Source organism: Xyrauchen texanus, chromosome 38 (genome assembly GCF_025860055.1).
Source record: "Xyrauchen texanus isolate HMW12.3.18 chromosome 38, RBS_HiC_50CHRs, whole genome shotgun sequence".
In the NCBI taxonomy this organism is placed as follows: Eukaryota; Metazoa; Chordata; class Actinopteri; order Cypriniformes; family Catostomidae; genus Xyrauchen; species Xyrauchen texanus.
The window spans coordinates 14,980,775-15,124,156 of NC_068313.1; the positions used below are offsets into that span (position 1 = coordinate 14,980,775).

A 143,382-nucleotide genomic window follows, 5' to 3' on the forward strand; every position below is an offset into this window, starting at 1 on the left:
GCCATTACAGTGTTTTATGGACAAAAACGTTAACATAATTCACCTTACAATTTTTAGGAAGGGTAATGATGCAGCCATGCAGCGGTTTGACAAGAGTTTGGAGGAGTTTTATGCCCTTTGTGATCAGCTGGAGCTCTGTCTGGTAAGAAATATTTTCAGCTATGCTGTAGGATATATAGTGTTTTCATTGGAAACATTAAAAAAACACCATTCATGGTATTGTGTCACCATGCAATTTCAAAGCTACATAAAGGCAGCTTTAAATGAATCAATATGACTCCAGTGGTTTAATCCATGTCTTTAGAAGCTATCCAAAACCATTTTGTGTGAGAACAGACCAAAACGTAACTCCTATTTTACTACAATTCTTGACATCAGCACTCTCTTTGGCGATCATGATTTAAAGCTTGATTACTTTTCATATAGTGCTCTGCACATGCGTCAAGCACTAGGAAGTGTAATTGAGCTTGAAATCATGATCATACATAGAGACTGCAATGGCGAGATGTACAGTGAAACATTAGTTATATTTTGCTCTGTTCTTACCTAAAACAGCTTAGCTTGCTTTAGAAGACATGGAGTAAACTACTGGTGTCGTTTGGATTACTTTTATGCTCATTTATATGAATTAAAGATTTGGTTGCTATTCACTAGCATTGTATGGACCTACAAATCATTGAAAGACATACACATCTGGGATGGCATGGGTGTGAGTAAATGATGCAAGTATTTAAATGTTTGGGTGAACTGTTACTTTAACAGATTCTTGTTCTCTTTTTTGCTTTAGCGGCTGGCCCACGAGTGCCTCTCACAGAGCATCGACAGCACAAAGCATTCTCCCAATCTTGTACCTACAGCCACCAAGCCAGACACAGTGCAAACAGAGTCTCTGTCTTACTCACAGTATCTAAGTATGATAAAATCACAGATTTCATGTGCTAAAGACATCCATAATGCTCTTTTGGAGTGTTCAAAAAAGATTGCTGGAAAAGGCCAGGGAGCTTCTAATTAGTAATTGACAAATGTATTTATTTTCCATAAATATGTCTTTGTGTTTTTCATAACCTTTTGATGCTGTTTGATAAATATATTTTTTAACTTTTCAATTGGATTTGTCTGTTTACTTTAGCTATTGTGACCCAAATATTCTTGAATGGCATATATGTTTTGTAGTGCATTACAATTATTTTGCAGTCAATCAAATTAGCTAGATAACTGGCAGATGTATGTGCTTTTCTCTATGGAATTAGTTGTTACAAAAATAACAAGAGTAACCTCTTAACTGTACTTCCTACATTGCAATTTGGTACCTTTACTGTACCAGAGTAATTTTTCTCTTTAAAAAGCTGTACAATCAGTCAATAAATTAAATTAAATAATTAATAGCCTACTTCCAGTTGGGTTGTGGGGCACCAAATTTAAATATTTTAACTTAACACAAAAATATCACTTTGTAGTTATTGGAGGCTAATTGTATCACTGCATTACATTTTCCAAACACTAACATATAATACAGAATTGCTGGTAAGCCAGTATTCACTAGGGTTAATTGACTAGGTCAAGTGATATTGTTAGTTTATTTTCTGAAGTTTAAATATATATGTGTGTGTGTGTGTGTATGTGTGTATGTGTGTGTGTGTGTCTATATATATATATATATATATATATATATATATTCTGAATCCTCTTGCTCCAGCACAAGAGTGAATGAGTGTATTAAGCAGTCCAACAGAGTACTTATCATCAAGCAGCTTCTTATTAATGACTTGCAGTAACGGGTCTCACTTAAAATAGAAATAAACTCTTGTTTATCTGACTCACATACTTAAGCCAATAATTTAGTAGGACACAAGAGTTTGGTAATGGAAAACCTGGAAATATCAGGGATTTTTAAAATGGTGTTTTCCAAGCCTGGAAAAGTCATATAAATTAATGACATCTCAAAAGTCATGGAAGTTTCTATAGAGATTTTTTTCAATCTAATTTTTCACTCAAAAGTATTTATGAGCTCGATTTTTTTTTTTATTGCTTTTGTGTATATAACATGCTTGTAATAAAGCATGCTCCAAAGCCATTGTTCGGTTTGTCAATGAATCATTCAGAGTCGTTTCTATTCACAGAATTAGTTAAACTGTCCATAAATAGGTCAAAATTATTCATTAACATATTGCTTTGAATCAAAATTATTCTTAAAAATGTAATGGAGAAGTCATGGAAATTCAGTGGTATGGGGGGACACAGCTTGGTGCCCAAAATGAATAATGGATTAACCACTCAGGGTCAGGATTTCAATCAATTAGAGAGAATTTACTGAAGTTGTTGTCTGCAGTTACAACATGCATGAACAGAGTGAAAGTCAGAAATGAAAACTACTTAACATATGAGACATCAGTAATTATATTAATATGCAAAAATTTAATTGTTACAGGTTTTTTAAGATTCTGATAGGTTACAATATGAAAACATATCCTAGATCTGCCTTCAAACAAGCAATAATTAGTCGTACAATTAATCAAGTTCTTTCATAGGTCTAGTAGACTTGTATGCAGGTGTCAGAGGTTAGGTATTAGTTCCAAATATTTTGCTTTGCTAGAGTCACATGTTAAAATGTACTATGACACATCTACAACTATATCATTTATACAGGGTAGCTTGTGTATTATCTTCGCCACTGCCTTTCCATAGCCTAGGTTGGAATGCAGGTCTCCCCATCAGCAAAAAAAATAAGGGGAAAAAAGCAGAGAAAGAACAGAAGGCTAGTGTGACTGAATACAGAATTACTTTGAGGAATATTTAATTTGGCCTACTACTACTCAAAAGTTGTAAAATGTACTCAAAAATAATTAATAATTAAAATGAAAAATATATCAATGGTTGCTTTTACAAACCATGAATAGAAACAATAATATTAGAGACAAAATTATATTAATGCCATGAACTATGTTTGTACATTTATATATGAAATGAAGAGTGAATCAAGTGGTTTGTTAATGGTTGATTAAATACATGATCATTGAATATATATATATATATATATATATATATATATATATATATATATATATATATATATATATATATATATATATACACCCCAAACAAATATTGTGTAGGTCCCCCTTGTGCTGCCAAAACAGCACCACCCAGCATCTCAGAATAGCATTCAGAGATTATATCCTTCTCAACACAATTGTACAGAGCAGTTATCAGAGTTACTGTAGACGTGTCAGTTCAAACCAGTCTGGCCATTCTCTGTTGACCTCACATCAACAAGGCGTTTCCATCCACAGAACTGCTGCTCACTGGATGTTTTTTGTTTTTTGGCACCATTCTGAGTAAATTCTAGAGACTGTTGTGTGTGAAAATCTCAGGAGATCAGCAGTTACAGAAATACTCAAACCAGCTCGTCTGGCACCAACAATCATCCATGTGATTATCTAATCACACAATCATGTGGCAGCAGTGCAGTGATTTTGACCGTGGCATGATTGTTGATGCCAGATGGGCAGGTTTTTACACAATATTAGGCAGGTGGTTTTAATGTTGTGGCTGATCGGTGTATACAATATGTATATGTGTCTATTTATGAATAAATGTAGTAAAATTTAAATGCATATTTTTTTGGGAGCTGGGCTAATGAAAAATCACTGTTACTTCATTCCTGGCACAGGCCCTCAATCACACCTCAGATAACATCAATATTACGTGTACATGTAAGTAAAAAGTTAATTGATTAGAATAAAATACATAATCATAAAATATGTTGTTGATTATGAATGTGGAAGATAATAGAAAGTAGGTGAAACAAAAGCAGATAAACAAAAAACAAACCAAAATGCACACCCACAGTGATCAAAACAGGTGGGAATCCTGATGATAGGTACACACAAAAAAAAAAAAAAATGTATAACAAATTACTTCTACTCAGAAACGTATCCTTCATACTAGCATTTAGCATTTTAGCTGTACTTGATTTGCATTACAACACAAAATTAAAAATTTAAGGTGAACTTGATACATAAAGTAAATTAATAATTGTGAGTTCCTTGAACTTCTTTGTCTTAAGACAAAGCATTACATCATAATCTCTCTTGAATGTTGTCCAGTGAACTATTTTTTTGCTTGGAGGTAAAATAGATTCAAGAAGCATGAATTTAAACTTCTTGGGATTATGATTACTACATTTTTTAGGATGTTTAGTGTCAATTTTGTAAGTTATCGGAGCAAAAATATGTAAAATTACAGTATTAAATGCGAAGTTTTTCCCCATGTAGTTCCACTTTCGTCCATTAGCGGCGATAGAAAACCCTGTGCCTGATTGTCAAAACAAAGAAGAAGTCGTGCCTTTTATTTGATTGGTCGTGCCGTTGCTCAGCGGTATTCTGTTTATGAATGCAACTGTCATCGAAGTATGAAAGCTTTGATACATTTATCGTATTTATTCAGAACACTCTCGATGTGAGGAATGAAGAATAAAAGGGTGAAACCCTTAAAGGGCGTATGCAACAGAAAAAGTGGTAACTAACTTTTGTTTGGAGGTTATTTGTTGTTAAACGCTATTACAATAGAGTTTTTTTTAACCACAAACTTTAGAGAGGATAAAGACTGTCTCAAAACCTAGTGTGTACTCTCAGTTAGGCAGCTCATTTTGGTTTTGAGACATAAAGTCAAGTCTTATGCTTATATTTGTTGCTGGTTAAGTGTAATACTTTGCTTGTTAGAAAATATATTCTAAGAAACCCTTTCTAATCAAAGGTTTAGAAGTTTGGAAAAGTCTGCTTTAAATGTCTGTTTTCTACATAAATATCTTCATAATCTTGCTCGCTTTGTTATTTTGAATCTTCCCAGTGCTCAGTGATGTGTCTCCATCCACCAGTATTCCTCCTTTAGTGGAGGGGCAGCTGAGATGTTTTCTCAGGTTTACAGTAAGTAAAGTGCTGTGGACCACCATCAAACCTCCTCCTGTGACTCTGATCCGACTGCGATGGTGGGGAGAGTCTTCCAATGGCACCTTCTTTAGGCCCAGAGATGGACATGTTGAACAAAAAGGGGTTAAATCCACTGCCCGCTTTCCTATAAGATGTGGACCAAAACAGCTTACATCTTATCTGACAGGTGACGGATGAGAAAGTTGACTCAAATTCACATGAGCCATTATCATGACAGCATATGTTCATTGGCTGATTTTCCTTTGAGTATGTGCAGGTTTATTCATGTGAAGCAAACAGAACTGTTACTTATGTTTGGTGATTAATATAACAGGATTGTTTTGTTCACAGATATGGGCTCATTGGTGCTTGATGTGCTTACAAAGGTTGATCATTTGCCTATCGCTCGAGTTCAAGTCCCTGGGATTGCCCGACTCTCTTTGTCTCACTCCATACATGGATATTTCACTCTTATTTCCCCGACATCTGAAAAACTTGGGGAACTCCAGGTTGGCAAGATGCTAAGCTGAAATACCAGATATAACTCCTAGATCTATTTGCTTTTGCTTTGCAGTTTATCAGCTGATTATTTTGTGTTATTTCTGTGTTTTCTTAGATTTTGTTTTATATATATATATTGTTGGTTAGCATTTTAGTTTTGCATTATTGTTTCATGTGTACCATAGATCACACTTGCTCTGGAACCATTAACGGAAGGATATGACAGCAGTTGCTCAGTACCTACAACAGATATGAGCCTTGATGCCCAGGCTCCTGCACTAATATCTGACCAGAACATGCCTGTGTTGACATCACTAGATCAACCTCTCCTGAGTAACACTGAGAAGGAGACTGTTGGTGGCAGTTCTAACCATATGCCCCGGTTTGTTTGTTTAAACCTTTTGCTTGTTGAAAGACCATTGTGGAATACAATCTGTTTCAAAGGATTTCTTTAATCCTAATACATTTTTGTTTTAGGGGGAAAGATTACCTCTATTTTCAAGAAAGCAGTAACGTCATGCCATCTTTCTCTACTGGAAAACCTAAAGTTGTTCCAGATCAAACTCTCCCAGCAAACGGCCAATCATCTGTCAACCTTTTGTCAGGTATTTTTGTCACATCACTGTGAAGGCACACAGCAAAATTTTGACTTAAAACTTGGATCACATATTTACACTATTTAGATTCATCCTTAGATTATATATGTAGCTTGTAAGAGTGCTCTGTTTCAAATGTTGCAGCACTCTACCAAAATATTTTTTCCCTTTAGGGACATTTATGGTCATTTTGGCAGCTCTGAAGACAAATATACTAAAATACATGAATAAATATGCAAGTTACAGTATTTAATAGGGCTGGTATTGAAACATATTTCCCCATTTCGAATAGATTCTGATTAACGCTTTCGATTCGAATTCAATTCCTTATCAATTAAAATGGGTATATTTCAGTAATGTGTCCATTTTGATTACATATTAAATAAATTCTATCCCACCTAATGCTGTTAATTATACTGGGGACCTTCTAATAAGGTATATTATAAAAATATACATTTTACTAATTATTTAGTTTTTTGTTCAGATTTTAGCTTTTTAAAAATGAACAGATCTGTGTATTTCATCAATAAATATGATGTTATATTGCATATATTATATTTTGTCACTATACTATTATATGTTTATTGTTTAATTTATACTATTTTTAAGGATAGACCTGATTCACACTAGCACCATCTTTGTTTTCATGAACATACAGTCTCTTCAATGGCACGAAGAGTATAAAACTTTATGAAGCTCTTAGGTCACACCTGATTTTACACAACTCATGTTGTCTGGAGTTCTATGTATACTGAATGTTCTTGGACAGATATTTTATCAATGTTTTGTCTGTGGAATTATCCAAAAGCACTTTAAACTGCAGTACAGCCCATTGAAGAGATTGTACGTCTATCCCACACAGCTCCATTGTCATTGATGTCAAAGATGGCACTATGTGAATAAGGTCTTTGATTTGTTGAACAACTGCTAAAAACTGGTACGGTCTCTTGCAGTTCTGTAAAGAGCATCTTTAATAGGCCAATTTCACAAAAATTGGAAACTACGCCACCGCAGGGTAAAGCTTCTTCCGCTACAGGTTTAAGGCTATTGGCTGTAGCTAATATTTGCCTCTTCTGCATGGACCGTTTTACACATAATATACACAGAAATTATTTATCATCTTTTCCCAACTGATTCAGCTGTTCAGGCTGCAGTATCTTTTGAGTTTATGTGCTCAAATCCAGCGCTGTGGTGGCTTCTTCACCAGCTCCCGTTTCAGCAGGAATATTCTTTCAACAATTTCCCTCCTTCACCATATCATGGGAAATAAATGTTAAAAAGCTCAAAATACTCACAGTACAGATATGTTTAACTGAACCTCGTATGAAACTAAATGTTGTTTTTTAAAAGTATAAATAATCAAATTTTGTTAGTCATCTTGTCCCGTTTAAAACATATTTACTTATTTTCATAAATGATATACAGTGTACATGAACCCCGCCATAACAGTAAAAGATCAACAGACACCAATAAGGAACTGTGCAATAATGTATTTAATAATAATAATTATAGTAATATCTTGTACATAAAGTGGCATAAGCACTACATTGATTATTACAGTGCAGGTTTACAGACTTTAAGATAATGACATGCAGCCATAAGAGCCATTGCTGTATAGTTTAAGAGAGTAATAATATTAGCTACATAATAAAAATAAAAAAAATAAAAAATAAAAAAGAGTCGGCAACAAAGCAAAAAGTCAGATCAAATATTTAAACACTATTTAATTTGTATGAAGAATTTGATTTCAGCAGATCTTGCTCACATTTCAATGGCCGTTGTTAATACCGGAAGTAAGTTTACCCTGCGAAGGGCACACCCGGAAGCAACGACCCCAGAAGTGTGAAACTGGCCTGTTGAGCGCATATTAACAAGAGAGATCTCTCTTCTTTACCTCATCCGAGCTTTGTGTGATATGAATTTAATGTTGTTTTGTTTTTTGTATTTGATCAACAACTGACTGTAAAGAACAGAAAGAGTATTAAAAGAGACAATATTCAATGACAAATGGATTGCATGGAAATTTGATTATAATTGAAACTGATTTTGTTCTCATTGTAGTAGAGGGCTGCACATAATGTAAAACAAAAATCAGTCTAGGGATTTAAGAATCAATGTCAGGGCCTGGGTAGCTTGCAAGTATTGACACTAACAACCACCCCTGGAGTCACGAGTTTGAATCCAGGGTGTGTTGAGTGACTCCATCCAGGTCTCCTAAGCAACCAAATTGGCCCGGTTGCTAGGGTGGGTAGAGTCACATGGGGTAACCTCCTCGTGGTCACGATTAGGGGTTCTAGCTCTCAGTGGGGTGCGTGGAAAGTTGTGCGTGGATCGTGGAGAGTAGCATGAGCCTCCCGTGCTGTGAGTCTCCGGGGTGTCATGCACAACAAGCCACGTGATATGATGCTACGTGATTGGATTGACTGTCTCAGAAGCGGAGGCAACTGAGACTTGTCTTCCGCCACCCGGATTGATGTGCGTAACCGCACCACCACGAGGACCTACTAAGTAGTGGGAATTGGGCATGAGAAAAGGGGGTAAAAAAAAAAAAAGATTGTACAAATGAAGATTGCGATGCTTCGAAAAAAATCTATATTTCTACCCAGTCCTAGTATTTATTCAATTACAGAGTAAATAATGAATCAAGTATTTATTCGTTTGTATATTTATATCCATTTTAATTTTCTAGTTCTTCTGGAGCGTGGTAGCAAGCTCAGAAATGCCATGGTGGTTTCAGCCTTAAAGACAGATGAAGAGTCAGATGTTCCTCTGAAGGACATTATCCAGCCCATTTCCAGACACAACACTGAAGCTTTGTATGGACTTCATTCACATATCACAATATTTCCTTCAAATACCAATGAAAGGTCCAAATAGACACCAGAATAGCAGAATGTAGATGACAAATTGTATTAAACACCTGGTTCCTCCTAAAGGCCACCCAGACCTTCGTCAGGACAGTTTCTGGAGAGCATCCTTCAGTCCGAACTCCAGCATCCTTCTCACGACCTTGGTGAAGCAAGTCAACATAAAGTCAACACAGAGGACATGGCTGTGGATCTCCTTCTGGGAAGGTTGCCTAGTTTACGATTATTTTAGTGAACAACATTATTTACTTTGGTTAAAAATGCTTGATGGATATTTTCCCCCTTTAATAATTGTTTTCACAGGACTAGCAGAGTTGAATTTTTATTTCCTTGCCATTGTTTGCAAAATATGTCTATTAAAAACATGTAACTTTAATTCTCCTCAGTGTTAATGGATCAGCACTGCGGTTTTGGGATGGCGAGGGTTCACCTCCAGAGTCTCTGTCTGATAGCAGTAGTGTGCTTATGGACAGTGAGCTCCATGACCCTCAATATGATCAAAGTCTTCTAGAGAACCTCTTCTACAAAGCTCCTGTAAGACATCTGATCAACAACATACCTAAAATATGTGCTGTCATGCAATTCCCATCATATGTATTTTCCACAAAAATATCCATGTGTTTTTCCTTTTTCAGGTATCGGATGAATATTTGGAAGAGGACCATCAGAGGAAAGACACTGCAGGGAAGAAATTGCACACAAGCCCAGATAAAAATGCCTGGTTAGTTACACGTTTGCAGGAAGGAATGCTGATTACTTTGAGAAAATAGAATATGTATTATATGTATTATAAAAGGTCAGAAATATAACTTTCTACAGTTATTGTTAATGTGTGCTTTTGTGTAACTTGTCTATATGTTTTTGAAGGCTGGATTCTGATGATGTTCATTCAGAAACAGAAGATGGTTTCTCTGGCCTGAGTGCGGAGAAGATAGCTTTGCTTGGTGATGTTCGTTTTGCCAGAGTTATCATCAGTGAATTAAAAGTTCCCAAAGACACGCCAAGAAATATTTCTAAAAAAGGAAGACCACCCCGGCCCCTCACTACAAAGAAATGGTACATCCTTTAAGAAATGTTATATTTTCAGACAAAGTTCAGAAATTAAACATTGCAAAGCTAAGTTTACATGTATTTGTCATATCTCTGTAGCTCTTATATTGTAGAGTACCTCTTCCCACTGGTCTCTACCAAATATGATGACATCAGTCTGGTGCCTTTAGAGTTCACAAAAGTTATCTCTAGTAAAATGTTAGAGGGGGGTAAGTATTTGTAATTTAGAGAACTTCCACAAAAAAATTTTTTTTAACTAAGAAGTAGTGAAACAAACTGGCCATTCATTTTTGTTTTTTCAGTGGTAACGTTTGAGCACCAAAGTTTGTTTCCTGTGAGATTCAGTAGGTCATCTATTAAACAATGGTGGGAGATGAACATCTCATTAACGATCTACTGCAGAAATAGCTTTCAAAAGACAGTAAGTGCAAAATAAAATGCAAACACTGTCAAAACTCCAAAGATTTTATGTACATTTTGGAAGTTAAACACCTAATCTTGTACTTGTTTGACACTTCAGCCTGATCTCATTGGAACAGCAACGTTTTCTATGAGCACTCTTTTGCAAAGTGAATCACTGAACATTTCTGCTGCCCTGCCTGTTCAAAGACCTGATGGAAACACTGATAAACAGGCAGTTGGTCCTCTGAAGGTAATGTACAGAACAAAAATATTTTATTTTTACTTTTATTTATTACTTACGTTGATAAATGTGTAGTATATCCTTGAACTTTCTTTTACAATTTTGATATGTATGTGAAAGGGAAATTGTTTATCTTAGGTCAAGTATCTGATCACCATTTGTTTTTAGTTTGTAATCAACCTTTTGCCTTCAAGGGATGGGTCACTCAAAAATGAAAATTCTCTCATAATTTTCTCACACTTTTTAATAAAATTATAAAAATATCTCAGCTCAGTAGGTCTTTAAAATACAAGTGAATGGTGATTTTCTTTTTTGAAGCTCTAAAAATCACAGATAGTCAGCTTAAATATCATCAGTATGACTCCAGCGGTTAATGTCTTCTAAAGTGAGACAATAAGTTTTGGTGCAAAAACAATATTAGTACTTCTGCCCAATTCCAAATGCACTCTAAGTCCTCGTGGTGGCGTAGTGACTTGCCTTAATCTAGGTGGCGGATTGCCTCCACTTCTGAGACCATCAATCCGCACATTTTATCACAAAGCTTGTCACTGTGTTACCACAGAGATGTAGCACGTGTGGAGGCTTCACGCTATTCTCCGCAGCATCCATGCACGCCTAGAGCGAGAACCACGTTACAGCGACCACGAGGAGGTTACCCCATATGAATTTACCTTCCCTAGCAACCGGGCCAGTATGGTTGCTTAGGAGACCTGGCTGGAGTCACTCAGCACACCCTGGATTCGAACTTGTGACTTCAGGGGTGGTAGTCAGTGTCTTTACATGCTGAGCTACCCAGGCCCCCAATATTTAATAATTTTTTTTATTATTATTCCAATGTAAGGGTACATTTCCAAGCAGTCTCTCATGCCATGCATTTGTGTTGCCATGATACCGACATAATCTCACATTCTCTAATCGGCTGAGACATCCAGGATGAGCACACAAACGCACCATTGTGAGTAAAGAAACAGATAAATACAAATTAAAACCAAAACCAACCAAGCTACTGTACAGTGGTCCTCCTCCTCACTTGTAAACAGCGCTGCTCTTCTGGCTGTGTCGCACGTGTCAGTTCTTGCGTGTTTCAAATGCCAATGCGTGAATACCTCTCCTTACCGGAAGCATGATTTAGAGTTAAAACAATTACTTATATATTTATCTTTTTCATACCAAAAGCAATCGTGTCACTTTAGAAGACATACATTTAACAGCTGATGTCATATTGATGATGTTTATGCTGACTGTCTGTGATTTTTGGAGCTTCAAAAGAGAAATCTTCATTCACTTGCAATTTAAGGATCTACTGAGCTGAGATATTTTTCCATTTTTCTTCAAATGTGTTCTGGTGAAGAAAAAAAAGTCATACACTACTGGGAAATCATGAGGGTGAGTAAATAATGAGAGAAGTTTCAATTTAGGGTGAACTGTCCCTTTCACAAGTTAATTTTATATGGTGCTGTGGTGGAACAAATGTGTACAAATATTTTAAAATGCCTCTCATTTGATACTAGTTCATAATAACTGCATGCATAATAATTATAAAAGAATAAGCAAAGTGCTGTTTAAAAATAGTTATAGTTGAATTTTTTTTTTTTTTTAAAGGTGTCATTTGAACTAGCGTTAGACAAGAATGACTTCACCACCAAAAAAAGGCCTGGAAGGAAAGGGCTGACTCTGCAAAAAGCCCCCATGTCCCGCTTGATTGAAGAGGATGATGGGCGGAAGAGTGACCCATCTCCTAGTGCTGGACTTCATCCAGTCCAGAGTATCCTGATGCCTCAAACCAGATCTCAATCCACTTCGCCATATGCCAGACACCAGACCTCTCCACAAAAGCCTTTGCAACAAGAAGTGGAGGAGACTGAGATTTTGCTTCATACATTGCTCATGGTCCCTGATGGGAAAGATTTTAATTGTGCACCCATGCAGCCCAATGTCTACTTGAATTGTAAACTGCTTGGATCTGATGAGACTGCTCGATCGATGATCAGCTGGGGACAAAAACAACCGATATTTAACTTTGTCCAGGTTAGTGCATTTGCACTGATGCAGAACTATGGAGAAATATCTGAAGATGCTTGAGATATTATCTCATGTTACAACATTGCATGGCCTTGGTATTGCAATACATAATGAATAATGTACAGTCATCTGTCATTTTCACAAAATAAACCCTTTCAGGGTAATACAGTGTGATAACCTTGTGGTGGTTTATTTTGCGATAATGACCAGGTCACTGTACATCATCTCACCTATTACATGAATTCTTGCCAAATAAATAATTAAATGGACATCAATTATTGATTTGAGTTTAAAATATTTTATTAGATTTGGCCAGTTCCTTTTTAGACAGATTTAAGACCAATCAGAATTGATTTTGTATTCAAGAAAGCAGTGTAATCAAATGCTTTATTGGTTTTATAGTGGTGTTTGCTGCAGAAAGCATCGCTATTATTTACACTTACAAGAACAGTTCACCTAAAAATATAATTCCCTCATCATTTACTCACCCTCATTCCATCTCAGATGTGTATGACTTTCTTTCTCCAGCTGAACACAAACAAAGGTTTTTAGAAGAATATCTTAGTTCTGTTGGTCCATACAATGCAAATGAATGGTGATCAAAACTTTGGAGAACCTAAAAGCACATAAAGGCAGCATACAAGTAATCATACGACTCCAGAGGTTTAATCCATGTCTTCTGAAGTGATTCAATCAGTTTTGGATGAGAACAGAACAAAATATAACCTCCTTTTTCACTATACATCTTGACACAAGCAGTCTCCTTGGCATCATGATTTCAAGTTCAATCACACTTCCTAGAGCTCTGCGCGTGTGTCAAGCACAAGGAAGCGTAATCGAGCTTGAAATCATGATCATGCCTAGGGACTACAATGACAGGATGTACTGTGAAAAAGAAGTTATATTTTGGACTGGTCTCACCAAAAAACGAATGGATTACTTCAGATGACATGGAATAAACTGTATAAAATAGAGTGATATGAATTTCTTTTATGCTGCTTTTATGTGATTTTTGTAGCTTCAAAGTTTTGCTGAGATTTCTTGAAAACATCTTTGTGTTCTGCAGAAGAAAGAAAGTCATACTCATCTGAGATGGCATGAGGGTGAGTAAATCATGAGAGAATTTTCATTTCTGGCCAAACTATTTTTTTTTTTAATAAACTAAACAAAAAAAAAAACTGTTTAGTTTACTTTTCTAATTGATCAGGCAGTTTTAGCCTGGTGGACAATAAAACAGGTGAAAATAACCCATAGACTTCTTGAGTGTGGGCTTTTTTTAACTAGTAAATAAATAACCACCTATATCACCCAGCCAGAATACCCTACAAATCACATAGCAGCGCACTTAAAACAACTCGGAACAAAAAGAATTCCAAACTGGTGAAGCACCACTCTTATTTTCTTCACAATCTAGTTATTATTTTCTCTTATGTCATGTAGGTGGCTCCAATCGCACTGACTTCCAGACTGTTGGAGAGAATGAAGAACAACGTGATGGTCCTTGAGGTTTGGTTGAGAGCCAGCAGCTCAGATCATGATAAACTTCTAGGCTTGGTGAAACTACCTCTCCACCAGTTCTACATGTCCTTCAGGTAAATCTTAGAAATTAAATCTTTACGCGTGTTATAACTCATGCCCGATAAAAAAAAAAGTATTCTGGTAATACCTTATATATATATCATGTTTTGATATAATTTCTTAAGTGTAATTTGTTTTCCTTTGGATTTTCTCTTCAGAGACCCCAAGATCTCTGAGCTGCTCTTTCAGTCTCAGTATCCAGTGGTTGGGGTGGACAGTTATATGCCTGTCATTAACGTGTTCACTGGAAGCACTCGTGGGAACCTCAGGGTGTGTTTAGCAATGGGTGTAGCTCAACAGATCACAGCACTACAGCGAATGAGAGATGATGATCTGACCCACGTATCACTGCTGCCTCGACCCGCTCACATGTTAGACCACCAGACACACACAGAAACAAAGGCTAGTTCACTTTACTTAAAAACAACTCAAAGCATGTGTTGAAGAATGCAGTAATTTATAGAAATTGGTTAATCTTTCCACCATCATGTTGTTCCAAACCCATATGACTTTATTCCTTCTGTGAAACCCAAAATGAGGAGTTTTTAAGAATGTTTACTCCACTTTTTCCCTTAGAGAGAAAGAATATAGTGACCCAGAGCTGTCAATCTCCAAACTCTCTCTCAAAAAATAAAATAAAATAGTCTATACGACTTGTGAGCTATATTTCTATTTTTATATTTTTGCTCCCCTTTTCTCCGCAATTTGGAATGACTAATTTCCAATGCGCTCTTAAGTCGTCGTTGTGGCGTACATTGTGACACGCCTTGATCCAGGTGGCGGAGGATGAATCTCAGCTGCCTGCACGTCTGAGACGGCAATCTGCGCATCTTATCATGTGGCTTGTTGAGCGCTGTACCGCGGAAACATAGCGCGTGTGTAGGCTTCATGCTATTCTCCGCGGCATCCAAGTACAACTCACCATGCATCCCACCGTGAGCGAGAACCACATTATAGCTACCACGAGGAGGTTACCCCATGTGGTACCCCCAGGTTACCTCCCTAGCAACTGGGCCAATTTAGCAGCTTAGGAGACCTGGCTGGATTCAAACTCGTGACTCCAGGGGTGGTAGTCAGTGTCAATACTCGCAATTTCCTCTGAAGTCATACAAGAGCTTTATGTGAGGAACGGACTGAAATTGAAGTTGTTATTCACTGAAATCTTGCTCTTCATTGTAGCTCTCAAATTTTATTCACTCCATTCAAATTTGTCATGTCATAGTCAGTTTGAGGCTCACGAGAACCAATGTATTTTTTTTACTATCTTCTCATGACCATATTTGTATACAGTATATGCATACACAGATGAAATTTGAATGAAATGAGAGTAAATTATGACAGAATATTTTTTTTTCCAACTATTCCTTTAAATGAATGTCTCTCAACACAGACTTATACTGTCTGTGTATGTGTGTGTCCGATTGTTCTTGTAGGCGAGTGGCAGTGCTTCAGCAGATGTTCTACGTGAGCATGTCTTCATGGTCCGAGTAGAGCGAGTCAAGGGTCTGATGCCTCTACAATCCACAGTGTGGGGAGAAGCTGACTGCTACATCCAGTACTCCTTCCCTGCACAAACTGAAGAGTCAACAGAGGAGATGGATCCTAATATTGTTGAAAGCAGTAAGCTGATTTTCTCTCATCATTTACTCACCCTCATGCCATCCCAGATGTGGATGACTTTCTTTTTTCTGCAGAACACTAACGTAGATTTTTAGAAGAATATCTCAGCTCTGTTGTCCATATGATGCAAGTAAATAGTGACCAAAACTTTGAAGCACCAAAAAGCACATAAAGGCAGATTAAAAGTAATCCATATAACTCCAGTGGGTAAATCCGTGTTTTCAGGACTGATCCTGTCAGTTTCAAAATACAACTCGTTTTGCTCTTGCAGTCTCTAGGCACGATCACAATTTCAAGCTCAATTACACTTCCGAGTGCTTGATGCATGTGCAGAGTGCTAGATGGCGCTAGGAAGTGTAAACAAACTAATGATTGCCAAGGAGACAGCTGGTGTCAAGATTTGTAGTGAAAAAAAGTTCTCCCCAAAAACCGATCACTTCAAAAGACATGGATTAAATCACTAGAGTCATATGAATTACTTTTATGCTGCCTTTATTTGCTTTTTGGAGATTTACAATTTTGGTAACCATTCACATTCATTGTATAGACCAACAGATTCTTCAGAAGAAAGAAAGTCATAGATATCTGGAAGGCATGAGGGTAAGTAAATGAGAGCATTTTTCTTTTTGGGCGAACTGTTCCTTTAATATAATGTCTTTTTTGAATTAGTGATGTTTTGATCGTGAATGAATCAGTCTTTTTGTACAAATCTTTTAAGGGTAGGAATCGTACACTGACTCATATTTCTCGTTCATTGACATCTTTAACTTTTGAAGCCAATGAGCTCTAGTTTGAAGCACACGACTGCTTTGGTGGCTTTTCATGCCTGTAAAGATTGACTATAGCGTGAGCCAATAGCATTCGAGTGCGGGCTGTGAATTGGTTCGACCCCCTGAACGATTATGCCCCTTCACTGAACAAGTAGACTAGTCATTTATTTGAGTCTGGTCTCATTCATGAACGAACTGAATGTACTGGTAAACTCGTTCGTGAACTAAATGAACTTGTTTGTGAATGAATATCTGCTGAATGACTGAACGAGAGGAGGCATGTCGTTCATTCATTTGTGAGTTCAGCAACGAGAGAAAGGTGTGAAATGCACTGGAGACAAGTTTATGGGTGTGTACAAAACAGAATACCCAATTTATGAATGTGTTAAAATGACTGGAGACAGTTAAATTGACAAATTATGAATGAAGATGTTGTGCATTGGTGCGCAATATAAAATATTATTCATCTTTTCTTGGACTTTTTCTGTCTATTTGACAAAATATAGGGAGAATAAGACCTGCCATTTGTGGTAAAAATAGTTATGCTGTTTAAACTCTTATTTTTAAGTGTCTCCGTACATTTGTAGTCATGCAAATTCCATTTATGTTGCTTTGTCCTGCTTTTAAAGACTTACGTTAGTGCGAGCCAGTAGCATTTAGTGTGGGATGTAATGGAGCAAATCATTAGTTTGACCCTCTGAATCTACACTGAACAAGCGGTCATGTCGCTTGTTAAAGAACTTAATGTACCGGTAAACTCTTTCGCAAATAAATTAAATGAATCAGTCATCTTGTTCGTGAATGATGGTCTTCTGAACGAGAGGAGGAGCTGGATGTCATTCGTTCAGTTCGGCAATCTCGTTCAACAAGAAAAGAGGCCGGATCAATTATGAATAAAAGTGAGTGATGACCAGATATTAAAATGACATAATGACGTTATTGAAACTCATAGTTTTTTATTTTTACTATTCTTTTTTTGTGTTTAGCTTGATCAAAAATCAACTTCACAATATAATAGACATGTTTTGTTGTCATTTGTGGGGAAGTGTTTATGATGCTTAAACGCTGCAGTGCTGAAATCTCTGCAAATTTTAATAAAGGATATATAGATTTGTTCTGCTCATGAATGACTGCTTTTGGTTCAGTGTGGTTACTTAAAAGATGGCCATTTGGTGCCATCTACAGGTCTTCAAGTAATGGTCAGTGTACGAATCTGAACAAATCTTTTTGGTGAACAGAATCAAAAGAATCGAGTCACTGAAATGAATCAAAATCACCACCACTATTTGAAATCTGTTTAACCAAATGTGCTTTTTCATAGACGTGGATCTCAAGGCATACCGCACTGAGACAACCCTCTGTGTGCCTGACCCAGTGTTTGGACATAGTGAAACGCACATCCTGCTCACTCCTCCAGATGTCCCAGTGCAGAGAGTGCTGCTTAGTTCACTGGCCAATCAGGGGCTGAGGAATGCAGGAGGAGTGCAGTTTGAGGTTTGGTGCAGGTAAACCAACACAAACCTTTGTTTGTCTTGTATTTTACAAGATATCGGTTGAAACAATATAATGCTAGTCAAGCATAGTTTTTTAATTATTAAACTGTATATGTATAATTTGTAATTTATAAGGTCACAAGGACCTTTTGGTTACTTTTTAAAGTAGTTTTCCATCACTCTTTCATAAACAATATGTGTATATTGTGATTTACAAATGTTGTGGTATATAGTTTGCACAAACCACAAGGACTATTAAAAGTTATCATTAAAAATAAATATAAAAATATGAGTTAATTGTTGAAATATATTTTTAGGTATTATTACCCAAATGTCAGAGACCAGATGGTAGCGCAGGGGCTGCTGCCCATGTCCAAACTGTGTGCCATGGTCACTATGCAGAAACAGGGTCAAACCGATACACAGTTGTTCACCCTCCCGTTGGTACCAAGAAATGATAGACTAACTGACGTACAGCATCAGCCATCAGGTAAATTATTTTTAAACTGTGTACATGTAAAATAACAAATACATCATTAAATAGGAAAACAGTTGCATATCTGTGCTTGCATTTAGGACTGCTTGAAGTGAGTCTTCAGTACAAGTCTCGACCATTAAGGAGTGTTGGAGTGAAGAGTGGGGTCGTGCCCTCTCGCAGAGTAACTCTGGTTGTGCAGCTGAATAGAGCAGCAGGGCTGCAAGCTGCAGCAAAGTGAGTGATTATCTCTCTTTACCCTTATTTTAACCTGGGTTTGGGGAAACTACTTTGAAAAATATTGTCAAGCTACTTTAATTTAAAATTAATTAAAATTGTCATAATAAAATTTTGAAAAATGTGGCTACAATACAGCCTACCAATAAAAAGCAGCTAGCAATGTAGTTGAAAATATAGTGAGAAAAAGCAACATTTAACCCTAATCTTCTATTGGGTTTTTTTTTTTTTTTTACCCCCTTTAAATTTTACTTCTTTAAAAACATGGTTCCCTTCATCCAAGTGGGATGAGGTTTGGTGACTTTTCCTACATTTACTATCTACACACACACACACACACACACACACACACACACACAATTGACCCCTATTGGAAATGAATGGGTGAGACATGCATTATATTTTTTTATAAATCAAAATAAATCAGCCACAATGCAGAACACACACTCACAGAAATGAAGGGGTGATACTTTAACACATCCACAATGTGGAACTCACTTGCTCACACACAAACACAGGAATGAAAAGGTGAGACAGATAGCATTTTTTATTAGAATTTGTCAAATAAAATCAGCCTTGAATTCAAAACACACACATAAATGAAGGGTTTGGACTATAACACATCCACAATGCGAAACTCTCTCTCACACACACACACGCACACAGTAATGAAAGCATGAAACCAATACTCATCCACAATGAAGAACACACATGCATATACGCATGTGTGCACGCACACACAAACACACACACATTGCTGTTGGTTTTATTGAAATTTTTTATTAATTTCTTCTGTTGAGTTATTGAATTGGGATGTTTGAAATTAATAATAGGTAACTAAAATCAAGTGTGGCGTCATTTCAAAAACTGACACTTCAAAACACCTCAAACAATATCAAAATGCTAAACTTTGACAAAAATAATGATTTTTTTTTTATGTCTATAATAATGTCTAAACATAGATCTGAATGCATAACTAATCATAAGATCTGAAAACAAAAATTATTTTGCTACAATTTGCTACAGGCAGTTGAGTTGACCTCTGAAGTCATCTGCTGGTAATATGTTGTAATTTCATGTCTAAATGTTCTTATTTTCTATAAACATGAATTTATGAAAAACTTTTAAAAGTTTTTAAATCATTGAAGTTAGTGATATAACATTTGCCATACAGGGATTGGTGAAGCTTGGTCCAGTTCATGTAAATGATCGAATAAACCAATTCACTGAAAGGAATCAGAATTCCCATTATGTTATGCTGGTCTACTTTTCTGTATTTAGACAAGCGTAGCAATCTGTCATGTGGTTTAAAACTATTTTTTCACTTTGAATGGAGTATAATTTTGTTCTTGTATTGTATATTCACCATATTTTTATTGTTTCTCAGATTTCTTGCAGATACAGACAATGCTCTTCAGTATTACTCTGAAGTAGGAGTCAACTCCTTTGTAACCATGCAATTGTCCTTCCTACCGGACAGTGAGGTGCGAAGCACTCGCATGGTAGCCAGAAACTTCTGTCCAGAGTTTGAGCATCACGCAGAGTTTAGCTGTAATCTGCTGGTGCAAAGAGACAGTGGGGAGACCGTCAGTCTGGCAGAGCTATTGCAGGATGCAGTTGCTATCTTCACCATTTACAACAGAGACACACGCAAAGGTTAGTGTTAACAGACTGGAAAATAAATGGTATTAGATACAGTTAGTCACAAAACAGTTTTTTTGTTTGTTTGTTTTGATTTCTTTTTTTGTTTTGGTTTGATTTGTTTGGTTTTATGTTTGATTTGTTTTTTGTTTTGGTTTGTTTTTTGTTTAGTTATGTTCAATTGTTTTTTATTATTATTAGTTTTTGTTTGGATAGTTTTTTTTTGTTGTTGTTTCTTTGTTTTTATTTGTTTTGTGTGTTGTTTTGTCCATTATCTTGTGGGAACATTAAATGGCAAAAATTGCAGAGCAGTCAGTCTTTTTCCATTGCTGTGCACTTTAACATAAGCAGTTTGCAACCGTGTCTTAAACATTTTGGTAATGCTTGAGTTTACAAGAGGGGCTGTTACAACATTAGTCTGTTGTATTTCAAGTGTACTAATATGATCACACTAATCCTCATTGTTATTAGAATAAAGTAAATGTCTCTTTCCTCCCCCATTGTAGTGGTCGATACAAGATCCAAGGACACTGTCTTGGGCACTGTGAAAATTAAGCTTGAAGATTTAATTCATAAAAGAATTGGTATGGAATTTATGAAAATGTCCATGATTTCGATGTTTTTGTTTGACTGTGTTGTTATTGTTAATTGCCAACTTATGCTTTTTTATTATTTACTTTACAGGAATATGTGGCTGGTACAGTATTTCTCTACCTCAGAACAGAACATCATCTCACAAGCTGACTTCAGCAGGAGGACTTGAAATCTCCATTAACTTTTCTCATCATGCAGATAGAGAGCGTATAATCAGTTCAGCCCGTGGATTGGGCTGGGATGTGGGGAAGGACAGTGAAGATGAGGCAGATATAGACAATGAAGATGCTCTAGAAGCAAGCACAAAGACTCTGGCATGGTCTGTTTCCATGCCTAGAGCATGGCTGCCCATCCATTGCCTGCTGCTACCAGGACATGAAGACGTTCAGCGTTCCACGTACTGCTACTACAGATACAAACTGTACGACCAGCAAACCTTCTGTTCAGAACTTAGACACCCTGTTCTAGAGGAGAACGAGGGAGAAGGTCTAGCCACAGTTGCATTTCAGGGAAGCAGAAATGTGGTTCTGAGGAGGACTCAGCCCCTGCGCTGGTACCTAAGGGAGGAAAGGCTGGAGGTGCAGTTGTGGGTGACCTTTGGGAAGGAAAAGAGAGTCCGACCTCATAACGCAGACCGTCTGGTGGGCTGTGCCTTCGTTGACCTCTCTGTTCTTGCTACTACTCTGAATCACCAACAAACAATCAGCGGTAGAGAAATCTGTCGTTTTGTTATTTACATTTAAAGGGGACACATTCTGCTTTTAAAATTTTTCCCCTTAAGTCCACTTACAATGTTAGTCAGAGTTGTTTTACGTGAACATTTTCCACCCTCTCTCTGGCAACATGTAGTGCCAAACTAGCAATTACTACCCGACTTAGTGATAAGAAGTTATGCATTCCATCTCAGGACTGATTATTTTCTGTTTGTCTTAACGGACATATCTCTCTCATGGTAGGTGTGTATCCTTTGTTTAAACGCTCCGCTGTGAATCTGAGTGGAGCTGCTCTCAGAGTCCATATCGCTGTGACTACAGACTCCATACCACATGAGTCTCCAACTGTTTCACACATTGAAGATCTTCACAGCTCAGGAGAAGATGAAGGGGATGAAGGCCTCCCCACCACAGTGCTGTCTAGACCGTCTCAATCCCCCAGCAGACAGCCAATCAAATCAGTCATAAGCACTGAGCCGACACAATCCACCACAACAGAAGTCAGCACTGAGGACACCTTCATAGCTAACATTACTGTGGACAGAGCAATGCATCTGAGTCTAAAGGGTAAAAATAACCACAACATTTTTATATATTTTTTTAAAGTCTAGTTAGTCTAGTCTAGTTTAGTTCTATAGTTAATGCACATTATTCTAGTTATGATCTTTTCAATGAATGGGTCGAACCTCTTGCAATCTGTCTGAATGATTCATTAGCGAATCAGTCTGAATCTTACTTGATTTCTTAAAACCCAGTTAGTAACAAATGACTGGAAAGGTCATGGAAATTCATTGGATCAAAAAGTGTGAGAATCATGTAAAGCGTATTCTATGAATCTTTGATTCTGCTTTATCAAATATGGTACTCAAGATGAAGTTACACAAACAAGTGGGAATAATTGTAATGTTTTAGCACTGTTTTCATCCTCAGGTTGTCCTCTTGCTGAGCGGGGTGGAAGTTTACCCAGTTGCTGTGTCTCTTATGCTACTGCTGATGCTTCTGGCACAGTGACCACTGCACTGATCAAAGACAGTGACTGCCCTGAATGGTGCCATCAACAAGAATGCAGGTAAATCCATTAATCTTTATGACATTCATCATCTGACACCTAGTAATAGACAGAATGGTAAGCACAAATTCAATTTGGCTGCGTTTCCTGTTTTAAGGCTTTCAAAGGAGCTACTTTTGGATCCCCAGCAATCCCTGGTTTTCAAAGTTTGGCATAAAGGAGGTACCGCCACATTATTATAATTATTACTCATTATTCCATTTTCTGGTGTAGTTTATTAGTGGCGTTTGCTAAGGAAATCACTATTACTATTGCTCAAAGTTAGGTACTTAGTTTATGCTATGGACCGAGGGCCCTGCTTTAAGCGTACTAGTGCTATTTTCAGTGCTATGCTTTAACTTATGAGTGCAAAGTCAATGGGAATGGCTATGAAGTCTGGGTGTTTTCGTGCAAGCATGCGCTAAGTCTAGGCGCAAGCGGGTTTATCGAAATTCCGTGTTTAAAGCGGTAATAGGCTGAGTCAAGTGCAATTTAATTCTGAGGTTCTTCTCCGGTTATTGCACCATCTGCATCCTATTATATATATATATATATATGCACATTCATAAGAAGTTGGTAGTATTAATGGGCTGTATGCAATGAATTAGAAGAATATAAATATGTACTTGTGTTAGTTTGTGTTTTAATTGCATCCTTGTTGAATGTCAGTCATAATTCTGACCGTGACACGCTCCTTTTATATGCATGGAAAATGTGTTTCTCGTCAGGATTTGGATTTACGCTCCCTTAAATTTAAGAGAATGTAAGTATTATTTTTATCTACAGACACACAAATCATGGATAGTATTAACAGTGATTGTATCAGATATATCAGAACACACAATCAACATAAACTTTTAATTCATAAATGAACTTAAACAAACATAAACATAAATCGTCACACTCCACCCCAGCCTGATTCAGGTCGGGGTGCATTCGGGACTGAGCCACTGCCACAATCGACAAAAATGTTAAATGCATAAATTAACTTGTGTTAAATCATGTGTGTCTCTCTCTCTCTCGAACTGGCGTCTCTGGCTCCCATTTATCCCCCTCTCCCACTGATCAGCTGACTCAGTGCTGGCCGTGCACCCTCACGGCCCTGCCACACCCTCCTCTGGCTCACATATACCAATAAAAATTACATCATAAATACAATTGTAAATACCTAAGCCTACTTGCGCTTTGTGTTGGCACAAAAGATGCGCTCAGAATTAGCACAAAAATTTAATACATTTGCGCTGCTCTTTGTGCATTTACGAGAATAGTGCAATTTTCAAATATGAAAGATACCTCAAATCATGCAGATATCTGAGGTTATATGTGTTTTTACTTTTCTAAGCATTCACATCACACTTAAGATTTTCACAAAAATAATCCAATAGACTTACATTGATGGAGGGACCTGCACCATATCTAGGGACCAGAATAACAAAGACTCATAATACAAAATGGCAAAATTAAAAAAACTTAGCAACTGCATTTGCAACACCCTAGCAGCCAACCACCCACAAAAACCTAGCATGTTGATGTTGAGTTTTGCATGGACAAGCACCACTTACATTTTCTTGTAAAAACTAAAATGTGTTTTTTAAACTGATATTTTCCTGTGCAGAGGTGGAGCGGGTGATTGGATTTGCGTCTGTAGACCTGTCACCACTTCTGTCGGGTTTTCAGTCAGTGTGTGGCTGGTACAACATCACAGATTTCAGTGGGCAGTGTCAGGGACAGCTAAAGGTGTCCGTGTCTCCTCTGAGGGCAGTGCAGGAGTTACGAGCCCAGAGACAGCTAGTACCTGAGACCAATGCCCCGGATTCTAGTGTAAGTGTAGATTTTGTTTCATATTTATCTTGAGTTCTCACCATGACCTATAAGAATAAATAACAGCTTTCAATCAGAATTCCTGTTGCTCAACTTGTAGAGTGTGGTGTCATGGGTTCATTTCCCAAGAGAGCACAAACGCTAATAAAATGTATCAATTTGATCAGTTCTGTAATTTTCGTTTTATAAAAGCCTCTTCTTCATTAATAAATGTAAACATATTTCCACCTGAAAATTCAATATAGTTGTCTCACGTGGTGATGTGTATGTGTCTATTGCAGGCTCTGTTTGGGACTCTACCACTCTGCTATCAAACCACAGCTACCTATAGCAGCTTCCCCAGCCACATCATTCGATTCTCAGAGCAGAGAATCAGCACACCTCCTGAACAACTTGAAAGACTGCTCTCTGACAGGTATATATAACAAAAACAATTACAGAAATCCTGCCTTATAAGATTTACTACAGTAATGCCTATGTGGATCTGTTGTTAGGTCCAGTGTGATGGATCGTCATGAAGAGCACATGGACAACGTAAGATTATTCCATCAGAATTTGCACGAAGTCGAGAGAGCTTCTCACTCCTCATTGGCTGGAGACTCTCACCCTTCTAGTTCAACACTCTTCTCTGCCCTAAGGTACCCACCCCTGCTGCCAATTACTTAAAGAAAACTTCCAAACAGTGTATTCCACCGTATATAGCTAGAAATGCACTAAAATATCACCAAATAAGGTAAATGCACTAAAATATCACCAATTCTAGTAACATTTAACATATCCCAATGTCTAAATGGGAGGTTGACTTCTTTAAATATCTAGTCCTAGTAGTTTGGCATTAAATCTCTTAAATGCTCATCCTCCACAATATTACTACACACTTTGCTACAGCAATTGTGAAGCCGCACTCACATGATTTGTGCCATTTTGAAGTCCATATGAAAAGCCCTGCAGAAAACGTCTTGTTTTGCACTGTGAGCTGGAACTATGCACGTAAATGTTACTTCATCCGACTTGTCCGGTAAGACGGAAGCCAGGGAAGCTAAGAGGTCCTTTCTCCATCACTTGATCAATGACACAGAATAACTTTGTTGTAATAACAAAATTTCTGCACATGCAAAGAGTGGCATCAGGGAAAACAACCATATCAGCTGACTAAGAATTTAGGAAACTCACCATAGCACTTTAGTGTGTAATTGGTATGTTTGCCTTTATAACATTTCTAAATTATTAGAAGCAGCATCCTAAAAGATTGTAAACATACAAGTGTCATGCCCATTCCTCTTCCAGTTACTAGACATCTCTGGATTTGGAAGCAGGCACTATGTATTACTCTATGCATGTGGGAAAGTATTTTTAATCTAATTGTGATAGATTCAAAGATTTATATGGTAAGTATTGTCTGTTTAACATATAATTTACTCACCATCCTAGATGTGTATGACTTTCTTCTGTTGCAGAACACAAATGAAGATTTTAAGAAGAATATTTTTGCTCTGTGGGTCCACACAATGCAAGTGAATTGTGACCAGAAGTCAGAAGGTCCAAAAAGTACATAAAGGGAGCTCCAGTTGTTAAACCCATGTCTTCTAAAGCTATTTGATAGGTGTGGGTGAGAAACAGATCAATATTTACTTTATTATTGTAAATGTCTACTTTCATTTTCACATTCAGCCACCTACTGGTTGAGGCTGGCCAAAAGCTGAGATTTATACTTTAAAATTAACTACTTAATGAAATAACTACTGGAGTATTATGGTTTACTTTTATTCTGCCTTTATGTGCTTTTTTGAACTTCTGAGTTCTGGCAAACATTCACTTGCATTGTATGGATCTACAGAAAAATCTTCATTTGCGTTCAGCAGAAGAAAAAAGTCATACACGAGGGCTCAACAATAAGGATTTTTCCTACTGGCCAGTGGTTCAGATTTTTACTTGCCCTGCCGAAATGTTTTAATGAAAATTTTTATTTTTACCATCATGGCTTTAAAAATGTGTCAGAAGCTAAATATTATATCTGTGTATATAATACACACACACACACACACACACACACACACACACACACACACACACACACACACACACACACACACACACTGGCGGCCAAAAGTTTGAAATAATTCCAGATTTTGCTGTTTCGTAATGAAATCGGGACTTTAATTCACCAAAGTGGCATTCAACTGATCACAAAGTGTAGTCAGGACATTACTGATGTAAAAACAGCACCATCACTATTTGAAAAAAGTCATTTTTTATCAAATCTAGACAGACCCCATTTCCAGCAGCCATCACTCCAACACCTTATCCTTGAGTAATTATGCTAAATTGCTAATTGTGTTCTAGAAAATCACTTGCCATTATATCAAACACAGTTGAAAGCTATTTGGTTCATTAAATGAAGCTTAACATTGTCTTTGTGTTTGTTTTTGAGTTGCCACAGTATGCAATAGACTGGCATGTTTTAAGTTCAAAAATGGCAAAAAATAAACAGCTTTCTTCAGAAACTCATCAGTCAATCATTGTTTTGAGGAATGAAGGGTATATAATGCTTGAAATTTCATACAAAGGTGTACACTACAGTCTTCAAAGAAAAGGACAACTGGCTCTAACAAGGACAGAAAGAGATGTGAAAGACCAGATGTGCAACTAAACAAGAGGATAAGCACATCAGGGTCTCTAGTTTGAGAAATAGACACCTCACATGTCCTCAGCTGACAGCTTCATTGAATTCTACCTGCTCTACAACAGTTTCATGTTATTAATGTCCTGATATACATTGTGATTAGTTGAATGCCACTTTTGTGAATAAAAGTACCAATCTCTTTCCATAAGAGCAAAATCTGTACATTATTCCAGACGTGTGTGTGTGTGTGTGTGTGTGTGTGTGTGTGTGTGTGTGTGTGTGTGAGCATGTATTTATCACTTTGTGGGGACCAAATGTCCCCATAAGGATAGTAAAACCCGAATTTTTTGACCTTGTGGGGACATTTTGTCGGTCCCCATGAGGGAAAACAGCTTATAAATCATACTAAATTATGTTTTTTGAAAATGTAAAAATGCAGAAAGTTTTCTGTGAAGGTTAGGTTTAGGGGTAGGGTTAGGTTTAGGGGATAGAATGTAAAGTTTGTACAGTATAAAAACCATTATGTCTATGGAAAGTCCCCATAAAACATGGAAACACTACTGTGTGTGTGTGTGTGTGTGTATATATATATATATATATATATATATATATATATATATATATATATATATATATATATATATATATATATATATATATATATATATATAAGCAATATCACACAAGCAAGAGTGCAATTTGGCACTACATCAGCACTGCTGTGATTCGGCCGTAGGTAATAGATATTAAGTAAATTGTAGCATTTGGTTGCATTATGTTTTGTAATTTCTAATACAGCACAGTGAGCAAGAGTGTTACCCGCTAGCATGTTTATTTTTAACGAGGGGCAAACAGAATTTAACGCGGGAGTACAATACCGAACTAATGCAGATTGATAGAGGGAGAGAGCTCGTCTATGTGCATGATGGTGTGGGAAAAAAATATTTTCAGTGAAAAGACAAAAGAAGAATGTATGTAATTTAACTATATCAGATATTATTAAGAAAACATGGGAACTCGTGTGGGCATTTTTTCCCCCCATATTTTGTATTTCTAGGATATTTTTGTCAATTTTGGTGGCATTTTTGCCCCGAGTCCTTGTTAAATTCCTGCACTTCCTTGTATCGTGTTCGTTGAGAGGGAGGAGGGGCTGTGATAGGTCCATGTGGCGATTTGTGGGAGGGCGAATTACTCTACAGCACTGATATTATTGTGAGGCTGTGAGCAGACAGTGTCAATCAATGCATTGAAGAAAACAGCGACCATAAATGTAAAAAAAGATGTCGCTTGTCAGATTTTCCTAACAAGAAACCATATTTTTTAACAGTGACTATTCTTTTAACTATCTGGATCTCTCTAGTCCTTATCTCTCTGGGCAGTCCTTATTGTCGAGCCCTTTACATATTTGGTATGCCATTGTGAGAAAATGATGAGAATTTTTTTGTGAACTATCCATTTAAGATCTGCACAACACCTTTAAATCAGATATTTCATTTTATGCAAACTCAATTGGATATTTTTTCTCAAATTGAGGTTTATGAAAGCTTTTCGTTCCATTTGGAATATCAGTCAGATTATTAATGGTTTACTAGGCTGCATGTAAACATAGCTTTTCTTGCTATGTTCAAAGGAAAAATTTAAGTGAGCTGGATGACATCCAAAGATATTTCAGCTGTAAGTTGTCCACTCCAACATTCCCAAAGCTGAGCGAGCCGAGAGGAACATCCAGGCAGGAGCACCACAGGGACTCAGAGACAGACACCACACAACTGCTGCTGAAGTCCAGTCAGCTGGTTGGAGAGGTCAATAACATCATAAATGGTGAGCTGTTACCTGTTTGCTGGATCATTTGTGTTACTGTTTATTTTAGGGATGTTGATTTTTATGGCTTTCTTTTCAAATCAGGCTTAAGTGAACACCAGACGGAAGAAACACCAACTGTCCATAAAACCTCAGATACACTTACTGCGATTGAAGAACATTTAACCTCTGGGGTTAATCGTTTGATATTATCAGAATCTGAGAGCTCTGAGACAGAAACTCACTCTCATAAATATTCAGAAATGGTATCAGAGGATGAAGATGTTACTCCTAGAGAGACCAGACTGTCACCAGCTTCTCCAGAAGACAAAAAGCTTCATCACAGCCCATCTGATGAAGATGTAGATGAAGATAAGTGTGTGGAAGGAGATAAAGAGGAGGAAGATGACCATGAGGACTTTGAGGAAACTTTGATACAGCCTCGCACACTCAATGAGGTCACCTCAGTTACAGACAGAACCAGCCCCTGGACCAGTCTACTGTCTGACCCAGATATGGGATCTCTGGAGAGTCTAGAGTTAGTGGAGCATCACGTTCAAGGAGAGGAGAGGCACACCAGAGAACTCTTACCAGAAACTAACCCGCAGTCATTGACTGAGGAATCGCATGGCAATGATTCTAATTCAGACCTCTGTGAAAGATCTGATACTGAGCTTGATACATTTAGGAGTGAAGCAGATATTGTCACAGATGACAGGGAGAAGCAGCAATCTCCAGATGGTCTTGATAGAGACTTTGCTCTCTCTAGTATAAGTGTGGTGGAAGATTGTAACTTAAGTAATAGTTTGGCTGAAGAAAGAGATGAAAGTCCAAACGGATCTCCTATCACAGATTCTGACTCAGAAACAGATGATAAAACTGATGAGAGGAGAACAAAACCGTATCCTTACAAGCTTTGACACAAAACAATTGATTTTTAGTCTAAAGAAACATTTCTGTGTTTATTACAAGTTCTTTTGACAGCAACTGTGGTATGCTGTTGATTACCACAGAAAATTATTTTAACTCATGCCTCGGTTTGTTAAAGCTAAAAAAAGGCATTAACAGTTATGCATTTAGGATTGAATGCCATTTATTGTGTGTGTGAAGAATAGTTTGTGTGTGTTTGTGTGTGTGTGTGAAGAATAGCATCTATTATGTTACAGTGTGTGTGTCTCACTACAATTGTACAGAGTGGTTATCTGAGTTACCGTAGACTTTGTTTGAACCTGTCTGGCAATTCTCTGTTGACCTCTCAAATCAACTAGACATTTATATTTGCAGAACTGCCACTCACTCAACAGCTACAGAAATACTCAAACCAGCCTGTCTGGCACCAACAAACATCCATGTGATTATCTAGTTTGTTCCGCCTGAGTTAGGGGGCGCGACCAAGTTGCATAGGTTCGGATTTGGAAGAGCACTCGGGAGAAACGAGTTTAGGCGAGTGGAGACCCATAGCAGGCTCTTGGACGACAGAGGGGCTCCGACAAGCACGGTCGCGAAGCAGGTTATCCACTGTGATGGAGAGCTGAATATAGTTCTCCAGCGACAGCGATTCTCTTCGACATGCCAGTTCCATTTGGAGCTGGTCATTCAAACCCAGGCGGTATACAGTTAACAAAGCGGGGTCGCTCCACCCGCTACCCGCGGCAAGGGTGCGGAAATCAAGTGCGTAGGCAGTGGCTGTGCGTGACGTCTGTTTCAAAAACACGAGGCGGCTGCCTACATCCCTACCAGCTGCCGGGTGATTAAAAACCACGGCCATCTGGTGACAAAACTGATCATATGACGTCAAAAGGGGGCTCTCGGCAGTCCACAATGCAGTGGCCCATTGCCGTGCCTTCCCCGAGAGCAGTGAGATTAAAAAATGTACTCTCTCACTGTCAGTGCTTAAAAGGGGGTGATACGTCATATAAACAGTACATTGCATTAAAAAACCCTGACAAGCTCCCGACGAACCGTCAAACCGCTCGGGGGGGTTGAAAGCTCGCGGCGCTGGGAAATGCGGTGGGAACATCAACGGGTACAGGGACAGACACAGGTGGAACAGGTTGAAACTGATCGGAAATGGTACGTACCGTATGCAGTATTTCCTGTATTTGCTGTCCCTGGGCCGTGAGCGCTTGGACGTGTTTCCCAACCGTAGATCCTTGGGCAGAAAGCGCCGTGCAAATCCGCTCTAGCGAGCTGCGGAGCTCCTCAATGGATTCCATTGTGACTGTCTTCTGTAAGGTTGGTTATTCTGTAACCCGCACAAGAAGAGACAGTCACAATGTATAGTCAAACTGCGTCTATTGCAGGCAAAGCAAAAGTACAAATAGGGCAAATCCAGAAGAGAGTGGTCGAGGGGAGCGTAAGGTCGAAGCCGGGGAATCAGGATATGGCAACGGGGCAAATCTACAAAAGAGTGGTCGAGGAAAGCGTAAGGTCGAAGCCGGGGAAATCAGAATCAGTATAACAAGTAAGACAATTGAGTTGAATAGACAGGGGAGCTAGGGGATCACTAGAGCTGGCAAAGCGAAGGGGTAAACTAAACAATAACCAACACGAGTGAGACGAAAGGGCAGCGTATAAATAGGGGAAAACGAACAGTGCAGGTGAAACTAATAATCGAGTGATTGGGACGAGTGCGGGTGAAACTAATACTCTGGTGATTGGGAGCGAGCGTGAGAGCCAGAGGGGGGTGATTGGGAGCGAGCGTGTGTGCTCGAGGAAGCGGAGCGAACTAGAGGAGCGGGGTTCGTTACAATATATATATATACAGTGAGGAAAATAAGTATTTGAACACCCTGCTATTTTGCAAGTTCTCCCACTTGGAAATCATGAAGGGGTCTGAAATTGTCATCGTAGGTGCATGTCCACTGTGAGAGACATAATCTAAAAAAAAAAATCCAGAAATCACAATGTATGATTTTTTAACTATTTATTTCCACTAACCTCACTGTATATATATATATATTAGTATACTGAATGTGCTGATGGGGCATGTTTTCATATGTACCAAGATATGCATTGAAAGGATAAAAATATAATATTGTCAAAGATGAAAGATTTAGATACAACAAATCCCCACAGGGTGTTTAGAGGCTGTTGTTATACTGTATAACTAAGCCGTTCCAACTGTTGAAAAAAACTATCAGCTTTTTGCAGATAACCGATAGTTCCATAGCTGCTATTGTCACTGAGTGATAGGTAAAATCGATATATTTGTCTACCTCTAATCTGGGATATTTTTACCTAAACTAAATTTTTGGCAGTTCAGAGCCTGCAGAGATTCCAAATTTCTTTCTGTCGGCTCACCATCTGGAAGCGTCCATGAGAGTTTTGAGGATGGCACCTGTGTTTCCTTCATCCATAGAATCTGTGAGTATTGTCTCCCTTGAGTTCCTTTTTACAGAACATTTTCCAACTCTTCCTAGGCTATTGGTATGATTTATATGTGGTTTCCTTTTTGTTTCTGGGAATACATTTCCAACATTTAGAATTAGAAGGTACTTTTTCGAACTCTCCTTACAAAGCTATGAAAAATGTTTTACTCCTAAAATCATTTTCCAGATATGAGTTAACACATTTTTCGGCTGTAGCCCATAATGACTAAGTTACCTTTTTCTTATGCCCGCAATATCTGTCCTTTTTCTTTCACAAATGTCTTCCCTCAAAGTTCCTTCTTGTGCTAGGGGGTGCCATAAGCCCTCAGAACTACAACTGTGTGATCAAAGATGGTAATGATTGCCATTTCGGGCCTGGGTAGCTCGGCAAGTAAAGACGCTGACTACCACACCTGGAGTCGCAAGTTCGAATCCAGGGCATGCTGAGTGACTCCAGTCAGGCTTCTTAAGCAACCAACTGGCCCAGATGCTAGGGAAGATAGAGTCACGTTGGGTTCACCTCCTTGTGGTTGCTATAATGTGGTTCTTGCTCCCAGTGGGGTGCGTGGGGAGTTGTGCATTGATGCTGTGGAGAATAGCATGAAGCCTACACAAGCGCTAGGTCTCCGCGGTAACACGCTCAACAAGCCACTTGATAAAATGTGTGGATCAACCGTTTCAGACGCAGAGGCAACTGAGATTCATCCTCCGCCACCCAGATTGAGTCACAATGCCACCACGAGGATTTAGAGTGCATTGGGAATTGGACATGCCAAATTGGGGAGAAAAAAAAAGAAATATATATAAAATAATTGCCATTTCATTCATAGGAGACTTTAAATCCTGGTAATCCATATCGAAGAGGGACTCAACACAGACCCATCGTCCTTCCATCACAGAGGAGTGAAGAGACCAAAAGAATTGCAAAAATATTTGCTTCAAAGTTTACAGGAGGGAGTTAGTGCACTCTTCAAAACTGTGTGTGTGCTGCCTGTTTTAAATGTTAATCTATGAAATTTGTTCATTTAGTTTGACATCTTTGATGGTTATTTATTTGATAAATGACACTTTGAACAGGAGTTTTGAATTATGTAAGCATTAAAAAAAGTGTATTTACAGTAATCATCTATTTTTGTAATAAATAATTTTGTATTTCATCTTCTAATCTGCTCCCACTGTTTAGTTATTCTGTTTATGAACCAATATTATTGGTTGTCTGGGTAAGTTAATGTCTGTCAGACCGTGCTGCCCAAAGGCTTTAAGCATTTGGCTGACAGATGAGAAAATTGCCCAATTTGAGCTGCTGCAGACAATGGCACATATTGACAATGATGTAACCAAAGTATTATCCAGAGACAAAAGAAGCCAACAGGTTAACAAAAGCTCTCCTTTACCCTCTCTCAGCCTGTTTAATGAACTAATTAGAGGGATGAATCTGATCAGGGTACTGGACTTTTCATGACCCTCTTCTAAGTTAGATGAATCGATTGACAAACTCGGAGAGCAATACAGGAATACCAGCTTATTAGGCTTTGAATATGATCAATGAAAGCTGTTAAACATTACCAGCTATTAAAGAAATGGTATAACCAAAAATGAAAATTCTCTTATTATTAACTCACACTGATGTCATCCCAGATGTGTATGACTTTCTTCTGCAGAATACACATTTAGATTTTTAGAAGAATATATCATCTCTTTAGGTCCACGCAATGCAAGGAAATGGTAACCAAAACTTTGACACTCCAAAATGCAATTAAAGCTAGCATAACAATAATCCGTAGGACTCCAGTTGTTTAATCAATATCTTCTAAAGCGATCCGATCAGTTTTGGGGAAAACAGGTCAAAATTTAACACGTTTTTCAACATAATTCTTGACAGTAGTCTCCTTGGAGATCATGATTTCAAACTCGATTACACTTCCTAGCACCATCTAGCACTCTGTGCATGTGTCATGCACTAGGAAGTGTAATTGAGCTTGAATTCATGATCATGCCTAGAGAATGAAATGACAAGATGCACTGAAAAGAAGTTACATTTTGGTCTGTTCTCCCAAAATCAATAACTGGTAACTTATAATAATAATAACTTCAGAAGATATGTATGGAGTTATATGGATTAATTTATGCTGCTTTTTGTGTGCTTTTTGGAGCTTCAATGTTCGGTTAACCATTCACTTGCATTGTATAGACCTACAGAATGGAGTGCTGTGTTTGAGGAAGAAAGAAAGTCATACTTATCTTGGATGGCATGATCCTTTAAGCAGCTTGGAATATTCCAGAAAATGATGTCAAGCCTATAGGCAATTAGCTTCTGATAGGCTAATTGGAGTCAATTGGATGTGCACCTGTGGATTTATTTTAAGGCCAACCTTCAAACTCATTGCCTCTTTGCTTGACATCATGGGGAAAAAAATAAAAAATCAGCCAAGACCTCAGAAAAAAAATGGTGGACCTAAACAAGACTGGTTCATCCTTGGGAGCAATTTGCAAATGCCTGAAGGTACCACATTTATCTGTATAAACATCATGGGACCATGCAGCCATCATACCGCCCAGGAAGGAGATGCATTCGGTCTCCTAGAGATGAACGTAGTTTGGTGGAAAAGTGTAAATCAATCCCAGAACAACAGCAAAGGACCTTGTGAAGATGCTGAAGGACACAGGTAGACAAGTATCTATATCCACAGTAAAACGAGTCCTATATTGACATAACCTGAAAGGCTGCTAAACAAGGAAGAAGCCACTGCTCCAAAACTGCTATAAAAAAGCCAGTCTGCAGTTTGCAAGTGCACATGGGGACAAATATCTTACTCTCTGGAGAAATGTCCTCTGGTCTGATTAAACAACAATGTTACTGTTTGGCCATAATGACCATCATTATGTTTGGAGGAAAAAGGTTGAGCCTTGCAAACTGAAGTACACCATCCCAACTGTGAAGCAAGGGGGTGGCAGCATCATGTTGTGGGGGTGCTTTGCTGCAGGAGGGACTGGTGCACTTCACAAAATAGATGGCATCATGAGGAAGGAAAATTATGTGATTATATTGAAGCAACATCTCATGACATTAGCCAGGAATTTAAAGCTTGGTCACAAATGGGTCTTCCAAATGAACAATGACCCCAAGCAAACCTCCAAAGTTGTGCCAAAGTGGCTTAAGGACAACAAAGTCAAGGTATTTGAGTGGCCATCACAAAGTTCTGTCCTCAATCCGATAGAAACTTTGTGGGCAGAACTGATAAAGACTGTGTGATCAAGGAGGCCTTACAAACCTGACTCCGTTACACCAGTTCTGTCTGTTTAAAGGCAATGCTACCAAATACTAACAGAGTGTATGTAAACTTCTGACCCACTGGGAATGTGATGAAAGAAATAAAAGCTGAAATAAATAATTCTCTCTGCTATTATCCTGACATTTCATATTCTTAAAATAAAGTAGTGATCCTAACTGACCTAAGACAGCTTCTGACTTCAACTATGCATAAGTGATCCAAGAAAACACATCCACAGCCATGAACAAAGATTCAGATTACACTTACACCATACTTCAGAAACAGAACCATTTATTGATAATTTCATGTATTTTTGTAGATCTTTACTATCACCATAACAACTCTACTTTGGATTCTTAGCCTGGTAAATGTTGTGTCGAGTCTTCTCGAGTGGCTGTAAAGGAGAATGCCTTTGTGGCCATCTATGACTTCCTGTGCACTTACAAAGACATTGTTTATGGCTAGATTCATAGTTGGATATCAAAGGTGAACTTGAATCAACACAGCCATGATGCTTCAGAGGAGGAAGAAATGATGTTGGAAGTAAATGAGGATTTTGGAAACCATGTAGCAAGATAACAGGAGAGATGCTGCTCAAAACATTGATTGTGGTGGTTGGTGAGTGCAAAACGTTTAGAAGGTGCCCAACACGAGGAAAAGCAACTTCTCTCTCATAATGTTGTGCCTGTATGATGAGATCCTGGATCTTCTCAGCCTGAATCAGACGTCTATGGTATAATTTCTGTGAGTTTTGAAGAGATTCCACAAAATCTGTCAGCAGTGATTTTCCCTCTGTAAATGTGTGCCAAAGATTCTGTAAAATGAAAGACAAAATCTCAGTCAGTACTTGGAAAATATGTTGAACACCATTTAGTCTGCATGTCATGAATCATATCTCTAATGCACCTCAGATTCATTGATGGAATGATTGATCTTCTCCTTAAAAAGTCTTTGAATCACTGTAAGGTTGAGCCTCTGCTGTAACATTTCTAGCAGAAGAAGCATCAAGTTATTAATATAGCATACAATTGAGAGAAGAATAAAAAAACATACTTAATCTGATCTAAATTTACCCATCTCTCTCTGTTTGGATTGGATTGAGGAGACCACTTGATCTAGAATCTGGTACTTTTCAGCCAAAAGCAGTTTAGTTTTGTTCAAATATGGCTGATATGCTAAATTCTGCTTTGCAAGCCAACAGCTGGATGCCATCAAGACACTTTTTCTCCTCTGAAGACCCCGTAACTGCAGCAAATCCATCAGCGTAAGCATTATTCACAATTACAAATACATATAATTAAATCATCAACACTAAACTATTCTTCTTTGTGTATTTTAAACAATCTTTGCAACATCTTTTCAAACACTTTTATTATAAATGTAAGCATTACATAAGGCTAAAAAAATATATATATAATAATTTAGCTTGTCATGTAGACTACACTGATTAACATGAATATAGGTCTATTTAAGAAAAAAAAAAAAAAACAGGAATCAAAGTTTTACCATATTTCTTACTATTTGAATGTCCATTTATTATATGATGTTTACTAATATTATTAACATATTAGTGTCATAATCATTATGTCATAATACTCTCTGTACTTTTTAACTTTAACTTAATAACTTAAATGAATGTTCCATGTTCAGTACAAGTTAAGATCATTTGACAGCATTTTTGGCATAATGTTGATTACGACAAAAATTATTTTCGACTTGTTCCTCCTTTTCTTAAAAAAAAAAAGAAAAGAAAAAGAAAAATACGGGGTTCCAGTTAGCACTTATAATGAAAGTGAATGGGGCAATTTGTTATGGTTCAAATACTCAGTTTTTAGCCACAAGACATAAAGGATATACCTGTAAAAATATATATATATATATTTTAGAGTGATTCAATCACTTACTAGCCTTTCCTGTTTAAAGTTATAGCCAATTTTACAACTTCGTTACCATGACGATGAAATGTCAACAAACCCTACAATGACTGTAAAAATGGCAATTTAAACAACTTTACAGCTCAAATAATACACAAGTTTTAACTGAAGAATTTAAGCAAGTGTTTTTATAAAATTAGAAGCTTCACATTTCTTTCGCTTCCACTTTAAGTGCCTCACTGTAACCTTGATTTTTGCTTTTTTTTTAAAGAAGCGGAACGAGTCGAAATGGATTTGTGTGGTAATCAACATTGTGCTACACACGCTGTCGATTGAGATTAACTTGTACTGAACCCGGAACATACCTTTAACAAAATCATTGAGCTCTTATTATAATAAAATGGTATTACAACTTTATTATAATAACATTAATATAATAAAATCACCTTAAAATGTAAACCAAATCTTTATAATCAGTATATTTTAATTCCTGACCAAGTGTACTTGCAGTTTATGATCAGCCTACCTTTGAATCGCCTTTCATAGTGTCCTGTATCGTGTCGTCGTCTTCCAAGAGATCCAGAAGTTGAGCGGAATTTAAACACTTTAGATAGTCCAAATAAGGCATTGCATCCCGTTTATAAAGATATCGCATTTAGATACTGCATCGGACCCAGGACATTATCTATTGAGGGCGTGAGATGATGGTGCATTTTACTCTTGACACATGAGCATGAGCTCCAGAGAGGTTGACTATTGAATTTACAGACGAACTCTGAGGTGAAATTGGGACGAAGTCATGCAGAAAACGATGAGTCACGATGCTTCAGCACCATGGACAGCTCTAAAATAATTTGAACAACCTCAGAAATACTTCCAGCATTATTATTAGTCGTATTATCTGGCTGTATATTTAATTAGCATTGTGTTTATTTTGGGTCTAGATATTAATCACCCTAAATGGGAGCCACAACATTAAAACCACCTGCCTCATATCATTTAGGTGAAAGTGTTCTGTGGAATCTGGCACCAAGATGTTAGCAGCAGATCCTTTAAATCCTGTAAGTTGCGAGGTGGGGACTTAATGGATCGGGCTTGTTGGTCAAGCGCATCCCATAGATGCTCAATCGTATTGAGATCTGGGGAATTTTGAAGCCATGTCAACAACTTGAACCCTTTGTCATGTTCCTCAAACCATTTCTGAACAATTTTTGCAGGGTGGCAGGGCACATTATCCTGCTGAATGAGGCCACTGCCATCAGGGAATACCGTTGTGGTCTGCAACAATCATTAGGAAGGTGGTAAGTGTCAAAGTAACATCCACATGAATGCCAGGACCCAAGGTTTCCCAGCAGAACATTGCCCAGAGTGCATCCTGCTGCCATCTTTTCCCCAGGTAAATGACGCACCCGACCGTTCACATGACCTAAAGGAAAACATGGTTCATCAGACCAGGCCACTTTCTTCCATTTCCCCATGGTCCAGATCTGACGCTCACGTGCCCATTGTGGGCTCGTCGGTGGACATGGGTTAGTATGGGCACTCTGGCCTGTCTGCGGCTACGCAGCCCCATACGCAGCAAGCTGCAATGCACTGTGTATTCTGACACATTTCTAGCATTGCCAGCATTACGTTTTTCAACAATTTGTGCTACAGTAGCTTTTCTGTGGGATCGGACCAGACGGGCTAGCCTTCGCACCCACACGCATCAATTAGCCTTGGGCACCCATGACCCTGACGCTGGTTCACTGGTTGTCCATCCTTGGACCACTTTTGGTAGGTAATAACCACTGCATATCAGGAACACCCCACAAGACCTGGCATTTTGTCGTCTAACCATTTTTCCTGCTCCAACAAATGACATTCAAGAACTAACTGTTCACTTGCTGCCTAATATATCCCACCCCTTGACAGGTGTCATTGTAATGGTATAATAAATGTTATTCACTTCACTTATCAGTGGTTTTAATGTTGTGGCTGATCATTGTATGATAAAGACAATGATGTAGACTAGATACCAACTTTTACTGTGTTATAATATCTGCTTGTCAGCCTGGGGATGGTGGGGTGACCCTTCCCTCTCCCCATGCCTCCCTTGACTCTCCCCCAGGTTTCCAGGAGGCGAGGTGGATCACCGGCTGACAGAACGGCCGGAAGGGCAGCTTCTCCCATCCAGAGATGGGGGGGGGGGGGAGTCAGTCCGGTGGCGCCCCAGCCTGAATTGGGCGGGGGAGGAGTGTGATGAAGAGGAGGGCATGGCCAGGCCATCAGGGTACATGGCCAGCGCTGAATCAGATGATCAGTTGGAGAGCGAGATAAAGGGGGGCAGAAGACGCCAGTTTGGGAGAGAGAGATGCACGCAGCCGTGCTGCATGTGTGTGTTTGTTTTATGTTGAGTTTCTCATTAAAATTTATGCTGAACTTTCAGCTGGTTCCAGCCTCTTCCTTGCCCGCCATTAAACGTTATACTTTGTAAATGGATTAAAAAATGAAAAAAAAAAAAATATATCACATTGGCATAAGTATTTAGACCCTTAACTCAGTGCTTAGTTAAAGCACGTTTGTTAGCGATTACAGCCTCAAATCTTTTTGGGTAAGATGCAACAAGCTTTGCACAACTGGATTTGGGGACTTTCTGCCATTCTTCTCTGTAGATCCTCTCAAGCTCTGTCAGGTTGATGGGGACCATCGGTGGACATCCATTATCAGGTCTCACCAGAGATGTTCGACTTCTCAAATTTCAAGGGTTCAAGTTTGGGCTCTCGCTGGGCCACTCAAGGACAATCACAGAGTTCTGATTAAGCCACTCTTGTGTTGTCTTGGCTGTGTGCTTATGGTCATTGTCCTGCTGGAAGGTGAACGTTTGGCCAAGTCTGAGGTGCTGAGCACTCTGGACCAGGTTTTCATTAAGGATATCTCTGTATTTTTCTGCATTCAGCTTTCCTTCAACCCTGACCAGTCCCCCAGTCCCTGCCACTGAAAACACCCCCACAGCATCATGCTACCACCACCATGCTTTACTGTTTTGATGGTATTGCGGAGGTGATGAGCGGTGCCTGGTTTCCTCCTGACATGATGCTTGGAAATGGCCAAGAACCATCGGGTTCTTGGTCACCTCTCTTAACAAGGCCCTTCTCCCCGATTGTTTAAGTTGGCTGGGCAGCCAGCTCTAGGAAGAGTGATGGCTTTTCCAAACTTCTTCCATTTAAGAATTATGGAGGCCACTGTGCTCTTGGGAACCTTCAATGCAGCCAAAAAATTTTTGCAGCCTTTCCCAGATCTGTGCCTTGACACAATCCTGTTTCTGAGATCTGCTGCCAGTTCCTTTGACCCCATGGCTTAGATTTTGGTCTGATATTCATTTTCAGCTGTGAGACTTTATATAGACAGGTGTGTGCCTTTCCAAATCATGTCCAATTAAATGCATTTTCCATAGGTGGACTCCAATCAAATTGTAGAATCATCTCAATGATGGTCCAGAGAAATGGGATACACCTGAGCTAAATTTCAAGTGTCATAGCAAAGGGTCTGAATACTTATTTCAATGTGATATTTAAGTTTTTTCTTTTTTATAAATTTGCAAAGTTATCAAAATCTGGTTGCTTTTTAATTATGGGGTATAGAGTGTAAAATTATGTAAAAAAAAAAAAAAAATACATTTAAGAATTTAAGCATAAGGCTGCAACATAACCAAATGTGGGGAAAAAATGAAGGGGTCTGAATACTTTCTGAATACTTCTGAATAAATTGTAGAAAATATTTGGAGATAAACAGTTACAGAAATACTTAAACCAGCCCATCTGGGACCAAAAATCATGCCAAGGTCCAAATCACTGAGATCAAATTTTTTCCCAATTCTGATGGTTGATGTGAACATTAATTGAAGCTCCTGACCCGTATATGCATGATTAATTGCACTGCACTGTTGCCACACGATTGGCTGATTAGTTTGAGTATTTCTGTAACTGTTGATATCCTGGGATTTTCACACACAACAGTCTCTAGAATTTACTCAGAATGGTGCCAAAAACAAAAAAACATCCAGTGAGCGGCAGTTCCGAGGATGGAAACGCCTTGTTGATGTGAGGTCAACAGAGAATGGCCAGACTGGTTTGAACTGACACGTCTACAGTAACTCAGATAACTGCTCTGTAATGTGATCTCAGTGATTTGGACTGTGACATGATTGTTGGTGCCAGAGAGGCTGGTTTGAGTATTTCTGTAACTGCTGATCCTGGGAGTTTACTCAAAAAACATCCAGTGAGTGGCAGTTTTGCGGAAGGAAAGACCTTGTTGAAGAGAGTTCAGTGGAGAATGGCTAGAATATTTTGAGCTGACAAAAAGGCTACGGTAACTGTCTGTACAATTGTAGTGAGCAGAATAGCCTCTCGAAATGCACAACACGTCAAACTTTGAGTTTTTTTATTAATATGTAAAGACATCCTTTGACTGTTAGAATGTTTAAAATGTACATTTTAGACATTTTTTTTAAAGTATAATTCTTCAAAATGGAAAAGGCACATGATCCATGGGACACATGAGATTATCTTCTAAATAGATAAAAAACTCTAAAACTAAAATCAAACCTATGAGCCAAAACATCTAACTAATGAGCAAAACAGACAATGTTCTTCACAAAGAGCTGTATGTTCTCTTTAAAAGTCATTTGTTTTTAGGATAGAATCCTATCTTGTTGTCTAGAAGCACGTCCCTTTGGAAGTTATGTAACACTTGATCTTCTTTCCCACCTCATGATCTGCCTCAAGCATTTTTTACTTTAATTCTATAATGGGAATTCTGTTGACTTGAAGAGATCCAGAAACTTATCCAATATAATTAATTCATCATTCTTCAGATGTTCACACCATAAGAATTTAACCAGATATTAAAGCACACAGGTTCCCCGCTCTGACGTAGTCTTGCTAATTAAGTACTGTTTGTGTCCTTTCACTGAGTGCAGCCAGTTAAAATAAACAGACTTTTGTTACTGATATAGCCACAGTAGACTAAATGTGGCCGTGCTAGCTAATCCTCTTTGCTTTTGTGATCCTGAAGAGTCTGGAGTCCTCAGGGCTGCTTGATAAGCAGAAGAAAAGATAATGCAACACAATGACTGGCAAAACAAACTCATGCTGCTCTATGTAAGTAATTGCAACCCTTACTTACACTTATACTAGGAAAACCTAAACTCTTTGACAAAAACAATTTCTTGATTGAGGTCACCCTTTTATGCAAGATTGTTTTACTCTCTGTTTTGAATGCTTTGTGCTCACTGCAATTTGTGTTGTATATGTCTATACGAAACCAAACAGAGGGTGAATATAGGTAAAGTGGGAACTCAGTGTCATCCGAGACTAATTTAGGATGAACTTAATGCAGATTTGTAGTAATGGTAAAATATATGCAGCGATTATTCCAATTAATTGTCCCAGTTTACCAGATGTCCCACTTTATCTATATTCACCCTTAAGTGTTTTTGATTGCTACTGTACCAACATAAAGTTTGTTTGAATGCTATTGCACTGGATTTTATTATAGTCTGTGACACAGACATGAGCATAAATTCAATAATTAATTTAAACCTTTCAACTTCATTTCATTCAGAATGGTCTATTTTACAAAATATGTTTTGTACATTCATTAAAGAGATTAAATGCACATAGTGCAGATTTATGGGTTATGGTTTAAGCAGTAGTCCATTCTTTAAGCTTCCATAAAAGTAGCACTGAGCAGGAGTTTAAGAGAGTATTTAAAGGTGAAGTGTGAATTATTTTAAATTTGTTATGTTAAAATACTTTTATTTGGAGGCTGAAAATGTGTAAACACTATGACTCTGTGGCAATTTTTGTGTGCTTGAGTATCCCAACCAGCTGGACAGAGCAACATTGGCTCAACCAATGGTGTGAGTCTGGGGCGGGACTCTCTTTTTTCCAATGGCAGATAGGGCAGTGTTCGTGGACGCTGTTTGAACACGGCCATTATTTTTACAGCTTTATTTAGTGATTCTAGTGGTGCAGAAATTGCACTTTTAACTCTAAGATGGGACACAAAATGCTATTAAACTCCATTTTTTTTAATACATTTTCTGTTGTCAAAAGAGAGAAATGTCCTCAGTTTGATCATATTTAATGCAGAAATAAAAACTTCAACAATCCTCTTTTGCTATTACAGCTCGGTGTTACCATGGACTTTATTAAGAACACTTGACTCTGTGATGTCCACTAAGAACAATGTGATGCCCATTGAGATGTTTACTTTGTTATAAGAAGCTCTAACCGACGCTATGAGTGCTGACACCGCCAACAGAGTGGATCTGGACTCAGATTACCATGCTGAACTGGCTGACATGGTCGCAGCCATGAATGTGGCTGCCAACAGACAGACTCCACCACATGGCTGTAGGACCACACCGCATCGCCTCAATCACTCTGATCGCAAGATGTCATTGCAGGAGCGATCAAGTTACCAGAATTGCTCCAACCCAAGGATAGCCAGGAGACCCACTATTGAATCCAAGCAAGTGTCTATCTCTGAAGGTGGTGTAAGTTGAACATGAGATTTTGTACATTAAATCATTTTATTGACTCACAACAAGCAGAAAGCAACAGAACTGATTGATTTGTAAATCTCAATTATAATGAGATAGTAATGGGGTTTTTTTCTGTAATTTAACTTTTGCAGCATCATATTGGTTCAGATTGTTGAACATGTTAATTGATACATTCTTACTGCATTCATAATTCTGTATTAACGTTCCCTTCTACCACAGGACTGTGTCCAGCTCAACCAATATAAATTAAAGAATGAGATAGGGAAGGTGGGTGGGTCTTTTTAATAATATTGTTGTGGAATAAATATTATTTGGTTGGTTGGATTAATCATGCAAATATCAAAACAATATTATTTGATGGTGACCATCCATTTCTAGGGTTCATATGGGGTGGTCAAATTAGCATATAATGAAGATGATGACCAGTATTATGTAAGTATATTGTAGAAAAGAATATTAATGCCATCTATTTTAGTGGTGTTTGCACGTATTGTTCATTGTTAGATCTTTTAAACTAATTTTGTTAAATAATGTTCCCAAATACAACCTTATTCTAAAGTGTTACCATAATATAATATAATATCTCAAGATATACTTTTATTGCAGGCTATGAAGTTGGTATCCAAAAAGAAGTTAATGAAGCAGTTTGGATTTGCAAGTAAGCCATAAATACTTGCATTTCAAGCTTGTAACTTGTAATTGTTTCTTGCGACTGCAGAAAGTTAATGTTGTGTGATGGTTCTGTAGGACGACCCCCTCCCAACGTATCCAGTGGATCACAAGGAAATCTATCAAAGCCTTTTGTCCTGTTGAACCGAATATATCAAGAAATTGCTATCTTGAAGAAACTTGACCATCTTAATGTTGTTAAATTAGTTGAGGTGAGTCAAATAGTTGTGCTGTTCACCAAACGTATCTACTTAGTTTAAAATATTACCTAAAAGCATTTGTTCTTCACCAAAGGTTCTTGATGACCCAGCTGAGGATAACTTGCATATGGGTGAGTAATTCCTTTATTTAGCAAAATGTGATATAAAAAAGGGTTATATAAAAATTATATTATATTTATTTGTGTTTTACCTTTTATAATTCATTTTGTGTGTCCATTTCATAGTCTTTGAGTTGGTACCCAAAGGGTGAGTATTTACCTCTAGATACTTACCACACATTAACAGAATCAGCTATTCTTTAGTCTGTTCTTCTCTCCTAACTCTCACCTGGCCCTATAGTCCCGTGATGGAGGTCCCAACAAACAATCCCTTAACCGAGGAGATGGCCCGTTTTTACTTCAGAGATATACTCTTAGGAATTGAATACTGTGAGTTTCCCAATGCAGTTGTATTTTACTTGGATTTTGTTTGCCAATATAATTTCTAGGCTTGAAAAGGGGTTCAAAGTATGGTGCTTTTTCTTTTTTTCCCCCCCTTTTTTTTAAATGTATTTTCTTAGTACACTATCAGAAAATCATACATAGAGACATCAAACCCTCAAATCTGTTGCTGGGGGATGATGGGCACATCAAGATAGCGGATTTTGGTGTCAGTAATGAGTTCGAAGGGAATGACGCTCTCCTGTCTAACAGCGCAGGAACACCGGCCTTCACGGCACCTGAAACTCTCTCTGACCAAGAGCAGGGATTCAGTGGAAAGGTGAGAGGCCACTGAAACAACAAGAATATTCTGGTTTACATATATTAAAGACTCATTCCCATTACAATTTCTGAACTCTCGTTGGTTTCAGGCTCTAGACGTATGGGCAATGGGAGTGACGTTGTTCTGTTTCGTCTTTGGAAAGGTAAGATCTTTTAAAACATGAATGCAGTTCATACCAAATACTTTATTTACTTTAGAAATCTATTAATATTCCTTTGTGCAGTGTCCGTTTCATGATGAATACATCTTAGGATTGCATGATAAAATCAGGACTATGCTGGTGGAGTTCCCGAACAAGTGAGTCACAGACACTGAAATAGAAATATATAAATAAACACAAATAGTATCTGGAAAAAGCGTTCTATAAACTGATTAACTGAAACTATATGCTTTCTACTAACCAAATAAATAATAATAATAATAATAAAACAGATATAGTAAAACAGAATCCTAAAAATGTGTTTTGTCTGGTGACATCTTAATTAAAAAGTCAAAAATATTGTTTGATCTCACTGAAAGAACCTGAATAAATAAGGCTACGCTAACAAAACATATTTTAAGTGTTTAATCAGGTAATAATAAAGAGTAATAGCTCTTTAAGGCAACAACTGCAGGTTACTTCACAGTGCTTGTTATCACTGCACATGACCAAATAGAAGCTAACTATTATCTTTAGTTTACATGTATCAGGTTCTATATCTTTTGGAAAGATGTTACTTGATGAATCTGCTTCATAAAATAATATTTGATTGAACATTTTCACCCTTAATATTTTTTATCATTTAGTAATCATTTTATTAAATCAATAAATGGCAGCGCTATATTGTAAATATATTGTGAGCACTCTTAGCTGTGATTATATCCACAATATAGCATGGCCTTTTATACCTTATCGCCATTACATCTCAAAAAGACAAATAGTGGACCCCCATATTGTTTGGCAATTGGCTTTTAATAGTTTTAGTGCCCCTTTGCACATTTTAGACATACATTATTGGGAGGTTGTTTGTAACTTTTAAAAGAGTTCTCCCATACTTGCTTACATCATTTGAAACGGCATACATCATTATTTTTTTAATGTTTCCACAGGCCAGGGATCAGTGAGGGGCTGAAGCAACTCATCACCAGAATGCTGGATAAACTCCCTGAAACTAGAATCACCATTCCAGAAATAAAGGTGAAATAACGATGACAGGTTGCTGGAAAAGATTAAAGGATTTGGTGTTAAAGTGTTACTTGAACCCAGTGCAATCCTTACAGTTGCACCCATGGGTAACGCTTGATGGCACTGATCCATTGCCCCTGGAAGAGGAGCACTGTACAGTGGTGGAGGTCACAGAAGAGGAGGTGCAGAACTCTGTGAAACTAGTTCCCAGCCTGTCTGCTGTGGTGAGTAGCTCTCAAAAACCAATTACACACTTTTATTGTTTGTAGTTTTGTTCGATGTTTAACTTCATTGAACTTTTATGTTTGCACTGTATTTCCATACGTGTTAAGATCCTGGTGAAATCCATGTTGCGGAAGCGTTCCTTCAGTAACCCGTTTGAGTGCCCAAGTCGCAGGAAGGGCAGGTCTATGTCTGCTCCTGGAGGTCTGATATTGTAAGTCCACAATTCAAGCACTCAATCACTTCATGTCACTTTTCCCTACTTATGATGTCTATAATTTATTTGACACCATTTTCTCTCTCTCTCTCTCTCTCTCTCTCTCAATAATTTATGCAGGGATATGTCAATGTTTCGCCCTCTAAGGTATCTGTCAACTGTGATGTGACAAAGCCCAATTGATCCCGCATCAATGATTGGTCATTAACAGGGCTGGACTGGTAATCAGGCATACCGGCATTTTTCCGGTGGGCCAACGAACTTTGGGGCCAATCAGGGGCTATCACTGGCTATTGGGAGAACCGCGTGGGCAGGTGGATCGGCCACGAAACAGGCCGAATGGGCCGGGATAAGCTAAAATGTGCCGCCGCGTTATGCAGAACGGACCACAAAACAGCGCCAAAATATGTAGAAAAGGACCGCGAACTCTTTTGAGCCAGTTGCTATGTAAAATCCGGGGTCAATTTCTCTTCCCAGTCCAGCCCTGGTCATTAACTATCAAAATGTTTCAAACTTATTAGATACTGTATGTTCTTCACATTCATTTGTTGACATTTCTTTCTCTTTCAAACAGCAGAGGGAGTAATAATAACGGGAGCAGAGAGGGAGAACTGGAGAACCTTATTGAGGATGAAAGTTTCACCTGAGTTTGCAAATGCTTGAGAAAAAAGGGCCCGATTTGAATGTCCCATCTGCAGTGGATTATTTTGGAAATTGTCATATTGTTTTACCTTTTAAATGCTATGACATAATGTAAGGAAATCCTTTAAGGAACCTTTGAATTATCATGCACTCAAAGAAAATAACTCAGTAGCTGAACTTGATTTAATCATGTTTAACGTGTTTGAAATGCGTTTTCTTGAATTGAAACAACCGTGTAATCTGAATTTAAATACTTCAAGTAGGAAAGGAAGTGGGAAACGTAATTGAATTGAGTAAAATCTACTAAATTAGACAATGTTAAATTAACTCAAATTAATTTCTTATTCTAGATAGTACAGTAATTGCTAGCATGCTAAATGGGAAACACTATGCTATGGTTAGCATAGCAATTGCTACTTGAGTAAAGCAATAAAGCACTCAACACATCCAGGGGTGCATGAAGGTGCCTCCTGTCCCAAGGGCTCAAGCCAGTTGCCCTATGTGGGGTGAGAGGGGTGGGAAACTGTTATATATGATCACGCGCATAACAGACAGCTTTCACTGTTGCACATGTCTCATTGTTTTTATTAGCATCTCCAGTATAAGGCGTTTAGATGCACTCCTCCCATAAATGTTGATGGGGGAGAATAGGGTAGCAGATTCCACGATTAGGACCCACCTAATGCAAATGGATTGAGTAAAGCTAGAAAGCTTTAAAACAACTTTCCTTCTTCAGCAGAACCAAAGTGAAGTCAAGTGTTATTTGTATAGTGCTTTTCACAACAGGTGTTGTTTCAAAGCAGCTGTACATGAAATTATGCTATAACAGAAAATGTATGAATATAAGGCCAATATTAGTTTTTCATGTTTAAAAGTATTAGTGGTTAAAACTAAGTAAGTGTTGTGGGGCGATGGTTAAACAAAATGATTTTGTATGTACTATACGTTTTGGTGTTAAAGTCCTTGAAGTCATCCCAAATTAACTGAGGAAATACACATGGATGCATTGTCATTTGATTTTGGCTGATGAAGGCTTTTGTTGGAGGTTCATACATTTTTTTGTGTAGTTAATTTTTTAAAGGTGCAATATGTAAAGATTTTCATGTAATATTCTTCCTTTTTTTGCCAATATGTGAACGGCTTGTAACACAACTTAAAACATTAGCCCTTCCCGGAATTCCTAGGTTGCCTATTAAAGCCTGTTGACTGATTTTCATGCGAAAAGAGAGCCTTGCCTCAGTGCTTCCTCTATTCAACAGCGTCAACAAACTGCCAAACTAGGTAACGTTATCTTAGAGATGGAATCCAGCAAACGTCCGGCTCCCAGCACAACACCAACTCCTACACAAACTCAGAGTAAGCCAAAAAAAAAATACAAAATAAATGTATCTGAATCTCATCTGGCTAAGCAGGAACGTGATCGTGATCGAGCAAAAAATAAAGTGAACATCGGCAGGGCATTTGATTCCTGGAGTGTCCTTCATTCGGTTTTGGGGATCAAAACTGACCCTGAATTGCCGTTCTTCTTATTGGACAGGTAAACTTACATAACTGCGAAGCATGTGAAATATATATATATATATATATAAAGCATTTAAGTGCCAAATGTAAAGTGTCACGGTAAAAGCATGAATTTAAGATGAGTATTCAACAACTTTAAGAGACTTTGAATTTAAATGCATAAAACCAAGTTTGTTTTAGATATGACAAACAGCATGAATTTGTATGAGATGTATAAAAGTAGGGACCCACTGTATATTAGGTGGCCTTAACTACAATGTACTTAAACATTTGATAAAATGTAGTTATTATGCATGTATATGTTGTTGCATTGAAATTGAATTTAATGTACTTGCATTTAATTATATTTGTAGTTACACTATTAACTACACCCCTAACACAACCCTAACCCCAAAACCTAACTCTAACCCCTAATCCTAACCCTAACATTACCCTTACTCCTAAACCTACCAATACGTAAACCTCAGTAGAAGAAAATGTGGGCATTTTGCAGAACATGAAGTTACAGAGTAAATACATAGTTTTGTATGTTTAATGTTAGTACACGGTAGTTAAGGCCACCTAATACAAAGTGTGAACAAAAGTAAATTTGTTGTATAAAAAAATCTAATTGGGATTTTGCTGTTGTACATCTTACTTGGTCCTCTGGATCACAGAATGGTCTGTATTTTGTGTAGCTGGAGCCTCTGAATACTTTGTTGTTTTGAACCAATCTGTAACTTTGTCAGTCTTTCCTTAACCAAACAACACCAGTAGGAAAGGACTATACATTTTTTGGTGAAAGTGTTTCTTAGAGAAAAATGAAATCTTTAAATTAAAGGAAAAGTTTAGGCATAATTATTTCTGAGAGAAGCATCCTCAAGGCCTTGGTTTGAACCAGCACTTCAGTATATGCATCCCACCCATGTATTATGCATAGCTCAATATGTTTGTATGTTTGTGTTTGACAGCCAGAAGTGTCTCAAGAAATTTCAGTGTGAAAGTGAATCCTATTCTAGATTTGTCCTGATTCTCGTTGCATTAGCTTTTTAAAATATGGCAAATAAAATATGATATAAATACTTGAATATGTTGTATTCATTCTTTTCAAATTGTCTTGAAATTTTTTTTTAAATCTTACATTATCTGGGCATTTTGCAGATCCATTTGTGAGAGATATGTGCCTGGTCTCTAAAGATCAGAATATGTAAGAGTGTTGGGTGAAATTCCCAAGCATTTAAGGATTAAATGACTTGATAGCTGAGAGACAATACACTTCTAGTGATAATATACAAACTCACCAGAGACCCTTTTTGTGACGGGCAACCTGTTCATGGAAACCAAGGGTGGGGTGATCAATTAGTAAGTGCTCTTTGCAAACAAGCAGTATTTACACATTTTAGCCACACTTAAAGGGACAGTTCACCCAAAAATGAAAATGATCTAATCATTTACTCACCCTCATGGCAACCCAGATGACTTTCTTTCTTCTGCAAAACACAAAACAAAGATTTTTAGACTCTTTTGGTCCATACAATGCAAGTGAGTGGTTGCCAAAGATTTGAAGCACAAAACAAAACACATAAATCAGCATAAAATAATCCATATGACTTTAATCCATGTCCACAGAAGCGATATGATAGGTGTGGATGAGAAACAGATCAATATTTAAGTCCTTTTGTCATGTAAATTCTCCTCCCTGCTCAGTCCTATCTCCACTTTAACATTCACTTTCACATTCTTCTTCTTTTGTGTTTTTGGTGATTCACATTCTTCTTGCACATCGCCCCCACTAGGCAGGGAGAAGAATTTCTAGAAAAAAAAGTACTTAAATATTGATGTTTCTCACCCACCACTATTAGATAACTTCTGAGGATATGGGTTTAACCACTGGATTCATATGGATAACTTTTATGCTGCCTTCATGTGCTTTTAGGAGCGTCAAATTTTGGCACCCATTCACTCGCATTTTATGGACCTACGGCTCTAAAATATTCTTCTAAAAATAATTATTTTTGTTCTGTAGAAGAAATAAAGTCATACACATCTGGGATGGCATGAGGGTGAGTAAATGATGAAAGCATTTTCATTATTGAGTGAACTGTCCCTTTAACAATGCAAGAATGTCTTTGCATTATGTAACCACATATCAAAATGTTATTTGATTTTAATACAGATCGCACAAGCACACTTTTCAAGTAAAACATTTGAAAGAACAACTATAGATATATATATAAATATTGTTTACAATACTGTATATATTTTCAATAAGTAATAATAAGTGCCTACTAAATGCCTAATAATAAGTAATAATGCCTATTGGGGACAAACCAATTCACCAGCATTCAACAAATACTGTTCCATAAAGATGCACTGAGATAGTTGTTAAAGCTTGTTAAAATGTATTAATGCTCACAAGTTTTTATCTTTATATGATTTTTGGAAACAAGTCAGATGTTTAAGTTCTTGATATGCATGTTGTGCCTGTTTGTTCTGTTCACAGATTTATAAAAAATAACTAACACTAGATGGCAGAATACTGACAGATTTTGGTATGAAACAGAAGTTTCCTTTAAAATACATAAAGAGCTTGAAATACAATATAAGAAGAGCTACAGTACTAAAATATAATTTGAGTAAAATGACAAGAAATATTCAGCCATTCTTAAATTCTTACATGATTTGTATCTATTGTTCTTATCATTAACGATATAAAAATCAAAAACTAATTCAAAGAAAAATTATGATGATTCAACTGAGTGCATTTTTGAAACATTTTACTGCATTTCTCACTGCAAATCTGTGATTCACATATAAACTTTTGTTCCCAGGGACATTCTGCAGCTGGTTCAGATCATATGTAGAAATGAGGGGTTACTCTGTGAACATAGGTAATGATTCAGTCTGAGTGGACATCCATGATGTGTGGAAACCCACATGGTTCGAATCTGGCACCTCTGCTGTTTAACCTGTATATGCGCCCACTGGGGGAAATTATGAAAAAGAACCAAATTGCGTATATGCAGACAACACCCAGATCTACCTAGTTTTATCGCCATATGACCAGCCCCATAGACTCTCTGTGCCTGTGCATTGACTAAATGAATAGTTGGATGTGCCAAAACTTCCTTCAGTTACACAAAGACAAGACAGATTTCATTGTACATGGCAACAAAGTTGAAATTCCCAAGGTGAACACATACCTTGATTCCAGGGGTCTAAAGACAAAAACAAATTAGTTTTGTATCCACACAAGACTGCTCAACAGCTTTCCAAAAATGACCATTAGAGTAGCATGTCATTCAGAATGATGCTGCCAGGATTGTGACTCGAACTTAAAATTCTGAGCATATTAGTCCAGTCCTCGGGTCTTTGCACTGGCTTCCAGTTACATTTGGAATTGAGTTTAAAGTACTATTACTAGGTTATAAATCACTCAATGACCTAGTACCTAAATACATTGCAGATATGCTTGTTGTATGAAATGTGCTATATAAATAAACTTGCCAATATCACACAAGCCTGGACAATTTCTGCTTCTAAGATTTTGTAGAAAATATCCAGTCAATATGATGAACTGCATCTACTCTGTAATCCAGTAGGACGCCTGTGTAAACTTGTGAGGAGTCGTATCTGACTTCATACAACTGTTAAAAAAATTACTTTGGGTCCAGTTAGTTAACCCTCCTATGTTATTGTAAAAATGGCACCTACCCTTCTATAAGTTTCTATAAGAAAATTTGAGAATGTGACAAATTGGAGGCAAATTGTTGCCATCTGGTGAACAAAATATAAATAATATGACTTGAAAACCATGTCATACCAGTAACAGCTGTAACCACCTACTGAAGGCTTTTTGTAACCTAATTTTATATTTTATCAAAAGATATGCATTTGTATATATATTTAGACATTATCAAGCTATCATTTAAAAATGTATTTGAAGTGTCAGTTTTTGCAGTTAATGTCATTATGCTTGCAATCAAACCTGACCATGGTGTTACAAAGAGAAAATGTAACAACTCAAAGTAAATGCATGACAATGTCAAGACAATTAACTGCAAAATTCAGAAAATTAAATTAGAGTATAAATCAGAGGAGGCAGAGTTACATTTACATTTATGTATTTGGCAGACACTTTTATCCAAAGCGACTTACAGAGCCCTTATTACAGGGACAATCCCCCTGAAGCAACCTGGAGTTAAGTGCCTTGCTCAAGGACACAATGGTGGTGGCTGTGTGGATCAAACCAGCATCCTTCTGATTAACAGGTATGTGCTTTAGCCCACTACGCCACCACCACTCCACACAGAGTTAAAATTTCAATTTCAAACTTTCTGTAGTAAAATAATATTATGTCTGTGTGGTTGTGTCAGATTGCTGACATCAGATGGAAAACAACAGATGACGTCTAATGCCAATCTGACAGATTAAAAAAATTGCTCTGTTTTTGGTCTTTCCCATTGATTTTCAATGTTCGGCCAATTTTGACTATTAATGCCAAAGGTGTCGCTTTATTTTTTATTTTTTTATAGCTACTTAGACTTATTGAATCAAGCCAAATATTTTTTGTATGTTCAGATGGCAAATGGAGGAAAAGTCACCAAGTTTTGTACTGCTCAGATTAAGGAAATGTTTATTAAACAAGGAAAATATATTTCATTAAAAATGACAGAATACCATAGGAGGGTTAAAAGTAATTGCAAAACAATTGCTCAGGGGCAGATAATGATGATAAATTCACCAAGTAAAAACTAAAGTTTCATAATAATAATAATGTTAATAGAAATTACAATTAATAATAGTAATAGGTAAATATTTTTCAGCTTAAACTGTAGCTCTGCCTTCTAATAATTTATAAACCTACCTCTGTGGACATGGTGTAGCGAGCTATACTCCATTTGGTTTGTATCTTTATTAGGATCTGCAGAATAATACATGTTTCAATTAGCATTGTAATGATAAGCTGATGCTCGCTGATGTAAGAGAGCTAATTGAATCGCATACAAACAGTCTACTAAAGAAAACATCTGTTTGAGACTCACATCTTCATACGTCTTTCCCCCCATCCTCAATGGACAATATACCTTCAGATACATTTGAAAATCCAAAAATATATGTCACATCTATGAAAAATATATGAGGGGTGAATTCACATACATTTTATCTAGACTGATGTTACAAAAAATCGGTGACATTAGTGTATGCTTTACAAATGTCAGAACTTTCCTTTCCAGTGGTTGAAGCTGGAACTATAGTTGTAAGAACTTACTTCTTTGAATAGATGTGACATCAATGGCACAGCATGGGAAATTTTCAAGACATGAACATTTGCCGCATGGTGACGCTTGTCCAGAATCGGTACATTCCCAGATAGCACATACACCAGACATCTGTTCAAAACAAAACATTCAGAACTAACACAATGTGACAGGGCGGAGGGTAGGGCCACACTCGCGGCCGCTAATCAGGCTAATCAAGCCTCAGAGAGGGAAAAAGGTCAACTGGAAGCTGCATTGAGAGACAGAGAGAGAGAGATTTACGGACAGCTGTCTGACACCTTTGTGTGCTTGTCTTTTTATTTAAGTTTCTTTTTGTAATATTATTTATATTGTCAAGCTGGTTCTCGCCTCCTCTTTTCCATTAATCCCTTTACATTGATGCCAAAATCCGGGAAGGAGGAGGGATGCGCCGTAGTAGAGTCCTTGCCACTACCGTCCACCCCAACGGAGCAGCCGGAGGATGGAGCAGCCCTGCCACCTGAGTGTGGACGAACGGCCGCCGGCCACGAAGGAAGAAGGGGCTCCTAACCGACCGCCTGGAGCAGTCAGGGCCGCTGTCAGGGGTGGAGGAGACCCCTACCAGCCGCTGAAATGAGGTGGGGTATGAGACCGCCAACCACGAGCAGGGAGGGTCTCCTGGCCAACCGCCTAGAGTGGGAGAACTGCTGCCAGGGGCGGGGGAGACCCCTTCTGTTTCCCGAGAATGCAGCGAGGAGTTCTGTCCACCAGGAGCCAGAATACTGCCTCCGATCCATCCGGGGAGGCGCGGCTGTCGTCCGTTGGAGGAGTGGCCTAGGACCAAGCTATGGCGTATCGGCGAACCGGTGAGCAAGTGTTTTTTTTTCTCTCTCTCTCTCTCCTCTCTCTCTTCCACTGCCGCTCTGTGTTGGCCTTTCCCTCTCTTTTTAAAATGTTTTGTTAATTTGGCCTGATCCCCTTTACGCCGTGTAGGTGCCACACTTTTGTTTTGTTTCCCTCCCCTTGTCCCCTCCCTAATCCAGGTAGACGGGGATGACCTGCCGGCAGACGGTGCGGAAGGCACGCCTCTCCCAAGGGAAAGGGGGGGTTCATGCCGGGGGCTCCCTGGCCTGAGAGAACGAGGGAGGAATGTGACTGGGCGGAGGGCGGGGCCGGGTCGTGATTATACACACCCGGCCCCTAATCAGGCAAGCTGTCCGACACCTGTGTGTGTGTTAGTCTTTTCGGTTAAGTTCTTCATTAAAATATTATTTATATTGTCAAGCCGGTTCTCGCCTCCTCCTTTCCATTAATCTCTTTACACACACCAATTTTAAAACCCCAATCTAATGCAATGAAAACTGTACATACAAAAGTGTCTGAATATTATCTGGGGCCATTGTAACAATAATGAAGGAAGCCAATTGATGCGTTACTTTTTCAATGCTCTTTTTCTTTCTTTTTTTTTTTTTTTTTTGTGCTTCATTATTGCATTTCTATTTAAATTTAGCTTAAAAGGCCTATAATAATGTGTTCAAAAGCAGGATCCATTGTGACATCTTACATTAAAAAATTGTCACCTTAGGGATCTATTTCTACTCGATCTAACCCATAAAACTCGCTGTCATTTGTGTAACCTAATTTTCAGGTATAAATTTAGTTAGATTAATGGTAATTTTTTTACTTGAATCAAACCAGTTTATTAAGAAGTTACCACATTAAGTATTTTTTTTTTTCTTCAGTGAGACAACATGCCCCACTATATGCCAGTATGCATTTAACGAACTGTATCTTTTACCCTGGGCATTAATTGTGGAAATGTCAAATGGTGTTTTTGTAGCCAAGAATTCTGTCTATGCAGAAACTGATTTTCAAAAATAAATCAACCCTGGGAAATATCCAATGGAATATGAAAGCTGTGACGTCTAGCCCCGGCGTCCTCTATCTGTTATAGGTGTGTGAGCATATAATGAATTCACACAAATTAAGTTAACTTAGGTTTCATCTGTAGCTAGTGCCACAATTCATTCACCAACACCTTATCCCAAAAACGTGCAGATGGTTGTGTATCAATGCAAAAATGAATGCATCTTAATTATCTGTTATTAATTTGGGATGTTGTTTCTAGACAGATGGGATATTAGATAGCACATCACAAATCCTTGGCAATCAGCTTATACTGATGCACTGTCTATGTGCTAATGAATGTTCCTCCCTACTCTTTCTCCTGATTAAACTTTAATTATGAACACCCTTGAGGGGCAGAGATGTATTGCACCCTGTCCCATTCGAAAGAGAATGTCCTTGTTTATCACTTAAAATCATCAAGTATGAATTCAATGAAACGTCAAATACATGTTACATCAATTATAACACCAGAACAGAAATAGTAAATATATTTTGAGATAATTAATTAGGCAGCCTTATCTGAACAATTAAACCTGGGCAAAAGCATTAAAATATTCCAAGCCTCATATCTTGTATCCGATCATAATGCTGCAGAAACTGGTGGTTTGCTCCTTGCGTCTACATGACAGAGCCTCAATGTGAATTCAGGAAGACAGGTTTCCCTTGAATTTTTATGGTGTCTCTGATGTTCTGATGTTTATCTCTTTGCAGGTTGTTCTAGATGTCTGAACAGTGCCAATGGGAAATGGGATGTTTTGCTCCAGCCATAGCAACATGCACTGGATAGGTGGATATGACAGCTAACAGTGCCTGCTATTGGCTGTTATTGTGGACCATTTTGTGCAGAGAAATTCATCTCTTGCTCTACTGGGTGTGGGTTTATGTAGGATGCTGCAGCTGAATGCTGAGGGATCTAGCATTTTAGGAGCTACAATTGTCATTATTTGTATAATGCAAAGTAAAAAATAAATAGCTCATCAATATACTGTATGTACAATCTTAGATTCAGTGCAATCCAACTGTAGCTTCAGATGTTCTACAAATACACACAATGTTTCTGGGAACAACACATCACATTTATTTTAGAAAGCACTGATTTGAGTTGAGCATTGGTAAGAAATGATCATTAGAATATTCAAATATTAGTCATGCTGATATTGAATTTGAATGGAAATGTCTACAGGCAAACATATGTGTCATGTGACCTTCAAATGATGAAAGTCAGCCATTTCTTTGTGCAGTTGCCATTGCTTTCCTAAATATGAAATAATTTTGTATTTATTAATGCATGCAATTCTGAGCCAATAATACTGTCCTCATGAGGCACATTCATCTGTCAAGCACTTTATTATGCTTTATACATGCTCTGCAATGCAGTGGTGAACACTAATCATGGACAGTAGGTGCGCTGCAGAGAAAGATAATTTAGTCTTCTTAAATTCAGTTGTGTTTGAACCTGTTGACATTTTGGCTGCAGCACTGTGCTTTTAAAGATATTTTGGTATGTAACTGTACAATTGCACTGGGATTTGAAACTAGATGACAAGTTGAAATGAATACAGCAAATGGTAACACTTTACAATGAAGTTCTATGCATTTACATGAAAATGTAATTTACAGCATTTATTAATCTTGGTTATTAATCTTGGTCCATTGTGTCATACAGTTCTTTGTTGTTATAGTTCATATTGCATTAACTAATGTGGCAACATTTCTATTTAAAAACATTAGTATATCATGAACAAACAAAAACAATATTTTTAACCATATTTATGAATCTAGACCAAAGTTAATTTATCAAAATACAATTGTTCAAAGTTGGTTTATAGTAGTTCATATTGCATTAACTAATCTCACTCTCTTAATGTAAAGGATGTATTAGTAATGTTTATGTTGAAATTAACATTAACCAAGATTAATAAATGTTGTTTAAATATTGTTCATTGTTAGTTCATGTTAACTATTGTGTTAAGAAATGTTAACTAATACAACCTTCTTGTAAAATGTTGACTAAGGTCAACGTATTTAACCTTTATTGTTACGTATATATAGAAATTAACATAAACTAAGAAGAAAGTATTGTTTATTGCTAGTTCATCTCACTATTTTTGCATATTAAATCTTATTTTATATTGTAAGCAATGCAATGCAAAAAGAAATATAATATATTACAGGACTTGGATTTGATTACACATTGCAAATATTGAGATTACTTTAGTTTAGTTCAGTATTATCTTTGAGTAATTACGTGCTTTCTTGAAGAAGCATTCATTTAGAACACTACAAATGATCAACACTGACATGATGCATCTACATTATGACTACTCAAGGCCTTTTTTTTTTTTTTGTCTTTTTATTGTTATAATTATTTTGGCTCTTGTGCAACTGCTACATAATTATTCACATTCAAGATATTTGTCACCCAGGAGACAGCTTAAAATAAAGAAAAGAAAAAAAAAGAAAGAAAATGCAAATAAATAAACTAAAAAATACTGCCAAATACAAATAATGGTCCAAGTTCTGAATCGGTCACAGAAACACTGATTCTGTAACTTCAAAGTTGTTTAAACCACACATGTTCAATGTGCATAATATGACAAGAAGAGCACTCATATACTGTTCAGAGAGCAAAACAATGCATAATGTCATGGTTACAGTTTACCAAGAAAAACACTTGTACAATTAGGTGATCAATCGTGTTTTCCGAAAGTCAGCCTATAGCTAAAGAAATAAACATTCCATGTCACCACAGCAACGCCCATAACAGATCAATTTATTGTTAACAATCACGATACTGGAATAGCAAATCAAAACAAAAACTGATAAATTATAAATTATAAATAAACAATATGAAGCTAGTTTACTTTTCAATTATAGGAATACATAACATCCAAGATATAAGTTAATAAAGTCAAGCTATTGTATAAATACATCACCAGCATGCACAATATTGAATCATTGATCGTATCATTGTAATTGTCTTACACTGACAAAACAGTATAGTTGGCAAGTGCAAAAATAAGTTAAACACAGATGTAAACCACAAACTTTGAAGCTGCAATATTATCCTACTTTTCTTTTCTTCATCTTTCTTTTTTAAATCAGACCAGTCTCTGTCTTCTCCCCAACCTGTCCTTAAAAAGAAAGTGAATGATTCCAGTAGTATTAGACTGCAATGATTATATGACAATGCTTTTCATTTAAGCAACTGAATTTTATCTTTTTTTTAGGCATTCAAAGAAGATTACATTTCATTTACCACACTTCCATTTAACAGTTAACTGACCATGGGTGATAAGCCTTAGTATATAATTTCCAGTTTGTTTAATTACTGCATAAAGGACAATTCTTAACAATCAACTCATAACCGGAACCCCTATTTCACTTTCAAATGCCGTTGCACCTAACCCTCTTTTTAAAATGCTTTACTACTACCCAAAACATAATTAAGCAGCATCCCTTTGAAATGCATCAGTCCATTTGCCAGTGTGAGGCTGCCATTCCAAACCAACAACGACCACTGCCGGCTGATTAACTGACATTTCAGTGGTTTTGGCAAATGTCAAAGAGAACCAAGAAAAGGGAGGCCCATTCAACTATATATATATATATATTTCTGTATATATTCAAACTAGGACTTCAGCCCCCCTCCCCCTTACCACACTTGTTATTTTTTCTTTTAACTTGTGGAAAAATAAAGAACTGCTGCTGCAGAGGAAACCATGGCAAAAGCTGCTGCCAAAGTCCACCAGCCATTTTTATGTTTCTAGATAGAGAGGTCTACTTTTAATTGTTGCCCTCCCCACCCTCATCGTCTTGCTGGTCACTCGTCCACAGTGTTAAGTTGTCTCGGAGGAGCTGCATAATGAGGGTTGAGTCTTTGTAGGAGTCCTCATTAAGCGTGTCGAGCTCGGCGATGGCGTCATCAAAGGCGGTTTTGGCCAGATGACAGGCTTGTTCTGGAGCGTTCTGGATCTCATAGTAGAACACAGAGTAGTTGAGAGCCAATCCCAGTCGGATGGGATGGGTGGGCTGCATGTGCTCTTTGCTGATCTCATGAGCCTCGTTGTAGGACTTTTCTGAGGATTCCACCACAGTGGACTTTTTCTCACCGGTGGCCACCTCAGCCAAGTAGCGGTAGTAATCTCCTTTCATCTTCAGGTAGAAGACCTTGCTCTCATGCTGGGTGTCATTGCAATTCTTGATGAGGAAGTTATCCAACAAGTTGAGAACATCCTGGCACACCGCCTCAAGCTCTTTCTCAATCTTCTCACGATAGGCCCTCACCATCTCAATCTTCTTCTCATTGCCATCTGCGGAGGTCTTCTGCTCAATGCTGGAAATGACTCTCCAAGATGAACGGCGTGCGCCTACGACATTCTTATAGGCAACGGACAAGAGATTCCTCTCTTCATTCGACAAGGCCTCATTCAGCTCAGTTACCTATAAAGGAGACAAGGCAAGAAGAATGCAAGTTGAGGAAAAGGAAGCCCAACATTGAGCAAGAAATGTACAAATATGATTTCCGTTTTAAGACTAATATATCCTTACTGGTCGACAGGCTTCTATAGTTCGCCTAAAAATTATGACGGAATACACTGATGTTTTTGTTCTGCTAAGGTGTTCCTTGCTTTGCGTACATCCCAGAAATTCTTGACCAAGAGAACTTGGCTAGTCAAAGGGCAATGATGATTGGCTAAACTAATTGTTGTTGTACTTTGAACGTTACATTTATTCATTTTCCTCATTGAGCTTATTTTAAAAAGACGCAGGATTCAGTATAAACGCAGGATTAGGACATTCACACAGACATTGGTGGAAACTGTAAATTGAATATGTGTAACATTAAAACAAATGGAAAATGTAAAAAATATATACAAAATATGGCAAAAGGCCCCCTATAAAATGTGCAAATAATTACATAGAATTCAGATGACTTGCTTTCTGAGTCTTACTATTTCAGTTGCATAATGCTAATATCCACACAGAGCTTCATCAGCTTGCTGAATGCATTGTGCAAGCATTGAGATGAGCAAGAGCTATATGCCAAGTGCAGTTTCCATGGCAATCGTCTTTAGTACAGTAGTCCAACTCTATCTACCAATTTGACTGCTACTGTGCGGCAGACCAACAGAGCACCACTACACAAAACACAAGAGCAGAAATCACCTCAGCGATAGTGGGGGAAGGTTAATGGGGGCAAAAGGCAAAATGTTCCCACATAACCCAGCTCCCCAACCCCCAGGGCAGCTGCAGTGTAAGTTAAGACGATCTCTGTGTGGCAGTTCATGTGTTACAGTGGTCTTTTCCCTGACCTTTCTCTCTTGCCAAGCTGGAAGACCATACTACACATTTGCTTATGTTGGGAGAAATAACATATTGATTCCCTATTTTACATATAAGACATACAAATTGAACAGAAATCGCTCATTTCCACTACAAAACCCTTTTTGGTCTTCACTTTGGTTATTAAGGCCACAATGTCAGCCAATACATTTTTATCCAATAGGTCATGATTTAAAAGAAACTATATACACCCATGTGCAAATACAATCCTATCAATAACATTTTACAGACCACAAATGCTACATGCCTCAGATAAAAATTCTGGTTTTAGATTTTGGCCACAAAAGCTAGATGTATTGCATCAGTAAAGCCCCCTCCTCCTGAGAATACAAAAGACAAGCTGATTCGAAGACAGCTTAGACAGATCAATGAAGATCAGAGTGGAAAACAGGAACACTGTTAGAAATTCAAGGACAGAAAAGGGAAATTTAATTGGAAAGAAAGAAAGAAAGAAAGAAAGAAAGAAAGAAAGAAAGAAAGAAAGAAAGAAAGAAAGAAAGAAAGAAAATAATAAAATCATAGATCTTTATGTGCGGGTGCACAGGACTTAGTTCTGTTTAACACTGATTTGGCACTCCACTCGAAGACAGAAAGGGACAGTGGTTGTGGGTGACGTAACCTTGTTACTTGGGTAGCACCATTGCAATCAGATGCTAATATTTAGAGATTGTTTAAGGCTTACATGTTAGGACCTATACAGCCCTTCACATATAATGACACACATTGTAATCTGGCTATCTAGCTTGATGATGTCACTCCATCTGAAGTTTTCAGCTATGGCTGCTTATCTCTTTGGCTGAACACATCAATAATGGAGGGGCCCGTGGGCACTTTCCCATCAGGTCTGTGGCTAAATGGGCTTTTATCTATGGGATTGAAGCAACTTTAGAGTCAACCTGCTTTTAAATCTCCCCTACTGATCCATGAAGCTAAAAGGGCCTGTCTAGCATTTAGATATAAAACAATCCAAGCAATGACGTGAACTTTCCCTTTTAACAGTCAGTTGGGAATTAGGCCAAGGTAATATGGATGTAAGATAATACATCCATTTCAGCTAAATTGATCTCGTGGATCATGGCTCTTGCTACCCTTATTCATTTATATATGATTTCTCCAATCAATACACCCAAACAAGCTTGTGTCAAAATGTATTGTAATTTATGGGCCTCCATTAAGACATTAAGATCTTGTCAGGAAATAAAAGTTTAATGCCTTCTAACACATTGGCTCCACGTTATAAATTACCAATGCATATATGCCATATACACCAATGTACACCATTGGTATCCATCAATATACCAATATATGTCATAAACAGTCTAGATGGCTGAAAATAACTGTAGATCATCTGAATATATTTCCAGTTGCTTAATTGCTGTTTCTATACATAAATAATTTGTTTCAGGTTTAAAAGTATTTCTTTAAGGGCATCTACATAAAGTCAATGTATAGCAATGGGTAAAAAACATTCAATGACACAAGACATAAGAAAAGAGCAAGATGACACCACTTCAGAGTTATAAAGCATGATGTCAACACTTGACAAAGCAAAAATGAGGGGCCTCTTTAATCTCCCTAAGCATGTGCAAGGCTGGAGCCACCTTAATGCCCTCACTTGGGTGGGGAAATATTCTTGATGCTGACAGTGCAGGTGCATTGGCCCTTTAGATTAAGATGTTTCCCTTTTCCCCCCACACGAATCCCTACAGGCCTTCATGACTTCATAATGTTTTCCTGAGTGTCCAATCCTTGAATACTGTTAAAATATTCACAGTTATATACAACATACATAAACCCAACAGTATATTGAAGAGGGTTTAAAACCAGAGAGTTTTTAAAGCCAGAGAGCAATATCTAATCTGAATCCTGGACCTTACTGCAATATGACAAGGATGGATGATTCTGGAAGAAATTCTGCTGCGTCTAATGTTGGTTTAGAAGAAATATCTTAATAACTCCCATAATATGGCTAAAACATAAGTATATTATGAGGATGCATGAGGAAAAGAGAGGCAGTTGAATTTAAATATAGCTAATGACTATAAAAATGTAATCTATTGCATCCGCAATACACATTGAATGGATAATGAACAGTGCAAATAATTATTATTTTTTTTTTAGTATTAAATCAAATAATAGGCTATACATGGAGTTTGTGTGAAATATTATGCAGTATGTTAAGCAAAGCACTCATTGTGCAATCTATTCATTTAATGGAAATAAATGGTGATTGCCATGCTGAAACAGATTTTAAAACAGTTTGTAATGCATGTCTCATTCATTTCAGTGCTGGTTCGGGAAAGACAGGAGGCACCGCCCAAGACAGTCTGCACTCTCATATAAAGCACTGATTTCTCATAGATCAACGCCAAAGATCAAAATATATTATAGTACGGCATTTCAAAATATTCGACATGTATAATACTATAAATCAACCAATGATCAGTCACCATTTCACTGTCAAGAGGCATCAATAATCTAGTATGCATAACAAATTATATATATATATACATATACATATATACATATATATATATATATATATATATATATATATATATATATATATATATATATATACATATATATATAAATATATATGTATATATATATATAATTATTATATTATTATTTTTTATTATTTTTATTAATATTATTATTATTTTTTTAGCGATCGTTGGTCAAACTAAAATATCACAGCAATAAAACCCTAAGGGTAAATTGAAATGATGACTTACCGATTTCATGGATGCTGCCATATCGTCATACCTCTCTGCCTGCTCAGCCAGCCTGGCTTTTTGAACCAGCTGCTCGCGGTCAACCATGTTGGATGGTTATGTTTTGTACGATATAATTTGCTTTTTCGGGGGAAATAGTAATATTGGATGAGCTATGCGGTGTAATTCAATGATGGAGAGCTTCTCTGCAGCTGTTCCTCGCTGTCTGCACTCGTGCCGACGGGCCACCCTTGCCCCTCCTCACGCGCTGGTGGGCGACGTCACTTTTCTATAAACGTGGGTGTCTTACTCATGATGTAACAATCCTTATATGGTAGTCCAGAGGCCCACATATCAGGGAAGATTATGCCACATATCAGGTCGTTAAAGAACAAGTACAATATGGGAAAATGAGTAACCCTATATACTGCCTCTCTCACTAATGTATGAAGGAGAGACTTTTGGATGGCTTTTTGGTTATGTTAACGTTTTAGGATTCTGTGTTGTCTACTATGTTTTTCTACATGCCCAGAGTAGACGACAGAGTTGTGCATGCTCATGATGGGTCATAACCATGCTTATAAAGGTTAAAACTTGGATTTTGATATGGGGGCCATTCTAAAAAATGGGAAACCATTTCAAATAGCACATGTGGGTCCTTCATGAACATACAACGGCTCCTAAAAGAATCTGGACACTTAATAGAATAGTTCACCCAAAAATGAAAATCTGCCATCCTATACTCACTCTCATGTTGATCCGAAATGTAATTACTTTCTTTCCTCAGTGGAACACCAAGGATTCAGAGGAGCATCAAATCATTTTATTTGTATTGCACTTTTCACTACACACATCATTTCAAAGCAGCTTTACAGAAAATCATGCTGTAACACAAAACGAAGATGTGATGTCTGTATTGTCTCAAAGTCATCATCGTGCGATTTAAATAAATAATGTGATTGTAGATTATGCCTTAAAAATGGTTTGTCTTTGGGAATGTATGGGAAAAAGCGGCAATTAATGGTTATTGGTTAATTTTTGGGTTAACCATCCCTGTCCTCAGTAATTTTTGTGTTTATGTTATCTTGGACTTACATTGATGGTGCATTCAAGTCTTCCTGGGAAGCTCGTACTTACAAGATCGGAGATCATAAATATGATGTGTGTTCAGCTGATTTTAGTTGGATTTTGTATTTTAGTTCATTAAAAAAAGGAAGCTTTTTTCCATCCGTGATGGAGCAACACCTGCGCAGGATCAGCTGATCAGCGGGAGTGTGAGAAAAAGGAGATGCGTGTTTATTTATGTTGGTTTCATGCTTACCATTAAAGTTTATGTTTACTGTTCAGCCAGTTCCTGCCTCCTTCTTGCCAATCCTGTACCGGTTACAGTGGTGCCGAAACCCAGGAGGGTGGAGTCCTCGCCACTGCCATCTGCCAGGGGAGTAGCCGCGGCCGTCTGCTTGGGGATGGAGGGGTCACTGCTACCCGCCGAGGAACCATGGCCATCTGCCGAGAAGGGCGTCCCCCAGGGGCCAGAGGACTTTCCACCATCTACCGGGGTAGGAGCGAGCTGGCATCCGCCAAAGGGCGGAGGAGTGGTTGAGGGCCGTGCGAAAGCATATCTGGGAGCCTGCGAGCAAGTTCTTTTCTCTCATTCCTCTCTCTCTCTCTCTCTCTCTCTCTCTCTCTCTCTCTCTCTCTGTGTGTCTCTGCTCACCTGTTCCCTCACCCTACACCTCCCCTTGTCTCTCCCTCCAGGTTCACAGAAGGCAGGGTTGACCATCGGCTGACAAATTGGCCATAAGGGCAGCGTCCCCAGAGATGGGATGGGTGGGGGAGGAGTATGATGAGGAGGAGGGCACAGCCTGTGATGGAGCACGGCTGGTGCTGAATCAGCTGATCAGCAGGAGAGCGAGATTAGGGGCGGCCGGAGACGCCGGTTGGGGAGAGAGAGACGAATGTGGCCACGTCGTGTGTGTCTGTTTGTGTTATGGTTCAGTTTTGAATTAAAACTTTATGCCGACTGTTCAGCCGGTTCCACCACCTCTAGGCCCATCCTTATACTGTTACAGTAATTAATGCTTTATCTATCTCATTTATCATTATCGTATGGCTACATAATGATGGGAAATGTCGTTTTTATTGTACATGCCTGTTGCTTGATAAACCAGCTAAAATGAGTCTTATTTTAAGTTTTACTGTTATTCTTCATTAACGGTACAAAAATGCAAACAATCTAAACAGCATAGTCAAACTCCCCAAGCAAAATGGAATTATTACCAATAACAATTTGCTTCTGCCATGGATCTTAAATCAACACGCCCCCAACTCGGTAAGTCAGGTCTAAAAGAAAATCCAGTTTCCCACTCATAATTACGACATTGTGGTGGCATTCAAGTGCGTTCACCTTGCAAAAACGATTATTCCAACATGATTGAACACACTGCGACTTAGTGGATTGTACGCAGCATCATTCAAACACAATGGGTTTCAGTTACTGATGCCACTGAAGAAATTCACTATTCACAGTCAGCCATGATTAGTTTGATTCATGAGTGAAAGGGGTGGATACTAAGATTAATGTTGCGTTCCATTTAAAGTAAAATGTGGAATATTCCTACTTGATATTTCCAATCTCGACCATGAATGCATTCCATTTCCTGATGCTCGGAGGATGACGTGTAAGGAAACAAAACTGCAACACTCCCGTTACCTTAGCAGGTATTAGATTGCCAAAAGAGATGTCCCATAGCAACCAAATTGATAAATAATGCTACAATGCTAGTGTTTGTTCTGTATGTGTACAATTATCAAAAGAGAGTTTAATTTAAATCATAAAACAATTTATTGTTCAAAATTGAGACAAAGTATTTTTGACTCTTTCTGGTTGTCAAAGGTTTATGTAATAAAGTACCAAAAGCAACAGGTATGGCCGGAAAACTGATCTGACTTTATTGTAAAACATTAGATTACAGAATTAATGTGCACATAGTTGCTGTTCTTTCCTTACCAGTCAATAGCAGAGCAGTCAGTTATGTTCTCTCCCATGACATCTTGGTTATACATTACATCCACAAACTAGGCTCTTAGTTGCACTGAAAAATGTTGCTGTCCACTATTTACTGTCCCGAAAAGGACATACAAGGTTACTTCGTTGATGGTAATGCGGTTAACAGCTACCTCTACTTGGCACAGTTCAGAACGGATAGCTGAGCTAATCGGCAGGACTGGGCCAAATCCAACATCATAGTATTATATCTGCTCCACATGTTTATTTTAAGCCCCTCCTGTATCACCACCACATCTTGTTCATAATGTGGATTATGTCCAATCATTAAAGTTGTTTGTGGACCTTTCCTTAAAAAAGTGACTGTTTGACATGTCAAGTTTCTAGATGGGGACACGTCTCTTGTTATTCATTTCTTTAAGAGGATTAGTCCAAGACAGATTAGCCTGGTTACCTCTCTTTATGCAAAAGCTTTTCAAGGTGCATACAGTGTTTGATAACCATCTGTCTGCTTGAAGAGATATCAGTTGGAACTCTGACAGTTTTGGACATAAAAGAAGAGGACTGGAATGATTGGGCTCGATGTGTATCTATATCCTGATGGTCTTAGGCTTGCTACACCGGAAGATATAGAGAGATGGAAATCCGAGAGGGAAATGTATGACCCAAATGTGCACCTCTTTGTGGCTCTTTTCTCCTACAATCCAGCTGTGATGTCACCAAACACTGAAACAATGGAGGAGGAACTGTCTTTTGAACAAGGACAGATCATTAAAGTAAAGAAGATTTTGAGAAGATTTGTTTTCCTCATTTTCACTTCATTCTAAGTTATTTTGAAATGTACCATAAGTGAATGTAGGAAATGGAACTTTTAGATTGTATTCATAAATCGTTAAAACTTCAGCTTCTGATCATTGTTGCCCTATGCTTACTGTGATAGGAATCCGTGAAGACTGTGAGATATGTTGTCTTATAGGTGTATGGAGATAAAGATGCTGATGGCTTCTATAGTGGAGAGTTGGGTGGTCACTTTGGTTTCGTGCCAAGTAACATGGTATCTGAGATACCTGTTGAAGATGGAGAGCTTAAACTTTATTTGTTGCAGCAGGGGTTTTTGCCAGAGGAGACGCCCTCTATTGGCAAGTATTTACTTTTTTTCTCTCTTGATGATTCAAGTGAAAAGTAAAAGTGTGCCTTTAAAAATGAATAAATACATAAATTAATATGTAAAAGTCACATGTATGGATTTGTTTTCCTGATGCACGCCACTATTGATTTGTAGAACCTAGCGAGTCTTCTAGTGTGCCAGATAGTGCGAAGGTCCACAGGATGGTGGCCATCTTTGATTATGACCCTTGGGACAGTTCTCCAAACATGGATATTGAGGTGATTACCTTTAGAAGATATAATACACACTGTAGATGATGATATGTAAGATATAGATTATATAGATTGCAGAACAACTAGAATGTTGTTTGCTATGTCAAGCATCAGTATTACTTTTGCTAATTCTTATAGTTTGTGCTACGGGCATTAATGATATCTCAAATCATGCAGATTGTTACTTTTCTAAGCAATGGAACTTAAAAATCCCAAACTCCCAATCTAGCAACACACTAGCATCCATATACTAATACTATGGCAAGTCATTCCACTCTGCAGCCATCTTGAGAATGCTCCCTGGCAGCTATTTTCTATGTATACAAGGGGCATAGAAGTACAGCTCCTATCTACTTGATGGGGGAAACTGAAATCTCTAAATGGTTGTCCAAAATTAAGATCAAATAACATATTTCAACTGAGCAGTAAAATCCATGATAAATGGTAAAGCAACTTGTTCTTCTTTAGCTCATGTCACTAAAAAAAAGAAAAAGAAAAAAAGGCTGGTCCAGCTAATGCACATTAGACATCAGTTGTCAGTTAACATTGTTGAGTTAACTGACAGCTGATGTCTCTATTAAAAAGTTGATTGGCTATTTTACCTGTAAGGCAGGACTTCCTTTTCTATACTCGCCATATTGGGCGTTCCAGTTTCTCCCATTCATTTTATATAAGTGGTCTGTCTTAGCTAAACATATTCTGGCAACCCAAATCACCCTAGCAAACACATTCCACTTTCTTAAAAAAAATTAAAATAAAATAAAATAAATCTTGATTATATTGTCCTGATTACTTTATAAAATTAATAACTGGTAAATTTCAAAACCTGTATTACATACATAACCATTTGCACTATATATACATATCTTAAAATATCAAACTGTGAATTGTTTTCATTGAATTTCTGCTGTTATCTCCTGCAGAATGAGCTTTCCTTCCATGCAGAAGACATTATATATGTTTTTGGGGATATGGACAGTGACGGATTTTATTATGTAAGGATTATGCCAAATACTTCCATGCATGAACTGTATATTGTGAATTGTGTGTTAAAGGAATAACTTTTTTGGGTTTCACCCAAAAATTTAAATTCTCTCTTCATTTATTCACCCTCATGCCATCCCAGATGCGTATGACTTTCTTTCTTCTGCTGAACACAAACAAAATATAGTGAAAATGACTTAAATACTACTCTGTTTCTCACCCAAATTGATCATATCACTTTAGAAGACATTAATTTAACAACTAGTGTCATATGGATTATTTTACAATGAATTTCTGTGCTTTTTGGAGCTTTAAAGTTCTGGTCACCATTCACTTGAATTGTATGGATATACAGAGCTGATGTATTCTTCTAAAGAATACATGCTCTGTGAGTAAATGATGAGAGAATTTTTAGTTTTGGGTGAACTAATCCTTTAAGCCCATGAATGAAAGAATGTATCTCTTGTATTGATCCCAGGGAGATCTACATGGTTATCGAGGACTTGTGCCATCAAATTTTTTGCAACCACTGCCTTGGAATTATGGGAAATGAGTGATCAGGTCCTGGGATCTCACTGAATCCAGTTCTCGCTTGTCCTTTTCTTTTTTTATCAAGTGAAGTGTCTTGTTGCCTGTAATATGGCATGACAGCTGTGTGGCCCTCCCTTAATGCTCTACGTTTAGCTTCATTTAATTACATTAATAACAAGGGAATTACATTTTGATTAACACGGGAGCTTTTGGAAGCAGCTAGTATTTTATTGCCTTGAATGATTGTAAATGATATTTTAATTATGATCAGTTTTTAATTGTACATGTCTTTTTACTACAGACTGTATGGCTTTTAATGATTTCAAGCTATTTTTGTAGCGTCTTCTGCATTTGCATAATTTATGTGTCACTTGTGTTGATGTAACTTTTACAAGTATACAAGCATTCCACTCTGTGAACTTTTCACCTTAGTCTTATTTCCTTTCATTTAAACATCAATATATTACACATATGATTTAAAAGTTGTTCAATGTACATTAAAGTTTCCATGTAGATAATGTACTGATTGATTGTAAAATAAAATACATTACAATCATTAGTTTTATTACAATCAGTCATTCAGCAGAGCACAGTCACAACAGCATAATCACAATCTTTATTACATTTTCATACAGTAAATGGATTTCATTTCAGTACATTTCAAGAATATTCAGCATCAGTCGAGGTCCACAAGATTATGATTGTCCATCGCAGCCAACAGTACACTCATCCATAAAGTAGGAAACACTACACTGTGTAAAAACCTTTAGTAGTGCTGTCTACTTTATGAGTGACTGCACTGTACCTCTGAAGTTCCCGCCTCTTCTCTTTGTGCTCCAGTCGTACTTCCTCTCTCTCTCCATGTGGTCTAAATGTTCATTATACAGCAATTTGTTCAACCAGTTTTTTTTTTAATTTCTTTTTATTATTATTATTAAAGAAAAACAATTAAACAGTTAATTTAATGGTCAAGTCATGTTTAAATATCAGATGACTAGAATTTCAACTGCTTGAACTTTAAAAAAAAAAAAAGTTTTGCACTTGCTCAAAGTGTCACAGTTAACCTCGAGAGAGTTTAGAATCTCCCATTTTTATTGTCTATGTTTTAGATAAAAGTTATACATTACATCTGTAATGTCCTATTCTGATGTAATTTACCTCCAATTTGCTGTTTCCTCTAAAACATTATGCATTTAAAATGGAAAAGATGAAGACAAGATAAGATGTATGGTAAACTTGGCATTCGATTATGCCATATTTGTATGATTTTGGATATTTACAACTACAAGATGGTAAAAGGTTTGATTAAAAAAATATATAATTGCTTTTTATAATGTTTTAGCCAATTCAACCAAGGCATTCTTGTATTTAAATATTTTTCAGGAGGTTATCTCATATAAAAACAAGTATATAGTCATATGTGCAAAATGTTTGATTAAAATGAAGAGCAGGGACTTACCGGTTCTCTGCTTACTTGATCCCGGAAACAACAGAGAAATGACAAAGAAGTTGTTGCCTTTTAACACTTTTTAAGCCACATGGTGTAAACCACAGGAAGAGGCCCTGCAGTCTGTCTTAAAGCAGCAAAAATGCACGCCTATTGGACTGCAGCAAGTTTCGTTCTAAGATAGACAGAAAGCAATTCCTTTTAAGGGCATTCTAACTGATAAAAGGTACATCAGAAATGGCAAAATAACCCCTTGGTCTTTAGTATTCATAAAAATCAGTCAGACATAAAGAGGAAGTCTAGTAAACATGTGATCAGGTTGCATCAGGCGTCCACATACAGCAGGCTAAAATTGAGTCTGAGTCAAGTTAACATTTCATTTGCTTAAATAAGAGCTAAACAGTGCTCAATTATAGATGTTAAAATAAACATATTTATGCATTATTAGCATCACAATGGCTTCAATCTATGTAACGCATTCGTGTTGGCGCCACTTGTCGAGCTCTTTAGTTCCTGGGGGGAGGGAAGCTTGTTGTGCAAAACCACAGTTTCATCAGAGCATTAGATGTACTTTGTGGCAAATATGAGCATGCAGTGTTACTAATATGTGCATATGATTGTTATATAGCTTTATGTTAATGCTGTGCCATTTAAATAAGTGCCTTGCTAATTTCTCATTGCTTCGGTTAAAGGAATATTCCAGGTTCAATACAAATTTAGTTCAGTTAACAGTATTTGAGGCATAATGTTGATTTCCCAAAAAAATTTAAAAATTTGACTCGTACCTCTTTTACTAAAAAAAAAAAAAAAAAAATGTGCAGTTACAGTGTGGCACTTACAATGGAAGTGAATGGAGCCAGTGCATGAACTTTAAAATACACATTATTTTAAAAGTATGGGCACAAGATGTAAATATTATACATGTTGACATGATTTTATTGCAATACAATCACTTACTATCTTTATGTTTGTAAAGTTATATCCAATAAAACTTCATTATCTTGACAACAAAAAGTTTGTAATCCCATATAACTTTACACAAATAATGTTAGTAAGTGATTGTATTGATGTTAAATCATGTTAACATTTATAATGTTGCATCTTGTGACTATACTTTTGAAACTGTGTATTTTAGCGTTTATGGACTTTATTTTTCAAGATACAGATTATTCCACAAATGCTGTTTGAGTTTTACTTGTATTGAACCCGGAACAATCCTTAAAGAATTGCTGTAAAAATGCATTGTTCATTGTCAATTCTTAATACATAATGCACTAAGAAATATTAATGTTAAAGGAATATTCCGGGTTCAATATAAATTAAGATCAATCAACAGCACTTGTTGAAAAAAGAAATTTCACTCGTTCCTCCTTTTTCTAAAAAAAAGAAGAAGCAAAAACCGAGTTTACAGTGAGGCACTTACAATGGAAGTGAATGGTGGCCAATTTTAGGAAGGTTTAAAAGCAGAAATGTGAAGTTTATAATTTTATAAAAGCACTTGTATTAATTCTTCTGTTAAAACTCATGTGTTATTTGAGCAGTAAAGTTGATTAATTGGTCATTTTTACAATCATTTTAGGGTTTGTTGACATTACTGTACATCGTCATGGCATTGAAGTTGAAAAATTGGCTATAACTTTGCACAGAAAAGGTTAGTAAGTGATTTTATTACAGTAAAATCATGTTAACACATATATTGTTTATGTCTTGTAACTATACTTCTAAAAAAGTGAGTATTTTAACGTAACAAAAATTGACCCCCATTCACTTCCATTGTAAGTGTCTCACTGTAACCTCGATTTTTCCTTTTTTAAAGTAAAGGAGGGGCAAGACAAAATACATTTTGTGGTAATCAACATTATGCCACAAATGCTGTCGATTGAGCATAGCTTGTACTGAACCCGGAATATTGCTTTACTGTTATTGGAAAGTGTTACCGCTTTATTGTAAACAGTATAAAATGACATACTATTTAAATTACAGACCTTTTAAAGCATTAATATATCCCTGAATCTATCAACTGTGAGACTCTGAAATCAATTGTAAATCAAAATGCAATTGAAGACAAGCTTAGAGAAGCCTCTCTTCTTTGCTCCCACTTTTTTTTACAAGATACTTGTCAGACACCCCTTAGTTTACGGGACTTTGATAAACAGGAGGCAACTCTCTCATCTCTGCAGAATTTCCCAGAACACGATGTACACAAGACGGACTTGGTTGTCAAGACAACCCAAACCTCAAACTCTTGTTTGACAAACAGAGAAGGAAGTGAGGGCTGTGCAGAGACTTCTCTGTGATGTGCAAAAGATAATTTGCACAAAAATATATAAAAACTACTAGTGCAACATGATATACAGATATCCTATCGAGAGACATCCCATGCAGAAAAATGCAAACGGTTAAATGCATAACTTTGTTTCAAAATGTCAGCAATGTATTGAAATGCAAAGGTTTGCATATCCAGCAAATGAATCTGATGCACTGGCATCAGAGCTTATGAAACGTCAAATCTAAAGGACATAGTTTGCTTCCTTTTAATCAGAGACACAAAACTCTCATTAAGTAATCCACTGGTATGAATGGATTTGTTATCAAGTCTGCCATGAACTTTATTGTCCTTCACAATGCCTGTCCTGTACAACATTTTCTCACAGTTGAACAATGAAGCACGAGGGAGGGGTTGAGTCTGGGCCTGAAATATAGGCCTTCACATATTTTTGCACAACATTGGATTAACTCCTGAAATAAACACCACAGTATACATAGAGTCTTCAGCAACTAACTGCGTGAAAACATGGGTATTATCCAGACAAGTTTGGATTAGGGTTAATTTCATTATCTTCTTTTCCTTAAGATGCAAGAGAAACTGATTAAATACTTATTGTTCCTAAATAACCTACTAAAAGCAAAACTTATTGTGCCTGTTACAAAGAACACATTTTATAACCTTTCTTGTTTTCAATAATAGTCAAGACATTTCAAAGACAAACATACCAATCTTAAGAAATAGCCTACCCTTAATGACATAAGTATATTTGAACAAAATACTTTAAATCTATATTATTTTTCTTTGCATTTTATTATATTTTTTTCAGTAGCAGCATGTTGATAAAAAAATTTGAAGTTTCATGAACCCAGATTTTTAACCAAGAATTGAGGTTAGAACTATTGTAACTAACAACTATGGTACTTACTGTTACTAACTGTAAATTGGACAGATCAGAGACTGTAAAGGCCAAAGTATACTTCGGGTGTGCGTGGTGCAGAATGCTCCGGGCACTGTATGTGTGATGCATCTTGACTCGCACATGCGGTCCTCTGCTGTGGGTGTCATCTGTGTATGCGCTGGCCATTGACTGTATTTCAAAAGTGTCACAAGCAGTTGTAGTGCACATACATTGAATGCGTTCCTATTCGTTCGCGGTCAGAAAAGTATACTCACAAAGACAACGTGGTTGACCAGGCGTGAGGCGATCCAGGACACAAAAAACAAAGTATTCCTGGGCCTTTACGTCCCATCTGTGTCCACATATGGAAAGATAACCTACAAGTGTATGTCTGCAACATTATGCTGCATAATGTATCAAAACACTGAAGACAATAGACCTTATTCACGCTAGCGCCATCTTTGATTTTTTAATGGGAATGAAAACAAGGTTGTGAGGGATAGACGTACACTCTTCAATGGCGGTATAAATCTGCATAAAGCTCCTAGCTCACATCTGATTTTACACAACTCATGTTGTCTGGAGTTCTTTGTGAACTGAATGTTCTTGGTTAGATATTGTATCAATGTTTTGTCCACAGAACGATCCAAAAAAAACTTTAAGCTGCAGTACAGCCCATTGTGAGACTGTGAGACTATCCCTCACAGCCTTGTCATTCCTATTCAGATTTTTTATATAGTGTTTTTCTGACACTACACTCAAAGCACTTTACACAGTGAACAGGGAACTCTCTTCAAGCACCAGCAGTGTGTAGCATCCACTTGAATGTTGCAACAGCAGCCATAGGGTACCAGTACACTCACCACCTATTGGTGGAGAGAAGAGGACAGCGTTATAGAGCCAATTAATGGATGGGGATTTTTAGGAGGCCATGATTGAAAAGGGCCAATGGGGAGAATTTAGCCAGGACACCAGGGGTTACACCCCTATTCTTTACAAGAAGTACCCAGGGAAAGAGATTCGGGAAATTAATTTAACATTTCATCCAAAAGACGGTGCCTTTTTACAGAATAGTGTTCCAATCACTATATTGGGGCATTGGGAACCGTACAACCCTGCTAGCCTACCTAATACCTCTTCCAGCAGCAACCTTATTTTTCCCCAAATGTACTGTTTTTAATGTTTATTTCTACAATGTTGGCTATAGTATTAAACATTAATGTAAGACTAATAGTTATTTGGAAGATTGTAGCTGATGGTAGCTAAAGTTTGCTGTGGGTTAAGATATTTTCAAATATCGATACAAGATTATTCTAACTTTTATAACATAGATAAGAAAATACAGATTCAATTGGCAAAATAAACATATTCACACTCCTCACATGGCATTTGAACATGGTATTTTGAGCTTTGCATTTGAATAATACCAGCTCAGTGATATGGTTACCATGACCAGTAGATTTATGGTGCTCATAAAAGGTTACAGGTTTGATCCCAGATATCATAACATAAGTAGAGGCATATCTACCTTTTTTTTTTGTATATTTAATGAATATATAATCAGTACTTATGCCTTAATGTACCTCCACTAATTCTTGAATCATTCCTACACCCTGAAACAAGTATGGCCTTAAATGGCTTGTGTAAAGCTCAGGCTAGGAGAAGTACAACGGAAGTAAGACAACTGGTAATTTTTTGTATTTCATTTTTTTTTTAATAGCATCCTCTGAACAGTGGATAAAATATATATATATATATTGTGTGAGGGGTTAAGCCATTTGGCATCATATTGTAAAATAATGCCAATGAGAAATGTTCAGGACATGCACACCTGTATTCAATGTGTAGGTTCTACATATCCTGTTTTGTGATTTGTAACCTGACTTATACTATGTATTTCAAAGAATATTTTGAAATACTCTTAATTAACCAATATCTGTATGCAATCACAAGTTTAATGATCACCAGTTTTTGGGCACCATTGTATTCGTCTATAAAACGTGAAAGGAGGGGTCATTGGGAAAGCACTGTTATAAAACGTGCAACCAAATTATACAAACGTAAAATACATTCCCCTGTCCTTCAGCTGAAGTAGTGATCATTCAAGTGGAATTTTCACTTAAAATAAACCATTAAGAATGAATGTGTTATATCTAGACATACTGCAACAAGCGCAGGTAGGTGGACAAAATGTTTTGCATAAAATTATGCATTATTTCAATTTGAGAAAAAACAATATTTACTGTTATTAAGCCTGTTATTGTTGATGAATGTCAAATCCCTCCATCCTCAAATCTTGATGACAAAGTCCATCAGTATTGTTTTAGCAGTTTTAGCTATTAGTCTTACAAATTATTTGTGCTTCATTAAAAATACGATCTATATCTGTATGTATCTATATCATAAGTTTAAAAAAGCCCAGCTAACAAAACAACAAAAAAGTAACAATTCAAAAGATAAAAATGGATAATGTCAATTTAAGAGATAAACAGCTGTTTATTTGTTTTAATGAATACTTTAATTAATAATTTTTTTCAAGCATAAGTTTGAGGTCTCTTCCTTATTGAACATGTGAATTATTCACCAATCCAAATGTTTTTGAGGCACATAAAGCTGAATAGAACTCAAAACCATTGCAGAGGACCCTTAAATTCATTTTCAGGAAGATTAAACAAAAATGTTGGAGTACTATACCTTTGATCAAGTTCAAATCTTTCCAAGCAACAATTATAACATTCAGGTATACCTTTCAAATCAAGTCAAAAAGATAAAAAAATCTCAGACCATGCTCTTTTAAATCTACAAATGTGCTTTTTGTGTATAATGTATGCTATTCACATTTGGTCATAGACCTTTATTAACAAAACATTATGAATATAAATTGGAGTTTCCAATTAGTAATCTGAACAATGGACATATTTACACAAGCATATATTTTTATACTGTTTTGTTCTTAAACTATGCCTGGTACATAATCAGCTGGATATTCATTAAATTTGATAGAATTGACAATATTTGTTAAGCTCTTTTTAGAACACTTTTAACTGATCAAGTTTAAGCATGATTTACCATCTTTACTGGGGCCAGCTTAGGAACTGCTTATAAAGCACAGCAATTTCACCTGCATTGGGGAAAGAATGTTGGAACTGGATCAGAACATACTATAGATGGAGAGTGGTATCCTATGGAGGTATTAGACCACTATACTGAATATATTGAGAGGTTATATCCATACAGTTGTGATTAAGGAGCTAAGCACCTCAACCAGGCATTGGCCAGAGCACTTAAGGACAAATAAGTATTCTATTCATTGTGTTGCATCTTATTCATTTTATAGACTAATTTTGATGTACTGTGGCTTATTTCTGTTGTGTTTGCAGCTTTTATTTGCTTTGCTAAATTGGTTCTGTTGTGCTCACCTGGGCCAGCGTACACATCCCTTTTGACTAAAATAATGCAGTTTTAGTCTCAAAAGACTGTTAGAGTCAGGGTAAGATTTAGGTGTTGGGTTTGGGTTTGGGTTAGGGTTAGGGTTAGGAGTACAGAATATAATGTAATTACTACTAAATGTTGGAGAAAATGTCAGATGCAATGTGCCTTTCAAGTCACATAAGAAGTAAAGGAAAGAACACATTTTGGGTCCCAGTACTGTCGTGCATGACTGTAGTTTCAGTTTTGGACTCTGGTGGCACTTTGAACATTCCAGAAGCATAGTATGGCATTAGTAGACAAAACAATTGACCTCTTGTTGCAGATTTCCTGTGAGATCATATAAATGTATGTTTATGTTGTTTTTACGCTCAACAAATTCAAATGTATATATTTTTTCCTTGTTCATTGTCGTACACAAGTCATACACTCTGCACCACACATTTTAACCTTATAATTACTTTTTAGTGACTCTTTGATGTAGTGACACTAGGGGCCCAGAGCTTGGATGCATGGCTAGTGCTTTCCAACCTATAGTGTTGGTTGTCCAGGACCATCCACCTCGGTTCCGTGGCATCCAATTCACAGCAGAGAAGGTCAAGAACACCGCCGTCCTGCATGCAGAAATCATGGTCCTTCTGCAGAAGAGCATGATAGAGCCTGTCCCTCCAACCAAGATGAAGAAAGGGTTCTACAGCCCATACTTCATCGTGCCAAAGAAAGGCAGTGGGTTGCGGACAACCTGGGAGTTCTGAACCGGGCCTTGCACAGACTCCCGTTCAAGATGCTGATGCAAAAGTGCATTTTGCTGTCTAGGAATTCAGGTCAACTGGAAAAAGAGCAAGCTCTCCCCGGTTCAGAGCATCTCTTTTCTCGGCTTGGAGTTAGACTCTGTCTCAATGATAACGTGCCTCACAAGTGAATACAGTTGGTGCTGAGCGGCCTGAAGTCATTCAGGTGCAGGACAGCGGTTCCAATGAAATACTTTCAGAGGCTCCTGGGGCATCCTCATCGGTGGTCATGCCACTTGGGTTGATGCATATGAGACTGCTTCAGCACTGACTGCAGACTCGAGTCCCAAAGTGGGCATGGCACAAATTGCATGGCCATCACACCGGTCTGCAGCCATTTATTCAGCTCTTGGACAGACCTTGTTTTCTGCGGAAAGGAGTCCCCCTACAGCAAATGTCCAGGTGCATTGTGGTTACGACAGACGCCTCCAAGTTAGGCTGGGGCACTGCGTGCAATGGGCACGCAGCAGCTGGCTCCTGGACAGGACCGCGGCTGTGTTGGCACATCAACTGCCTCGAGTTGCTGGCAGTACTGCTCGCACTGCGGAGGCTATTGCTGTGGATCCAGGGCAAGCACATGTTGGTCCGGATGGACAACATGGTGACAGTAGCATATATAAATCGCCAAGGAGTCTTACATTCTCCTTGCATGTCGTAACTCGCCTCCTCCTCTTGGGTCATCTCCTCCTCTTGGGTTAGTAGCAGCTAAGGTCACTGCGAGCTACTCACATCCCATGCAGCCTCAACGCCACAGCGGACACGATGTCACAGCAGGTGATGCTCAGGGGAGAGTGGAGACTCCACCCCCAGGTGGTCCAGCTAATTTGGAGTCAATTCAGCAAAGCACAGGTAGAACTGTTTGCTACCAGGGAATCCTCCCACTGCCTGCTCTAGTACTCCCTGAAGGGATCTCCCCTAAGGACAGATGCGCTGGCACACAGCTGGCCCCTGGGGCTGCGCAAATACACGTCCCCCCCCGTAAGCCTACTTGCACAGACTCCGTTTAAGGTCAGGGAGGACGAGGAACAAGTCACCATTGTGGCTCCATACTGGCCCACCCAGACTTGGTTCTCGGACCTCAAGCTCCTCACGACAGAACCTCCCTGGCAAATTCCCCTGAGACCTCCTCTCTCAGTGATGTGGCATCATTTGGCACCTGCACCCAGAACTCTGGAATCTCCATGTCTGGTTCCTGGACAGGATGCGGAAGACCTAAGTGGTCACCCACGGTGGTTAACACGATCACTCAGGTTAGGGCGCACTACATGAGGCAGCTCTATGCCCTGAAGTGGCGTGTGTTCACGAGTTGGTGTTCTCGAGGCGAAGACCCCCATAGATGTGCAATCGGGGACCTGCAGAAGACTCTCACATAATCCTGAGACCCAGACCGGGCTATGTGCCCAAGGTTCCCACAACCCCCTTCTGGGATCAGGTGGTGAGCCTGCAAGTGCTGCCCCGGGAGGAGGCAAACCCAGCCTTGTCATTGCTCTGTCCGGTGCATGCTTTGTGCATCTACTTGGATCACATGCAGAGCTGTAGGCGCTCTGAGTTGCTTTTTTGGGGCCGGTGAGGGAGGCTACGTGCAGTCCGAGTGCATCTGCTATTACGCATGCAGTAGCCTGCTTGCACCTGCAGTCCATGTAAAACAGTTCAGCTGTTGTGGCATTTTGTATAGGGACCCCTAGTGTCACTACATCGACACAACATTGAGTGAGTGACAGATAGAGAACGTCTCTGTTACTGTCATAACCTCCATTCCCTGTTGGAGGGAATGAGACTTTGTGTCCCCCTTGCCACAATGCTGTACTACCCACTGAAATGTCCAGTACCCTGTCTCGGCTCCTCAGTACAAAACCTGAATGAGTGGTTGTGAGCCAGCTCCTTTTATTCCCATATGTCTGGAGGAGTGGCATGCAAATTCCACTCGCCAATTCTCATGGGCCTTTTCTCAAAGATCTGAGGTGTTTAGGGCTCCCAATAGTGACCCCTAGTGTCAATACATTGACACAACATCTTGTTTCCTCCATCAGGGAATGGAGGTTATAACAGTAACAAAGACATTTATTGTGTTCATTTAGAGTCCCACAGACACACTTCATTAACCCTACCCCTAAACCTACCTTAACCTTACCTTAGAAAATATAACCTTGGCTTGATGCAATCTACACACAAGCGATGCTGAGCCACGGTTACGACCCTTCTCTGCTCTCCTCGACGTTTCGACGCAAATCACTGCAACGAAATCAACATTTATATATATTTTTATCTATTATTTTAACATTTAGAGTGGAAACAGGAAATCGGATGGGAAAAAGAGTGGGACAAAACAAGGATTTGAACTGCAGCCGCTATGACAGCAGTACACATTCACACACCTTCTACACACCCCATACCACTGCAGTGACACTTATTGTTTGGTTTGTCATATATTTCTCTGGTTCCACCAGACTATTGGTGTGCAAATAGCTGCCATGTGTAGCAGATGCTATTTACACATGGGTGCAAACAGACACTCTGTAAAATGAATTACCTTAATTAAAAGTCAGTTACTGTAATCTGACTACACAGATTTTAAATGTGATGCATATTGTTTGCCTGTTATAATTATTAGAATAACTAGTTGATTTGCAATTTGATTACACAAAACACTGATAAACGTGCACAGACACAATATTATTTAGTTGCTGAATGGCGTGTTCAGTTTGTTAGAGCTACAATAGCTTATCATTGTTTGGTCATATTTTACAGGAATCAAAGAGTGCCAATAAGAAATATGAGTCCATCATAAATTCCCTGATCAAAATGAAACTCCCAGGTAATATTTTTATTTACTAATCTTCAAAGGTTAATAAATCTTTTTTTTTTTTTTTTTTTCTGATTAAAGGTCTTTTATGATACAAAGCAGTGAAGGTCATACATTGTCTAATATATTGAGAGACCAATTATATAATGTATTATTATTCTGATAGGCTATTGCTATATTTAGACAAGGTGTGTTAAAGAACAGAAACTTTATAACAACCTATGAAACATCTATTTTTAGGCACCAACGCAACGCTTGAAGCTATTTCGTTAGACATGCTGATTCCCTCTGATGAGACCCTGTGGTGATACTTTCGCTACCAGGTGTCTCTCACACACCAGGCTGTTCTGAAGCTGTTGTCTGGACTGCATTTGAAAAACCCATAACACTCAGCAAGAAACAGGTAGTTTATGAAGGACTGAAACTTTTCTTGAGCATGCAGGAAAATCACACCGTTGGCCAAATCTGTTGTTTGATCTTTGTCTTACAGCTCTTTGCAAGTCTGTGGTTTGGAAACGAAACTGCCATGGTAGACACATACCGACCCATTCAGCCCCAGAATGGATGTGAGGTGTCTTACTCCATGAGTATTGTTGTATGTGTTAGCACTACCTTATTGGTCAGCTCTGTTTTCACAACCCTCTCTGTTCTCACAGGGTTAGGGTTAGGGTCTGATTAATAGATAGTGCATCTGTTATCTATTGGGGAATTTGCTTAAAAACATGTGTTATTTATAATTCAATAATAAATCAAGTCAAGTCCAATCAAATTTTATTGCTGTCCAATTATGGGTAAAAAATGGTATTACTCCAACCATTGGGGGTTCTAGCTTGTATGCCGCCCTGAGCGGCTGCCCATGTTGCCCATGCCTAAATCCGCCTCTGCCTCCAACAGGCCCTGTTGCTATTCTAACATAAGAATGATATTGTACACTGCATGTCATTTTTAAATCCTTTTATGGAGAATGCATGGGAGGATTTCAACTTATATGTCAGATGCTAATTATTATTTAATTAATGTTTTGTATAATTAAATCAGTGTAGATTTAAAATCACACAAGAGCAAAAATTCTCAATTACAAATGCTAATGAAGAAATGTGTTATTCACAGCAGCAGTATAAAAGTCACTGTAATAGAAGAAAAAAATTAAATGAATAATAATTGTGCTATAAATAAGTAAATGATGTTGTTTTATATTTAGCCTTTAATTTAAGATACTTCAATTTTTATCAAATTTTATTTTATTTTATTTTGTAGCAAAGTAGAAAGGTATACATTGTTTATTTTGAATGTTTGGTATAGATTTAGGATTTTTAGGATTTTGCATGTCTAAAAAAAAAGAAGCTAGTTGTGAATTGCCCGGCCCATCAGTCGGCACGGCAACAATAGTCTTTTTGCAGCATTGCGTTTATTTGGGTATAGTGAAAAATGTGTGAACCCTCAGAAATTCCATTTGCAGTCAGTCACAATTACTTTATTCCATGAGTGAAGCATCTAATTGCATGGAATTATTGAGATAAAGTCAGTTATATTAGGATGTACTTAAGATTTAATTCTATTCTAGAGTTTATTCATTAGTGCCATGGAAGAACAAAACCGCTTTTCTCCCATTAATAGAGTCTTCATCTGATGTGAGTGTAGAAATTTCTGTCCAGAAATATTAATTTCTTTCGGTTTAAAAGTTTGACAATAAGCTCAAAAAATGTATTTGTTTAAATGTCTACAAAAAGACCCAAAAGAGTTTAGAATGTTGCTCAATGGAGGATTTGTCATTTTGAGTCTTAATGCAGAGCATAACCAGATAATTTTGCATACTTATAAGGTATCATAAAATCTCCACAACTTTTCCAGGTGTGATAATAAAAAAATTAAGGGTTATATTTCCAGGTTTTGAATGACCATCCATGGACAAAGTTGAATAGACTGCAGATGATATGAGACAATACAGAATAATTGGTCTTGTTTTTGTTTTTCTTGATTGTAATTTCTGTAGAAAATTATTGTAATCTTAGGTTATTCTTTTCTTTTTTATATATTGTCTATTGTAGAATCCAGTTTACAGTACATAAATAAATAGATAAATAAATAAACACTAAATGGATAATCACTCAATGGTAATTATGCAGTTCAACGTAACATGATTTAAAAAAAAACCTGTGCATTGCCTAGTTTCTCATTGGTGTTCGAGGCTCATTGGCTAGATTCATTATTGATAGAGGAGGGCTTGCAGTAAATAATTATCTTTAATTAATTTTGTTAATTAATATTAACTGTCACAAGCAGTGTTGGCAATTTGGGGAAGTCACCAAATTTAGTTACTTTCTCTTAGTTTTGAGACAAGAAGATATTTGAATATATTTAGTGTTTTCTGGTGATTTTGGGCATTTAATAATTAAACACATATGCAAAGTCATACTATGCAATAACAAGTCAGATGTAACAAAACATGCATTGAATGCTAAGCACATTGTGAGAGCAGAACCGTTTTATGATCATAAGCAGGTGCGTATGGACTGTATTACCTAGGAATTTGTCTGTTGCTAAAACTGAATGTAACTACACCTGTAACATTGCTGACCATGGATCATTCAATTTACCACTTGGATTTATGTAAAGATATTGATACTGCTGCCATCAAATTACACGGGACCAAATACACTGCCTTAATTAAAAAAATATCAAATAAATTGGTCCACACTTTTCCTCTGTGAAATTGTTTTATGCCCCTTTTAATATGTTTCTAAATATATATATATATATACACACACACACCTCTGCGGGTCTATATATAGAGTGTTTTCTTATTTGCCGAATTATGTGACTTTTGAGGGTGTTTTTGGAGATTTTAAGAGGAAGGGGTTTGGCAACACTGGTCACAAGATCATTAGCTGTCCAACATACAATATGGATCACTGGAAAGGCAGAGCTGCTCTTGTCACTGGTGCTTCAGTGGGAATCAAAGCTGCAATTGAAAAGTCTCTTTCCAGCGTGGCATGAAAGTGCTTGGCTGTGCCAGAAACATTGAACAAATAACTGACAAAAAGTTTAGCTTTGCAACGGAAGGTAAATTAACGTTGGTGTATGATGCTGCATACAACCAACTAGCAAGAAATCTATTGAAAATCTTTATCCATATTAAAGTTGATGAAGCTTGAAATTCACATTCACATTTACATAGTCACTTAGCAGACGCTTTTATCCAAAGTGACTTACAAATGAGACACATAGCAAGCAATTTGTCATACAAAGTTAAACAACATCTGCAGTATAGGACTGCCAATTTCTCACAGTGGCTGGAGTAGTAAAGATTCTAGCACAGAAGAAAGAGACAAACAATGATTTAGTTATTTGTTTATTTTTGTACATTAAGTACATTAAGTGCAGGTTTAGTGCAGTAATACGTGCAATTAGTGTGGGTTGATTAATTGCTTGTGGAACAAATGTGTTTTCAGCTGGTCCTTGAATGTTGAGAAGGTAATAATGAAGTATTATTTTATTTATTCTATGTTGCATTGGTGCTATGTGAGCATGACTGACATCCCCCCCACCCCCCATCTTTGCTCCTTATCGAAAACGCTTCTTGTTTGCCTTGTCTGCCCTTCTTTGTCTCCCAATTACACTCTCTGTAGAGAAATATTCACATAATGTCTTAGTGACCTCAGGATTGCGCTCAGTTCTTGCACCACTTTGGACTCCAGACTGTCCCCTTGTCATCTCCCATATACTCCAATCTTTTATTCTGTACCTCCATCTTGGAAGGTGTGTTTGCTTCTTGTTTGAATTGTGGTCATATTTCAATTTCCGACCTGTATATTGGTGGCACTTTTTACTCTATTCATTTAACATTCCCAAAAAACACTTTTTTAGATATAAACAGTTACAAGACTAAGTGTGAAAACACTTTTTTAAGTTCCATGACAAGCTTTCTCTCTCTTCAGCAGGCACTGTCTTAGATGTCAACCCTTGTTCCTGAGATTTCAAAATACGTCTTTTCATTCTACGTGCTCAGTCCAATGACTCTCTCCATACCATTTGGACCCTAAACTCAGTATATCAAGCACTTCAAGTACAGTGTGGTCCGCTGCCCACCGTTTGTTTTAGCACCAGAAACCATCGGCTGTAGAGGCCTTTCTGTGTGTTGCACAGCAGTACATGCTCTATCGCATCTTTGGAGAGGGACATCTTTGATGTAAAAACCAATGCGCCCTACACCGTATGGAGGAGGACAGAAAGCAGTTGAAGCAAGAAGGCCGCCTTGTGAACAGAAGCACAATGAGCTTTGTCATTTGCACTGGGGCTTGGCAGGCTTCTGGCATGCTTTCAATGGCAATTCAACAGTTGCTAGACTAAGATTGCATTCAAATTCCTTGGCTGCAATGCCAGGGAAAGCAAAAGTGCTGTCCTGAAAACATGGAAGAACCCACTCTGCAGGGCAAGCAACTAGCATGCATGCCTCATGCATATTCAATAAGGTATTTTGTTAATGTTGTGAAAAAACAGGCATTGAAGTGACCTGCAATAACAACTGCCACAACTTGTTTCTGGCTTGTCAATGGTGGGGAAGCGAGAGGGCCTCCCATGGAATCACAGTTTTAGGCATTTACCATACCTACTTGATGCCAGAAGAAAGCCCTTCATATGACTCAAATCCCCAGGTTGTGACAGCAGCATTCTGACACGATGCCAACAATAGTAAAACTTGCACTGAATGTAACCTGTGTCATGTTGCCAATTCGTTCCCATCTTGCAATGGCAAGGAGAGTGAGAGGACTGAGGGGACTACATTGAGGATATAGAGGGTCAGGAAAAAAACACTGCATATGTCTTAAGTTGTTGTGTTGTAACATGCCAGTATTGTGGTACCTCGCTGACAACAGCAAGAAAGGCAATGAAGTGACCAGCTTCATTCTGAAAATTCATTCTGCCAATAGATTGTCATGATTCTAAAGGGCTTCGAGATTGTCAGTCCTGGCCAGGGGTGAAAATGTCATCAAAATGTAATAAACATAACAATTTTCAAGAGCAATTTTTGAAGGGGACACCAAGGGTTTTTTGTTGTTGCCCCGTTTGCATTTGTATTATTTTATTTCTTAATTAACAATACACATATTTTAATGATATTTTAGGGGGGGGACAACCCTCAGATGGGGGGGTCCTGACCCCCCCGCGATTTCCACCTATGGTCCTGGCAGGAGTTTCCCATAGCATCAGCTACTAACACAGTGTCGTTATGACTTGCGAATGACTTGAACTCAACTGTACTTACTCCCATTGACAATGGCGCAGCTGCACATTTCATTTAAATTTTTTCTCAACTTTGTATTGCCAATGGTTGCTTTCATCTTGATGCCGAAAATCGCCATCTTGATTTCAAAATGTATGACTCCTGTGACTTTGTTGCTGCAGAACTTTGTTGGTGTGAACTAGGACTGGGTGATTTATAAAAGGGAAAAGAAATTAAACATAGGGTGCGTATCAGTCAGCTCTATAGTTCTGAAATCAGGGCACTGACCAGGAAATCTGCAATTTCTAGGGCTGCCCCAATCACAATATCATTTCAGCTCCATAAAAGTTCCCATAATGCACTTTAAGAACCAGGGGGCATCGTTATCATGTTCCCTTACCGGAAACGTTGTCAGGTCTTCTGAAATCACTCAATTTGTAAGAGGATGAGGACAAGCACAAGTATAAAGCCTTATTTTCTCTTTAAAAGACAATTACAGTATCTTTCATCCATTATGTTCTGAAAGGGAAATACATCTTTTAAATATTAGATTTGTTAGTAAAACATTAAAATTAAAATTTTTCTTAATTTATTTCATTTATCTTTCAAAATAACACTATATGTTTTAAAATCTGCATCGAATTTTTTTTGCTGATTAATACCAGCTGTATTTAAACAAGTGACCTTGTAATCATGTCTCAGGTAATTGAGTCATGAGTGTCCCAATGTTCACTGGATCAACACCCTTGCCAGTGCCCAATTTAGTGATCACGATATAGTCTGGATCAAAAAACATAGGTAGCTGACTTGCTGCCTAATCAGTTATTGGCTTAACTGACAGCGTTTTTTGAATGAATTTGACTCTTAAGATAGCTGGTCTTAGAAAAAGTTTAAAAAGCACCATCCTGCCTCCATATACAAACTCCGAAAGCAGCATCTTCCAGTGTTTGGACGCAGCAATACAGAGTCATCACAACAGAGGGAGCTAGGGAACTCATTGAGACACAGCACAGAAACATATAACAGATACTACAAGGAAAACATTTAAGCATATATTAACAGTTGAAACAATAAATACAACAACAGGGAATGGTAATTTACATAACAGATGAATCCAAGATATTTTCAAAAAAATAACATTTTGTAAGTGAATGCAATTGGACAGTCAGTTTGCACCCTTGAGGCTTTCCTGTCCATGAAAGAATGTTGATGATGGCCATTTCATTGATATTAAAAAGTACAGAAATGTTTTATTGGGCATTTTATCTGCATTCGTATTCCTGCAGGCACCAATGTATTCAATATCTTAAAATAAGTTTCAGCATGTGTGGACACAGTGTCATGCACAACACTCCTACAATGTCATTAAATACAGTATGCTGTGACTGATCTCAAAGAGGGCTTACAGGAGGCCAAGACTCACATATGTGCCCCAGTAAGACCAAATCAACAACTCTTTTGGAGGAAGAATTTCAAGTAATATGATTATTCATAGTAAAACATGTCCAAAAGGGTATAGTGTCACTAAGAATGTTCTCTTTGTTCTCAAGGATTTGTGGAGACACAGCTTGCCTACTGATTCCTTAGTCACAACTCAGAAAGGGCTGCTGCTGCTGCATATAAAAGTATAAAGGTATTAACAAATCCTGATTCTTGTCTTGGAGCATTCTGTAGTTCTTTATTAAAATGTTTAAAATATTGAAATGTCCTATTTACAGTGTCTTCAAGCAGATGACATTACCAATGCAGTGTTATTTGTCCTTAGGTAATTTTATTTAAGCACTTTATTGTTCTTCTATGGATTATTATTATTATTCATTTTCAAGGTTTTCGGTACATTTGGGGTACTTCACATGCGTGTAAACTCTTGAAATTTTGCACACACATAGCACACCCTTGAAAATGGGCATGTAAGGGAAGCTCTAAAGCATACCCATTTTCAACTAGTCACCAAAATTTGTACATATATAGTTCTCATAAAATCCAAACAAGTTTCATAATTATAGTCATTAGCCATTTTGTATTTTTTGAAAATCGCAAGCTCTGAACTTTTAAATACTCCTCCTAGGGGATTCATGTGACTGGCACCAAATTTGTGCAATATCATGCAAAGACATTGTAAATGCTAAATTGCAAACCGATTTTTTTATATTTTGAATGTTGTCGCCATGGCGAAGCAATACATTTATGGCTAAAAATGTGAAACAGGAAGTTCCTTCTATCTTCTATGTGCATTGTATGATTTTGATGAAAATTTAGCTGTATGTTTGGTAATGGGGGCTGATCACATGGATATGGCTATTATGTTTACATGAATTGCTTCAAAATTCTTTAGAATAATGTCAAGACACTGCTGATGTAAATTTGTAAAGGAATATTTGAAATCTTAAATACTGTTGTCATGGCAACACATTAATTGTTATTATTCTTTTCTTCCTATATTTGGGTGTTTTTGAGGCATTGGCATGCTTAACATTTCATGAACTTTTGCACTCATCAGAGTCGTTGGCCATTAGGTCTGGGCAAGAGTTCACGCATGGGTGTGTGGGGTGGCTCTGTAGCATTCTGAAATGTGCGAGAAACATGCTCTATGCAGGTATACAAATCCCATTTCAAGTATGTGGTCCATATATAGCCGTAATTTACAGGTGGGACATGTCCCTACCACTTTTTGTATTTGCCAGTTTTAACCACCACTTTTTGAAATAGCTTAGGTCTTGAGGAGTAGTTTCCATTTAGTTTCTGTGTGTTATATGTTGTGTCCCAGTGCTTGAATTTGTTATTTTTTATGTTATAATGAGTGTTCATTGCAGCTTTTATCAGTGGCATTGAGTATGTTGTATTTAGTTGTAAATGATGTACAACAGTGAAGAGTAATCATATTTTATTATCTCTACCCCCAAACCCCAAGCCCAACCCTAACCTTCAGTGTAGTTAAATTGTAATCTAAATAATAAAGCAAAAAGGGAAAATGTGATTTCTAAATTGCGTTCGTCATTAATTTTGTGAACGCAGTTACTTCCTGGTTTTGTCGAGAACAAAGAAAAAACTGAGATTGCCACTGAGATCAGGAAAAGGTTAATGCCTCTGAGTTGAATGCCTCTTGCCAGTAACTCATGGGGGCAAAATGGGATCGATGTCAGGGTACTGAATCATTTGGTAGCAAAATGGCGACCTCCCATGTGTACGAGCGAACTGCGGAGATCTGGGGCTGGCCGCGTGACCAGGGGGCAAAAAGGTTCCTCCCATGTTGTCCGGGCAAGCCCAGATTGCTGCTCAACAACTGCCGGCGGCTAACCTCCTGGCTTATAAGGACCTGAAGAAGTCCATCCTGCAGCGGGTTGGCCGCGAGTCCAGAGCATTATCGCCAGCTGTTTCGTTTGCCTTCACACAACGGCTCAGTGACGCATGCCAGAAATGGCTGCTGGCGGGGGCTCTTGACATCGTGTTAGTGATTGACCAGATTATGCTGGAGCAGCTAATCCATTGTTCCTGCCCCACGGGGGGCAGTGGGGGTTTGCACTGCCCCCAGCATCTACGGTGCCCCGCCACCCTCCCCCTCAGGTGGAAGTATCCGCTGATGCAGGTGCGGGTGTGGTGCCTGGGCCAGCCTGCTGGAGTTGCGGGGATCCGGGACACCTTCAGGATCAATGCCCTGGGGTGGAGCTGGGGATGGTGGTCAGGTCCCCGTCACTCTGCAGGCTGCCCCCGATCGGGCATGAGTGGTAAGTGTCAAGGGGGGTACTCACCAAGCATTGGTGGACAGGGGTTGAAATCAAAACACAATTCACCAACGCTTGGTTCAGCATGAGGCTTTTGGCACAGCTAAAACGTTGAGGGTGCAGTGTGTACATGGGGATATTCACAACTACCCTGTGGTGATCCTTGTGATTAAATTTCGGGGAACAAAACAGTTAGCCACGGTTAGTTCCCTCCTCACACATCTGCTAATTTTGGGGACTAATTGGCCTGAATTTAGAAATGTATTAAAGGGAATATGCACAGATGGGTCCTACACAAATGTGACAAGATGTGAAGTGTGTGATGCTCTGGCAGGGGAGGAGCAGCCGGGACCGTCTTCGTCAGCTCCACGTCAGGATGAGCCTGTTGCCATTTTTTTAAGAAATTCCCCTTATTACCATAAACCTTGTGTATCTTTAACTGCACATTGTCAAATAAATAACCAGTCAGTAACTGCACTGCTTAATTTAAGTTTCACAGGTCTAAAGTACAACATTAAATAAACACAGGAACAGTCCAAGAGACAGTTTAGACTACAGGAATGTAGTCTAAAGGCCCCAGACCACTTACAGAGAAGTTCTTCTTCATTCTTTGTTCAGAGGAAAATAAACTAAAACAAATTGAAACAACATACTATATTCAAACATTTATATAACCGCCACACTGCAGGGGGAGGCATTTAGAAATGTTTTTAAATATGAGGACGCTCAAGACTATGTGTAAAACATCAACTAAAACTACACATAAAATGTATTGTCAATGAATTCATGCCTCATTCTATGAGTAGAATTCACACAGGAGCAGTAAAAGAAGCTGCTTTAACTACTCCATGATGATTTAAAGTAATATATATATGCTGTGGATAATGTACTGTGTAATTTTTGCGGAAAGATTGCATTGTGCATCCATGGCACTAATTCGCTAACACAATATACGGGGCCATAATATGCACCGATTACACTCTGTTATTGTAGTTTAAGATGAAACTGATCATAACGATCATACAGAGTTTGCACCTGCTCACTAATAACTCTGCACGCTGCTGTGAACGGGAATTTACTGTCGCCTAAAAGGAAGTGGAGCTCCACGTCACATCTACTGATGATGTGGACCAATGGCAGAAAGAAGGTGTTTAGCAGCCGGAATTTTTTTTATGAAAGAACCACTGAAATGAATGCAAAAACACCTTTGTTTTGTAAGGATTTTGTTCTCATGATGTCACACCCTTTTGTTCTTCGATTTTGTATAAAGTATGCAGGCGCCTTAATGTTGGATTTCAGGCTTGTGAGACTTCCAGAGTTATTTAATTTTGAGTTGGACATTCATAACTTGTGGACCAGTGTAAGATTAAATTAGTAACTGCTCCGATTGATGTAAAAGCGCTTTTGCTTCACACAAAAAACAGATTCATAACAGTCATTTGTTTGGGAAACGGACTACACATACAGTGCTGTATGTTTGTGGGGTTAAAGCACCCTGTTTCCAAAAGATTATTGGAGATTTGGGCTTCCTTAAACTTCCATCAGGATCAGTGGATCAGGACAAACTCCGGATTTGCCATAAATTATTAATATTTCAAAGATCACTGTCTTTGTTATGTGGATAATGCTCCAATAAGATCCACTTACTTCTTTTCACACAGAAATATTGCAAACTCTGAGCAATTCCTGTGACAGATATAAGGTCAATGATACCACCATTTAAGATCTAATGGGACGAATGGAATCCCATCTCCCCCACAATGCATAGACTACTGTTTGTGAAAAGATACAGTATGTAAATAAAAACAATGTAATACTTTAAAATTATGTCTTTGCATTTATTTTAACTGCAGTAAGTAACTTGTTCAATCACAAACAGGTGTTAAGTTTTACCAGAGAACACTATACTGTATATAAGAACAACAGGGAATAAGAATTTAAATGGGAGACAAATCCAAGATGAAAAGAATCGTATTTTGCAGATGAACGTCACTGGACTCTCAGTGCTCACCCGTGAGGCTTACCTCTCCATGAAAGACAGAAATGTTGAGATGGCCATATCATTAATATTAACAGGTAGAAATTTTATTGGACATTTTATCTGCATTCATAATCCTGCCAGAGACTAGGCACCAAAGATTTCAATATCTAAAAATATGTTTCATCATGTGTGGACACAGAGTCGTACCCAACGCTGATGTACACTTCTACACTGCCAATAAATATGCTGTGACTGCTATCACAGAGGGCATGCAGCAAGAGTTACGGGAGGCCAAGACTCACAGGTGGAGGGGGGCCCTTGGAGATAATTGGCCCCAGGGCCTTTGCAAGTCAACAGTAAGAGCAAATCAACAACTGTTTTCAATGGAGACTTTGATTAATCATAATAACGTGATTAATCATAATAAAACATGTCCAAAAATTATTATGGCTGTTGTGTTGTGTAAAATAATGATTCAAGATTCTAGCTCCTGCTGTCTCAGTGTCATCTTTATTTATTAGAGTCATTTCCATCACTCCTCCTCTACACAATCTCTCTACTGCCCCCTACTGCCTTATTATATTATAGGAGAATTATAATCACTATACTACATCCCTCCCTTTGTTTAGAATTTATGACAAAACGTTTCCTTGTCAGAAAACTTACATTTACACTTTAAAAAAATTCTGTAACAGAACTTTGTTTCTTTGTTTTAACACAAGTTTCTTATACAAGTTTTTCAACAGGAAGTGTCTCTGACAATCTCACTTCTTCTCCAGACACACTTGTCTGCATTTGTTCAACTTGAGGTTGTTTATTTTGAGGTTGTGAACTCACACTTTCCTTCTCAAGATCAGGAATCTCTGACACCATTAACAATGGTGCATGTCTAATGTGTTTCACATTTCTCTTAATCAAAGAACCATCCTCTGTATTTACAAGTTCAAATGAGTTATCTGATGTCTTGCTCAAAAGTACATACTTGGAATCTTTGAACTTTGCATCCAGTTTTCCTTGTTCCATATTTGCAACATACACAATATCTCCAACATATGGAAGAAATTATCTTTTACTTCAGGAAACAAATAATAATAATCAATAACAGTAAGGATATATTCACCTTGAATTCACCTACTAAGTCAATGTCCATGGTCTCGGCGGTAACTCAAGCAGTTGTTATGGTTGATCACCATGAAGAGGTTGATTCATTATGCATGCAGCACAATCTCTAACCATCCTTTCCACAGCAGAATCCATGTTAGGCCAATAAAATGTACCTCTATACTGTTTTGTTCTGACTACACCCTGATTATAGGCTAATCTTAAAGCTGTTTTTACCAGAGTAGAAGGAAGTCAAATCCTACCTCCACGAAGAACAAGATCATCATATGTTGACAATTCAGTCACACATCTCTGATAGGGCATCAGTGCTTCTGTCACTTGGTTTGGCCATTGTTCGGTTTGAACTACTTGTAACAACTTCTGCAGCATTTCATCCTGCTTAGTTGCTTTTCTGATCTCATCAAGTGTCAGTGCTTTTAGATCATGTGTCTGAACTAACAATACTTTACCCACATAATCCCCTACATAGTCAGTAAACTCAGTTTTTGGTAAGGGAAGTCTTGATAATGAATCAGCAATCTTTGATTTGCCCACAATGTCCTCGATTTTATAAATATAGGGTTTTAATCTCCATCCTAAATGATGAATATGCGGTGGAAGCAATGTTGCACCATTACCACTGAACATTTCTTCTTGTCAACTTTCTGAGTGGTTCTGAGATGTTTGCAACATTTGGAATGAACTTCATCAGGTATCCACATGTACCTACCTCAATTGGCTCACATTTTGGGGTCTTGGTGCTTCACACACAGCTTCTACTTTCCTGGGATCTGGTTTAATTCCTTCAGATGTTATCAGATGACCAAGAACCTCTACTTGTTGAAGACCAAATGAACACTTGTCCTTGTTTAGTTTCAGTCCTTTCTACTTGAATCTTTCAAATACTTTTCTTAGTCTTTCTTGCAATTCACTTTCAGTTTCAGCATACACTACTAAATCATCCATATACCAAACTACTCCTGTTAATCCACAAATAATTAAATCCATGGCTTTCTGATACGCTTCTGGTGCACTACAAAGGCCAAAGGGAACCTTTCAGAATCGAAAACACCCCCTATGTGTGATAAATGTTATGAGATTTCTTGACTCTTCAGCTAAATCAACTTGCCAAAATCCTTTCTTTGCATCCAATTTAGCAAAAACTTTTGCACCTTGCATTGCTTGCAGTGTACAATCTACTGTGGGAACTGGATGTCTTTCTCGTATGACAGCTTTATTTACATCTCTCAGGTCTACACATAATCTCACCTCTGTTTTGTCTTTCTTTGGTATGAGCAGGAGATTGGAAATCCATTCAGCTCCTTCATTGACTTCTTCTTTATTTCCTTCATCAATCATTTTGTCAAACTCTTGATTGACAGATTAAATCATGTGATACAGAACTCTTCTCAATCCCTTAGCAACAGGTGAAATCTTTTCATCCACTTCGACTTTATGGGAATATCCTGCAATTTGCCCAAGTCCTTTGAAATGTGACTCATACTCTTTTGCCAATTTACTCAATCTATCTGGGACAAATTCAGCTTTGTTCACAGGAGACATCTGTAAAACTCCCACATCAAAAAAAAGCTTTTCTTCCCAGCAGTTGCTCAACAGTTCCTTTTATCACATAGATAGTGTCTTGAATGCTTTTGTCTCTGTATGTTAGGCAAGCATAAAAAAACTACATATTTCAGAGGAATCTTTTGTCCATAAGCAAAGAATCTTTTGATGTGATACCTTTCTGAGCAAAACTAGTTGCAAAACTAATGACATTTTTCATACTGCCTGTATCAATTACCATTTTTATAGTTTCTTTGAATAGACAAATTCTTCTGAATCATCTCAATCTGACTCTTTCACATTTCTTACCAGTCTTTCTTTGAATGCTGTTTTTTTCTTCTCATTTTGTAAATTTTCTGAACCGTTTCTTCTTGTCAATGTTTCTGCATATCGCTGCCCCTTCTGCATATCGCGGCACCGTTTTGTGGCCTGTTTTGCATAACGTGGTGGATCATTTCAGCTTATTCCCGGTTCTCCTGATGGCTAGTCTGCCCCTGATCGCCCCCAAAGTACGTCGGCCCACTGGGAAAATGCCCAGTATGCCAGATTACCAATCCAGCCCTGGTAATTTCTCTTTGCTCTTTTCCACCAGTTGACCTCTTAACATATCTACTCCAAAGCCCCAAACACATGATTTGGCTAACTCTCTTAATAAATTCAAAAACGCATCTACTGTTTCATCCGATGACTTGTCTAAATGTATGACGTTCCATCACAATATTTCTACGAGGAATGAAATCTGCATCCAGCCTAGCTACGGCCTGTTCATATGTGTTTTTCTCACCTGGCAGATTGGCGAAAATTTGTTGCACCAGAGCTCCTATCCAATGCAGCAATGTAGCTCGTTTCACATTATCTTCTGCATCGGTTAATCCTCTCGCTATTTCAAAGAAAATGTAAGACTCTCTCCACATTTTATACTCAGAGTATAAATCTACCACACCGAGGTTGAGTGGTCCCGGCGGCATTAACCATGCTGACGCCATAGCGAGTTTTTGTTCCATCCTTTCTTATCTGTACTTGTTCAATACTAAGTTCAACAAGTGTACAGATTTCTCCTTTTCATCCTCGTCACCAAGATATGTTGTGTTGTGTAAAATAAAGATTCAAGATTCCAGCTCATGTCATCTTAGTGTCATCTTTATTCGAGTCATTTCCGTCACTCCTCCTCTACACAATCTCTCTACTGCCCCCTACTGCCGTATTATATTATAGGAAAACCAGAATCACTATACTACAATGGCACTAATAAAACTCTTTCTTTAAAAGTGTATATCTCCGGGTTTAGTGGAGACACAGTTTGTCTTTCGGTTCTTTAGTCATGACCCAGAAAGGGCTGCTTCCACCTATTAAAGTATAAAGGTATAGACAAATAGTGATTTTTATTTTTGTCTGGAACATGTTGTAGGTCATTGCTTACCCCTTCAAATATTTAAATGTCCTATTTACAGTTTTTAGAAGCAGATGACTTTAGTGTATGTCCTTAGCACTCCTCCTCACATCCAGGTAAGCATGTACAGTACTGCAGAATTTATTTTTTAATTGTATTTATTATTTATATTAAGTTTTATTTTTCCCCACCTTCTGGAGATTGGTGACATTCAGATGAGGCCTGTGGAACAGTTGCCATAACCTGAACATTTTAACAGGAACAAGCACCCACATCATCTTGATCATCATTTTAAAAGTTCACAGATATATTACTATATGATATAGAGAATTGCCAAAAATTATAGGAATGTCCCCATATTATCTTACTTTATTGTAAACAATAATTTTACATTTTAAATCTTTTGAAATGCAATTTGTTATGAAATGCAAATGGCTTATAATCAGAACACTGCCCTGTCTCTGCTCTTTTCAGTTTTGTAATGAATGAAAAATCAAGAATAAGTTAAATGTATTATGCTTAACGTGATGAACATTTAAAGGTGAACAAAGAACAAGTGATGCTTCTTTACAATTGTACATTAGCTCTGAATTTACATGTGTCTTTCAACATTAAATTCATGAATATGCATAAAATCATGCACATACGGGACAGGAGCTTCAGTTAATGTTCTGCAAAGGGCTGGTTTGTGTATTTCTGTAACTGCTGATCTCCTGGGAATTTCATGCACAACAATGTCTAGAGTTTAGAGTGGCAGTTCTGTGGACAGAAATGCCTTGTTGATGAGAGATGTTAACGGAGAATGGCCAGACTGGTTCGATCTGACAGAAAGTGACCAGAATTGCATCTCAGAATGCACAATATGTTGAGCATTGTGGTGGATGGACTACAACAGAAGACAACAACATTGGGCACTTTATAAGGACAATAATGTTCCTATTAAAGTGCTCATTGAGTGTAGAAGTAGGAGAAAAAAATCATAATATTATGTCGTAATACATATCACAAATATTGTGGATAAGGTTTTAAGTACCTATGCTTTTCCAGATGTTCTTTAAAGAGCAAAGTCTTACATATGTATTGGCCCAGAAGTGTGCAAAGGTAAAATACACTTAAAATAATGTGTTTCAGGGAAGGTAGATATTCTCAGAAACTGGCCAATCCTAATGAATGAACACTTTCTAATAAAAAGGCTTATGACCTTCTGTCATGGCTGTAAAAATGCATCATAGTTACAGAATAGGGCGTGCAGTGCTGTTGGCGAGAAACTATATACATTGAGTATTCATTGACTGTGGAAGGGTTTCAGGACAGATCACTGCAAACTGTCAGCTGCTGCTGCTCTGTACAAACTTTGTGAGAGTACTGGATGGATCATTGGAAAGGCATGGTTGTACCGTGAAATACTCTTGCCTTTCGCAAAATGCATCAGTTCTGGATTCAGTGGAACTCTGATTCCATACAAATGCGATCTGTCTGTGGAGGAGCAAATCTTATCTATGTTCACATGGATGAAAGCTCAATATAAGGGCATTGACGTGTGCATCTGTAACGCTGGCTTGGCTCTCTCAGAGATTATATTTAGAGGGCAAACCAGTGGCTGAAGGACTATGATATATGTAAGTAACTCCATGAACAAATAAACATCTGCCAACATGCAGAAAGAGAATGATGGTGCTCGCCTCAAAATGTTCTATATTGCAGGTGAATGTCATTGGACTGTCAGTGTGCACACGCGAGGCTTACCTCTCCATGAAAGAAACAAATGTTGATGATGGCCATATCATTAATATTCATAGGTACAGAAATGTTTTCCAGGCTATGGTCCATGGTGGCCAAGGCCACCCCTGGCCACCCCCTAGTGCCGCAACTGCATTTATGTTCCTGCCAGTGCCCAGGCAGTAAAGAATTCGAAATCTTAAAATGTGTGTTTTAGTTTGTTTGGACACCGAGTTATGCACGTTGCTGGTATTCATTTCTGCATGGCCACTAAATATGCTGTGACTGCTCTCCCCGGTGTGTTTGCGACAATTTTGCGGCGAGTTACGTTACGTGAGGCCAAATCCCAAATACGTGCCACAGTAAGAGCAGGCTAATAAACATTTACAATATTAAAAGATGATATTTAGCCATTATCAAACCAACTGTTGAGTTTTGGATGATGCCTTTTTTCTGAGTAATTTATCATTGATATTATAACATGCCCAAAAGAGAATGGTGGCACAAAGAATACTTTTTCTTTGACAGAGTTTAACTACCCGTTCTTGAAAGGCTGCTTCTACCTATAAAAGTTTGAAGGTATATAACTAACAAACTTTCTTCAAAAGTTCTTTGTTGTGTGGGGCATATTAAAGGTTTTTGTTAACACATCTAAATGTTTAAATGTCAAGTTAACAGTGTCTAGAAGCAGATGACATTGCTAGTGCAGTGATGTATGTCCTAAGTGCTCCTCCCCATGTGCAAGTATGTATGGTTCAATAGAGACAATTGCTTTGCTGTTTATGTTTGCTGTCTCTCAGACATTGGTTTACCTATGAGGTAAATGGAATATTTTGGTGATCTGAAATGAGCATTGGTGGCTTAAAAAATAAGAAACACAACATTAGAATCAAATCTGTGCTCTTGTTTATTTACTATATAGGATTCATTTTTGCAGCAGGGATACTTGCTCAGTATGTTAATTATTGAAGCAATTATTGTTGAAATGGTAAGAAGGACTGTAATACAAATTTTTGAGTTCATGTGGCTCTTTATAATTTGCCTTTATGTAACTTTATGTAGACTAAGCTTAATTGTGAAGAAAATAGTTTACATTTGAAACCATGACTATCTGCAGAATTTTATGGAAGGGATTTAAACCTAGTAAAATGTGTTAAATGGAGCCAGTGGTGTAGCCAAGGGCGGGCCAGGCCCACCCTGAATTTGAAAGATCATTCTTTGACTTCAAATATATATTTATGAAATAGTTTATATTCATAAATATAGCATAAATTAAGATTTCTAAAAGTGTGAAAGAACTGTGAATGTGCTTCTCTGTTGTTAGAGAAAATTTGGTTGTAAATAAAAATGTATTTATTTGGGTGGGCCCATTTTTGTTGAGGCCCACCCAAAATTAATTTCCTGGCTACACCCTTGAATGGAGCTGATAGGAATTTCCTCATTTTGGTAGCTGAAATCATACCTTGGGGCAGCTGTGGCTCAGGTGGTTGAGTGGGTTGGCCACTAATCACAGGGTTGGTGGTTCTATTCTCAGCCCACATGACTCCACAAGTGTCCTTGGGCAAGACACTGAACCCCAAGTTGCTAGTGCCTTGCATGGCAGCTCTGCTGTCATTGGTGTGTTAATGAGGCACAGTGTAAAGTGCTTTGAATACCGCTAAGGTTAAAAAGGTGCTATATAAGTGCAGACCATTTACCAAAATTTGCCTAAATATTTAATAAACAAGCGTGCAAGGGGCAGGAAATGTGTACAGTTGAACTTTGTGAATGACAGGTGATGAAATTCTGTGAAAATCAAAGTGTGCACAGATTCTTTATAAGTAGTTTTATTCATGTCATGGCTTAAAACAATTTATGTATTTGTGTTTTCTTTCACCATAAATTTGTATGTGATGGAACTCACAAATAGTTATTTGCTTGTTCTGGTTTTCTTTTAAACAAAAGAGTGACAATTGTTAAATACTGTAAAAGTACTGAAAGCATTAAAAGCAGAGGACAGAAAAATCAATCTTATTTTTTTTTTTTACTTATTAAATATGATTGTGTTTGGTCAAGAAGTGTTCTGACACATTGTGTTCCTCTAAAAAGCTATTTTATTTGTATTTCTGAAGTGCTGGCCCATAATCAACAAAGTGTCTCACAACGTTTAACTAATTACTGATTATTGCCGTCCAACATATCAGTGGTGTTAACAAAACTACTTCAACAATTTTTTGCATTTCCATTAATTTTGTGGCCCCATGTTTCCTCTTTATGCATAATTGGCATCTCAAAAAAAAATTCATAGCTACCAGCTCATTGTTTTGCTGTAGCAGAATGCCATGTGAAAACGTGAGGGTCAAAGGGGGGCACAGAACATTAATATAAACCCTTTACATTAAACCAAATTTTGTCAAATGAGTTCATATTGTGAGGACATACAGTACCTTCTGAACCTCCTTTATATTAGGACTGTATTTACATTAAAACAATTAAGCATATGATACAATGTATTTATTGCATTATTGTGTCATTATATTGTACATACATTTAAAGTAATTACATCTGGAATTAAACTGTTGACCCTATAATCTTAGTATTAGCAAATGAGAATCATGAGATTTTCACATTTAATGTACACAATAAACACATTAGCCTATATTAAATACTTGTTTTTTAATGTAAGTAAATACAGTAGTTAAAAGACACTTTATATAAGGTTGGACCTACCTACTGAATGTTGCTCTTGCAACTTTTCATATTTCTGTCACATTAATTCTAGTTCCTCTGCAGTCTTTAGGTGACCCCTTGCATTTCTACTCGGCATGTGGACACAAACATGCCGTTACTCAGCAAAAGCCTCTTGTTCTCATGGGAACATGAGCCCGCCCTCTTAACCCCAATTCCATGACCATAACAGTATGTAACAGTGTGAAATCAATCATGAATAGTATTTTATCCTTTGTAAGTGATACTATTGTACTGTTTTGGAATGTATATAATTCATAAAGCCTACACCCACTGAATGCTAGATTATTATTCCATGTCTGGGAACCGGGAAACTGGTATGAGACTCCACATATTTTTCTTATTCTGAAACTGTTGAGTACAGCAGAGTCATGGAGAAGAAAGATACAAAATGGTGTGATGTTCGGCTGAGATTAGGATATGAATAAAATTGTGTGGTCCTTCATTTGAATAAAATAAATCCTATTGGTTTTCCTTTAGTGTAGCCAACTGAGATTTTTTGCTGGTTTTCTTTGAAAATCTTACATTTTCACAAGAAAGTGTTGCATTTAGGTGATATTTCACAGGCTAAAATAAAGCTCTATTACCATTGTTTGAACACAGTGGCCCCCAAAAAGTGTTTTGGACACCTTAGTTACACTAAAAAAAAATGTCTGAATCTGTCATTGAAATAGATATCACAATACTAAAGCAATTGTCATCTGCAAACAAGTGATGCTAGAGCTTTTCTGAGCTATTTTTGCGATTACTTAAAACCAATTCACACAAGTGTAGTTCATCATATTAACTATGGAAATGTTCCACTAACATTTGACAAACAGAAAGTGTCCAAATACTTTTGTCTTGATTTTGAATAGTACATCAATTGATTCATAATTTGAAACTGATCCAACTTATTTTTATGATTATTATTGTTATATGTTTATTATTCGCTTAAAAGTGTTTTTGTGCTTTCTTTAAAGTAAATGCCACTTGGATAACCGTTTTGTTATCCAATGAATGGCATTTATAAACATATGTTTTAGGGCCATGTACTGTACAAAAAAAATATTTTAGCCTATTTTTAAGATGTATCCATTTCAATTGAATAACACATTTCCTCTAATTGAATTGAATATTCTTGAAGAAAAGTAATTAATAAAACTTGCATTATGTAAGTACATTTTATTTAGTTAAAGATTAGACAATTCAATTAGATAGAAACGTGTTATTCAAAAGAAATGGATACATCTTGAAAATAGGCAAAAATATTTTTTGGAGTGGTGATTGAAGGAAGCTAAATACCCAAACCTTCAAATTAAATAAATTTGAATATTCAAAACCAGCTACACCATATGCATTATCTTAACACTCAACAATTTGATTTAAATAATTCACATCATATACATCTTATGCTAATTTCCCTTGTTCACACATGCATACTTTAAACTGATTCTGCGAAGGCACCTTCCAGCAAGAGCATGTGAGTGTCAGCTGATGGGAGATCTGAGTGTTACAATACTCATTTAAAGTTGACAGGTGTGTGGGGCACCAAAACCAGATTATCCTTTGTGAAGAATGTGACCCCTTTCTACTCAGTGCCTTAAGTCCCACAGCAAGGGCCTAGCAAGGCCAAAGTCTCCCTGCTAGAACAAAGACAATCATAAATGGACTCAATGCACTGCAGATGAGAGACCGTTACCTGTATGTACGCTAAATGCACACCATTTAGTAAAAACAAAACCCCATACTGTGGTGCGGAGGAATGTTTTCTTAAACCACACTATAGCAGAACCGACACTGCTTGTCTATTCTTTATTCAGCAATCATGTTGAGATACATATGCTTCAAAAAAATTATCCGATTGTCAGTCTATCATCACAGGATATATAAAAACAGAGAAGGTATAACATGCTGCTTATTAAAACAAAAAATCTAAACTAGCCACAAACTTGCCGCAAGTTTGCTGCTTGTTATTTTCACATGCAAAGGAGCTTGTGATTTGCCACAAATGTTAACCAGAAGCTTGCAGCTCTTCACCGGTAGTGGTGAACCTCTGACAAACCTTTGGCAACAATGGACAATTTGCCGCAAGTTTGCAGCAATGCTCATTTGCATGTGAAAATTATCTGTAGCGAATTGAGGCAAGTTTGCAGCAAATTTGCAGTGAACTCTCAGGTTTCAGCATGTGAAGCCTATTGAATGTCCAACCTGGTCTCATAGAATTACGTTACTATTACTGCATTTTTGCAAATAGATTTTTATGTGGCTCGTTGTGCGTATTGCGGCAGTTTCCTGGTGAAGTGAACACTAGAGGTGCAACACCAACAGACTTGTATGCCCTTTCACACAAATCACAAGTAAAATGGCAGATTATTGGTTCATAAACACTTACTTTTCTCAATGCTGTGACACTATGGGTTAGGTTTAGGTTTAAGGTTTAGGGCAGGGAGGCAGGTTTTGTTGATAGAAAACCTGATAGAGCCCTAACCTTAAAAACCTCTTCTTTTTGGGAGGAAATGTAACTTTCTTTAAGCGCCACACAGTGGACATTTTACCTCAAATCTGCCACAATACGTGTTAGGAACCACGTGATTTCACAAAAATGTTGCAGCAGTCACAACACTTTCATGAGATCAGGCTGTGAATATCACACTCTCTTAAGTTTTCCTCTCTTTTCCCTCGCTTCCTGGCTCTCTTCGGGTTCTAGGTCTGTGGGTCACCATGGATGGAGAGTTAGTCTGTATTAGGGGAAACACTGTTGCCGTATTTATCTTGGGAGGCATTGACTGAAGCACTGTGTCATTCTCAATCAGAGTAGGGAGAGGTGCTGTGTCTGTAACGTCAGTTAAAATGGTTTCATAGCAGATTCTGATTACACGCCTGTCTTTGGAAGATTTAGAGTGTCCTACTTTAGATTTCTTTCTTCCCTTCTTGTCCTTCAAACTTTGTTGTCTGTTTTTCCTTGGAGTTCCTTCACTTGATCTTGCTGTTGCAAAGCTTTCTGTTGGGTTTTCAAGACGGTCTAACCCCAATCTCTCTAGCACCTGTTACCTCCATTATCTCAGAGCCAGTGACCATTAGGGGATCCTCTGTACTATTTTTTCCTGTAGAGGAACTAATGATTTTCCTCATTCTTTTTCTTCTTTCTCTCTGCCTCGAACTTGGTATTTTGGTTCTAACAATGGGTGTATTTTGTGTAGCTCTAGTGGTGACTACAGGTCCCGTTTCATCCTTGTACTCTGTACTGTAAGGCATTTCCTTTCTTACTGCATTAATGGGACTCTCTGTTGTGGACGTTGCAAGGCTAATGCCTACTGCCATAACTGTTGAATGTGAATCTCCGGTTAAAAACGATTGGGTAACTTCTGTAGAGAGGGTATATTTTCTCTGCTTTTTCCTTCCACCTCTTTGTCTTAGCTTAGCGCTTCTATCACGTATAGTTGGGGTAATGGGAGTTTTAGGTGAGATCGATGATAACTTTGCATTGTTTGATTGTCTCTGCTCTAGAATCTCTGGCTCTTTTTCTGTATTTATTGTGGTGGCTACAACCTCCTTATTGTCATTCATTGTCCTCTGAGGTTCATCTTGCACCAATTGCATCTTATTATAAAGTGGCCCATTTCCCACAGCATCTAACACACTATTCATTAAATTGTCTTCCTTTGCGTTCAACCGACTGGTCTCTGTAGGGTTCTCTACAAAATTGTTCTTACCCATGACCTCTTCCGTTTGACTGGTCGAAGGTGCACCCGCCAGTCCTTCGTCAACATTTAACACTACCTCAAGTTTTTGATTTCTCTTTCTTCCTTTACCCTTTCCTCGTCTCTTCTTGTTCTCTTTTTTCTTTTTGCCAGGACTTTTCTTACTCTTTTTCTCTGACGACTGTGTCTCTCCTTTACTCGCATCTGTGGATGAGCTTTGTGAAGTGGAAACGGTGGCGAGCACTTTGATGAAGTCCTCTGCAGCCGTGACCACGTTTGAAAGCGAGGGCTCCTCAGGTGTGGTGGACTTAGATTCAGAGAATGTTGACTGTGTTGTGCTCTCTGTGTTCTGAGTCTTATTTCTCTTTTCTTTGATAGACTGTTTCTCCTTAGGAGGAGCTAGTGTTAATACATCAATGACATCAATTCCCCCAAAGTCATAAGAGATTGATTCTTTAATCACTGCAATGGGAACTCTGTCATACCTCTTACACCTGTATGATGGAAAGAAGAAAAATGCATTAATTTGGATAATGAAGAGTATTCTGGAGCATAAGAGGGTGGATTTACATTTCCATAGAATTTAATACTTACACCCCATAACAGTGACGCTCAACACACTGTTCTTCAAAAGAGAACTCAAATCAAGGCGCTTCAATCACATTAAAGAAGGCTTGTCCAACCACTCGGGATGAAGTGTCATTTACAAGTCTCAGGCATTCTTTTAACCTGTTTGATGCAGACATATGTGCATCATTAGCAATACATATTGAGACAACTGTCACAAAATGTAGAAAAATTTCATATTATTTCAGTATTTTTAACTTAAGATAATTATTGTTGATATATATATAAATATAAATATATATATATATATATATATATATATATATATATATATATATATATATATATATATATATATATATTCATCTATAGCCTGCATACTGTATATTATAAACAGTTTAAGACTGCATAAAGTAGTGTAGTTGATCAATAACATGGTCATATTTTTTTTTTACATCAAGATTATGTTATAAATGTATATACAAGCAACGGATGTATAAGGAAAGTGTATATTTTAGGTGTGTATTTGAAACTGGTCACAATATCATTTTCAAATCAAATCACTTTATAGTCACACTACTATGTACACAAGTGCAACAGAAGGTGAAAGTCTTGTGTGCAGTTGCGAGCAACAGCAGTCATGACAGTGACGAGACATATACCAGATTTACAATTAACATCAGATTTACACAACACAATTGACATATCTAATGTACACATACTTACACAATACAATACTACTATACAATGTACAGTAAACAATACACACAATATATATATTTTTGTCACATTGTAGCTATAGCCTACATTTTATAAAACCTGTTTATGAGACAATTTTCCATTCTAGACTACTGTACATATAGTAGGGTAGTTGATAAATAACATGGTCATGACCTTTTTTAACTAAGTTTACTGGTTAAATGTATACTGAATATAGGTACCGTATAAGAACACTGGTAGATGTGGTATAGCTCTATTGCACCTTTAGCTGATAATCATGTCTCAATTGTCATTTTATGTTTTTTTTTATTCATTTGTTGATATTTGTGTATATAATGTCTATATGGTTTGCTGTTTGTATAAGTATGAGTTGAACTGGTGGCAAATGAGTTTTGCCCCACAGGGATTAATAAAGCTGTCAATCAATCAATCAATAATAAGGAAAGGTGTATATTTATAGGTGTATAATTTAGATTTATTACAAGTTTTTTCTTTACATTTTTAATGACATTTTAGCTATTTTGCGGTTAATTAATCATGCTGTGAGACAAATGAAATGAGGTAAAAGTACAAATATGACATGTCTCAATTAATATGACGTTATAGTTAATTGCATGTAATAATTATACAGGAATTTCAAAGATCATTTAAGAAGTTTTAAAGGAAGTAGTACATCACACTTCAGGACAAGATTGTCAGTTATCAGACTAAAAAGTGGTAACCTGCACTGTTACCTTTAGGAGCTCTTTCTACTTAATCTCACGATTAAAAAATTGTTTTGTAGGTACTCATGTACTCAGGCTGATTTAGAGATGTTAAATAATACTTTGACTTGAATAAAACCATCATGTAGCACTTTAGGGCTGACTTATTGTTTTTATTCTTCAGTTTAGTTATATCAAACTTGCGCATTGTCGCAGTCGCAGTGACTAATGGAGTGCCATTTAATGTTGGTATATCCATAGTTGGAGGAGAATGCATGGATGACGTATGGGCAGTGGTCATGAACGCGGCAACATTTGTCGGTCTCTGCAAATTCGCCTGGAGACAGAAAATTCACATTTATGATCAGAAAATATCATGCACCTGCCCATAATTTTCACTCATCTGTATTTTGCATATTCAAAATTAAACAAACATTAAATTAATTGAATTAAACTACACACCTAATTGATCGTAATGATCAGCAATGTTCCCTGCACCGCACCAAAGCGTCCCAGGATACGTGAAGCCTCGCTTGGATCTCCGGAGGGTCTTCTTATTGTTTGCAGCATCCGAGTTCGACTCTTTTGGTTGTTTTCTTGTCACAACCATGTTTCGGTCGCCTTTTGGTTTCAACTTATTGCAGTTCGCCTTTGCTTCGGAGACCCCAGTCAAAGTCATCTTCAAAATCAGAGTTCATTTTCTGCTCTCTTAAAGCGAGTCTACAAACATGCATGAAGGATTTCACTTGCATTTCGTTTAGAATCACAGAGCAGTCGACCAAACCGCCTTTGGAGTCATGCACAGAGTGAACCTCTTCAATGCCATCGGTGACCTGATGGAGATGAAACTCTCCTGCAACTGAACTTTTTGTGCAGAGAGTGCTGTTGAGCATGTAAAACAGCTCTTTGCTCTCTTTTTCTGCATCTAAGATTTCACCTTTGACAAAGTTTCTGTCCAGATAAGACAGAAACACGAAAAACACGGACCACATCGCGCCGGGGGAGGGGGGGCAATTTCAGCACCACGAACGTCTCAGACAGTACCGGCTGATTTCAAAGTCTGTTGTGGGTATTAATATGTTGCCGGTTAATAATGGGAGGGGTCTGTCTGTCATGTAATGAACCCTTTCCTCCTTGAATGAACCCAATAGCCCAGGGGTTCTCAACCTTTTGCAAGCTGGGCCCCCCCAAAGCTGGTTCATTGCAGTTGAGGCCCCAGTGCCCCCCGCCCCGCCCCGGGCTTTATTGTTTTTGTTATTATTATTATTATAATTGGCAGTAGCACCAGACTTCTAATGTGAGCTTGCAGGCATTATTATTATTATTATTATGAGTAGTAGTAGGCCTATCATCATTACTAGGCTATTGCTATATAATTATATGAGGTTACATGCTTTATTGTTGTTATTATTATTATTATTATTATTATTATTATCATCATCAGTAGGCCTATTATCATTACTAGGCTATTGCTATAATTGGGAATTGGCACCAGACCTCTGATATTAATTTATGCTTTATTATTGTTATTATTACTAGGCCTAATAGTAGGCATCCTCTGCATTTTTTACAGAAGCTTGCTGAAAGGTGATGTTAATGTGAGACCTGAGCCTGCTTTGCCTTGCAAAGATCCTCAATTCTTGGCTCAATGTTTGATAAACATAGCCTCAAATCATCCACGATTTGTGCACGATTGCGGTATTTCGTTTTGAGTGCAGTCATTTTTGAGAATCCTGCCTCACACAAATATGTCGAAGCGAAAGGAAGGAGAATCTTCAAGGCGACGTCACAGAGTTCAGGGTATAGAGTGCCGAAGTTATGACGTCACTTTGTAGGCCAAAACGCGGAAGTGAGTTAGCATTTTACCACTTCCGGTTCCCTCGCCCTAAAGTCTATGGGTTTTTTGAATGGGTTTTTTGCTAAATCGCCTGAAATAAGGTCTGTGGTTAACAAAGCCTCTAAATATTTTCACGTTTTGATCTATGAAATAAAACACACCAGTTATAACCTGCTTGTGGTTTTTTAAACTTTATTGTGTCTTAAAAACGGTGATTGCTAACAAGTTGCTAAAAGGGACTACATCCTTTGGTGGGGACTTTAGACGTCATCATGACAAACAGGAAATCTCTCACTAGCCCGCGTTTCAGCCTCACGTTCTTAGAAGTTTACCTTTCAGTTAATATACACAACGTTATATATTTAGTCTTTTCAAATTGTAGTTTTTCCAAATATTTTTGTGCACAGGATTCTGTGATATTAAGGTAACTGATTACCAGTTCTTTATTTCTGTGGAGAGACTGTAGTTCGACAATGGTGTTTTGTTTTGTCCCGAGATGCAACCACAAGTCGTCGAATGAAAGATGCTCGTTTTACCGTTTTCCGTCCGATGTTACCCGGCGGAGACTCTGGGTTCGTGCCGTAAGGTAAGCTCACACAACGATGATTTCCATGTGGCCACGACGAAACTTTAATGGTGCATATTGCTTAACACGCTAATGTTACTTTGACGGTCAGATGGAGTTAAAAAGGCTAGCAAGAATAAACGTTTTTCATAACCAAACCAACAGCTAAAATACCTTTTGTCTTTCTCTTAAAATATCTAAAAGCTTGTTTACTTTGCCACTGTTTAATAGATTAGATCCGCTGCAGTTTTATTAAAGGCTAACGTTACGTCGAGAAATGTGTTTAATTAAAATATTCAAAATAATACCTGGTTTATTGACTTTTATTGTAACTTGTTTTGATATAATTATAGAAAGGGTGGGTCCTGCACCCTGATATTTGTGAACTTGGCTTTGATGATTGTATTTGTAAACAGCAGTAGTTAAGGCATTAAGTAACAATTATATTAATCTTTGTTATTTTAGTAGTAAATGTTAACTATATTTAATGTGCTATATAAACGTGGACAAATCATTGAAGAAGATTAATGTAAATGCTGAAAAACTCCATTCGAATTTAATACAAATATTTTATTGTGTGATTTTCCCCCCACCCCCTTTGTAATTTTAATCTGTAAAGGTGTAACTTCCATAAAACTAACATTGCTTATTTGAATTTATCCTTAGACGAGCTGACCGGAAGCCCAGTGTCCATTCTCGCATCTGCAGCTGTCATTTTCCTGCAGGGGGAAAAAATGTCCGTTTTGTTTTTATCCACAAATGATGTTCCCACTGGACAAATTTTGGAAGATCATTCATACTCCCTGAGACAGGATAGCGCTGATGTGCCTAAAAATGTTCCACCACCCATGGACGAAGAGGAGGAAATGGCTACACAATTTATGGCTGACAAAGATGATGAACCATCTCCGGCTGATCAAACCCTCACTATCAATTCTGAGGAACAACCAAATAGTAGCACAACTAAAGAAGAGCTGCAGTCTGAATGAAGAAAAATAATCCACATTCAGGACACTCAACCCGCCAAATAATAAATTGAAAGTTTATCCCAAAAATTAAGATTCTGTCATATCATTACAAATAACTTAACAATAACTAACATTCATTTTAATAATAACTATGTATATTTTAGCCAACCTTCTAATAAACAGTTCTCTTTATAAACTATGTATATATTGAACAATATTTACAGTTTACTTTTGTGCCAGCTGTGGAAGCATGTGGGACGTAAAAAAGTCTTCCAGGACTTGCAGGTTTGATTGCCAAGTGTCATCTCTGGATATGGGGATGATGACACTTTGTTTTGTGGTCCACACAGTGAAGTAGCAGGTTTCTCTTGCAGTGAGGTGAAGCTGCCCCTGTACTTGATGAGTAGGGGTGGTCTCTGCGCAGGCTGTAAACACCCCCTTCCATACTGACACAGAAGCCCTTATTTTGCACTGCCTCACTAATTGACTTTTCTCTTGCATCGTAGAGACACTTGGCCTCCAATATTGCAGATGACCCCACCAGACCATCTGGAGATGCTCCCAACACTCCTGATGGAGACAGCCACAAGCCAGACTCCTGGACTGGCATCTGAGTTGCTGTGGTGAATGCCTGGATGGCTTCACTCTCGTTCACAATACCCCCTGTACAGACAAAACACCCTCTAGGGCTTGTTGCTTTCCTAGCACCCTAGCAAGAAGAGAAGCAGTCACACGCTTTGACCTAAGGACAGCTCCAAAGTTGCTGGCAGTCAGCCTTCCACGTCTAAATAAATGCCAGTTTGGATTGTTGCGCTGACCAGTTGTTGCCACCTGAATAGCCCTCCGTTCCTCTTCTGACAAAGCCATACTGGCCAGGATAGCTTCAAACCCCTGATGACCTACAGACTCTACAATTCTAGGAACAGAATGTGCTTCCAAGGTGTGAGGATTCTCTTCAGGCTCAGGTGAGAGAAGCCAGGACATTCCTGAGTACCTGCCCCTGAGTCTGTTCCTCAGCCAATCACGATCCTCTGCTGTTGGCTCTCGTATCAGTGGGTTATAAGGCTCATTCGTTGGAGGGAACAGCTCCTCTACAGAGTGTGTGCTCTTAGCTACTTTGGGCTTCTTCCACTGACATGTGGTGTCTGTGCAGCTGAAATTGTGGATGGCAAAGATGGCCAAAGCAGCTGCATGGCTGCATTTGTATTGTCCACGTGGGCATTCACATTGTGTAGCAACAATGCCATCTTTCCCTGTAGAGACCTGTCATGTGAATTATCAGTTTATGCAATTAGTATATAGTTTGTTTTCAGTTTACTTATTTTATGAAAATAAAGATGTTTACTACAACTCTTGCTGTAAGGTTTCTGTGGCTCAGTGATTAGAGCATTTTGTTAACTGTGCAAAAGGTTGCGAGTTCAATTCCCAGAGAACACGATGATATGTATAGCCTTAATGCACTGTAAGTCGCCTGTCTGACAAAAACCAAAAATTAAATGTTAAACTATTGTATACTACTTGTATACTATTGTAACTACACTCCAGTCAGCTCACAGTAATGTGAATGTGAGATCAAATTTACTACACTGGCTCTCACATTGGGGCTTGTGGATTACCAGGTAAAAATATATAGAAAAGGTTAACAAAATAAGTATGTATGGTTTATTTAGGGAACATATATGGTTTAATTATAGTATATTATAATAAGCATTTGTTGATGCTATTGGACAATTCTCCTTAAATTCAACATATATAATTATATACAACGATTATATTAAATGTTTGGAATTTAACTGTGTTATGCTTGTTCAGAAATTATTTGTATAGTTATCTTAAATACATAGAACACTATTATAACTCCTCTATCTCTCCCTAGTTTTACTTACAGAGACTCGATAAACCTTGTCCCTCATGCTGGCCCTTACAATACCGGCAAGTAAACCAGCATCTAATCTGCACTGTTCTACATGTCCAGATTTATAGTGGTTCTCTCCTCGATCTATGGTTTTTCTATCGTCTAAGAAAAAGGACATAAGATTGGAAATTGATACGGCCATAGCTAACGTTAGTGCTTATGAGATGGTAAAATCGTGGGTTTTTTTCTGGCGAATTAGCAAATGGTATGCAAACATACAATCAAACATAATACAGTGAAAGATAATCTTTAAAGTTTATTTGGGGCACAATGATCAGGCATAATAATCTTAATCACAAAGAAAATAATATTAAGGTAAATATAAACTAACAAAATAATAAACGAATAAATAAAACATTAACAAAAGATTTTAAAAAAATCTCAGAGAAGCACGCATAAACAAAATTAGTTTCTAAAATTTTTTGAAAAAACGAATGGGCAATATTTCTCATGAAAAAGTGGATAAGTGTTCATACACAGCGCAGATCATAATGAGCGAGCATGTTTTTTAAAGGGTAACTAAACCCTAAACCAACTTTTTTTAGTTAATGAGCTGTAAGAATGGGGCTTTATAGTACTGGTCATTGATTCAATTGATTTTTTGACATTTGTGTATAAAGTGTTTTAATTCTACAATATATGGTGTAAAAACGTCTGAGTGCTGCTCTCTTCAGGTTGAACGGTGGCTACTGCAGTTGAATTTTCCTATTGGCTGTTTGCGGTACTTCGTGACGTAACCGGTGACAGCTGACGTAAGCAGGTTCCAGCTCACCACGCCCTTGGTACGAGCTACCACGCCCATGGCAGTATAAAAACCATCGTGTTTCGTCAAAACCACTGTAGCGAGTCAGGAGTTGGAATTGCGAGTATTGAAAACGATCAGGATAGAGTATTTTAGCATCTATTTAGCATAGCATTTATATAGTTATTTAGATTATTTAGTGTAGTCTAGGTAGTTAATTAGCATATTTGTTAGTGTAGTATTGTTAGAAGCATAGTTAGTTAGTAGCATAGTATTGCGTCAGTTAGGATAGCTTCAAGTTAGCGTAGATTATCTGTATTTAGTACAGTGGTCAGGATGGTACATAGGTGTAGTGTTGCTGGTTGCAACAGCACTGCTGGACTGTATAGCTTTCCAGCAGACTTGGAAATTAGGCGCCAGCGGTTGCATGTCCTTGGCCTGGAAGACCGCGAGTTCCCGCCTAGAGCTGTAGGAGTGTGCAAACTGCATTTTACGCGGGATTGCTTCTCCAACGCAATGGAGGTGGAAATGGGCTTCTCCAAACAGCTCGCGCTGAAAAGCGACGCAGTGCCAAACGCTGCTCCTCCTGCATGGACTCCACCGCAGCGGCGTCTTGAGGTGAGTGATCATATATATTTGAATCACAATTTATGGTTAGGCTAAAGTTAATCCTCTGGGGTAGACAAACGCGCCGCCGCATTTGCTGGATTTTTTCACATAGCGGCAAAATATGAATATGCCTACAGAGCGCGCGCTATTGACATCAACTCGATAAAACTCATCAGATTCATGTACATGTCGTCTTGCGACCGTGTGAGGAATAATAATAACATAATAGTAATACTCCTGGAGAAAATTACCACCATTTTAGAGTCTGACAGCAGCTGTCAATTAATCAGTCACTACGGGTCTCAGGTGCACGCCCCCCCCCCCCGCTCAGCCCAGCCCTCGTTTCGTCCCCTCTATCTCCGCTGGTGTCTGCCCACTTTTCCAGCATTTTTCAAATATTGCTAGTGGGTGGAGTCAGACTCTGAGCAGGGGTTTAGTTACCCTTTAAATAAAGTTTGAGGAAGCTTGATGATGACGTTGATCCACGACCATGGTGTGCTGTAGTCCGTTTATAGCCTACCGTTAGCATTATATATCTGACGGCTTTATTTAGGCTTCAAAATGTATAAATTTTGGATTAACTTGTAAATATTATCTTGATAGACAAAACGTGTAAGGGTCACAACTCTTTGTTGAACACAGATCTTCTTTTTTGTGATTTTCCAAAAGCCTATGGGGAAAATGCATAGCTTTTCGATCGAGGGAACCCATGCGCCGCTAACTTCAGAATTGTCCTACAAAGTGACGTCATAACTTCGGCACTCTATTCCTGCATCAGTGCTGCCCAGAATGACGAAAGAGGGCAGGAGCTAAAGAGTTCCTTCAGTCTATTGTCACTCTTCAGCTCAATAAGCTGTTCCTGCATATCAATTGATAGCTCGTTTGCTGTGCACACAAACGGATCTCGAACCCACGCAAAAGAGCGATAATCCTCTTTAAAGTACGTCGCAAATTGTTTTCTCATTGCTGACAGGTGCTCAGATGCTGATTGAAATAGGGAGGAGAAATCGTGTGACGTGCCTGCATCAGTGATAAAGTCTGCAAGGCTGGGGAACATGTCGCAGTTCCCTCGACTGATGCGGCCATGCCAGAGGTCTAGTTTTTGTGTGAAGGCGTGCACTTTGTCTGCAAGGAGCAAAATATGAGTTTCGCGGCCTTGCAAAGACAGGTTGAAATCAAACAAATGAGCGCCGTTTTCTAAAGTCTATAAGCGCAGCACACACAAATAAACTTAATTGACATACTGCAGTTAAATTTCAAAATGTGGCGTTTTTATATTTATAACATTTGAATACAGTTCAGCAACATACATCACACGACCTGACGACCAAGAGAGCTGACAAGTGACCATCACTTAATTTACCATCCCCTCACGATTGAAAATGTGACACTGATTTCATATGACAGTTCAACAAACAAGTTAATAATATTAAGTCACTTACATTTTAGACGAAATAATGACTGTTTTGGTCTATTTTAGCAGCGAAAATAGATCCGATGAATCCAAACAAAGATCACAGCATAGCCATAGCGCATCTCACATCAATACTCAATCGTGTTTTGAATGATTCAGTGTTGTGAAAGAATCGGTTGATTCAAAGATTCAATGACCCATTCACAAACATCTGTCTCATCCTTGATGAATCGGCCGTTTGAACGAATCGTTTGAAAGAACGACTCAATGACTCGCTTAATGAAACCGCTTATCACCTGCATTTGCGCTCACTATCGACAAACCAATCAAAATTGTTCAAAACTTTTTTTTTTTAATCAGTCCAAACACATTTACATTTTTATTCAGGAGTTATGTATATACAAAACTATAACTTTTTATGACAGTAGTTTAGTGATAAAAAAAATGTGCCCAAAAAAATTTTTTTCCCAGTTTTTTTTCCCTTCCATTGTAGCCTACTCGTGCCCTGGGGGGGGGCGCGCCCAACCGGTTGAGAACCACTGGTGTAATGGATAGGCTATGTGTGCTTGACCGCAAGTAACCCCCATCACTTTCACACCTCGAGATTTACTTTGATGACGCAGCAAGGAGGAGGTTCCTGTCGGGCTTTCCATAGTAACAAGAGATGGGGTGATTCTTCTGACCCAACGAGATTGGACATTCTAATTCCACAAAAGGAATGGGTAGTAACCAATTTGGAACAGTGGACTTTTTCAGTGCATACGGGGAGATCTCCACGCAGATACATTTGTTTTCATCTTTTCCTATGGTTACATAAGAGCCATATAGAGAGAGAGTTGCGACAACGGAAGTTTTAAATGCTTGATCGTCACGTGATTCATGTAGACTTCAGATAGTTCCAGGAAGTGCTTTGGCGGGCATTTCAAACTGTTAGAGTAAAGTGACAGAACTGCGATTTCTGGTAATTAGTAGTCAATAAATGCATTTATTTTATATATTTATGTAACACACCGACATATGTATGTAGCAGGAGTATGTTGTTACAGCGATGTTGTTTTTTTAAAGATCAAATCAGCTAATATTTGAGGATTAGTGTTCGCTTACCGTTATTTGCCTCAACTTATTTCAGGCTAGGGTTTCTGTTGCCTTTTTATGTTAATGTTCATTGTTTTCACTAATGTCATGGTAACTAATGACATATTTATGACTTTTCAGATAGTACAGAGACAGGCTGGTGACAGGTGATTTCCAGCTCGCACCGCACAATGGGTCAATGAACTATTAACTATTAGCAGCAGTTACGTAAATGTAAAATTTAGTGAAATGAAGCTTATTGTTTACAATTCTTACAATTCTATATATAGTAATATAATTATTTATGTATTATAAATATTATATATCTAATGTATAATTCTTACAATACTTATTCATATACACAATATATTCAGCTTTAAAACAACTTAAGCATATTCAGGTATATAAACTGCCGTTCAAAAGTAATGAGGCTGAAAATTCAGCTTGGCATCACAGGAGTAAATTATATTTTAAAATACAATACTTTATCCAGCTCCAATCCTTGCCTAATCTGTTAGTTATCCGATAACATCCCTTATCTCCTAATTTAATGAGTAATACTCAACTATAAGGTTTTAATTTACAAGTTATTTTTATTTAGATGTACTGATAATATACAGAATAAGATAATATTATTCTTTAAACGTCTCACCTTTTAAAAGTGCGTCGCAAACGGGTTGTTCTGATGCATCTCTACGGCGCGGCATGTGTTTGCTGCTACTTCCAGGAACTATTGAGAGGCTCCACGAGCCGCCATTGCTGTAAAAAACTTCCATTGGAGTCAATGGAGTTGTCGCAACTCTCTCTCTATATGGCTCTGGGTTACATGGATCGTAACTTTTGGGGACCGACAGAGTTAAGGCGCCAGTAAAGTTAGACAAACAAGCAATTACATTTTGAAGAAAGAAAGAAAGAAAGATAATATTATAGTAGCATGTCCTGAGATTCAGCTTTATTAATATTTGTTGACATGGGCTCAAACTAGGGTTGCCACGCGTCCTGTTTTTAAAGATGCTATTATGCGTCCCGTATCAAATCGATACGGGAAGCGATGTGTCCCATATTTAAGCTGGTCAGATGGCGTCACGGTGAAATCGTTCCAGGTCGCTAGTTTAAAATTGATATAAGTTGGAAAATGTGCGTATGGTGGGTAAAGGACCGTCCGGAAATTCCACAAATGGTGCTAAACTGTGGATTTTTTTCCTATATAAATATTCAATAAGTTCAAACAATATATGAAGTCAATCAAGGAGTCATAAAGACAAGTACGTCTAAACCAACCAACATGCATACATAAATAAGACAAAGGAGACAAATCATTTAATAAATATATTTTTTAACACATAAAAGATGTATTTTGTCACAGGGGTCAGGAAAGTTCTAATTTCAGCATATAAAAAGTGTATACATTTTTTATTAATAATGCATATTATGTCCAAATGCACAATATTTATGTTCTGATTTCAAAGACCCCCATTGAGACCCGCAGCAGTGGGCTTTGGTAAAGAAATTGGATTGGTGGGGGTGGAAACCAATGATGTAAAATCACCAGAGGCAACATGCGACTTTGTTGGAAAATGTGCCCCACAAGGTGGAACACATTTTTTTTTTCATAAAAAATGTGTTCCACCTAGCCTACATGAACTGCTCATCAAATACATTGAGTTATTTAAAAATACCACTTTGTCTTAAAAAAATAATCTTGATCTACCAAATTGCTCTCATTTGAACATGGATAAAAGATATCTTGCAGCTACAACAGTATTTAAAATCATTTTGAGCTTTGACCACAAATTAAATTCTTCACATTGTTTTGGTGCAAATCTCTACAATGCCTGATATTGAGGTGTTATCTTAACACATTGCCTTTATAGGTCAGATATAGCTTCAGATACAGGTATAAAAAAAAAAAAAAAAAACATGTTAATTGCACCATGCACAATTGTTCTCGTATTGTATTGGTGTAATGGACGTAGTCTTGCACAAAAACAAAAAAACAAACAAAAAAAAAAAAAAAGCCAGCTTCTGGCACCTTATGTTTAGAGCTTACTGTTTATTTCTTACTAGCCTATACTGAATCGAATCTTCTGCTAACAACATCTCAATGGAAAATAAACTTTAATATCGTCCATACAACGCATTTTCTTTCTTTCTTTCTTTTATTCTTTCCCCTGTGAATGATCACGCGCATATATCTTGGAGAAGTAAAAGTTAAGTTCTGTAAAGTGTGAAGCTTATAATTTTATAAAGGCACTTGCTTAAATTCTTCTGTTAATACTCGTGTATTATTTGAGCTGTAACTTTGTTTAATTTGTCATTTTTACAGTCGGGGTTGTTGACACATCCCATCGTCATGATAACGAAGATGTAATATTGGTTATAACTTTAAACTGAAAAGGTTAGTAAGTGATTGAATCACTCTAAAATCATTTTGTAAACGCACTTCCTTTATGTTTTGTGGCTACTTTTGAAACGGTGAGTATTTGAACGGTTGCGGATTAGCCACATTGACTTCCATTGTAAGAGCCTCACTGGAACCCAGATATTTTCTTTTCTTTTTTTTTAAGAAAAGGAGGGAGTAAAATTCATTTTAGTGATAATCAGTATTATGCCTCAAATGCTGTCGATTGGTCTTAACTTGTAATTAACCCGGAATATTCCTTTGTAATGTATAGAAATGTAAGCTTAATGTTTAAATATTTGTGTTTCATTTATTTTAATGAAGAAGAAAAAAATTAACCATTGAACTAGCTAACTACTCGGTTTCATTTATTAAATAAATATATGTAGCTACACTTCTTTTATTTAACAGATTATTAACAGATGAACAGATTATTAACAAATGAACAGATTAATAACAGATCTAGCGAATAAAGTAAAATAACAAAGCAATAGCCAGTTTCAAACAAAAATCCAGCGGTTTAAAATGTGTTTTTAAAAGCTCATATAATAATAAAAAGACTTTCATAAACCACAGGGGCGGGCTTTAGTGATACGGACCAATCACGTAGCGGGGGGTAAAAATCTGTCGGGGAGTCAGATCAGATTTCGTTACAGCACCTGAACGCGTTTCAGAACTTCTAAACTTTGTACCGTTCGAATACATGCCATTGCTGTAGTTTGTTTTTAGAAATCAGTCTGTCTTTCCAGAATGGACGTTTTAGCTGTTCCCCAAAAGAGAGAAAATGGCTGGTACTTGACACTTATGGCACCAAACACAAATGGACCAAAGTTTGCATGGCTCGACCCATCAAGACTCTATTGCAACTCTCAGGTAGGCTCAATGCATTTTGAAAACCATTAACTTTTTATTCAAAGTAATTCACTGAATGCCATTGAATCACCTTTGCAATATCAAGTCTAGAAGGTAAACTAAAGCATGTTATAGTGGGATTCATTTATATAGTTTGATCTCTGGTCAGTGGTCACTGTTTGCTCTCGCCCCTATGATTGATCCAGGCATTGACCGATTGTGTGAAGGACCTTCTCAGACCATTCCAGAGTGAGGCCATTGACCTGGTGGCTGGAATAGATGCCATGGGCTTCATCCTTGGTATAATATTTTGCATTTGCTTTCTTAGATGTGGGGCAAGACAGTCTAAAGAGAGATAATATTTTTAGCTCACTTGACACACTGCAGGAATATAAATTTAACTCCTGGGCAGAGAGGTTAAAAATAGCAATGGGGTACACTTTGTGACATCTGCAAAAGAGAATTTGAAGGCAGGAATCCAACTCAATTAAATATTTTAACTTAGAGTTTTGTGTTTTTATTGTATGTTTCTCATTATCTTAAAATGTTTTTGACATGAAGTCTTATGCTTACATGATTTAAATGAGTTTTTCGAGAGAAATACAAATTATGAATGAATAAATAAAGATGTAATGAATGAGTAAATTCTTTTATAATTTTTTTTTTTTTTTAAGATGGTTGAAATAGTGTGTTTAGTGTACACAAGATGGTGGCACCTCATGAAATTGAAGAATAATCTAGGCAAAGGGTGCATGGCTACAGTATTTTAAAGGGACAGTTCTAATCAGTGACAGAATATCTAATCATTTACTCCCTCAAGCCATCCCAGATGGGTGACTTAATCTTTTCTGCAGAACACAAATTATGATTTTTAGAAGAATATTTCAGCTCTGTAGGTCCATAAAATGCAAGTGAATGGTGGCCAGAGTTTTGAAGCTCCAAAAAGGACATAGAGGCAGCATAACAGTAATCCATATGATTCCAGTGGTTAAATCCATGTCTTCTGAAACTATATAATAGGTGTGGGTGAGAAAAGTAATGTTTTACTATAAATCTCCACTTCTGCTTCCATGAATTCACATTCTTTATGCATATAGCAACTATCTGGGCAGGGAGAATGAATTGTAAAAAAGGACTTCGGTTTATCACCCACACTTACCATATTGCTTCTGAAGACTAAGACACTGGATTTATAGATTACTGTCATGCTGCCTTTATGTGTGTTTCAAAATGTTGGTCACCATTTAAATGCATTGAATTACAGAGCTGAGATAAATATTCTAAGAACCTTTGTTTGTGTTCAGCAGAAAGTTTTACACATCTGGGATGGCATGAGGCTGAGTAAAAGTGATCATTTTCATTTTTGGGTGATCTATCCCTTTAAAGAAGCTACAGTGCTGTGAAAAATTATTTGGCCCCTTCCTGATTTCTTCTATTTTTGTGTATTTTTCATACTAAATTGTTTTATATCTTCAAACGAGATATAACATAAAAAAAGGCAACCTGAGTAAACACATAATACAGTTTTAAAATGTGTGTGTGTATATTATATATATATATATATATATATATATATATATATATATATATATATATATATATATATATATATATATATATATAAAGGTCCTGCCACAGCATCGGGTTCAAGTCAGAACTTTGACTAGGCCACTCCAAAACTGTAATTTAGTTTCTTTTGAGCCATTCGGTGGTGGACTTACTCCTTCGCTTTTTATCATTGTCTTGCTGCATAATCCAGTTGCGCTTGCGCTTCAACACACAGACTGATGACCGGATGTTCTCCTCTAGGATTTTCTGGTAGAGAGCAGAATTTATGTTTCCCTCAAAGCAGCAAAGTATCCGCACACCATCACACTACTACCACCACCACCACAATTCTGTGTTTGATTTACACCAGTTGTAACGGGATACCTGTCAAACAGTTCCAATTTCGACTCATGACTCAAGGTGTCTTTTGGCAAAATTCAGATGAGCCTTAATGTTCTTCTGGGTTTGCAGTGGTTTTCGCCACAGCATTTTTGGCCAGTGTCTTTCTGATAGTGGAGTCATGAACAGTGACCTTTATTGATTAGAGAGAGGCCTGAATGTCCTTGGATGTTGTCCTTGGCTTTTTTGTGACTTCCTGGATGAGTCATTGCTGTGCTTTTGGAGGAATTTTGGAAGGTCGGCCACTTCTGGGAAGGTTCACTACTGTGCCAGGTTTTCTTAATTTGGAGATAATGTCTCTCGCTGTAGATCTTTAGAATCCCAGAGCCTTTGAAATAGATTTGTAACCCTTCCTAGACTTCAATCACCTTTTTTTTTTTCAATCACCTTTTTGACCTTGTCATAGTGTGCTACTGGGTAAGACCTTTTAGCCGTTCTATTTAGGGGTTGATTTGTTTGAACAGGGATGTTAGAAATCAGGCCTGGGTGTGTTTAGTCCAGCTGAACCCCATTATGAATGCAGTTTCATAGATTTAGAAACTAAGGGGCAAATACTTTTTCACACAGGCCAAGTTGGTATTTGATAACTTTTTGCTTTAATAAATGTCATTATCATTATCTTTTTAAAACTGTTTACTCCATTTGCCTTTGTTTAATGTTTGATTTTGCGGAATTTTTGAAACAATTTATTTTGAGATAGACACAAAAACAGAAGAAATCAGGATGGAGGCAAATCATTTTTCACAGTACTGTATAATACAGTACAGTGCAGTTCTGATTTGTTTAATAGTTTTTGTTACATCACAATTCCCATATTTGTGAAAACAGAACAGAATAACCTTCGTATGAAGCGGCATATGTTACCACCCAGGTGTTCAACCGTGACAGTATTTGGAAATTATTCCCCAACTATCTGTTTGGTAACTTGAGTATGACAAGATCTAATCAATAAATAACGTGAATATTCATTATTATTCATGAATGTCATTGGCTGTGTCTCGTTTGGAAGGATGCGTCCTTCGGAGGAACAAACGGAATGTAACATGGTTGCTATGACAGCAAGCCACTCTTTAACAAGCGCGAGCACTTTGAGTGGTAACAAAGTCCCTTTAGAAGGGATTGTATGAGGTACATTTTAGGAGAGCTATAATGATGGGAAGAGAAAAGAAAATAGATATTACAGTTGTACTTTTAGTCTAATAATTTATTTTAATTATATATTAATATAATAACACATATTATATACTCTGCACCTGTCTACTGAGGTACTTCAACTTGGGAATTAACATTTCTTGATTTTGAACATCATATTTACGGTCAAATTGGCATTATTTATTTTTTTAGACATTTCCGTTGAAGCAAAGAATCGTGGGTTGTGAGTGCACACGATGCATCCTCCGAATTCCCGTGAAAGAAGGTCGCATTTCAAGTGTCCTACTCGCTTTTATGAAACGAGACAGCCTCGATGACGTATGCAGCTGAAGAATGCGACCTCCGGAGGACGCAGCCTTCCAAACGAGACACAACCTATGAATAACTAAAACAGTTGAACATTTTCTTGCATTTTCAGGGTCAGCAGTGGCCATGACTTTAGGAAAAGGGTTTTTGGCCATTCGAAAAGCAGGGCACTTATGTGTTCAAACTCACTCTCAGGAGTACAGTGACTACTCTGGACGGCAGAAACTCTTGGAAGTGCGTGTTGATGTCTTAAAGCCAGGTGCTGATGTCTGTGAATATACAGTTTTAATATATCAATAAAGACAAAGGATATTTAACATCTGAACAACTTACAATGTTGTTAAAGCCATTTGAAAAGGTTTCTGAAATCACAAATGAATGCATCACCTACTGTTGCATATACTGTATGTAATGTTTGCACTGTTTCCTGAATAGTCAGCTCTTCTGTATAACTTATTTACTATGTAATGAAAAAGTGCAGAAATTTAGTAACACTGCAACATCATGTTTTGATTTACTTCAGGTTTACGCGTACTTGTAGTCGACCAGTGGATTGAAACTGGAGGAACAATGAAAGCAGCTATCAAACTGGTGGAGAATCAGGGAGCTACTGTTGCAGGTAAATATAAAACACCTAATAAAATAGACAAAGAGATATTTTGAAACACAGTAGCACCCATCTGTTTCCTCTTTATACACAGAATTGGACATTTAGGTATTTTTTGATCCTCCCTTTAAGAATCACTATCAAAATAAATGATACAACTAAGGTTTCACTGGTGTTGGGTTTATTGACATTCTTGTTACTGTACTGTTATTGACTCAAGTTGCTGCATGCAACACAGAGGATTTGGACAACTGGATTTTATAAGGGTGTAATTACTGTTGAATGAATAGCCACTTGGATCACTAACCAATAGTCTTGATTAACTTGAAATCATTGCAGTGTTCCTCTGTACTTTGCAGGCTTTGCTGCTGTAGCCATTGAGAACAGTGAGGGAGGGAAATGGCTAAAGGAAAACTACAAGTATTCCCACTGCATTCCAAATGAGCTGCAAACTCAGATAGACAATCAGTACCTGGAATCTTTTAAGAACTTTTGTTAAACATGTTGAATTAAAGAAGGGGTAATCCATATGCAATTACCATGTCTAAGAGACTGTGACATGCATTTTTGATAGTGAATGACATTGTGCAGAGAGGTATGTATCTTTGGCCAAATGCTCACAAAAAACAGTGCATAAATTCAGTCATCTTGGTCAAATACAGTGCATCCAGAAAGTATTCACAGCGCTTCATTTTTCTCACATTTTGTTATGTTACAGCCTTGTTCCAAAATTTATTAAATTCATTATTTTCCTCAAAATTCTACAAACAATACCCCATAATGACAATGTGAAAGAAGTTTGTTTGAAATCTTTGCAAATGTATTAAAAATAAAAAACATCACATGTACATAAGTATTCACAGCCTTTGCCGTGACACTCAAAATTTAGCTCAGGTGCATCCTGTTTCCACTGACCATCATTGAGATGCTTCTACAACTTGATTGAAGTCCACCTATGGTAAATTCTGTCACTGTTAACTGTGGAACCTGTCTATATAAGGTTCCACAGTTAACAGTGCATGTCAGATTACAAACCATGCCATGAAGTCAAAGGATTTGTCTGTAGACCTCCAAGACTGGATTGTATCGAGGCACAGATCTGGGGAAGGGTACAGAAAACTTTCTGCAGCATTGAAGGTCCCAGTGAGCATAGTGGCCTCCATCATCCGTAAATGGAGTTTGGAACCACCACGACTCTTCCTAGAGCTGGCCGCCTGGCCAAACTGAGCGATCAGGGGAGAAGGGCATTAGTCAGGAAGGTGACCAAGAACCCGATGGTCACTCTGACAGAGCTCCAGCATTTCTCTGTGGAGAGAGGAGAAACTTCCAGAAGAATAACCATCTCTGCAGAACTCCACCAATCAGGCCTGCATGGTAGAGTGGCCAGACGGAAGCCACTCCTCAGTAAAAGCCACATGACAGCCCGCCTGGAGTTGCCAAAATGCACCCGAAGGACTCTCAGACCATGAGAAACCAAATCTGAACTCTTTGGCTTGAATGGGAACCATCAGGACTGGAGGAAACCAGGCACCGCTCATCACCTGGCCAATACCATCCCCACAGTGAAGCATGGTGGTGGCAGCATCATGCTGTGGGGATGTTTTTCAGTGACAGGAACTGGGAAACTAGTCAGGATTGAGGGAAAGATGAATGCAGCAATGTACAGACACATCCTTGATGAAAACCTGCTCCAGAGCACTCTGGACCTCAGACTGCGGCGAAGGTTCATCTTATAACAGGACAACGACCCTAAGCACACAGCCTAGATAACAAAGGAGTGGCTACGGGACAACTCTGTGAATGTCCTTGAGTGGCCCAGCCAGAGCCCAGACTTGAACCCGATTGAACATCTCTGGAGAGATCTGTGCACCGACGCTCCCCATCCAACCTGATGGAGCTTGAGAGGTCCTGCAAAGAGGAATGGGAGAAACTGCCCCAAAAGTGGTGTGCCAAGCTTGTAGCATCATACACAAAAAGTCTTGAGGCTGTAATTGTTGCCAAAGGTGCTTCAACAAAGTATTGAGCAAAGGCTGTGAATACTTATGTACATGTGATTTCTTTCATTTTTTATTTGTAATAAATTTGCAAAGATTTCAAACAAACTTCTTTCGTGTTGTCATTATGTTTTTTTTTTTTTGGTAGAATTGAGGAAAATAATTAATTGAATCAATTTTGGAATAAGGCTGTATCATAACAAAATGTGGAAAAAGTGAAGTGCTGTGAATACTTTCCGGATGCACTGGATAGTCTTTGAATGCTATGGTTGATTAGCCACAACTACCACTAGAGGCCACTATCACATTGTACGTAAGTCTGTGTATGTGTTTAAGTCTGATTTCCAAATGTATTACTAAAATGAAAATGAAAAATAATAATGAATGCAACATTTAATCACAGTACTAATTTGATTATACTGATCTTTTTATTGTGAGAGGCTTGGTTTGTTTTAAATAAATGGCTCGTTTAAGACAAAGGCATACATCTATTTTATTTAGAATTAAAACAAAAAAGGTCCAGCAAAAAGAAAAATATCTGTGCAAATTCCTAATACTTATTTTTTTTTAGAGAAGATATCATTTCAAAGCTATATGATGAAGTAATTCTTCCCTAACTTTGAGCTTGATTTTCCTTTTAACAAATAGGATATCGGACATAGAAACATACTATAACTGTTTATTGTTTTTTGTGCAACTCATGCATGATCCTTTTGTATACCTTTTTAAATAACTGCCGACTGTAAACTAAGCAAAGATATTTAAAACACAGTATGTATTAGTACAGTACTACAATCACTGATATAGAAAATAAACTTGGAGCTATTGCATAAACTGTGCATAGACCTCTTGGGAAAGAGAATATCTCTTAACCTCATAATATCCAACAAAAGAATGTTTTCTTTTGTCCAGCAGACATTCGGTTCCACCCTATTAAAAACAAACTGCACTGCACACTGTACATTCCTTTAGTTGAAATATTGTCCATACCACTTTTCTCATCCTTTTGATTCTCCCTATTAAGTACATGTGCATTTGCATGTTTTGCTTTGGTTCCACTATACGTCTGTGCAAATTGTTGCATTTTCACATGGTTAGTCTTTACTGGCAACAGTTGAGCTGCTGCTTCTTGAAAGTTACATTCAGGTTGTTTGAGTTGCTGTTGATTACTGTGTGGAGAAAGGTTTAATCAGGTTTACAGGTTCAATCAATGTATTTTCTAATTAAATGTCCCTGGTGTTAAATGGTGCATGAATTATCAACGAATGTTATTCTACATGAAACGTTTGATGTCATAGTCTTTGATTAAAATGTAACAACTTAATTTGCCTTTAGAAATAACTTTTCTTTTATATAACCAATGATACTCAGGCAGCATTCTTGTTAACCAATAATAATATTTCTATCGGGAAGACACGCTGTCACGATTCCCTGTTGTCTGCCCTGTGTTTCTCACTTGTCATCTGTCCCGGACTACACTTCCCATAATTCCCTGCCCTCATCGCTGCCAGTTTCATTGTTCTCACCTGTGTTTAATTTAATCATTATCCTTGTGTATTTAAGCCCTGTTGTTTGTTCATTCGTTGTCAGTTGTTAAATGTATGTATGTTCTTGAATGTGTTCCTGCCCGTGCCCTTCGTGGATGTTTTCTCTTGTTTATATTTTGGTTTTCCCCACGTGGATGTTTTATTTGTTCCCTGTGTTGTTTTGTTATTTTGAGTTATCCTGTTCACCTTTTGTTCGACCGTCAGTGAGCCTGTGCCTGTATCCTCGACCGTCAGTGAGCCTGCGCCTGTATCCTCGACCGTCAGTGAGCCAGCGCCTGTAGCCTCGACCGTCAGTGAGCCAGCGCCTGTAGCCTCGACCGTCCCAGAGCCAGCACCCGTAGCCTCCACTGTCCCCATGACCACGCCACCTGCTGGCCGAAGGAGGAAGAGAAGGAAGAGGAAACCTTCTCCCCAGTCTCCGCTAGTACTCGCGACCATTGAGGTCACTCTCGAGCTTCCCAGGGCTCCGCCTTTCGAGCCTTCCACGGCTCCGTCTCCAGGGCCTCCCAGGGCTGCGGCTCCGCCTCCTGAGCCTTCCATGGCTCCGCCTTCCACGGCTCCACCCCTGGAGTTCTCCATGGCCCCGCCTACCATGGCTGCACCCTCGAAGTCCTCCCTGGCTTCGCCTCCCACCGCTTTATCTCCTGAGCCTTCCATGGCCCTGTCTCCGGAACCTTCTACGGCTCTGCATCCTGAGCCTTTCATGGCTCCGCCACCTGAACCTTCCATGGCTCCGCCCTCAGAGTTCTCCATGGCTGTGGCCCTCTGGCCACCTCCCGTGCCTCCTGACCCAGTCCCTGTCCTGTGGCCACCTCCCGGGCCTCTTGACCCAGTCCCTGTCCTGTGGCCACCTCCCGGGCCTCTTGACCCAGTCCCTGTCCTGTGGCCACCTCCCAGGCCTCCTGACCCAGTCCCTGTCCTGTGGCCACCTCCCAGGCCTCCTGACCCAGTCCCTGTCCTATGGCCACCTCCCAGGCCTCCTGACCCAGTCCCTGTCCTGTGGCAACCTCCCAGGCCTCCTGACCCAGTCCCGTTCTTGTGCCTCCCGTGGACTGCCTGTTTGCCCCTTGTGCCTCCCGTGGACTGCCTGTTTGCCCCTTGTTCCTCCCGTGGACTGCCGGTTTGCCAGACTGTGTTTTTTTTTTTTTTTTTTAGGAGCGTCTAGAATCCGCTTCTTTGGGGGGGGTTATGTCATGATTCCCTGTTGTCTGCCCTGTGTTTCTCACTTGTCATCTTTCCCGGACTACACTTCCCATAATTCCCTGCCCTCATCACTGCCAGTTTCATTGTTCTCACCTGTGTTTAATCATTATCCTTGTGTATTTAAGCCCTGTTGTTTGTTCATTCGTTGTCAGTTGTTAAATGTATGTATGTTCTTGAATGTGTTCCTGCCCGTGCCCTTCGTGGATGTTTTCTCTTGTTTATATTTTGGTTTTCCCCTCGTGGATGTTTTATTTGTTCCCTGTGTTGTTTTGTTATTTTGAGTTATCCTGTTCACCTTTTTTGTTCTTCCATTTAAAAACTGCATGTAGATCCTCACTCCTCGTCTACCTTCGTTACACACGCAGGCTTGAGTGAGGATAAAGATGCCGTTTATTTGATGAATGTAAAACAGAAAAGTAATGTCTCTCTTTGGCGTAGGCCCCGTCTGGCAGTCCGAGGGAGTTGTACTCGGAACCATCATATCCTGCCGGAGATAGGAGGCAGGGGCAAGGAGCCTACCCCCATGCGGGACAGGGCTCAACTGGTGGTGGTGGAGGTTGCCATGTTAGCACACTGAAACAGCAATGTGATAGATTGTGAGCAGACTTATAAAGCAATGGCTTACATGCGATTGGCTAGGAATTACCCAGCTAATGGTGTGATGATGAACAGCTGCTTACATTAACCAGTAATATCATAGCCCACTTTTCATGATCTAATCAAATCCTTATAGGGATTGTTTGAATATTACACAGCTCTCTGTTCCCTCGTTCAGAAAGCAGCTTTCTCCACTGCCACATAATATTCCCACGATGCTTGTGTAAACACATGGCATCCGAGGAAGACTTCACTATTTTACTCTCAGCTGATTCGCTCTAATTCCAGATATTATAGAGTTGTTGTGTTTGTTTCCTTAATTTACCATCGCAACCTACAGCTGAACTAGGACGCAGTGTGGGGTTTCCCTCTTACATAAAACTCTGGGATTCCCCCATTGTATAAGCACATACAAGCGGATGTTTCAGACAGTCAATATTTTACATTCATGTGTATAAATGGGAATAGTTGATAGTGTATGTGATTGTCCCTCTTTACTCCCAGAAATTTTTAATTCTTTATTCAACATGTATAATAAATAACATGTACCTAGATTTCAACATGTTCACATACTTTTAATAATGTTTGATGCTACAATAATCTAATAAATACTTTTAATCCAGAAACTGTGGCGGTCACAAACCTCAGTGCTCAAGGGGGCGATAGTTACCTTCAAAAGTCTGAGCAATTAAACTGGATGTGTTATTAATCCGTCAGTTTGCTATAAAACATACTCCGGAATATTCTCTCCAAACTGTTTCTCTGCCATGACAGTAGTTGACTTGAAAACTCACCGTAGAAGTGGATAGTTCACAATAATGTCTGCTATAGGCAACGTTGAGAATGCCATGCATACTTGCGTTGTGTTATGAATAGAGTATGTTTCAGCCTCAAGACGGTAGTCATATACATTTGTTTCTGCAACATCAGTGCAACTGTGTTTTGAGATGTCCTAATAACTACTTACGAACAACTTCCCCAATAAGTCTGGATCCACTTTTCTCAAGTTCTGCCAGCACATTCTCCTCAAAAGATAAAGATGCCACTCGGAAGAAAAACTCTCTCACATTCTCCTCTACAATCATGACAATGGTAATTAAACAATGAAAATGTATGAAACTATAGCAAAATGTACACTATACCCTAATACTTCCTCCCAAAATACTATATACTCTTTCAAGAAATTACAGTACAGTATAATTGTTAAATGTATCAGCTGAGTGAAATGTTCTCGTATGACACGTTATCACACCCTGACAGTAGCAGATCCATTGTCTCCAAAGGTGTTACACCTCTTCTAATGCACTCTAGTTAAGTAAAAACTCACCAGATAAGGCGGACACAGCCCAGTACTCCGCTTTCATTTGATCTGCTAGTTTAATGGCATCCTGCTCAATTAGATCATACTGGGCAGGAGACTGAAGTAAAACAGATTTGTTTTAAAATAGATAATCATTTTGGATTACATATCCATTAACTTTAATATGATTTTGAATTATGATAAAAAGTAGCACTCACACTCTTTGTGCCGACCAAGAAGAGTAACACACTAGTAGGATCATTCTCTTTCATTGCATCCTCCAGCCATTGCCTTTTTGAGAGAATGGTACATTTAACTGTTTGAAGCATACTGTGGAAATGTTAATTCAGAGGACAAAATTACAGGATAGTGTCAAAGAGTATGCAATATACCTTGTATGCTCCAGTGAAGCCACGTCAGTTAAATTAAACGCAAAGTTTCAGTGGAATTAATAATAGATTTACATATTAAATGTACAGTACATAATTCTTTGCTCTCTGTCGCATCTGTGGTTGAAACAGAAAATCAAATGTTTTATATCAGTTGTGCTTCAGCACTGCTCTCCTGTGCAGATGAACCTGATGGTTTCAGGTATAAACATGGTTGCCTGTATCACCACATCAGAGCAAATCTGATTGGAGAAGACATACATCCAAAAGATATGTAGTCTGAGGAAGTACGAAGCATATCATTCTCTTCTTTGTTTACAGACATGACGTGAATATGCAAGAAATGACAGAATCATATTGAACCAACCAAATTTAACCTGTCAACTCCATAATGTAAAAACCATTTTTGCTGGCTTACCGTATAGACTAGGAGTAAGTCAAGTCAAGAATGTTGTTTTGAAGACAGATTTTTTAATGTACTGGGTTGGCTTAAATAAAATGTTATTTTGATCATTTCTAATGAAAAATTCAACGAGAAATCCTCTTTTAGTGTACCTTTAATAATTATAAACTATTAATATTACACAATAATAGATACAATTCATAATAAAATATAATTAGTATAATAAAAATATAATCATATTATCATTTTATTTAATATATTATATTTATTATTTAATAGTACGTGAGTCACTTTACCCTGAGCTCCTCTGTAGTATATGGAGCAATATATTTACATCTCTCCTGTCCTGCTGTGTCCCACCTGGAGAATAAAAGCATAAAAATAAAAAAAAACTTTAAAATTACACACACACACAACAAAAATGCTTGTGATTGTGGATGTGACATGAAAAGTGGGTCATATGTACAATTGTAGACTAAAAGAGTCTCCAAGAACTCCAAACCTCTCCATCTCAAAGTCAATGCCAATGGTGGCCTTGTAATTCTTGTCAAACACATCTTTATAAAATCTAGGACAATGCAAAAAGACACAATTACCATATTAAGCCAAGAAATAGGGGGTTAGGTTGCTTCAGATTGCTTGGATTTTTTTTTTATATTATGTTGTCATTAGGGTCATTGACAAACAAGGTTGTCCGAGGTGATAAAAAATACTAATATTTTACAAATCTAGTTTAAAACACGTATCAAGTTCTTACAAATATAATCTTTGTGTCCAATTTGGTCTCATACATTTTGGAAAAACCTTTACAGCATTTTCTTCAAAAAAGCAAAAACATAATATAACTTGAAAATGTCATGTGCTGTAACCATTAAGTAAAAGGTACATTCCTTGCACCTTGAAAAGACTGGACAAAACTTAAATGCTTAAAAAAGTAATGATTACAAAAAAGTACATACAAAGAATATATTTTGAGTCAAGAATATAGTTCTGAACAAAATGTTGCTTTACATAAAAATGTCTAATATATATATATATATATATATATATATATATATTTTTTTTTTTTTTTTTTAACTTATCTCAAGGGTCACTGTTTTATGGTTTGTAAGAACATAAACAACAACATTGCAACCACATGTTGGTTATACGCCATGACAAAAGTTTTTCAAATATAAATCAGATTTTAAAACACAATTATTTCACTTCTTTAAAAATAAAATACTAATAAAATAGAATAATCCACTACTCATGCATGCCAACATTTATTTATTCAAAAATGCCATCTTTTAATGAGACGTTTACATTTTCTTTACTGTCGCTGGACAGTTATGCCACATGGCGTTGATTTTAAGCCTTTAAACTTTTGTGTGAATCACATTTTTTATCTATTTTTGAACAATTTAAAAGATCTGGCCCTCCAAAAAAGTGCATTATGCCACTGACCCATTAAACATTCATCAGTGAATTCTGCAGCTCCGCTCACCTGTTAGTCAAGCAGGTTTTTCCTGCAGCCAGATCGCCAACTACGATGACTTTAGAGATTTTAAACCTACTGGTCAAACAGGGAAAGTGTGAGGGATAACCCATTGTTGCACTTACCATCTAACCCATTCAAAAATATGAAATAATTATCCCAAGAACACTGATACAGCAAAACTGTAGGCAATAAAGTTAACATCTCACCCCACTGTTCCAGTCCTTTGCTGCTGACAGGCCGTCATCACCTTGATGTGGAACACATCCTCTGTCTGCAGAGCGGCACCTTTGTTGAAGCACTACAACAGGAGTGAATATCAGCACTTTAGGGAACACTTGAGAGGAAATGGTCCACACGAGTGCTCTCACAGAACAATGGGCATTGTACTTATTAAAAGACATACCTTAGGAATCTGGCCGATTATGCGGTCTTTTCATACAGGGGGCAGCACACTCATGATGAGGTTTCTGCAGGATAACCACAAAGTTATGAATCACAGCTTGGCATTTCTTAACATGGCACAACTGTGGGGGGCCTGGGTAGCTCAGAAAGTAAAGACAATGACTAGCACACCTGGAGTCACAAGTTTGAATCCAGGGTGTGCTGAGTGACTCCAGTCAAGCTTTCTAAGCAACCAAATTGGCCTGAGTCATGTTGGGTTAACCTCCTCGTGGTCGCTATAATGTGGTTCTCACTCTCGGTGGGGTGCGTGTTGAGTTGTGCGTGGATGCCGCGGAGAGTAGCGTGAAGCCTCCACAGGCCCTAGGTCTCAGCTGTAACACTCTCAACAAGCCATGTGATAAAATGCACGGATTGATGGTCTCAGATATGGAGGCAACTGAGATTCGTCCTCCGTCACCCGGATTGAGGCGAGTCACAACGCCACCACGAGGACTTGGAGCGCATTCGGAATTGGGCATTCCAAATTGGGGAGAAAAAAAACTATAAAATAATAACATGGCACAACTGTAACGTGGAAGGGATGAGTAATGACTGTTCAGAATTAGGTTTTAGGTTTAGACTTGTGCTCTGCTCATTTATACATGCTTACAGAGTATGAAATAATGATCAAATCAGGCCTTTGTGATTTGAAAATATCAGAATTCAATAAAAATAAGTAAGTAGGAATTGATAAGTGCTCAGTCAATGTAAAAAGTGGTGATCTTTTAACATTCTTCAGGAATTCTTTCTACCTGATCTAACCCTTAAAATGAGTTCTGTTTGTGTATCCCAAAGTTTTCAGGTGGATTCAGTGATGTCAAATAACATTGACTTGTATGGAATGATATTCCGGACATTATTCAAAAGGAATTGCAAATTGTATTTGCAATTGCGTTTTCAATTTGTGGACGCATAAAATGTGACATAATCCAAACGCAATTGCAAATCGCGCATTACTGTTTGCATTTTCGTTTAAGCGAACGCACAGTGACTGCCAAATTTCAAATGGAAAAGCAAAGTCCGATTGCAACTGTGTTTCCCATATCTTTTGTTTACCATGTCTGCTTTTTCACTTTCTCAGCGTCGCGTATGTAGCCAGCCAAAACTCAAATAGAATACTAATTCCCTTAGTATTTCCATTGATGCCTTACACGGAAACCTGTCGATAAAAATGGTGTGCGTGATGACGTAATTCCTAAAAAAATCTCTTTGTCGCATAGGTTTTGGTTTAGCACAAAATAAATCTGCCCTGAAGCCGCTTCCATTCAGAAATGTGTGTTTATTGCTAATTCGTCTCCCTCTGAAGTTTGGGTAAAATGGCAAGATTATGGAGACAATTCATTAAAAATGGCTAAAAACACATCTTTTCCAAGAGCACTTAACCAGTCACTAAAAAAAATATATAATAATAATAATAATAAATTTAATAATTCTTGTTGCACTTAAATCTGTTTTGAATAGTATTCTGATTCTAGAGAAACTTTGTTGTATGGCACTTTTCGTACCACTGTCTCCATAAGATGATTCGCTTATGTTTTCCTCTTTTGTAAGTCGCTTTGGATAAAAGCATCTGCCAAATGAATAAATGTAAATGTAAATAATCATGTACAATAAATTGGCTTTCAATACTGTCATCATGATAAACACAGGCTAATGATTGGAGCAAACTTTGTCATGTGACACTACATATTTGCGTTAATGGCAATTTTACAAAAAGTGTTTCCAAACCATTTTTTCCACGACATTTGATGTATCGACATAGAGTTTATGCGCTTGAGTTAATCGTAAAAATATTATGTCGACATTTGTGATATATTAGCGATAATGTGCATTTCCATCAGCTTTATATTGATGGGCGAAAACTTTTTCCACCAAAAGTCCTTGGATGGAAACGTAGTTATTGTTAATAAAGCGGTAACACAGTTGCTGCAAACAAACATGTACTTCATCTGAATATCGAGGAAAGAGGGATAGCAAACGCCCTCCACAGCCCCATTGCGTTATCAGTCCAGTTATTGATTAGGCCTCTTCGGTCCTACAGAGTTGCCACAGTCCAGCGCTGTTGAAGTTCAGTTTTGAAGATGCTGCATTCAGTTTCATTTAGCTGCGCTCTGTCTAGCTGTTTGAAACATTCGCCTGCTGTATATGTTCTGCTTCAGGTTGTTGAGTCCATTGCCACATGCCTGGTGTGTGTGTGTGTCCAAGTGTTCACATCTGTGGGGAAAGTTGCTCCATATTGTTGTTGCTGTGATGATTCATGAAATGTTCCATTCAATTCGGAGAGTCGGAATATCCATATTTCAACTGGGGAAAATGCAACGGAATGACACTTTATGTTGGATTTCTAACTTGGAAATTCATGCAGAAATCTTCAACTCCCATTTCATCATGATGCAGGTGTGTGTTACATCATGCAGACATGTCGGCACCCAGGGTTGGGAGGTTTCCAGTCAGTGACAAACATTCACTTTTATTAAATAATATCCATTAACCAGTCAAAGTTATTTCATTAAATGGTAATAAAATGTGTTTAGCAAACGTTTTGCAGAGACAGGTGTTCAAAACTCTCTTTTGATTATTGTAACGATAGCATTGCAGCACTGTATATCAGTTTGGTTAAATGCACTTATCACAAGTTTTGGAGATGCCATTATTCAATTCAATTGAGGGAACAATTTTACTCAATCAATTGAGTAGAGACAACATATTTGGGTTTCCATTGTGTTGTATTTCTGTGACTCTCTGCTGAGAATGAGCCATTCCCCCACCACCACATCTGAACAAGTTCATGTAGTGTTACAATTAAATTTATACAAATGGTAGACACTTTCATCAAAATGACTTACTGAGAATATATATTATACTTTATTAGCATGCATGTTTGCTGGGAATCAAATCCATGAGTTTGCTGTTATCAGCACCATGCTCAACCAACTGAGCTACAGATAAAGTATGGTGCTACCAAAAAAAAAGCTTTTTGTTCCACAGACCACTCCAGGGAACAACTTTGGCTGTACAATCTTTAATGTAAAGATTAGGAACATTTGTTAAAATAATGTTAATGGAACATACTTATGGCAATATTATATAAAAAATGTAACATTTTCAGGAAAGTAATGCTAACCTTTAATTAGCGTTTTACTCACTTCGAGAAAATTGATTTTGAAGTACCCACAACCACATGTAAAATTTGGAAAGCATTTTAAGAACATACGTTTGTTTGCTGGGCTAATAAATCATGCAGTAAGTAAAAGCTCTTACCACGTGACAGCCCACGTTCCAGACAACAGAGAATGGAGCAGAGACACACAGAAATTCCTCCACTTCCAGGAATGGAACTCAACATGTTCCACCACTTTGGGCAGCGGTATGATCTGAACCAATCGAATAACTAATCTGAATATGAAATTGGACTTAATGCTTAATTAATGCTGACGCGGAAGCGGCAGCGAAGTGGTGGCCCTCGTGTGAAGCCCTCCTCGTGTGAAGACTTACTTGGGTAAAGACCTTGGTCCACCGAGCAAGGACACTGACAAGGCTCCACTCACCAAAGCACTTAAGTATTTTTCTATTCTATCTCTTTTATTATTTTACTTATACATACATACTAACATGTCTAGTTCACTAATAACACATGCCTTCAAGCACATCCCTGTTATCTGTTGTAGACCGTTCACAAGATACAGATGCAAGACAAAACGCAACCCACACAACCTACGGCCGCTCTGCACTTCAACACCTGCTCCACTCTCGTTCTCAGTGGGACTCTGGAACTGCCAGTCTGCTGTGAACAAAGCTGCCTTCATTCCAGCTTTTGCCACGCAGTCCACCCTCAGCATCCTGGCACTGACAGAGACATGGATACGTTCTGAGGATACAGCAACACCTGCTGCTTTCTCCAACAACTTCTCCTCCCACACCCCTAGACATACTGGTAGGGGTGGGGGAACAGGTTTGCTCATTCATAATAACTGGACTTTTTCACCACAGGCTTCACTATGTAACAATACATCTTTTGAATTCCATGCCATTACTACAATGCAACCCACAAAATTACATGTTGTTGTCATCTATTGCCCCCCAGGTCAGCGGACAAGCTTTCTTGAGGAATTGGATGTCCTGCTGTCCTCCTTGCCAGAGGATGGCAGGCCACTTGTGGTTCTTGGTGATTTCAACATACACCAAGACAAACCCCAGGCCATTGAACTGAATACTCTTCTGGCCTCGTTTGACTTGGAAAGACTACACACCACAGCAACTCACAGGTCGGGCAACCAGCTGGACCTCATTTTTACACGTAACTGTACCACCTCTAATATTCTTGTTACACCTTTACATGTCTCTGATCACTACTTTGTTCAATTCAACATGATTCTCCCATCCATTGTAAAACCGACCCCACCTTTGGTTTCCTTTCGCCGTAACCTCCGTTCCCTCTCACCCTCTCGCCTTTCCGCTGATGTCTCTGCCTCTCTTCCCACAATAAATGTATTTTCCATGCTTGATGTAAACACTGCCACAGACACACTTAGCTCTACTTTAACAACCTGCCTAGACAACATCTGTCCTCTCTCCTCTAGACCAGCACGGACTACACCACCCAGCCCCTGGCTGTCTGACGTCCTTCGTGAACATCGGACTGATCTCAGGGCAGCTGAGAGGAGATGGCGGAAATCTAAAGATCCAGCTGATCTAGGTAAATACTAGCTTCTGCTCGCAACTTTTTCAAATAACGTTAAAACTGCAAAAACTTCATATTACCAGACCAAGAACATTTAACACACTTCTCTGCCCTCCCCCTCCACCACCTGACACATCACTGACAGCAGATATATTCGCCACATTTTTTACTGATAAGGTTACAGCCATCAGCAATACATTCACAGCACCACACCCTGTCAAACACCTGGCTCCTGTATGCAACCCTTCTTTCCCTATGTTCTCTCCTTTAACTGACTCTAAACTCCTCCTCTCCAACCACCCCACAACCTGTTCCCTTGACCCCATTCCATCACACCTTCTCCAGGCCATCTCTCCGTCCATCCTACCGGCACTTACACACATAATTAACACATCCCTTCTTGCAGGCACTTTTCCCACTACATTTAAGCAGGCTCGAGTAACCCCACTGCTGAAAAAACCTGCACTTAACCTCACACAGATAGAACACTACAGACCAGTCTCTCTCATCCCATTCATGGCAAAAACACTTGAAAGGGCAGTTTTCAATCAGATCTCTGCCTATCTCTCACAGAACAAGCTGCTGGATCAATCAGTCAGGCTTCAAAAGTGGACACTCCACTAAGACTGCCCTGCTGTCTGTCATCGAGTCGCTGAGACAGGCGAAAGCTGAATCAAAATCATCCGTTCTGATTCTGCTGGACCTTTCTGCTGCCTTTGACACAGTCAACCATCAGGTCCTTCTCTCCACCCTCTCTAAACTGGGTATCACTGGAACTGTGCTTGACTGGTTCAACTCTTACATTTACATTTATGCATTTGGCAGACGCTTTTATCCAAAGCGACTTACAGAACCCTTATTACAGGGACAATCCCCCCCGGAGCAACCTGGAGTTAAGTGTCTTGCTCAAGGACACAATGGTGGTGGCTGTGGGGCTCGAACCAACGTCCTTCTGATAACCAGATTACCAGTTATGTGCTTAGACCACTACACCACCACCACTCCATACACCACCACCACTCCAACTCTTATCTCTCAGAAAGGTCCTTTGAGGTAGCATGGAGAGGGGAAGTATCCAAGCCACACCAGTTACTTACTGGGGTACCTCAGGGATCAGTGCTTGGGCCACTTCTCTTCTCCATATACACAACATCACTGGGACCCATCATCCAGTCACATGGTTTCTCTTACCACTGCTACGCTGATGACACGCAACTCTACTTGTCTTTCCAGCCCAACGACACCACAGTGACCGCTCGAATCGCTGCCTGTCTGGCAGACATCTCAGCCTGGATGAAGGAACACCACCTTCAACTCAACCCTGCCAAGACCGAACTCCTTGTCTTTCCAGCCAACCCGGCTGTTGAACACAACATCACCGTGCAGCTGGGTCCAACTACAGTTTCAGCCTTCCAAAGCGGTCAGAAATCTAGGGGTAACCATTGATGATGAGCTAAATTTCACAGACCACATTTCAAAAACTGCAAGATCTTGTAGATTTACACTCTACAATATCAGGAAGATAAGACCCTTCCTCTCTGTACATGCCACACAACTGCTCGTTCAGTCCCTTGTCATAACTAGACTGGACTACTGTAACGCTCTCATTGCAGGCCATCCTGCATGTGCTATTAGACCTCTCCAAATGATCCAGAATGCAGCAGCACGTCTGGTCTTTAATAAACCTAAGAGAGCACATGTTACACCACTCTTTGTCTCTCTCCACTGGCTGCCGGTTCATGCACGTATTAAATTCAAGGCCCTAATGCTGGCATATAAAACAGTCACTGGGTCTGCTCCAGCATACCTAAAAACATTTATGCAGAGCTACGTTCCCACCAGAAGCCTGTGGTCGGCTAAGGAACGTCGCCTTGTCGTACCAAAACAAAGAGGCACCAAAAAACTTTCCCGGACTTTCAGTTTCATCATACCACGGTGGTGGAATGACCTTCCCAACTAAATCCGGGAAGCTAACTCACTCTCTATCTTCAAAAAACGGCTAAAAACACATCTTTTCCAAAAGCACTTAACCAGTCACTAAAAAAAAAAAAAAAAAAAAAAAAAAATCTGTTTTGTATACTATTATGATGATAGTGAAACTTTGTAAAATGGCACTTTTTGTACCACTGTCTCCCTAAGATGACTCGCTGATGTTCCTCCTCTTTTGTAAGTCGCTTTGGATAAAAGCGTCTGCCAAATGAATAAATGTAAATGTATGTAAATGTATGAAAGAGAATGCAAGCACCGAGAGGCCAGGGTACTTCTGCAACACAGACACAACTCCATCCATTGTCCTCCCTCTTGATTTCCTGTCCTTTTTTGTAGGTGTTTTTTACTGTAACTAGTACAGGTCTATAAAGGTCCTATCCATGTCTCCTCTTCTCATATTGCCAGTTTAGTTCTCTGTGTGAAAGGTGAAAGTTTAAACAGTACTCCTGACAGACAACATCAGTCAATTAGTGTGGTCTTTCTCGCCATTTGCAGTATTCACAAGGCTACTTGTCAACAGTAGTAGATTTGTTTGAAGTTATTCAATTTTCTGAACAGCAAAGGAAGCTCACTCTAGCTCTATGGAATGGCCCATTTCTGTTCCACAAAGAGTTTCTGTCCTACTCTTTTAGTCCTACTCGGTTGCTGGTCAGCCAGTGTGAATGTGAACTGGGTGAAGTGTAAAGGACAGAAGAACAGTAGAGGAGAGTAGGCAAAGAGAGAAAAAGAGAGGTGGTAGAGGGAGGGGGATGGAGTTGGCCTCCAGCCTGTTTGGAATTTGGAAAATTGCAATTGTTCTCATCCAACAATGCTTTAGTTGCCTGCCCGCCCACATGCCTGGAAATAATATGAAAGACATATTAACATACATGAGAAGAACACACATGAAGCAAAACCAGGAAAATACATAAAAAACAGTTCTTGACATTAAAGGGTCAGCTACACACAGGTTTGGTTTACTTTGGCAACATCACCGCCTACGTCACACACGGAAGTGGTGCCAAAAAGACTGACACGAAAAGTAAATAAAACCTGTAGTTAGCTGACCCAATAGTCCTCAAAAAGTTTGCTGTTACCTTTCAATTTTCTGGTTAAAATAAATGAAACGTCATGCTGCACTGTTGGCTGTCAAATGATAAAAATCGAGGGCTTAACTTTTATGGGATTCAGTTGGCCTCTCGTAGACGACTATGGCTTCAAGCCATCAACAGATCTGACTGGACAGAAGAGATTATTTCCAACTCACAGCTTTGCAGCGAACATTTTATTACATGTGTGTTAATAATTCATATCATTATCATAATATTAGAAGGCCCAATGGCTAGAATATTTCTGTATTTACGATGGCTTTGTGTCATACTTTCCTTTAATCAATGATTATATCTAGCTGTGTTATTTGCAATAGTGTACCCAAACCAAGCTAGCTTTGAACCTGAATGCTAATTTGATTCTATATTATCCAGCTAGCTCTAGATGTCTAATCAGTCAAATTGCCACCACTTACTGTGCATGCACTGATTGGTCAATGGAGCCTGAAAGGCTGAGTAGCCGAGAGGGATATAGCTGTAGGCAGAGCTCCAAAAACTGGCGGGAGCTCCAAACAAAATATTTAGAGAGCCCTTAACCTAAACCCTTTCCTAACCAGTGTTGCCAAACTCCTCAATCTCAAAATCTCCTGAACCACCCTCAAAAGTCTAATTTTTATAATAAGAAAATACATTATATATATTAGGCCTATGCATGTATGTGTATATTATTATTTTATCCCCTTTTCTCCCCAATTTTTGAATGCCCAATTCCCACTACTTACTAGGTCCTCATGGTGGTGCAGTTACTCACCTCAATCCAGGTCGTCAGAGGACAATTCTCATTTGTCTCCACTTCTGAGACAGTCAATCCACACATCTTATCACATGCTTCGTTGTGCATGACAACGTGGTGACTCACAGCATGTGGAGACACATGCTACTCTCCGTGACCCACACACAACTTACAATGCACCCCACTGAGAATGAGAACCACTTTATCACAAACATGAGGAGGTTACCCCATGTGACTATACCCTCCCTAGCAACCGGGCCAATTTGGTTGCTTTGTCGACCTGGCTGGATTCACTCAGCACACCCTGAATTTGAACTCGCAACTCCAGGGGTGGTAGTCAGTGTCAATACTCTATGAGCTACCCAGGCATCCTGTATGTGTATATTATAAAAAGCAAGTAAAATGGGCATAAAAGAAGTTCACAGATAAAGTGTGTAATCTGACAGCAGCAGCTTTAAAACAGGCTTTACATACATGTTTTAAGTGGTAAATTGAGTGATCTATGTTCAGCAATGTAAAGGGCTAATGTACATTCAGTTTCAGCAACAGACAAATTCTTAGGGGGTGCAAATGTGTCCTTGGGCAAGACACTGAACCCCAAGTTGCTCCCAATGGCAGGCTAGTGCCTTGCATGGCAACTCTGCCATCACTGGTGTGTGAGTGTGAATGTGTGGGTGAATGGGACACAGTGTAAAGCGCTTTAGTAACCTCTAAGGTTAATAAAAAGGTGCTATGTAAGTCCAGACCATTTAACTGATATACTTTTATGTTTAATAAATACATGTTTATGAATTTACTAAAACATACATGTACATTCTCTGATTGTTGAAGGGGAAAACTGTTTAATTCATTCCACAGCAAATAAATACTTTAACATATCAACCACAAGATGTCAGCACAGATACAGGAAAATGTATCCTTTAATGAGGGTTTTTCAAGATGTCATAAATCAAAAATGTTCAAAGAAAATCATCAGATTGTCTTACAACCATTGATCATTCTCTCTCTCTTTTATATTCCCACATCTGGGCAATGATATGAACAGTTTGAGAAAGACCTGAAAGATGCTATCCACATTACCGTGGGACTCTGTTTTACATAATGTTCATCTTTAAACTGTGCATCTCGTCATTGTACATTTTTATTCTATTAAATTGTATTCAGTTCTATTTATTCTAAATACTTCATTTGATCATATTGTACAGTTTTATGCACACACCACCTGCACTTTATAAGTGTTGCTACAGTAAAACAGAGAAATCTCTGCAGGCATTTATAAAGCATTTTCTTGTCTTATCATTATGCTCTTATCTTCTTGAAGTTAGCTCCTACAGTATCACTTCCATGTCATCCTTTGATTCTTTGTCTTCATAATGCATGAATCAATGTGTGTAGTATTCAAAACCCCGGGCTTTTAACACATTTCAAGGTTTGGTTGAACTAAATGAAGGATAATTTTGTTGAACAATCAGTGCTATTTCAGTGAAATACCAGTCATCTGTGCTCACGCTGGATGACTCACACCTCATTTCCTTCCACATGCAAACAAGATGCCTCTCTTATGACAGATACCTGGATATACAGAAAAACGACATGAAGCAGACTTGTACTGGCATGGAAGCACAGATATTATTTTGAATATGCCACAGGAAACTTTACTTGGGATCTATACAGAAACATCTGTGTTTCTTTTAACTCATGTGGAATATGATATCTGTGTGTTATGAAATATCATGTCAGTGTGTTGCAATATCAATCATGGCGCTGCTATAAATATGACAGCTCTGGGAATTTTTCACAGGTTATCTCCAT

General features: G+C 38.1%; 7 protein-coding genes across 7 annotated transcripts in view; 5 read left to right on the forward strand and 2 right to left on the reverse strand.

The window, feature by feature from the left end:
• Nucleotides 1-2,051, forward strand: part of LOC127632039 (mediator of RNA polymerase II transcription subunit 29) — a 2,792-nt gene extending 741 nt beyond the window's left edge. Inside the window, exons 3-4 of the mRNA XM_052110504.1 lie at nucleotides 58-142; nucleotides 788-2,051. Coding sequence (XP_051966464.1) covers nucleotides 58-142; nucleotides 788-1,012 — 310 coding nt within the window. The 3' untranslated portion in view covers nucleotides 1,013-2,051. The remainder of the gene's footprint in view (nucleotides 1-57; nucleotides 143-787) is intronic.
• A 2,348-nt stretch (nucleotides 2,052-4,399) lies between these two features.
• Nucleotides 4,400-33,476, forward strand: c2cd3 (C2 domain containing 3 centriole elongation regulator). Its single transcript, XM_052110182.1, has 33 exons — nucleotides 4,400-4,517; nucleotides 4,849-5,115; nucleotides 5,280-5,437; nucleotides 5,615-5,811; nucleotides 5,907-6,034; nucleotides 8,715-8,841; nucleotides 8,962-9,099; nucleotides 9,279-9,426; nucleotides 9,528-9,613; nucleotides 9,760-9,948; nucleotides 10,042-10,151; nucleotides 10,245-10,363; nucleotides 10,463-10,594; nucleotides 12,188-12,613; nucleotides 14,048-14,199; nucleotides 14,344-14,591; nucleotides 15,638-15,805; nucleotides 17,897-18,080; nucleotides 18,386-18,558; nucleotides 18,645-18,780; nucleotides 20,168-20,436; nucleotides 20,928-21,005; nucleotides 21,106-21,723; nucleotides 21,972-22,295; nucleotides 22,659-22,797; nucleotides 22,895-22,959; nucleotides 24,392-24,597; nucleotides 24,879-25,012; nucleotides 25,092-25,235; nucleotides 28,851-29,041; nucleotides 29,126-29,921; nucleotides 32,281-32,386; nucleotides 33,222-33,476. Exons 1-33 carry the CDS (start codon nucleotides 4,466-4,468, stop codon nucleotides 33,351-33,353), a joined length of 6,540 nt encoding a protein of 2,179 aa, XP_051966142.1. The 5' UTR covers nucleotides 4,400-4,465; the 3' UTR covers nucleotides 33,354-33,476.
• A 9,077-nt stretch (nucleotides 33,477-42,553) lies between these two features.
• camkk1b (calcium/calmodulin-dependent protein kinase kinase 1, alpha b) lies at nucleotides 42,554-50,541 on the forward strand. Its single transcript, XM_052110168.1, has 17 exons — nucleotides 42,554-42,678; nucleotides 43,709-44,078; nucleotides 44,307-44,354; nucleotides 44,466-44,519; nucleotides 44,694-44,745; nucleotides 44,835-44,968; nucleotides 45,051-45,087; nucleotides 45,202-45,223; nucleotides 45,317-45,405; nucleotides 45,537-45,736; nucleotides 45,828-45,881; nucleotides 45,963-46,036; nucleotides 46,829-46,916; nucleotides 47,000-47,128; nucleotides 47,237-47,340; nucleotides 47,464-47,490; nucleotides 47,918-50,541. Exons 2-17 carry the CDS (start codon nucleotides 43,821-43,823, stop codon nucleotides 47,988-47,990), a joined length of 1,443 nt encoding a protein of 480 aa, XP_051966128.1. The 5' UTR covers nucleotides 42,554-42,678; nucleotides 43,709-43,820; the 3' UTR covers nucleotides 47,991-50,541.
• A 9,756-nt stretch (nucleotides 50,542-60,297) lies between these two features.
• On the reverse strand, nucleotides 60,298-64,951 carry LOC127632202 (14-3-3 protein gamma-1-like). Its single transcript, XM_052110804.1, has 2 exons — nucleotides 64,718-64,951; nucleotides 60,298-61,076 (listed from the first exon to the last, which is right to left on the reverse strand). The coding sequence occupies exons 1-2, from the start codon at nucleotides 64,802-64,804 to the stop codon at nucleotides 60,420-60,422; spliced, it is 744 nt and encodes a 247-aa protein (XP_051966764.1). The 5' UTR covers nucleotides 64,805-64,951; the 3' UTR covers nucleotides 60,298-60,419.
• Nucleotides 64,952-68,180: 3,229 nt separating this feature from the next.
• Nucleotides 68,181-71,546, forward strand: si:ch211-105f12.2 (RIMS-binding protein 2-like). Its single transcript, XM_052110554.1, has 5 exons — nucleotides 68,181-68,479; nucleotides 68,680-68,842; nucleotides 68,986-69,089; nucleotides 70,007-70,078; nucleotides 70,546-71,546. The coding sequence occupies exons 1-5, from the start codon at nucleotides 68,273-68,275 to the stop codon at nucleotides 70,618-70,620; spliced, it is 621 nt and encodes a 206-aa protein (XP_051966514.1). The 5' UTR covers nucleotides 68,181-68,272; the 3' UTR covers nucleotides 70,621-71,546.
• Nucleotides 71,547-119,513: 47,967 nt separating this feature from the next.
• On the forward strand, nucleotides 119,514-125,869 carry zgc:174895 (uncharacterized protein LOC100126024 homolog). The gene is made up of 5 exons (XM_052110452.1): nucleotides 119,514-119,734; nucleotides 119,920-120,013; nucleotides 123,231-123,377; nucleotides 123,642-123,737; nucleotides 124,085-125,869. The coding sequence occupies exons 1-5, from the start codon at nucleotides 119,612-119,614 to the stop codon at nucleotides 124,222-124,224; spliced, it is 600 nt and encodes a 199-aa protein (XP_051966412.1). The 5' UTR covers nucleotides 119,514-119,611; the 3' UTR covers nucleotides 124,225-125,869.
• A 951-nt stretch (nucleotides 125,870-126,820) lies between these two features.
• Nucleotides 126,821-133,095, reverse strand: rab34a (RAB34, member RAS oncogene family a). The gene is given in 11 exon segments (XM_052110561.1): nucleotides 126,821-126,888; nucleotides 130,034-130,141; nucleotides 130,394-130,484; nucleotides 130,585-130,657; nucleotides 130,759-130,801; nucleotides 131,446-131,481; nucleotides 131,484-131,518; nucleotides 131,625-131,726; nucleotides 132,645-132,710; nucleotides 132,845-132,936; nucleotides 133,042-133,095. Coding segments are annotated over 11 exon segments (768 nt in total).
• Between the last annotated feature and the right edge of the window lie 10,287 nt (nucleotides 133,096-143,382).

Excerpts from the sequence above, each read along its gene's own strand:
- camkk1b (XM_052110168.1), top strand. The coding sequence starts at position 43,821 with ATGAGTGCTGACACCGCCAACAGAGTGGATCTGGACTCAGATTACCAT. Across the intron at positions 44,520-44,693 it reads AAGATGATGACCAGTATTAT|GCTATGAAGTTGGTATCCAA; the intron begins GTAAGTATATTG and ends CTTTTATTGCAG. Across the intron at positions 44,969-45,050 it reads ATGTTGTTAAATTAGTTGAG|GTTCTTGATGACCCAGCTGA; the intron begins GTGAGTCAAATA and ends TCTTCACCAAAG.
- si:ch211-105f12.2 (XM_052110554.1), top strand. The coding sequence starts at position 68,273 with ATGATTGGGCTCGATGTGTATCTATATCCTGATGGTCTTAGGCTTGCT. Across the intron at positions 69,090-70,006 it reads CTCCAAACATGGATATTGAG|AATGAGCTTTCCTTCCATGC; the intron begins GTGATTACCTTT and ends TATCTCCTGCAG. Across the intron at positions 70,079-70,545 it reads ACAGTGACGGATTTTATTAT|GGAGATCTACATGGTTATCG; the intron begins GTAAGGATTATG and ends TATTGATCCCAG.
- zgc:174895 (XM_052110452.1), top strand. The coding sequence starts at position 119,612 with ATGGACGTTTTAGCTGTTCCCCAAAAGAGAGAAAATGGCTGGTACTTG. Across the intron at positions 119,735-119,919 it reads GACTCTATTGCAACTCTCAG|GCATTGACCGATTGTGTGAA; the intron begins GTAGGCTCAATG and ends TGATTGATCCAG. Across the intron at positions 123,738-124,084 it reads TCAGGGAGCTACTGTTGCAG|GCTTTGCTGCTGTAGCCATT; the intron begins GTAAATATAAAA and ends TGTACTTTGCAG.
- LOC127632202 (XM_052110804.1), bottom strand. The coding sequence starts at position 64,804 with ATGGTTGACCGCGAGCAGCTGGTTCAAAAAGCCAGGCTGGCTGAGCAG. Across the intron at positions 61,077-64,717 it reads TGGCAGCATCCATGAAATCG|GTAACTGAGCTGAATGAGGC; the intron begins GTAAGTCATCAT and ends TCTCCTTTATAG.
- c2cd3 (XM_052110182.1), top strand. The coding sequence starts at position 4,466 with ATGAAGAATAAAAGGGTGAAACCCTTAAAGGGCGTATGCAACAGAAAA. Across the intron at positions 9,427-9,527 it reads ACCTCTTCTACAAAGCTCCT|GTATCGGATGAATATTTGGA; the intron begins GTAAGACATCTG and ends TTCCTTTTTCAG. Across the intron at positions 18,081-18,385 it reads CAGTTTGAGGTTTGGTGCAG|GTATTATTACCCAAATGTCA; the intron begins GTAAACCAACAC and ends ATATATTTTTAG.